Source organism: Podarcis erhardii (genome assembly GCF_964252035.2).
Source record: "Podarcis erhardii genome assembly, chromosome: 9".
Classification (NCBI taxonomy): Eukaryota; Metazoa; Chordata; class Lepidosauria; order Squamata; family Lacertidae; genus Podarcis; species Podarcis erhardii.
In genome coordinates, this window is record NC_138512.1 from 18,516,427 (window position 1) to 18,658,127 (window position 141,701).

The window sequence follows — 141,701 nt, forward strand, 5'->3', positions numbered from 1 at the left end:
CAGGAAGAGAGCTGTCGATTTTGTGACTTCCAGAGGGAGCCAAGTACCGAAAACACACAAAAGCACGGTCACAAGAACCTTGCTCGGATTGCTACAGAAATAGCCATTGTGTAGCAAAGCCATCACGTGGGCTGCTGGAGGTTTGTTTGCCCTCCCCCCCCCCCTCCATCCTGCAGGAGCAATGAAGTTTGGCAGGTTTCCTAGCTTGCAGGTAAAGGGTTACAGAGTCTAGGAAGTATTAAATGCAAACTTTAAAGGCTTTTATTTTCATCTTCCGTCACATGACTCCTGGGTGCCCAATGACACTCGCGACAGTGTCTCTCATTAGGAGGTCATGCAAACTCCCGCCTGCTAAAGGAGGCATTTGTTACATATTTAGCATTCAAATGCAGAAGCCGGGCTTAAGCTATGGGAGATCCTAACCAGCAGCCAGCTCCGTTTCCCCAACAGCGCAGAAGCTGCAGGTAAGCGAAGCTCTTCTCTCTTTCAAAACTTCTGCCACTTTCCCTGCGAGGCTTTTGAAACTGAGACACCTGGCATAATGTTCTGTGTTGTAGCAGAAGGACTGTGATGCTACCTTCGGATAGAAACCTGTTAAGAGTTTCACTTGTTGCTGCAAGAAGCACTGTTTGGTTCTACTTTAAAACCAGCAAGTACGTTCCTCTAGCCATCAGTGGCTCCAGACTTTTGAAAACTTCTCGTTTGTGCATTTCTTCAACAGATGGGTTGAGGTTGAATGGCGCTGTCGACAGGTGTTTATCGTGGGAGCAGGGCTACTCGTGCATGAAAGGCTTTTTACAGCACCCACACAATGTTGAAAGCATCAGGTGCCAGCCTATATTTCCTGTCCCCAATTCCCTGACACTTTAATCCAGATTTACCCTTGGGGTGGGATCTCGTAAAGTGGGGAGACCGTCTGTTGTCGGAGACCTCTTTGTGATACTACCGGTTTGCAAATTAAGCCCCAAATTTGGAGCTGAATATCAGGTTGACAGATTCCTGACTTTAAATTGTAACATACCTGGGGGTGGGCAACAACTGGTGGGAATTGCTTGCGGGGGGGCGGGGAATAATATATATTTGGCACATGTCTCTCGAAAGTTTGTGATATGTTTTGTGTGAAAAGTGGCTTTGCCCATTGATTTCAAATTCCATGAAATTCAAGAGAATTCTCCTTACAGTTGGGGGAAAAGTGAATGCATTAAATGCACATTTGCAAATTTGTGTGTGATAACAGATACACAGATGAGGCTCTCTGATGAGTGGGTGGCAGGGAACGTGGGCGAAAATATATCGCATAAGAAGCTGGTGGCTGGGGTGTAAATGGGATTGGAAGGAAGAAAAGTGAATAATTATAGAGTCTGGAAAAAATAGCACGCTTCTGATTCTAAATCAGGTGGATGTACGAATGTGAACTTAGGCAATGATTGTCTTGAGTTGCTGCTGTCAAGTTCTACATGTCCGATGAAAGAAGGACAATGGCGGGAGAAAGGGAGATTCTCCCACCTCCTCTGCCAGTGCTTTCCATTTGATGTAACTTGATGTCTTTTAGGAGATTGTTTTTGTTACGACCACTTTGGGAATGGAAAAAATGACACCTAACAGCACACAACCCATAGCCAAGATCTGCTGGGATGATCAAGCCTGGAACAGACAGAGATCGCGGGCTGTGCAGGCAGAGCACAGCTGGGGCCACACTGGCAGAACTCGTTCATCCCAGCTGAGCCAGGTCTATACTGCCTCAGCCAGCTTAAGCCAGTGTAACTTATGCTGGAGGAAGTCCCCCAAAAGTGTGGTTTGGGGTATAGCAGGGGCAGGATGAGCAAGGAGAGACTTACAACTACAGACCTACCTTGGTTTTCGAACAGCTTAGTTCTTGAACGTTTTGACTCCCGAATGCCGCAATCCTGGAAGTGACTGTTCCGGTTTGCGAACTATTTGGAAGCCGAACATCCAACGGGGCTTCCGCGGCTTCCGATTGGCTGCAGCAGCTTCCCGCAGCCAATCGGAAGCCGCGCGGTTTCCGAACATTTTGGAAGTCAAACGGATTTCCGGAACAGATTCCATTTGACTGCAAAGGTACGACTGTATTCCAAACCTCTTTTAGATCAGTCATGTGACATGGCAACCAAGAGTAGACTTTGAGAATCTTTCGTGATATGACGCCCTGTGTGAGGCCAAAATTTGGCGCCCCCAGATAGATCTTCTCAATTATGGATCTTCTCAATTCGGCACCCTCTTGGCTCAGTGCAATTTAGGGGCAAATCACCCATAGCGCCCGCCCTAAATCAGGCACAACTGGTAAATTAGCCGAACTTATACTGGCAAACAGAGTGCTGTAAGTCAAGTTCTATTGTAAAGGCTTGTTTTCTTTCTGCCAGACATGGGCCATGTCAGTTGTCTCAATCCTGAATAGAGTTTGGAATAGGATGAATTTATGTTAGCATAAATTCCACTGGCTTCCTATACAGTACTAAGGATTGCTCTGAAACACACTTATTATGGCATAAGCTTTCACGAACTAGCATTGCCCTTTAGACATAAACCAATGAAACCATGTGGTATATAGTAAAAGTATTAGTATTTAAGATGTTGCCAGACTCTTAGTTCTGTTGCAGGGGGAAAAAACAGTCACCTTTCTCCTTCGGGACAGTTCTGTTTTGGGAGTGAGCGGCCTATAAATCTATTGCTATGATTGTTCTAGAACACAATGCTGTTTTGCTGTACTCCACTCGCTGATCTTGTTAGTTGCTGTGTCTGACAATCCTGGTATCTATTTTTCTATCAGTTACAGTATTTCCATTGGGGATTTAAAGAGACTTTGTGCACATACTGTGCAGCCTTGTAGATGTTTGCATAAAACATTTGAGGTGTCCCCTCAAAAAATTAGCTACAGTGTGTTACATACTGTACCTCATGCATTTGTAGTGGCTCTGGTGTGCATCTTAGAGAAGTTTGCAAAACTCTAAAAAGAAAGTGTTGCTGTCTGAGTTTAATAAACAATATGGGCATGCTGGCTGCAGACCAACCAGTAAATGTCCTGGATCACTGATCTGAATCAGAAACCCTAGTATTACTGATTATTTTTATTTTTAAAGGGAGGGGTATCCAGTCATGAACCTCCTGCCATTTTTTCTAGTTATGCCCGAGATTGTGGTGATTGGTGGCTTCTGATTCAGGAGTAGAGGTCTTGGCCATTCTAGATGAAGTCATTCTTCTTCCAAAGGTGAGGTAACTGCAGCCTGAAATGAGTTTCAGCACCCATCTTGGTATTCATGGGTCCCCTTGTGGCGGCCAAGTGAAAGGAGTGTTTTATATCTTGTTAACTAAATTAGAAGGGACACGGGTGGCGCTGTGGGTTAAACCACAGAGCCTAGGGCTTGCCGATCAGAAAGTCGGCGGTTCGAAGCCCTGTGACGGGGTGAGCTCCCGTTGTTCAGTCCCTGCTCCTGCCAACCTAGCAGTTTGAAAGCAGGTCAAAGTGCAAGTAGATAAATAGGTACCGCTCCGGCGGGAAGGGAAACAGCGTTTCCATGCGCTCTGGTTCTCTAGATGCGGCTTAGTCATGCTGGCCACATGACCCAGAAGCTGTACTCCGGCTCCCTCGGCCAATAAAGTGAGATGAGCGCCGCAACCCCAGAGTCGGTCACGACTGGACCTAATGGTCAGGAGTCCCTTTACTTTTACCTAACTACATTAGAAATTTGCTTGGAACTTGCAGCTGTTTCTGAGTCATTAATTAATGCCAGTGTTAGTGAGCTTATTTCACTAATGCTGAAGGAACTGAGTTTCAAAGTGCTGGTCTTGTCCATCAAAGCCCTATATTGCTTGGGCTCTGCATATCTTGTGAGATGTCTATTCCAACCTTCCGAGGTCTACAGGGGAAGCCCCTGATGTAGGGCAGAGCCTTCTTGATGGTGGCACCACTTTTTGGTACTAAGGAAAGAAAACAGGAGAGGAAGCTGGCAATCTACTCAAATCTAGGGCATGCTATGGATGAAGCCTTGACTTTGGAGTGATCTTGACTCTGCAGTTGTTGCCAGAACTGATGGTGTATCATAGGATCAGTTTCAGCTTAGACTGGAACTATTAACCAGTATCAAATACAATCATACCTCAGGTTACAGACTCTTCAGGTTGCGTTTTTTTTGGGGGGTTATGGACGCGCTGAAACCCGGAAGTACCGGAATGGGTTACTTCCTGGTTTCGGCATTCGCACGTGCACAGAAACGCTAAGTCGCGCTTTGCGCATGTGCAGAAGCGCTGAATCACAACCTGCATGTGCGCAGATGCGGCACTGCGGGTTGCGAACGTGCCTCACGCACGGATCACGTTCGCAACCCAAGTGTCCACTGTACTCACTTTGAGGGAGGGTGGTGGTGCGGATTGTGACAGAAGAACATATCTATCAAAATCTGTTTTGCATGATACTGAAGTGGTATCTCTGTTTTCATAGTCTCTGAACACCAGATACAGGGAATAAATATCAAAAGTGGGCTGTTGTCTTTTCTATGGCCTATTTGTAAGGTATTTGGAACCATGTGGCTAGCCACTGAATGCCAGGCCAAATGAACTCTCAGTCAGTTCTTATGTTCTTGAAACTTATAAATGTTTCCCACTGAAACGTAAGGGACAAGAAGTGCTTAGCTGAATGGCCCCTATATGTATATATATCTATTTAAGGAAATACAGACGATTGCTGCTACTGTTTGCTTGCTACGTCGCCAGTATGGGGAGGGAGTGACCACCAAGCTTTTATTGTGCCTTCACTTTTATTTTAAATAACGACTGTACATAGTGGCTGGGTGGGTCCTGGACATCCAGTATTGTAAGATACTCAAAGGTAAATGTGAGAGAGATGTTTAGTGACGTCATATGTTCCTGGAACACTTTAAAAGAGAATAGCAAATATTTGATCAGGGAGGTAAATACAACTGTTCAATGTCTTTGGCACAACACCAATAAACCATTCCTAAATGAATCTTGTCTTAGTCTGGATTTCATACCCACATTATTCAGAGGCAGCAAACAGGGCTTAGTATAAACTGGTTTTTTATAAACCGTCTCCAACGTATACTGGAATACAGTGGTACCTTGGGTTATAGACGCTTCAGGTTACAGATGCTTCAGGTTACAGACTCTGCTAACCCAGAAATAGTACCTCGGGTTAAGAACTTTGCTTCAAGATGAGAACAGAAATCGTGCTCCGGCGGCTAAAGTGGTACCTCAGGTTAAGAACAGTTTCAGGTTAAGAACGGGCCTCCGGAACGAATTAAGTTCTTAACCCGAGGTACCACTGTAGTCCTTTTGGACACTATCTCTAAAGCGTTATGAAAATATTAAATGCATATTATCCAGAAGTGCTCTTCCTGTGCTTGTAACTTTCTTTTTCTCCCTGCCTGAGGGCTTCCTTACACATTGCAGAAATCGCTTTTCCACTTCCTATGCATTTACAGTCATTTTCTCCGCGCCAGCGAAACTTTTTTGAGTCCCTGCTGAAGGCGTTTAAACATGACTACCCAGATGTTTAGAAAGTTTGTAGGAGTTTTAATTTGTTTTAGTCTATTTTATTGCCGTTTTAACCTTAAGTATGTTATCAATTATGGTTGTCAATTTTTTAGCGGTTATTTTTATTTTGTAAACTGCTCTGAGGTTTTTCTAAAAGCAAGCAGTACATAAATTTTGTGAAATAAATGAATAGCATCTCCTGCTCTGGCTTCCGGGCAAAGTGTGTTGGTAAACTGACCGTAATGGTGTGTGGGTACTGCTTTTAACTTACCAACATTTAATAAAATGCCTAATGGATTGAGGTTGAATCCTGACAAGACAGAAGTACTGTTTTGGGGGGACAGGGGGCAGGCTGGTGTGGAGGACTCCCTGGTCCTGAATGGGGTAATTGTGCCCCTGAAGGACCAGGTGCGCAGCCTGGGAGTCATTTTGGACTCACAGCTGTCCATGGAGGCGCAGGTCAATTCTGTCTCCAGGGCAGCTGTCTACCAACTCCACCTGGTACGCAGGCTGAGACCCTACCTGCCCGCAGACTGTCTCGCCAGAGTGGTGCATGCTCTAATTATCTCCCACTTGGACTACTACAATGCGCTCTACGTGGGGCTACCTTTGAAGGTGACCCGGAAACTACAACTAATCCAGAATGCGGCAGCTAGACTGGTGACTGGAGGCGGCCGCCGAGACCACATAACACCGGTCTTGAAAGACCTACATTGGCTCCCAGTATGTTTCTGAGCATAATTCAAAGTTCTGGTGTTGACCTTTAAAGCCCTAAACAGCCTCGGCCCAGTATACCTGAAGGAGCGTCTCCACCCCCATCGTTCTGCCCAGACACTGAGGTCCAGCGCCGAGGACCTTCTGGCAGTTCCCTCATTGCAAGAAGCAAAGCTACAGGGAACCAGGCAGAGGGCCTTCTCGGTGGTGGCGCTCGCCCTGTGGAACGCCCTCCCATCAGATGTCAAAGCGATAAACAACTACCTGACATTCAGAAGACATCTTAAGGCAACCCTGTTCAGGGAAGTTTTTAATGTGTGATATTTAGTGTATTTTTGGTTTCTGTGGAAGCCGCCCATCTGGCTGGGGAAACCCAGCCAGATGGGCGGGGTACAAATAATAAATTATTATTATTATTATTATTATTATTATTATTATTATTAATCCCACAGGGCTGGCCAACTCCCAAGAGACTGTGATCTACTCACAGAGTTAAGAGCCAGTGATCTACCTGTGATCTATCACAGACATCCAGTGATCTACCAGTAGATCACAATCGACCTGTTGGATGTGCCTGTTATAGCACAATTGCAATTCAAACACATTTTACTGTCTGTTGTGGAAAGTAGCCAGTGTGCTGCCATTCTGTGGCCACTGAATGTTGTTCATTGCATTATTTATTGTGGTTCACCTGCCCTTAGGATTTTATCCTTAGAAATAAAGGGTGTGTACCCCTCCAAACCTCAGAGTGACCATGAGTCTGCTAATACCTTCCTCCTAGACAAAGGTGGTACTGGTGACTTGGTTACACTTCCATGAGCAAAGGAATGTTTAGAACTGGAAGTGAATTACAGTGATAAATTTGGCACTTTGGCGCCAACAAATGCTGGTCCAAAATCTCTTCCCTGAGGCAGCCGCTTCAAGCTGCCTATTTATTTACACAGGAATTCCCTTGATCTCTCAACCTGAGCCTCCTGGTCCACTCGCTGTGTTGTTTTACAGGTGAAACTCAGAAAATTAGAATAAAGTGGGAAAGTTCATTTATTTCAGTAATTCAACTTAAAAGGTGAAAGTAATATATGAGATAGACTCATGACATGCAAAGCGAGATATGTCAAGCTTTTATTTGTTATAATTGTGATGTTTATGGCATACAGCTGATGAAAACCCCAAATTAACAATCTCAGAAAATTAGAATATTAAATGAAATCAGCAAAACAAGGACTGCAAATAGAGCAATATTGGACCTCTGAGAAGTAGAAGCATGCACATGTACTCAGAACTTGGTTTGGGTCCCTTTTGCATCAATTACTGCCTCAATGCGGCGTGGCATGGATGCTATCAACTTGTGGCACTGCTGAGGAAGCTTCAATAGCAGCCTTCAGCTCTTCTGCATTGCTCGGTCTCATGTCTCTCATCTTTCTCTTGGCAATGCCCCATAGATTCTCTATGGGGTTCAGGTCAGGCGGGTTTGCTGGCCAGTCAAGCACAGTAATCCCATGGGTATTGAACCAGGTTTTGATACTTTTGGCAGTGTAAGCAGGTGACAAAGTCCTATTGGAAAATGAAATCAGCATCCCCATAAAGCTCATCTGCGGAAGGAAGCATGAAGTGCTCCAAAATCTCCTGGTAGACGGTTACGTTGACCCTGGACTTAATGAAGCACAGTGGACCAACACCAGCTGATGACATGGCTCCCCAAATCTCTTTTCTGATGAGAGCAGCTTTTGCATCTCACTTGGAAACGAAGGACCCAGAGTCTGGAGGAAGAATGGGGAGGCACACAATGCCAGATGCTTGAAGTCCAATGTGAAGTTTCCACAGATTGTCTAATTCAGGAGTCAGCAAACTTTTTCAACAGGGGGCCGGTCTACTGTCCCTCAGACCTTGTGGGAGGCCGGACTATATTTGGGGGGGGGGGGGAGAAAAGAACGAATTCCTATGCCCCACAAATATCCCAGAGATGCATTTTAAATAAAAGGACATATTCTCCTCATGTAAAAACACCACACAGGCCCTACAAATATATAGGCCAAGTAGGTGCTACGGAAAATTAGCGTTTGATCTTAAATACAGTCAAGGGGCAATTCTATGTTGTTGGACATGTAACACTGTTGGTCTAAGTATGTGGAAGTATGTGAAATGTAACTGATATGCTTTTGTGCCTAATTGAACCATTACGTGCTGTATATAAGGAAACCACTACGATTTTAACTAACGCCTTATCTCGGTGGGGAGGGGTGTTATGTACTGAAGTTCTCACCCTGGGCCAGCAGGGGGATACTGTAGATAGTTATGCAAATGAAGGATCGAAAGTGACGTTCAGCGATTGGATGGATACTGTAGATAGTTATGCAAATGAAGGATCGAAAGTGACGTTCAGTAATTGGATAGTTTTAGAAAGTTGTTACAGTAACGTGGTACTGGAGCTCTATATAAGCAGGCTGACTGAGCCCTACAGTTCAGTTCTGTCCTGGCCTGTGAATAAACAAGAGCTGTTTGAAGAATCGCTGCGTCGTCTGATATGTCTGATATGTTCACCCACAACTTAACACTTCTCTGTTGCCCCAGAGCGCAAAACTGGATCTAATGGGCTTAAGTTACAGGAGGGTCTGTTCAGGTTGAACATGCAGAGAAAAATGCTGTTACATTAAAAAATTGTGTGGTGGGAATCTGCTACCTACACAGGAGGTATGTGTACACAAGCAATCTTCCTTTTCAGGCTTTCTACTTTATATACAAAAGGTGGGGCACAATGATGTCACCTGTATGAGGAAAGGAGGAACTTGTCGCATGCTATCTTCAGTTAATTATTTCTATAAATATAAATCTACTGCCCAAATTCATCGGACTCTGGTTGACTTTTAAACAAGTTTTAATCGATTAGCCGAGCCCTTTAAACATTGCAATCTTAATGTTTCTAAGTTTGAATCATCCGAGGGTGCCTTTCTTTTTTTTTTTTTTTTATAATAATTTTTATTAATTTTACAACATAAACAAAAAACAAACAAACATAATGCGACTTCCCCAAACCTCCCCTTCACTGCATCCAAATTTCAAAATTTTTAGCAATTCTTCATCCCATTTTTATATTTAATTCTCTTTAAAAAGAGTTTCTGCTTTATAAATTTCGATTTTTAGCTGTAATTCTTTGTGTCCAATCCCCTGACATCTTAACATTCCGAAATTTTACAACAATTTTTAAGATAGATTTTAAATTTTTTCCAGTCCTCCTCCACTGTCTCTTTCCTCTGGTCACGGATTCTGCCGGTCATCTCTGCCAGTCCCATAAATTCAGTCACCTTGGTCTGCCATTCTTCCAGAGTAGGTAATTCTTCAGTCTTCCAATACTTCGCCAAAAGGATTCTTGCTGCTGTTGTTGCATACATAAAGAAGGTCCTATCTTTCTTTGGTACCAATTGGCCGACCATGCCCAGGAGAAAAGCCTCCGGTTTCTTTACAAATGTCCACTTAAGGATTTTCTTAATTTCATTATAGATCATTTCCCAGTAGGCCTTAATCTTTGGGCAGGTCCACCAAAGGTGATAAAAGGTTCCTTCACATTCATTACACTTCCAGCAATTGTTATTGGGCAAATGATATATCTTTGCAAGCTTGACTGGGGTCATGTACCACCTATAGATCATTTTCATTATGTTCTCTTTCAGGGCACTACATGCCGTAAATTTAATACCTGTGGTCCATAACTGCTCCCAGTCAGCAAACATAATATCATGACCAATATCTTGTGCCCACTTAATCATGGCTGATTTAACCGTTTCATCTTGTGTGTTCCATTTTAGCAGCAGATTATACATTCTAGACAAATTCTTAGTATTGGGTTCTAGCAATTCTGTTTCTAACTTTGACCTCTCCTTCTGAAATCCTAGTTTTCTGTCCTGCTTAAAAGTTTCATTAATCTGGTAGTAATGTAACCAATCTCGGACTTTAGGTTTCAATTTCTCAACATCCGAGGGTGCCTTTCGTCTGCGACTGGTTTTTTTCTGGGCGAAGTTTCCGTACATTTAGCACTCCTGGTAGATGTACAACAGGGGCAGCATTTTCCTATTGCTGTGTGCTGAGGGAACCCTATACCCACTGATGGCGGACGTTATTGTGCAGTAGTTAAAGGCACATGGCTTGGAGAAAGAATTGCATGGCTATACCCTCCAGCATTTCTCTGATTAAAATTTTGTTGTTGTTTAGTCATGTCCGACTCTTTGTGACCCCATGAACCAGAGCACACCAGGCACTTCTGTTTTCCACTGCCTCCCGCAATTTGGTCAAACTCATGCTGGTAGCTTCAAGAACACTGTCCAACCATCTCGTCCTCTGTCGTCCCCTTCTCCTTGTGCCCTCCATCTTTCCCAACATCAGGGTCTTTTCCAGGGAGTCTTCTCTTCTCATGAGGTGGCCAAAGTATTGCAGCCTCAGCTTCACGATCTGTCCTTCCAGTAAGCACTCAGGGCTGATTTCCTTCAGGTTTGATCTTCTTGCAGTCCATGGGACTCTCAAGAGTCTCCTCCAGCACCATAATTCAAAAGCATCAATTCTTCGGTGATCAGCCTTCTTTATGGTCCAGCTCTCACCTCCATACATCACTACTGGGAAAACCATAGCTTTTACTATACAGACCTTTGTTGGCAAGGTGATGTCTCTACTTTTTAATATGCTGTCTAGGTTTGTCATTGCTTTTCTCCCAAGCAGCAGGCGTCTTTTAATTTCGTGGCTGCTGTCACCATCTGCAGTGATCATGGAGCCCAAGAAAGTAAAATCTCTCACTGCCTCCATTTCTTCCCCTTCTATTTGCCAGGAGGTGATGGGCCCAGTGGCCATGATCTTCATTTTTTTGATGTTGAGCTTCAGACCATATTTTGCACTCTCCTACAACAACAACAACTTTATTATTTATACTCCATCCATCTGACTGGGTTATCTCAGCCACTCTGGGCAGCTTCCAACATAATAAAAACATAATAAAACATTAAACTTTTTTAAAATTAAAAACCTTCCCTATACAGAGCTGCCTTCAGATGTCTTCTAAAGGTGGTATAGTTACTTATCTCCTTGGCTCAGGGGGTCACATAACTCCATTCCCTCCAACATTTTTTTGATGAAAATAGGAACGCCCTAAGCAAAAGCGGAACATTCTGGAATAAAATCAGAAACTGGGATGGCTACTTTAAGTGCGGGGCTGTCCTGGGAAAATAGGGACGCTAAGAGAGTCTGCATGACAGGCTGGCTAATTGTTTAACTGGTGTTAAATGGTTGAAGCAAGTTAATAAAAGGAATAAATAAAATAAAAGGAATTAATTAAAATGAGGCAGACTCTACACACTGAGTGACTGCAGTTGTAAGCAATTAAATGGATTAGGAATGTCTGCCAAAGCCCAAAATCCCTTTGCTTAAAGAGATGTTTGTGGTACCTGTGGTTGGTAAGAAGGATTTTGTGTTCTTTTCTTGACCTGCTATATGCCCTTAGCGGTTCTTATTTCCTCCCTGCTCAGTGACATCAGCTTAATGCCCACCTAGCAATGGTTTTCTCCCGTAACACCACACACCTGTCAAATTTTAAAAGCCAAACAACAAATGTAACACCGTACAGCCCTGCAAGTGAACTGCATGGTTGCAGACAATGTGATAATTAACGAAGAATAGCTTCTTACTGCCGGAATACCAAAGCAGAAAACAAAAGCTGGGGAGATTACCCAGCCGTACTTTTTCCTGGTTGCAAGTTGATGATTAAGAGCAAAGCAAGCACTTTGTTTTCGTTCTGGCAGAGTTCCTTTAACAGTTGCCTGACAGGTAGAAATTCAGTAAGGCGATTCTTTACCTGTCGTTGTATTCCCACGCCAGGTAAGACTGCACCTGTAGTCTATGTCTTTTGTGTTTTGCTTGCCATTCAGCTATTAAAGGCACAGGAGTCCGGCAGGGGAAAAAGCTGGTGACCATTCAGAGCTAGCAGCGTTCGAAACTCCCATTGTTCTACACACATTTTGTGACAGGGAATTTGATGAATGCGAGCAGTTTCTGAGCTCTGGGAGCAGTAATGCACACCTAAGATTTCAGATTAAAACTGCCACTGCTGGAACGAAAGGAGGACCTTTTTTCTGCCTCCCCACTTCCAGCTACTCTCTGAGGACTGGAGAAGGGACCCTCATAAGAATATTAGGGGGGCGGGCAGGGGAAGTATGGCTTTGTCTTTTGCAGTCTTCAGATGAGGACTAGACTATGTGAAAAATGAATATAAGCCTTTAGCTGCAGTTCATTCATTTTCAGCTTTGTATTCTTGTTATAAAAAAGCCGCCTAGACTTTCTGTTGTTGCACCCATAACCTAGGTTTAAGGTGCCATATAGCTCCTAGCTTTCATATCTCAGTTTCTAACACTGAGGGCTAGTATATTTAGAGTGGTTTTGCTTCCTTTTTTCCTCACCTGCTTTCGGCATTACATCTCCTATTTTAATATTAAATTTATTTAGGAAGTATTTCAATACTACTATTTTAGAACTGTTATATGACTGTGAATCATGTTCCTGCGAATTACAGTTCAGTTTTAGTTCCATATTCAAACTGTTCAGCCACTGCACTGACAGGATGCTGAACTAGATGGGGCCTTCCAGCAGACTCCTCTTACATAATTCTACAAAAGAGTACAGTGGTACCTCTAGTTACGAACTTAATTCGAGAAGGCTACCATATTTAATCGCCAAGAAAGCCATTTCCAGTTGTTGTTGTTGTTTCGTCGTGTCCGACTCTTCGTGACCCCATGGACCAGAGCACGCCAGGCACTCCTGTCTTCCACTGCCTCCCGCAGTTTGGTCAAACTCATGCTTCGAGAACACCGTCCAACCATCTCGTCTTCTGCCGTTCCCTTCTCCTTGTGCCCTCCATCTTTCCCAACATCAGGGTCTTTTCCAGGGAGTCCTCTCTTCTCATGAGGTGGCCAAAGTATTGCAGCCTCAGCTTCACGATCTGTCCTTCCAGTGAGCACTCAGAGCTGATTTCCTTCAGAATGGATAGGTTTGATCTTCTTGCAGTCCATGGGACTCTCAAGAGTCTCTTCCAGCACCATAATTCAAAAGCATCAATTCTTCGGCGATCAGCCTTCTTTATGGTCCAGCTCTCACTTCCATACATCACTACATTTCCAGTTACCACCTCCCTAATGTCAGGTGGTGGAAGAACCTCAGTGAGAGCATCCTTCATCCTTGTCTGGGTTTGGGCAGGGGGTCACATTTTTCTACAAGGCCCCTGTGCCTTTTTAGCAAGTGTGTAACAAGCTGAAATTGAACAGGCAAAGCTGTTGCATCCTGGGGAAGCCCTTTCCTCCATGAGACGTAGGTCATCATGCCAACTTTTTGCCCCTTGGTCTGCTGTACTTTGTAGTTTCCTAAGAAAACAAAAGAAGCTATAAGTCAATGCTGTTTCCATTTCTAGAGCTCCACTCAGCAGAGTTCTTTTCTGGAAAACTGGATTTGGGCCTAATTGTCCTTCATGATTATAGCATTGATTATAGAATTCAGTGCTACAATACATCTATAAAGGAGAAGCCAAATAAGGTGCCCTGGATTTCAGAGTTTTGCTAGATAAATAAATTTCACTTCTACTGTCTGAAAGAGGTTATTGTCTCTTTAAAACTTTAAAAAAGGTCCTTGTTATCAGCATGTATTTTTGGTTTGCCTCCTCTGGGTGGGGCATGGAAAAGACAATATTTGCCTGCCTTGTGGTTCTATTCTTTTCACGCTTGTATGTTGTATTCTCTTGCCCCACACCCCCAAATTGACCAGGTGGATTTATGTCAGGCATTTGTTTCAATTGTCAGGATACATGGAATTGTTTGAGATAGATAGATAGATAGATAGATAGATAGATAGATAGATGATAGATATAGATGATAGATAGATAGATAGATAGATAGATAGATGATAGATAGATAGATAGATAGATAGATGATAGATAGATAGATAGATAGATGATAGATAGATAGATGATAGATAGATTAGCATTGTAATGTTTTGTAATTATTAATACATTTATGTCTAGCCAAATAAATTAGCATATGCAAATTTTATGCAAAACTGGGTCCCCCCCCCTTTTATGTTGCATTTCCTCTCTTTTTCGGTAACGCAGAATTGGGTACCACTTATTTTTTTCAGGCTTATCCACACCACAGTTTGGTGTGGGTTTGAAACTGCAGGTGCCTTGTTAAGGTGGAACATTCTCCACATGGGCGTTCATCCCCATCCACAGTGGCAAATTTAAATATATGTGCTCTTTTTCTTTTTCTCTCTCTGGGTTGCAACCCTGTTTCAACACAGGAATTATCTGAGTGAATGAGCATTCAACAAAATAATCGTTTTTAAAAACAGAATCTACCGCCTCTTTGCCCTTGTGTCACACATTTCGGAGCAAGAAATGGCAGGCTTGGAAACCTGTAATGTATCATGTTGTGACAAGGAAGAAACATCATAGTGAAGACTGGGTTTATTCCCTCCCAATTTCCTATAAAATAAGCTTCCAACAAAGAAACTTAAAACAATATAATCCTGAGACTAAAGTTACAGTCGCTTCACTTCAAAAATGAAACCTCTTCCCAACCTTTGGCCTAGCATGGCATACCATAGATCATTTGTTTGCATGTCCTGGAAAGTGTCATTAAGGCACATAATTATCATATGCACCCTAAGGTGAAATAATGTGGTATCTGTATAAGTAAAGGTAAAGGTAAAGGGACCCCTGACCATTAGGTCAGTCGTGACCGACTCTGGGGTTGTGGCGCTCATCTCGTTTTATTGGCCAAGGGAGCCGGCGTACAGCTTCCGGGTCATGTGGCCAGCATGACTAAGCCGCTTCTGGCGAACAAGAGCAGTGCACGGAAACGCCATTTACCTTCCCGCCAGAGTGGTACCTATTTATCTACTTGCACTTTGACGTGCTTTTGAACTGCTAGGTTGGCAGGAGCAGGGACCAAGCAACGGGAGCTCACCCCGTCGCGGGGATTTGAACCGCCGACCTTCTGATCGGCAAGTCCTAGGCTCTTGTGGTTTAACCCACAGTGCCACCCGTGTCCCTCTATATAAGTAATTGAAGCTATTACATGCAGTGATGGAAGTGGAGAGGAGCTTCCATACCTTGGAAGTCGAACGTAATCCATTCCGGAAGTCCGTTCGACTTCCAAAACGTTCGGAAACCAAAGTATGGCTTCTCCTCCTGCAGCCAATCGGAAGCTGCGGAAGCCCAATCCGACTTCCAAAAATAGTTGGCAAACCGGAACAGTCACTTCCCAGTTTGTGGCTTTCGGGAGCCAAAATGTTTGAGAACTAAGTTGTTCGAAAACCAAGGTATAGATGAATGTCTTGAAAGGGTAGCTAATTCTTAGTTGCTTACTAGCTGTGGTTGCCTTCTTAACAGCAGGTAGTGGGGAGAAGTATTTGAGTTATTTTTCTGCCTCAGAAGCCAAAATAACCCTGTTGACCTTGGGTAATATGCGCCTTGACTTGGCACCATTTTGTCCTTTGCCTCAGGCAGCAAAATGTCTTGAGCCAACCCTCCTCATTGTTTTGAGGCATCCTGCTGTTAAAGGCTCAGCTGGGAGAAAAACAAGAGGAGTGGAATAAAGAAGAAGGGAGAGTATTTCCCTGTGTATACAAGCCACTCCTGTTCATTGGCACCGTGAAGTTAAAAAACAAGACCTCATTGGAAAAGTTTACATACTACTTCTGAACATGTGGCATCACAAGCTGGCCTCACTAGGCTGGAACCTCACTTTTTGTTGGTAACTTTAGGTGAACAGAGAGCCTATTCTTCTTGAGAGGGAAAAATGGATTAAATGGCTAGTTGGCTGGACTCCAGACAATGCTAAATCTCTTAAAGGAACAAATGTTTTCTTCAGCTTTTAAGCATTGTTCCACTGCAGGACTGCAAAAGACTGTAAATAACATTAAGATAAAGAAATCAAACACCTTTCCATTCAATAGCAGGATGGAAATAGAAACTGTGCTTCACAGAGGCCTCACCGTTATAGTCTTTCCCCTGTATATATGGATTGCAACCTGCCCCTTGGGTCAATTAATTGGCTTTGCAATTCACTAAGACACAATTGCTTGGATTTGAACATTTTACTCCAAATGGTTGTGGCTTTATAAGAATGCAAGTCCTCCTGTCACATCTCTTATAAATGTGTCAAGGAAATTCTTTTTGAGAGAGACAAATCAATTGGGGGAAAGTATCTTAGGTCTGAGATACAGATTAAATTATATGTTCTACACAGTTGTTGAACCCTGTCTTTTTTATATAAAAAAGAAACAAAATTGAACGTGATGTTGGACTGGGAATAGACTGATTTGAAACAATTTTCGTGAGAAAAGTATTGAGAGACCACAATCTCATACCTTCCAACATTTATCCAATGAAAATTACCTCACAATGTACAAGGGAAGGGAATGAAATAAAGTTTTTAGCTGTAAGCTAACTTGAGGAGTCCCTGTCATGGAAAATGGCAGGGAAGAAGAAGAAGAAGAAGAAGAAGAAGAAGAAGAAGAAGAAGAAGAAGAAGAAGAAGAAGAAGAAGAAGAAGAAGAAGAAGAAGAAGAAGCAACTGTGAGAATGATCAGGAACATACCAGAAAGTAAATCCTATTGAACTCAGTTGGACTTAGTTCTAAGGGAAAAAATGTTTAGGGATTGCAATGTAAGACTGCACAGTCTTTACCCAGTTACCTGGGAGTAAGCTCCATTGAATACAGTGGGACTTACCGTATTTTTCGCCCTATAGGACGCACTTTTTCCCCTCCAAAAATGAAGGGGAAATGTGTGTGCGTCCTATGGGGCGAATACAGGCTTTCGCTGAAGCCTGGAGAGCGAGAGGGGTCGGTGCGCACCGACCCCTCTCGCTCTCCAGGCTTCAGGAAGCTCTGCGCAACCCTCGGGAGCCCAGCGCGAAGCCGCGCCGGGCTCCAAAAGGTTGCGCAGAGCTGCCTGTGCTCCCGGGCTCCGCGTAGTTCTGCGCAACCCTCCGGAGCCCGGCGGGAAGGCGCGCCGGGCCCCCAAAGGTTGCGCAGAGCTGCCTGCATTTCGAAGCCTCAGGCGCGCTGAAGAGCGCGCCCGGGCTTCGCACAGCTCTCCACAAGCCTGGGGAGACCGGCGCAGCTCCCTAGGCTTGCGGATAGCAGGCTGTTCTGGGGGCTGGGGTCGGGGGAAGCTCGGGCTTCCCCCGCACCAGCCCCATGCCTGGGGGGGAATTTTTTTTTTTCCTTTATTCCCCCCCCCCCAAAAAAAAACCTAGGTGCGTCCTATAGGGCAGTGCGTCCTATGGGGCGAAAAATACAGTACTTCTCAGTAGACAGTGTAAGCCTCCATTTACAATAAAGGAATAAACACTCCACATGTTTCCTTAAAAATGGCTGGCAGCTGAAGCATTGCAGTGACATTTTCCTTCAAAATTATAGGAAGGGCTTCGTACGCTTTCAGGAATTTTATTTTCAGTATAAACAGAACTCAGTTTCTTGCACCTACACACACACACAACCACTTTTAATTGCTCTCCAAGATATAGAGGGGAGGAAAAAGAGAAGCCGGGACGTTCTGGGATCAAATCAGAAACTGGGGTGGCTTCTGTATTTTCGGGACTGTTCCTGGAAAATAGGGACATCTGGAGTGTATGCAATCTTTCTTTTCATGCTGAACAGTTGCTGGTGTGTAGACGGACTGGATGCGTAGCGATTGTGCCAAATAGAGAAGGAACTGGAAAGTCTTGTGTGTATCCCAAATCACCAGTCTGTAATGTCCCCTAGGCCAGAGTGATCCCTTGTGAGCTCTTCTTGGCCTTTGTGTTAGATGGTAAGGTAAAAAGGTAAAGGACCCTGGACGGTTTAGTCCAGTCAAAAGCAACTATGGGGTTGCGGTGCTAATCTGGCTTTCAGGCTGAGGGACCTGGCGTTTGTCCACAGACAGCTTTCCGGGTCATGTAGCCAGCAGGACTAAACCGCTTCTGGCGCAATGGGGCACCGTGACGGAAACCAGAGCACACAGAAATGCCGTTTACCTTCCTGCCGCAGCAGTACCTATTTATCTACTTGCACTGGCGTGCTTTTAAACTGCTAGGTTGGCAGGAGCTGGGACAGAGCAATGGGAGCTCACTTCGTTGCAGGGATTCGAACCGCCAACCTTCCAATTGGCAAGCCCAAGAGGCTCAGTGGTTTAGATCGCAGCACCACTCGCATCCCTAGATGGTAGGCTCAATGGATCATGGACTCATCTTGGATATTCACATTGCAAAGCGCTTGTACACTGTGTAAAAAGAATTTAATTGCAGAGTGTGAGCAAGAACCAGGCTTTGTTAACAATGCAGCACTTGGACATGTCTTTAGTGCTTGTCTTTTTCTTACCTGATAGCAAATAACTCTGTCACTGTTTTCCTGCTCTGCAGAGGAATGGCCTAAAGCAGCAATTTGCCTGAGGCCATCCAACAGGAAAATAGCTAAGTCACGGATCTGAACCCAAGTTGAGGGTGAATGTTGTGTCCTCGGGGCCATTATTGGTTCCATGCCTTGTGCCCTTTAGTGGAAAGATACAGCTGAAGTTATCCTGCTGTTGTTGCCATTGTTTTAAACTATCCTGCCCACTTTTTCCTTAGCATAAGAAGCGATAAGTTTAGAGCAGGTGGAACAAAGTTTTTGCAGTGCATTCCAGTGAACCCCAGAAATATTTTCATTTCTGTTTACGTTCCAGCTTTGAGAGTTGATAGTAAATGACAGTACTCTCTCAAGTTTTGCAATCTGTCACACTGAAAATGCAATCTCAGCTGTTATCTCTGTCTCCTTAGAAAATAACAAAGAGTACTGTTTTCTTCTCTAACACTCACTGCCTCCATCTATATATCCTATTTAGTTTTTAGGGTGTTAGGATTATTTTTCCCCTTTCAAAATCCTGTTTAAGTCTCTTAAAGCATGTCTCATGATGTTTGGGTCTGCAAATCATTAGTTCTGCAAACTTCATGGCAAATCCCTTCCCCCCAATTTTGTTCCAGTCTGATGTGGAGAAGATGCTGAAAAATTGAAAATACTCATTTCATGTTCCTAACACAAGTTAAAACTGAATTATTCCAAACCTTCAATTTGCAATAGGTGCAGATAATCTCCTAGCACTTGAGAGCTAAACCAAGGACAGTGGTACCTCTGGTTACGAACTTAATTCGTTCCAGAGGTCTGTTCTTAACCTGAAACTGTTCTTAACTTGAGGTACCACTTTAGCTAATGGGGCCTCCTGCTGCCGCCGTGCCTCCACCAAGTGATTTCTGTTTTCATCCTGAGGTAAAGTTCTTAACCTGAGGTACTACTTCCGGGTTAGCGGAGTCTGTAACCCGAAGTGTTTACAACCTGAAGTACCACTGTAAAGAGCTAGTATGGTTGCATTCTGTTCTATAAAGACCCTAGACGCATAAATTTTTGCTCTGAAAATACAATGACGTTCATCACAGAGATTTCTTTGACTAAAGCAGTTTTATTTAGTCTCTCCTTCTGTTAAGTTAAGCTTTCATGGCATACCACTTTGCTATAAGAGCAAAAGAGGGAATAAATAAAATTAAATGTCAATTTAACAAGTTGCAACTTGAATTGAATTGAATTGTTATGTATTCAGTGGTCTGTGTTTGCCTGAGCTTGAGTCTGGAGCCCCTGGACTAAGGAATCTGAGCCTGTGTTCTGATTCATGATATCCAATCACAGAACATTTCAGGATTTGGGCCTCTGCCATTGGCCCTTAAATTCTGACTTATGATCCGCAGCTTGGAAGTTTGGACAGCCAATCACGTTGGGAGTGGGCGTGGCCCAGGCCTTCGGAAATGTATATAAGCAGTTGCTTTGCCTCTGTTTTCCAGTTCTGTTTGTTCAATAAAGTTTCTTGCTGTTATCACTGTGTCTTGCCTTGTGGGAACACTTCATAAATAATCAACAAAACCAGGCCTTATTTACTCTGCTGCTGAGGGTATAAAAAAGGCCCAGTTCACTATCCTGCTGACCAAGGAACTATGTTGAACACTGGCCCATTTTTATTCTAACAACCTAATGAGATAGGCTAGATTGAGATGGATTTGATGATATACAGCTGAATGTGTGGAACCAGCTCCACTGAAAAACATTACTTTGGAGATGATGCAAGATGCAGGCTCTGTTCTGTGATCTTTCACCATTCACACATGCAATTCATCGCATTAAGTTGCAGTTATCAAATATTGTATATGCACATGTGAACAAGACCTTGGTCTTATGAAGAGGTCTTTTGGTTGGCTGACCCATTGCGGATCATGTGCAGTTTTGTAATATCAGAAGAATCAGGAAACATACAATATCAGTTAACTAAATGCTCCCTCTGATAGGCCTGGCTCCCTTAGACACAGTGTGTTAATCAGTGTTTTACTCAAGAGCCACAGCCAAAGCAGTAATAATTATGCAGTGAAATGTGTGATTACTATCACAAATGCTTTCATTCCTAATTATTGCTATTATATTCATGAGTCGGAAACTGAGGCGACTTCTAGGGAAGCAGCACACACAAGGTTATATGGGAATCTATGCAGAGAATTAAGCTACACACCACCACCTCTCCCACAATGCACTATGTGTGCTATACTTTTCCTACTACAGTAGTACATCGGGTTAAGTACTTAATTCGTTCGAGGTCCGTTCTTGACCTGAAACTGTTCTTAACCTGAAGCACCACTTTAGCTAATGGGGCCTCCTGCTGCCGCTGCGCCGCCGGAGCCCAATTTCTGTCCTTATCCTGAAGCAAAGTTCTTAACCTGAAGCATTATTTCTGGGTTAGCGGAATGTGTAACCTGAAGCGTATGTAACCTGAAGCGTATGTAACCCGAGGTACCACTGTACAGTGGAACCTTGGTTCCCAAACAGCTTAGATGCTGAAAAAATCGGCTCCCGAACGCCGCAAACCTGGAAGTAATTGTTCCGGTTTGCGAACGTTTTTTGGAAGCCAAACGTCCAGCACGGCTTCCGCGGCTTCCGATTGGGTGCAGGGGCTTCCTGCAGCCAATCAGAAGCCATGCCTTGGTTCTTGAACTGTTTTGGGAGTCAAACAGACTCCCAGAGTGGATAAAGTTTGAGAACCAAGGTTCCTTTGTAGTGGTAAATGAAGCTTGTGTTCTGCAGGCATAGATATGTTTCTTGCTGTCTTTAGAAGGTTCTGTTCTCCCAAAGTCAAGTCTGAAGAGGCAGCTGGATTCCCAAAGCCCAACATTCTCTTCCACTTGTGATGGATTGACTTGCTCTGTATTCAAAAGACCACTTGCTTTGGCATCAGTCTGTCTCAGAATGTGTCTTCAGAGGTAAAGTCAAACCATTGTGGGGTTGCAGTGCCTGCTGTGGCTGTAGAGACTGATAACAGGAGAGAGATGTTTTGTTGCAGCTGGGGCAGATGAAGGTGTTTCTTCTCTCTGTGCTCCTTCCAGTTCTTCCTTCCTTCCATTCCTCCTCTGATCATTGTTGCGGATGCGCAACCAGACTGTCTGTCTCCAGGTGTTGTGATCACCTGCAAGGGCTACACGGTTGATGTTGCCAGCCTTTGTGTAACTTTTGCAGACATCTTTGTAACACAGAGTTGTTCTGCCAGGGGGACTAGTGCCCATAGAGCATGTCCTTAAGCATCCTGCCATCTCCTATTCTGCAGACAGGACCAAGATAGCATAGACATCTCTGACACAGGAGTGCGAAGCTGCTGCAAATGCAGTGGTTGTTTAGACATTTAGTCGTGTCTGACTCTTTGTGACCCCCTGGACCAGAGCACGCCAGGCACTTCTGTCTTCCACTGCCTCCTGCAGTTTGGTCAGACTCATGCTGGTAGCTTCAAGAATACTGTCCAACCATCTCGTCCTCTGTCGTCCCCTTCTCCTTGTGCCCTCCATCTTTCCCAACATCAGGGTCTTTTCCAGGGAGTCTTCTCTTCTCATGAGGTGGCCAAAGTATTGGAGCCTCAGCTTCAGGATCTGTCCTTCCAGTGAGCACTCAGGGCTGATTTCCTTCAGAATGGATAAGTTTGATCTTCTTGCAGTCCATGGGACTCTCAAGAGTCTCCTCCAGCACCATAATTCAAAAGCATCAATTCTTCGGCGATCAGCCTTCTTTATGGTCCAGCTCTCACTTCCATACATCACTACTGGGAAAACCATAGCTTTTACTATACGGACCTTTGTTGGCAAGGTGATGTCTCTACTTTTAAGATGCTGTCTAAGTTTGTCATTGCTTTTCTCCCAAGAAGCAGGCGTCTTTTAATTTCGGGGCTGCTGTCACCATCTGCAGTGATCATGGAGCCCAAGAAAGTAAAATCTCTCACTGCCTCCATTTCTTCCCCTTCTATTTGCCAGGAGGTGATGGGACCAGTGGCCATGATCTTCGTTTTTTTGATGTTGAATGTCAGGGAACTGCCATCGGAGCCAGAGGGAGAGGGAGGGCTCCAGAGGGATTCCGGAGAGCGTACCGGGAGGGAGAGAAGCAGCCCATCTTCTGGGAAAGGAAATCAGCGTAACACTAGTGGAGAAGGGGGGCAGATGGGGGAATCGGCAAGGTGGCTCCATGACTCCTCGCCGGAGACCAGCGGGGAGAGCACGGGTCCTCCGCTGCCCACACCCTCCCTGCGCAGAAGGCTTCTGCGCAGGGAGAGTAGGCGGAGACTAGGCGTCAAAGAGCTTCTTTGCTGGAAGAACTTCAAGAAACGTCCACTGACGGATTCTGCCAGCGATTGAGACAGCCACGGGTGAGTGGTTGTCCGGACAGAAAGGGTTCACCCGGGTAACTCAGCCAAGCGTGGCGCCGATTTACGCACGAGCAACCCCTAGCACCATTACATTGAGCTTCAGACCATATTAATGCAAATGCAGTACAGAGTCTCAAATCTTTGAGACTCTTCCCATCAATGTATGTTCACCACACTACCTGTCCTTGTTAAAAGGCGGGTTGTGGCATTAACAAATCCTTATAGTAATATCCTTTTGGTTACTGTAATGTCCTCTGTAGAAGTAAACAGTAGCTTGCTAAAACTGAAATTGATTGTCCCAACAATGTGTGATAATTACAGAGCACGAGAAAAGTTTCTAGTGTAGGTGGCTGCCACATGTCACAGCACTGACATTTCCTCCTGGTGTAGTTTCACAAACCTATTTATCACTTGCAACGTCAAATGAAGGCTTGCACTTCTGAATGGGATACATCAGGTGTCGCTCACAAGATGGTGTGTCTGTGTTGCTTCACATCACCTGAAATCCAAAACCTTTGAGCAGGAACATTCCACACATACGTTTTTTTGAAAAAAACTGAGTCTACAGCTTTCAATCTACACTCTGTGTAGAGAAACCAAGTGGTGTACCTAGATGTGTGAACCTATATGGCTTGATTCAACTTCTTTCTTCTTCGGCAATCACTTGTACCCGAGTAAGATTGTCTTCCATAAACACAGTTTTAACAGTGAGTCCGTAAGTGACTGTAGAGGCCAATTCTGGATCCACACATCCTTCCACAGTGGGGACATTGGTTTCCGGGTGGGAGTTGATCACGGTGAGGGTTTGCCAAGCGTGTCTTCCTCTTAGCATGTTTCTCCCTTTCCTCCTGAGTTTGAGCATCTTCAAAGCCCATGACACCTTTGGTAAAGGCTGTTCTCCAATTGGAGCACTCGCAGGCCAGTGTTTCCCAGTTGTCGATACTACATTTTTTAAGAATTGCCTTGAGAGATTCTTTCAACTACTGTACCTTGTTCCCAGCACTAGCACAATAGAGCTTCCATCACACGACCCCTTTGACTCCTCCAGATGTGCTCTGGGGGGTCAAGAGAGCCCCAAAGCAGCATGCAGGAGCAAGAGAGGGGAATTTGTTCCAATCGAGCAAGCAGAAATGCTTCTGCTGAAAGCACAATCTCCTTAGAGCTACTTTGAATTGCACCCTTAATCTCCAGAATATTCACGGAAGGTGGAGACAGGAAGTTCTTCCAACAGAGGAACTTCAAAGAGACGATACGAAACCAAATACCAAATACCTCGCCCCTGCTGAAGTATTAATTATGATTGATATGACTTTATTTAATTGTGAGCAATTAAATACAGGAACAGCGACAAAACGAGAATACGATCCAAGCTCAAGTTGCCCACGCCCCAAATAACTCTCCACTTTAGGATAATGACAAGGTACAAAGAGCGACTTGAGACAAACAGGTGAGAATCACATGGAAGGAGGTTAAAGGGACGATAATTTATTCTCTGCTGTTTACACAATGAGGACACCACCTTCGTCAGTTGGGCCTGCAGCTGTTTCCTTCAGATTGCATCTCCAAGAGATTGGAGAGAGAGAGAGAGAGAGAGAGAGAGAGAGAGAGAGAGAGAGAGAGACTTCACCCTTGGAATGCAGCCGGACTTGCTAAGCAATTGAGACAATTAGAGAGGGAAAACACTTGCCTGTCATGAACAGCAGCTTTGATTCCAGTAACCACGTAACTTCAGACTAAGGCACACAGCTTTTTCCAAGCCCCTGTTAGCTAGCACACAATGCCCTCCAACATTTCTCCAGTGAAAAGAGGGACAGCCTATTTCATAATCCTAATAATTTAATTATTTATACCCCATCCATCTGAATGGGTTGCCTCAGCCGCTCTGGGTGGCTTCCAACATATATAAAAACATAATAAAACATTAAACTTCAAAAAACCAAAACACCCTTCCCTATACAGTGGTACCTCGGGTTACATATGCTTCAGGTTACAGACTCCGCTAACCCAGAAATAGTACCTCGGGTTAAGAACTTTGCTTCAGGATGAGAACAGAAATCGTGCTCCAGCGGCACGGCAGCAGCGGGAGGCCCCATTAGCTAAAGTGGTGCTTCAGGTTAAGAACAGTTTCAGGTTAAGAACGGACCTCCGGAATGAATTAAGTTCTTAACCCGAGGTACCACTGTACAGTCCTGCCTTCAGATGTCTTCTAAAGGTTGCATACTTACTTATCTCCTTGGCTCAGGGGTTGCATAACTCCATGTCCTGCAATATTCCTCCAGTGAAAATAGGGATGTCATAAGGAAAGGCGGGACATTCTGGGATCAAATCAGAAACCAAGGCAGCTTCTGTAAATCCAGGACTGTCCCGGGAAATTAGGAACACTTGGAGGGTCTGGCATACTTTTCGGAGTTAAAATTTTGAAGCACACTTGTTTTGAAAGACTTGTTTTGGGGAGTATAAACACACTCAGAAAGTCTGCCCCCATGTTTCTGCAGAAATCCCTGTTCTGGGCGTGCCTGCTGACTAGGTGAAGCCTAAAGCTTTCGGGAAAAGATGGGCAGGCATTCTTTGATGTCGGGTCATCTCTACACTGGAAGCGATCGAATGATTCACTGTCACGTGCAGAGATACAGCAGGGTTTCAGAGCCAGATTGGAAGGAGAGGAAGGGATGTAGATCAGCAACATAGTTAAGTGCATGGCATCAACACCAGCACATGGTCCAATAATCAGTATAAGGCAGCTTCCTATTTTCCAAGGAAGCAAGGCCAGAGAATTCATCTGTGTAAAGGTGCAGCAGACAGGTGTCCCTTGGGCTCAGAGAAGCCCTGACATTATTTATTTCCCTGACAGAGCCAGCTCAGCCATTAGGGAGACTGAGAAGACTGTTCAGGCCTCATCACCAATGCAGAAGTGGCACCAATATTGGCCAAAATCGCTTGAGATCTTGCAAAGTGGGCAAGACCTTGTGAGATGTCATCCAAATTATTATTATTATTATTATTATTATTCATTTATTCATTTATTTATACCCTGCCCATCTGGCTGGGTCTCCCCAGCCACTCTGGGCAGCTTCCCACAGAATATTAAAAGTACAATAAAACATCAAACATTAAAAACTTCCCTAAACAGGGCTGCCTTCAGATGTCTTCTAAAAGACAGATCATTGTTTATTTCCTTGACATCTGATGGGAGGGCGTTCCACAGGGCAGGTGCCACTACCAAGAAGGCCCTCTGCTTGGTTCTCTGTAGCCTCACTTCTCACAGTGAGGGAACCGCCAGAAGGCCCTCGGCGCTGGATCTCAGTGAACGATGGGGGGTGGAGATGCTCCTTCAGATATACTGGGCCAAGGCCGTTTAGGGCTTGAAAGGTCAACACCAGCACTTTGAATTGTGCTTGGAAACGTACAGGGAGCCAATGTAGGTCTTTCACGACTGGTGTTATATGGTCTCGAGCAAGATCTCAGCCAAAATTAGCGTGCTTTTCCACCAATGGTGGAGGTGGCATGGCAGGCAGGGAAGTGGTGACAAGCAGCAGCAGGTGAGCCAGGACAGGACAAGAGACACCTTCCCATTTCACCTGGTGGCCAAACAGGATGCTCTGACCCACATTCCTGATTTGACCCTGCCCCGACTTAGCATACATAATTGAGAGTTACTATCAATGGAAAGAACCCTTTTGGTAGTTCCTCCATCAAAATCTGGGGGTGGGGTGCTCTGTAAGAGGGCATTTGCTGTGCAGACTCTTAAAGTTTCCCACAGAAGAGCACCTGGAAACTTCACGATATGATTTTCAGAGAACGTTGATGACACACCTTTCTTCCTTCCTTCCTCCCTCCCTCCTTTCCTTTCCTTTCCTTTCCTTTCCTTTCCTTTCCTTTCCTTTCCTTTCCTTTCCTTTCCTTTCCTTTCCTTTCCTTTCCTATCCTATATATTTATATATTTATTAAATTTTCTAAATTACATTTCAAAATATTCACTTAAACAACCTTAAATCAATGACTGCCCTTCTTCTCTTTCCAAGGTTCGTTTTGCATACCATACATCCCTGCATATTTTACATGAACTAAACCGTTCATTAATCCATTGTTGTTACATCCATCAAAACTTATTTACACTGCTGAATTTATCTTAATGCTACCAGCGTTTTCAAATGAACGCAATTTTCACCCATATGTTCAGTAAACATTTTCCAGTCTTCTTTAAACATACATTCTTCTTGTTCTCTTATTCTATAAATTAGGTCCACAAGCAGCACGTATTCCATCAGTTTAAGTTGACGCTCTTCTTTGGTTGGGACCTCGCTCATTTTCCATTTTTGGGCTAACGAAACACGGGTCGCAGTAGTAGCGTACATAAATGGTCATTTTTGACACATGGGAATTTCCCTCTGAATTATCCCCAACAAAAAGGACTCTGGTTTTTTTGGAAAGGTACTTTAAAGCATTTTTTTCCATTAATTATATATCATTTCCCAATACTTTTTACCCTTTTACAAGTCCACCACATATGATAAAACATACCCTCAACCTTGTTACATCTCCAGCACAACACACCTCTTTCCCCTGAATTTTGATGTGTGCAGTGTATAGTTTTAAGATCCACTCTGTTTTTGTGATTGTAAGTTAGAATCATAGAATTGTAGATCATCCTAGTCCAAACCTCTGGAATGCAGGAAATGTTGTGTTTTGATTGTTGTAACCTGCCCTATGACTTTAGGGTGAAGGCTGGGTAATAAATTAAAACAGCAGCCACAACAACAACTGTTGCAAAGCAACTGTGCAGAATTTTTTTTAATGAAAATGTGAAAATGTTTATTTTTAAATGCTACTTGATAAGCCAGCGTGGGAAAAACCACACTGCCTTGATGCTCTTTTAAGCCCTCTAAGCTAGACGTTTTCCGGATGCTTGACAACACTAATGAGGAGAACTTTGAACAAACACTCTTAAACTAAGCAATATAGAGAAGCTTATTTAATGGCAATATTTTGTGTGGTGGGCTTTTTTTAAAAAAAAAAAAAAAAACCTGAAGTTTACACACAGCCATACTTGATTCAGAGTGAAAGCAAACATTTAAACTCCGATGGCTTTGGTCTAGGATACCTTAGGGATTAAGGGATGCGGGTGGCGCTGTGGGTTAAACCACAGAGCCTAGGACTTGCTGATCAGAAGGTCGGCGGTTTGAATCACCGCAACGGGGTAAGCTCCGGTTGTTCAGTCCCTGCTCCTGCCAACCTAGCAGTTCGGAAGCATGTCAAAATGCAAGTAGATAAATAGGTACCACTCCAGCAGGAAGGTAAACACGTTTCCGTGCGCTGCTCTGGTTCGCCAGAATCGGCTTAGTCATGCTGGCCACATGACCAGCTCCCTTGGCCAGTAAAGCGAGATGAGCACCACAACCCCAGAGTCGGCCACGACTGGAACTAATGGTCAGAGGTCCCTTTACCTTTACCTTAGGGATTCCCCTCCCCCCAATACTATCCTGTTTCCTAAGATCAGAAGGAGAAATCTGCCTCTTAGAGTGAAAATGACTGGGTGCGCAAGAGTCTGAGACTTTTCTCGGTGACTTTACCCATGTTATAGGACATCTTGTCACATGAAATGTGGTTGCCCCCCCCCCACCTCACAGTGTTTTACACGTCACTGAAGACCTTTCCATTCCAGCAGGCTTTTACTTTATGAGGCAGATAGCATTTTATGAGCTTTACTTTAACTGTTGACCCTTATCTTTTCTGTGCAATTGTTTCATATATTTTTAAAAAGAAATGTTAATGTTTGATGTTGCAAGCTGCCCCGAGTGGTCCTTTTACACCAGCAGGGCAGGAATTAAATGGTTCAAATGCTATTACTTTAGCCACAGTGCAGAGAATACTACCTACATGCATATATTAATTTATTCATCCACAACAAGGGTGGGAGGTTATTTTTAATGTATTCTGACTAGTACTGAAATGGAAACATTTTTTTTCGAAAGCAGCTCAAATAGTAAAACAAAGAGCAACATTGGTCCCCACTATGGTGGTGGTTTATTTGTTTGTTTAACAAAATCAGTAATAATAATAATAATAATAATAATAATAATAATAATAATAATAATAATAATTAAAGGTTCTGAAAACAATGCAGAAAAAGCATGGAATTCCCATGCAGAAACAAGGAACTTGTTATTTATTATAATAAAAAGCCAGTGTGATATCTTTGCAAAGAAATGCTAAAGCTCCAAGTCTCCACGCAGTCACCCTGGCAATGATATTTTTTAAGAGAACAGAAATTAGACTTTTTTCCCTTCCCTGTATATTGCTCTATACAAACCCATGGTGCTTCCTCCTTTTATAACTGGGCCAATTCATTTTTTCACACACAGGAAAAAACTTCACTATAGGGGGGACGATTATATATTTAGAGGGCTGCTGCAAGAATTACTAAATCAATTGACGTAAAGCACTTCAGGATTCGAAGACTGCTACATAAAATCTGAGCATTTTATGATCAGTGTTAAAACATACCTAGCAAGTGTTCAAGACCATGGGACAACACAGTGTATTAACAGTCATTTGTCTTTTTCAGTTAGAGTCTGTTATGGGAGTGGGAGATAGCGGCTTCTTCAGCAGAGGAATTCAAAACTATTATATTTTTTCCGCATTCCAAAAAAAATAACTATCCCCACAGCTGCAAGATGTATTGTGGATTGTTTAATAAAATCTCCATGGAACACATGTGCAAGCTCCGATCTTGCAACATCTTGGTGCCCAAAATAAATTTCCTTACCATAGCAAGCAAACTTTCAACTTTTATGTATGCTGGTGTTTTGTTTTGTTTTTCCTTTTGAAATGCAGCTGCAATAGAAAGTAGCAAATGAGACCTTGTGCCTTTCTACTAGTCAGCATAGCGCACCCTCCCCCCAAAAATTCATTGCAAAATTCTGACCTTACATTCTGAAAGGTGAACTGTTCCCATGCTGAACCAAAATAGATTGCATTTTAGGGTCCTTCATAAATACAGTTTCCTCACTCACAGAAGCAAACCAATTTGATTATGCTTTCTTGTAATTTCTTGGGAATTATATAATGCCCCTTCCGATCTTCAGGAGGAGGGGGGGTTGTGGGATCACGACCCCGCCCACACTCGCTCTCGCGAGGCTGGCGTCAGCCTCGCGAGGGACAGGGATTCCCCCAATTAGCATACCCTGTGGCGCCAGCCAATCGGCTGGCGGCAGGGGCGGGCCTTCGTAGGGGCCACTTAAGGTCAGGGCAGCCCCTGGCTCGCCCCCTTTCTTCCCTGGAGACGACGCGGTTTCCCACCCACCCGCCCTTTAGGTTTTGCCACTGACCTTGCTATGGGCTTCGGCTGGTCGCCGCAAGGGGCCTGGTAGGAGTTTTTCCATTTGGCTAATTGGCTGGTTTTGTGAGCCACTTGGTTTTTTCGCCTACCTCGTAGCAAATCGTCACAACTCCCTTGGTTTTGGTGGTAGGCATTGGCCGGGGTATTATCATGCAGATGAGGTTGGGGGGGAGGAACGCCATCACCTCCCCCAATGCTTGAAGGGTAGTTCGTTAAAGGACTCCGAGGGGCGACGCCTCGTCCGAAACCTACGGAGGCTAGGGCCTAAAGCGCGCCCCCGAGCGGTAACCCCTCGGGGAGCGCCTAGGGATATGCATCTCGGGTGGCTCCCCCTGTTGGTGTTTAACCCTTCCCGGTCAGACCGGATAGTCGGTTAGGGCCAATGCCTAAAGCCAATACCCTTCTTTCCTGTAATCAATAAAGTTGTGGCCATTTTCGCCCATTAACCTAAAACTCTGTGTCCGTTGTCTTCATTTATTCCACCTGTGGGGGGGAGGGAATAGCCACACAAATATCAGCAGAACCTCATTTACAACTCGCCCTGCTGTTGCGCGTCGAGGTCCCCAAGAAAAACACAATTGACACTTAATTTTTGTTCAAGGTTTTTGGCATAATTTTGGCCACAACTTTATTCAAATTACAGCAATGTGAGTGGTTGCTTAGGCATTGGTAGCACTAACTGACCCCGCACAGGGACAGCTCTGACATTCACACACCCCACGAAGTCAGCAAGGGTAAGTCACCTGGGGAGAGAGACGGGACTGGGAACCATGCCTCACCTCTCCCCAGAATGCTCCCAGGGGCTTGCGTGGCCCTAGCCCCTTGCCAGGGGGTTTCAGACAAAAGCATGGGGAGCCCCTGGGTTCCTTTAACGGAAAACCCTTGAAGCAGCAGCAGCATTTTGGAGGGGCAGGCACAGCCAAATCCATACCCCTCCACCAACCAATTCCAAGACCAATGCCTAACCGCAAACCTTACAAGTTGTGACGATTTGCTACGCAGTAGGCAAAAACCAAGTGGCACACACTAATCAGCCAAATGGACAAAATTCCTACCAGGCCCCTGCCCCAAAGCAGACGACCCCATGACAGGCATAGCAAGGTCAAGCAAACAGCCTAAAATTAGGGAAGGGAGGGCGGGTGATCCAAAGTAAGCAGCGAAAAGAGGAAGTTTGTCACTGCGAGCATCATATTTAACAAATAGGGCTGTCAATCAACAAATGGCAACATCTAGATTTCCCCAGTAACAGCCCGCCCCTGCTTAAAGGATGGCCAAACCATTTGCCTAGCAACAGTGAGGTGTCTTGTCAGCCCCGCCCGCAACCTGTGCTCTCCATGAGGGAGAACATCCTTTGTCAGAAACTTATCTCAAAAAGGAGACACATAAAAGGTAGACAGATGGTACTATAATGGTAAAGACTTTGAGCCCCACTTTGGGTGAAAGATTCCTGCGTTTCAGGGGGTTGGACTAGATGACTCAAGTGGTCCCTTCCAACTCTAATATTCTGTGATCCTGTACATGGAGGAGCTAATCCAGAGGATGTGGAAATTATTGCATTCTATTGTCAAACCTTGGTTGTCGAACGTAATCCATTCCAGAAGCCCGTTCGGTTTCCGAAATGTTCAGCAACCGAGGCATGGCTTCTGATTGGCTGCAGGAACTTCCTGCACTCAAGCGGAAGCCACATTGGACGTTCGGCTTCCAAAAAATGTTAAAAAACTGGAACACTTCTGGGTTTTTGGCATTCAGGAGCCAAATCATTCCAAAATGGAGGCGTTTGGGAACCAAGGTTTGACTGTACCTGGTTCATGGCAAAGTAGACATTTGAACCAAGGGCACTAATATGTAGCTTAGCCACAACTTGTGGCACTTGTCACCTCAAGTGATTTCTCATTGTTTCAGTTCTTAGGAAATTCAGAAATGGTAATTGTAGATAGGAGATGGACCACTTTCTAGTTCCAAGCTGGAATTAATGGAACTAATTCAACAGAAATAATTCTACACTGCTATCAGCCACAAGTCACTCAGTTGGAGGTGCTCTACACATGTTATCATGAGTGGAGTGGTCCTCCCTCCTGTACTTTGCTCATGTAAACCTGCATGCATGCAACCTGTCCACATCTTTAGAGAATGCCTTTGCCGAAGTCATATGCCTTTTCACAACTTATGCAGAACACACATACGGAGCAGGAATAAGAACAGATATATCTGAACAATTCAAAGTGTTGGTGCTGACCTTTAAAGCCCTAAATGGCCTTGGCCCAGTATACCTGAAGGAGCGTCTCCACCTCCATCATTCAGCCCGGACACTGAGGTTCAGCTCCGAGGGCCTTCTGGTGGTTCCCTCCCTACGAGAAGCAAGGTTACAGGGAACCAGGTAGAGGGCCTTCTTGGTAATGGCACCCGCCCTGTGGAACGCTAACCCATCAGATGTCAAGGAAATAAACCACCAGCTGACTTTTTGAAGACATCTGAAGGCAGCCCTGTTTAGGGAAGTTTTAATGTTTGATGTTTTATTCTGTTTTTAGTCTTCTGTTGGGAGCTGCCCAGAGTGGCTGGAGAAACCCAGCCAGATGGGTGGGGTATAAATAACAAAGTAGCAGTAGTAGTAGTATAATTCCATTACTATGAATACGTGTGAAGTTGCCTCTGGCTGCTTTGCCGGAAAAGGGAATTTCATCTGCTGTAATGAGGCATTTCCTGCCAACCTAGCAGTTCGAAAGCACGTCAAAGTGCAAGTAGATAAATAGGTACCGCTCCGGCGGGAAGGTAAACGACATTTCCGTGCGCTGCTCTGGTTCGCCAGAAGCTGCTTAGTCATGCTGGCCACATGACCCGGAAGCTGTACGCCGGCTCCCTCAGCCAATAAAGCGAGATGAGCGCCGCAACCCCAGAGTTGGCCACGACTGGACCTAATGGTCAGGGGTCCCTTTACCTTTACCTAATGAGGCATTAGTCTCCTGCTCTTTCCAACATTGAAACATAAATTATCAACGCTGCAATGTGATTTAGATACCCAAGATTGTCCTCTGGTCACACTAAGCCCCTGGAAGACAAATATTCTTTCCTCGATTCTCCAAATGCTGCTCTTATTTCTGCGCCACTATTACACAGACTGTTTCCACAACTACCTGTGGGGTTCTTTCCCTCACCAACTGCAGTAGAAACTGATCGCTGAGGAGAAAAGTGGAGCAAAGACCAAGTGTAACATCCTGTTCCTTGCAATCCGCAGGCCCAAAGGCTAGGACTACAGCCTAGTCTCTGTGACCTGCTCACTGCCTGCATCTTCAGCAACTATCAGGAGGCTCCCTGTCTGTGTACACAGCTATTACAGCTGCTTTGCGATAGACAAGTATTCATCCAGTTCTGAAAGGGGATGGAACTGGGCCAGGCAGCAACTATCCCTGTCAGGCTAGAGGAGTCAAATGGTGAAAGCAGTCTGACCAGCTTGGCGTGTTTTTTTAATGCTTTTAGCTCCGGGGAATAAGTTCTAACTGCACGTGTTCCTGCCTCTATCTGGATGTCACATGTGGGGACAAGATGCTTCAATTCATAAAATAGTTCCCAAAAGGATCAGAATACAGTGGTACCTCGGGTTAAGAACTTAATTCATTCTGGAAGTCCGTTTTTAACCTGAGGTACCACTTTAGCTAATGGGGCCTCCCGCTGCCACCGCGCAATTTCTGTTCTCATCCTGAAGCAAAGTTCTTAACCCGAGGTACTATTTCTGGGTTAGCGGAGTCTGTAACCTGAAGCGTCTGTAACCTGAAGCGTCTGTAACCTGAGGTACCACTGTACAGCAGGCTTGGGTTAATAGCCATTGGCTGTAAATTGGTCCGGCATATTCTTCTCGCAGTCTTGTCGTTAATCTTCAGGAAATACTCTGTGTGTTTTATGACAAAGCAATTCCTGTCCTGCTCCCCCCTCATCTCCAGTTCTTCAGCTCCAGCTTTTCTGGTTTGATGAGAGCTATCTGGGAGAGCTTTTTAAAAATGTTAACAAACTAAAAAGAGGACTCTGTTTCTGAAATATACTCGGAGTCGAGAGTGGATTTCATGCTCTTTATTCAGCTCATAGTGGTGAGGAGGAATGGAAGTTCCCCCAGAATGTCTGCTTTATATACATTATTTACACAATGGGCCCCACGTGATTGGCTAATTCCAGGATTCTCCTGTAGGCCAATCAGGTTGCGGATTTACTTCCACCTGGAGCTGGATTGGGTGGCTCCTGTGGACCAATCAGACTGCTGCATTCTGAATCCTATTGTTCTAGGACCAATCAGACTGCTGCATTTTGGATCCTACTCAACTCAGTACATAACAGTTTCTCATTTATCTACCTCAGGAGACACCAGCAGCATGGTTCACAAGTGCCTCCAGAAGTCTTCTCCAGAAACCACAAACCCTCCTTTCCCTGATGAAATTAGGCAACAAAATATCATATGTTAAATGTAGCCATTTAACATATGATATTTTAAGATAATATGCAATAATGACAGCGTTACAAATACATATTATACGCAGATATGCTGATCAGAGGGCTAGTTTGGCTCCGGCTGGCTGTCAGGTGTTTACTTAGTGGCATACCTGGGATGCAGGTGGCGCTGTGGTCTAAACCACTGAGCTTATTGGCCTTGCCAATCAGAAGGTTGGCAGTTCGAATCTCCGATATGGGGTGAGCTCCCATTGCTCTGCCCCAGCTTCTGCCAACCTAGCAGTTCAAAAGCACACCAGTGCAAGTAGATAAATGGGTACCGCTGTGGCGGGAAGGTAAACAGCGTTCCGTGTGCTCTGGTTTCTGTCACGGTGTCCTGTTGTGTCAGAAGTGGTTTAGTCATGCTGGCCACATGACCCAGAAAGATGTCTACAGACAAACACTGGCTCCTTCTGCCTGAAATCGAGATGAGCGCCACAACCCCATAGTCGCCTTTGGACTTAACCGTCCAGGGGTCCTTTGCCTTTACCTTTTACCTGTGCCTGGGGTTCCTACCACGTTATGTGTGAAACGTGTTTGGAGGAATCAGAGAATTGTAGACCCATGAGGGCATCTATTGCAACCCCCAGCAACACAGTAATATTTTACCCTTTGAACCCATGTCCCTGACATTGAGTTCCTTGCTCTCAGGACTGAGCAATAAAAGCTGATGTATAACTAACCCTCCCACAATGTGAGCAATTAAAATGCAATACTGCAAGCAAAGTGTAAATAGAAAATGGATTGTTGCCACAATTGGTTAAAGTACAGCCTCTCTGCTTTTATGCAGAATTGTTTTATTCATGCTTTTGGTTTCAATGTATGATGCTGATATTAGATAGGGATGCTGGTGGCGCTGTGGCCTAAACCACTGAGCCTCTTGGGCTTGCTGATCAGAAGGTTGACAGTTTGAATCTCCGTAACAGAGTGAGCTCCCTTTGCTCTGTCCCAGCTTCTGCCAACCTAGCAGTTCGAAAGCACACCAGTAGAAGTAGATAAATAGGTACCACTATGGCGGGAAGGTAAATGGTGTTTCCGTGCACTCTGGTTTCCGTCACGGTGCCCCATTGCGCCAGAAACGGTTTAGTCATGCTGGTCACATGACCCGGAAAGCTGTCTGCGGACAAAAGCCGGCTCCCTTGGCCTGAAAGCGAGATGAGTGCCACAACCCCATAGTCGCCTTTGACTGGACTTAACCGTCCAGGGGTCCTTGACCTTTACCTTTCCTTTACCTTTTTACCTTATGATGCTGATTTTAGTAATTTGAATGGTACTTACTATATTTTATTTCTTTTTGTAAGCTGCTTTGAGTTTTATTTTAAAAGTGGGGTATAAATTTTTGAAGCGCGCGCGTACAAACACACATAACATCAGGGATGAAAAGGTTAAGCTCTGTATTATTCCTCCTTGATCCTTACCTCAAAGGGATTTTGGTATGCTACTTGGTTGCGGAAAAGCAGGAGCTGGTTTCATGTAACTGTGCATAACAAAGGAGCCCCAGTCTGGGGTCAGACTTCCTTAAGAAAAGCATTCCTTTAGGAAAGCAGGGAAATCGTTCTATAGCCTGCAAGAGAAGAGAGACCAATTTGAGCAATCCAAAACACTGGGATTTGATCCCAGATGAAAACTGAAGACATCAGTGTACACCCAAGTCTTCCCTGCCCCAGAGACTGCAAAAGGTCAAACGCCAAGTCAACTGCGGTTTTGATGACAACAATTTTAGTTCATTCCTATGCTTTGAGGGGAGGCTGGGACATGAGCTTTAGTGCAGTGCAGCTAAGGAAATTGCCAAAGCTGGCTTAGCATTTTTCATTGAGATTTTAACCATGTGACATAGAGAGAACATATTATTCAGGAACAAAATGGAAGATTATAGCAAGTGCTAGGAACTGCCATCAACTAGAATTCCGTTCTTTTAATATATAATCCTCATAGAAAGGTGCAGAAAAATCTCGGCAGTTTACAACACACACGCCATACATCTTCTCAAACCATTGACAGTTCCCACCAAAGATCTAGAGCAGGTTTCTTCAGCTGTTTTTGGACTACACTTCTCATCATCCCTGACCACTGGTCCTGCTAGCTGGGGATAATGGGAGTTGTAGTCCGAAAACAGCTGGAGACCCAAGTTTAGGAAACCCTGATCTAGAGCATGTGCTCTAGATCATAATACATAGTATACCGTATTTTTTGCTCCATAAGACACACTTTTTTCCTCCTATAAAGTAAGGGGAAATGTGAGTGCGTCTTATGGAGTGAATGGCGCTGTGCAGAGAGGTAGAGCTGCGCAGTGCCCCTTCAGCGAAGCGGGAGGAGGAACGGAGTCCCTTCTGTTCCTCCTCCCGCTTCGCTGAAGGGGCGCTGTGCAGCTCTCCCTATCTGCGCTGCACCTCTCCATGAAGGCAGGGTGAGCCTTCATCCCGCTGCCTGAGAGAGGCTGCGTATGGCTATCCTATAAGCCAGGACAGGAAGAGGGATCGCTACACAGCAATCCCACTTGCTGTCCTGGCTTCTGCCTTAGCCCTGCGCAGCCTCTTCCGGGCAGGGGGAGCCTTCATCCCGCTGCCCTGAAGAGGCTTGGCGCAGTTATCCCAGAAGCCAGAACAGCCACACGGTATCCCAGAAGCCAGATCCCTCTTGCTGTTCTGGCTTCTGGGATTCAAAATATTTTTTTCCCCTTGTTTTCCTCCCCCCAAAACTAGGTGTGTCTTATCGTCTGGTGCTTCTTATAGAGCGAAAAATACAATAATCTACCTGCCCACCACACACCACATGCTCCCTAGGCCCTTCTCCACACGGCTTTGCATGCACAATTTTTTTTCTCCCAGGAACTCTGTAAACCTTAGGTTTTCTGCCTGTCACTTCCAGAGCATGTGTCTGGCATGCTGTTTGCTGGGTCAACACATTGCACAGCCCTGCCTTGCAGCATTCTAGCAAGGTAGATCAGGATCATCATTGCTTCAATGCAGATATGAGGCTGAGATAATAGTGGCTGGTGCAAGGCTACCTGGTCCAATGTGGCTGAATTGAGATCTGGGTAATATTTGGGTAATATTTTGTCACATGGTGCCCTGTGTGAGGCCAAAATCTGGCGTCCCCAAATGGATCTTCTCAGTGCTATTTTTCTGGAAAAAGAGGTGCTGGAACTCGCCATGAATGCCTCCCTTGTTCTCTTATAATGGAAATGGTGCCCACCTGAGAGGTGAGTTCCACTGTGTTCCAGCTGGAGGTAAAACCTGGATCTTCTCAATTATTGATCTTCTCAATTTTGCGTCTCCTTGGCTTGGCACACTGTGCAGGGGAACGGCCCACACTGCCTGAAATCCAACACTGATCTGAACTTTAAATTTCCCTGGTTACATGTTCTCAACATCAAGTCAGCAGCAGCACTACTGATTTCGGCCAAGACAATGGACATCAAATATCTGTCAAAGGTCTTGGGCCTCTGCATGTCGGCCGCTCATGTCACACCTTGGTCAAGACGCCATGCCAGAGTTCTTCAGTGGTTTCTGCTGCCCCACCAGTAGGCAATTACTCACAACCAGTGAAGACTTGTCAAAATGCATTGTGAATGTCTCTGGGACTTTTGTCATTCGCAGTGGTTGTAGGAAAAATAATCCCACCCATGCAGTGATCAAATGATGGAAAAGGCTTTCGACATGGTAACATAGGCAGATATGCGGTCTTAACACATGCACTGCAGCAGCAGCCAACATGGTGCTCGTCTAGGGCTTGTTGAACGTCCATAATTCCTGGCCGCTGGCTATGCAGACTGGGGCTGATGGGAGATGTAGTCCACAAACAACTGGAGGAGCCCATGTCGGTTACTCCAGAGTCTTCAGACTCTTCAGAGTCATAAAAGGTGAAGATGGAAAGGGTCCATTCTGCATAAAGTCAGCCGGCCTCTATTCTGAAAGTCATTCCATTTTAAACCTAAGCATGTGGGGGTCTAGTGACTATTAAACGATGATGCTTGAAAGGCTCGCCTGCATTACTCAGATAAAAAATGTTCTGTTATTACTTTATATATTGCAGATATAGATCTTTACATTCATGCCAGGAGTAAGCTATGGTTCAAATTAAGCTGCAGTGAAACCTGTCAACATATAATCTAAAGAACATGCAGTGAGCGAGAAGGGGAAGAAATTTCCTCAAGTGTGATCTTGAGGCCAATGGGCCCCCCAAAAAAGGATGCATAATTTCTGAGCATGTTTATTCTACTCAAATTCTTGTTGTCACAACTCTGCCCTGTTGTCAAGCACCAGCGCTTTTGCCAGTCAGCAAATGATCTGGTGAGCTTCCTGTTTTTCAGACGTGTAACTTCCACATAGTGCAATATTTAGGACAAGAGATTGTGACTCAACAATTTTCAGTGGCTGGCGTATAGTATTTGCTGTGACTCTATGTCATTTGCCAACAAGTGATGAATGGAAGATCTTCTGTTGTGGGTTTTGTAGCACCAGCTACGAAAGAACATTTCTACCAATGAAAATGATTCACCTTAAGGCAAACCTGTTACCTTCCACATGTTGCAGAACTCCAAATCCCATCATCCAACTCCCAGTCTATAGGCCATACTGACTAAGAGTAATGGGAGTTGGAGTTGAACAACACCTACATTTTCCCATTCTTTCTATAAAGAAGAGTCTTCTAGGAGGCTGTTATGTACTGAGTTGAATAGGATCCAAAATACAGCAGTCTGATTGGTCCTAGAACAATAGGATCCAGAATGAAGCAGTCTGATTTGTCCTAGAACAATAGGATTCAGAATGCAGCAGCCTGATTGGTCCTAGAATAATATGCTCCAGAATGCAGCAGTCTGATTGGTCCACAGGAGCCACCCAATCCAGTTCCAGGTGGAAGTGAATCCACGACCTGGTTGGCCTACAGGAGAATCCCAGAATTAGCCAATCACGTGGGGCCCATTGTGTCAATAATGTATATAAAGCAGACATTCTAGGGGAACTTCCTTTCCTCCTCACCACTATGAGCCGAATAAAGAGCATGAATTCCACTCTCGACTCCGAGAATATTTCAGAGGCATTCAGACTTATAAATATTTTTCTCTTTCATTGACAATGTGGGGTGAGTTTTATGTATTATAATGTGTTGTGCCTCACCTTTCTGGCTCATACGGGGCCTCCAGGGCTCATAAGCATGTCAGAATAAAATAATGAGGATCAGAAGGTGGAAACAAATTTCCAACACAGTATCACAACAAGGCAACACACCTACACATTCTCAGGACACCTGTTTAACGGAGAGATTGATCAACACTGCTTCCCCTGTTACCTGAAGATTATTCTTTACACCCTGAGTAATCCTAAATGTTCTTATATCTGTAGGGGGCAGAGAACTCTTGTGTTAGGCCGTCAGCAGACTCTCCAAGTCTCCCTATTTTCCAGGGACAGTCCCAGATTTACAGAAGCCATCCCAGTTTCTGATTTGATCCTGGAATATCCCACTTTTCATTAGGACGTTCCTATTTTCATCTGAGAAATGTTGGAGAATATGAAGTGAATCTGACCCCCGAGTCACCTGAAGGCAGCCATGTATAGGAAAGGTTTTTTAATGTTTAGTGTTTTATTATGTTTTTATAGATGTTGGAAGCTGCCCAGAGTGGCTGGGGCAACCCAGTCAGATGGGTGGGGTGTAAATAATAATAATAATAATAATAGAAGTAATAATAATAGGTCCTTTTTCATCGGCGAAAAGTTGGAGGGGATGTTTCAGTTCTCTGACATGAACGATTGAGTTCCCGGTCAGTCACTTGTCTGTGGAATATTTGCTTGAAGGAAGGAAGAGCACTGGGCTGTAATGAAACTGAAAGAACATATTTCATATTTTATCTTTTATTTTATCAGCAGGGGAAGTTTGTGTGTATAACTTGCAGGAAGCAATATTCAACATAATGGGTATGCCTTAAGACAACAATAGCTTTTCTAGATAACTCTGAACTTGTCAAAATGGCCCAAAGCTATTCTTATCAGCTTCCTGGAAGAACATCAAGGAGTACTGGCAAGATTAGGACTTTGGGAGATATTGTAGATATTGTAGCCTTTTAATCAAAACTGGTTGTGCAGTTGCATATTACGGACCTAGCTTAGTTATAATCTTTTAAAGCTCTTAGAACCATCTCCTCCATATGATCCTACCAGGTCCCATCACACATAATTGATCACAAGATGTGGTGCACACAAACCATTTGAATGGCAATGCCCATCAACTTTGGGGGGACCTGGCACCCTCAAATATTTGGGGGCTGAAGGAACATCAGCCCCTAGGAGCTTGCTTCAATCCACACTGCCCAGGCTTGTGCGTGAGGCGGCAGTTATGAGTTAATCGGGTCCTCCCTTAAAGAGGGCATGTGTTGCGGTGAGACCTGGACAACCGACACCCTGTGTTGTGGGTGGGTGGGTACGTTTGGATAGCCACAACACCCGATTGGTAGGTCCCTTGATGCAGGGTTCAATCAGGCCAATGGGACGCCAGCTAAACAGATCAAGGAACCTATATATACCTATGCACATCACCCAGAGCTTCCTCTTTCGGTTTGTGCATCGGAACACCCGCCCACCTTTCCCTATATTTAGGGCTGTGCACTCGACCTTGCTGTGCTGTCGTGTGTCGTCTGTCGTTGGGACAGGGGCACGGCAGGAATTTTCCCCACTTGGTTGATTGGCTGGTGCCATTTGGGTTTTGCCTGCCATGTAGCAAATCATCACAACTTGTAAGGTTGCAGATAGGCTCTGGTTCAGGTGATAGGGATGGGAGAACGCTCTTGCCATCCCTATGTGAAGGGTATTCCGTTAAAGGAATCCAGGGACTCGATGGTTTGGTCAACCCCTGAGAGGGGGTTTTGCCCGTGCCTGAGTCCAGGGGCACATTTGGGTGGTGGAGATAGCCTGTTTCTGGCTTTCCGCTTATCCGGGTGTTCACCCTAGGCTGACCTATGCTGGTGCCCTGGGTCAGCGCTACCTGCAACGGTGCAGGGAGCTAGTCAAACCAGAGCCTATGCAACTATTCACTTTTGTATCAATCCAGTATATTTTCTTTTAATTGTCGAATGATTCTATGATTGCGAATGATTGTGGCAGCCTTTGGCTATGTGCAATAAAACTGACTGACTGACTAAAGTTGTGGCCTAAATTCTGCCAAAAACCAAACCAAAATTTGAGTCTTGTCTGAATGTATTTAGGGGGGAGGTTTCTGAGGTTTCTGAACACACAATTAAGCCCTCTGTGAAAATGTTTCAATGGAGGAAATGGCAGATACGAAGGACCCACTGATGGGCCCCTGCTGTCAGTGGGCCCTGACAGGATATTAGCTTGCAGTGACAGTGTACCAAGCAATGTTTGGTACTCAGGTCTAGCTGATCTCTTAATTTCCCATAATGCCCCAGAATGATGCTAGGTTTAAAGGTCTCAACACGCAAAAGGTCTCTGCAGCTACAGCAGGTGCTGTGATTTTCCAGAGGTTTGACTTTACCCCCAGAAGCACACTCTATTGTCTCTGGAGACAGACTCATGCCAACAATAACAACAACCAATCCTTTGTCACACAAGGATCTTCTTGTGTAGGCATCACTGAGATTCCTTACGTCTGAAATTATATTGTCAGAAGGCGACAAGCGTAATAATCATCTGATTATTTTGCTACCTTTATCCCGAATTGTTTTTTTTAAAAGGATGATATGAAGCCAGAAGTAGTGAGGCTGACCCAACAGGTTCAGAACAATGCTTCCTGTGTGTTTGTGTGTGGTGAGAGTTGTTGCTTGGAAATCCTGACAGTGATTAGCCTCTGGTACAAAGCTGTGGTGCTTTCAGATGGCAGCCAAATGGGAGCTCCAGTACTGGAAATGTGGGAGAAAATCCATCAAAGAACAAGTGTCCCAGCACAGGAGTTTGGTGTAAGTCATGGCGGAAATGAAGATGTTCTGAACTGCCTCCTGCCGTCACATGTTGGCTTGGTCTTATGGGAGTTGTAGTATAATCAACTGGAGGACACCAGGAGGGCTTTAAAGGCTCTGTCATCTGGTGGTGGTTTTGATTTGAAAACAAAAACAACCTGCGCTACACCTTGGAAGCTAATACCAGTTTGCTGACATTGTAAATATTTTGGTTTGCTGGTTTTTAAAAATAAATCTCTTTTTTTTCTTTTTGCGTGTTCAGACCCAGAAACCTCCCCTCTAAATAAATTCACACAAGACTCAAATTTTGGTTTTGGTTTTTGGCAGAATTTAGGCCACAGCTTTATTGATTACAGCAAGTGAATGGTTGCAGCGGCTCTGGTTCGACTAGCTCCCTGCCATGCAGGTAGCGCTGACCCAAGGTTCCAGCATAGGTCAGCCTAGGGTGAACACCTGGATAAGCAGAAAGCCAGTAACGGGCTAACTCCGCCACCCAAATGTCCCCATGGACTCAGGCATGGGCACAACCCCCTCTCAGGGGTTGACCAAACCATTGAGTCCCTGGATTGCTTTAATGGAACACCCTTCACATAGGGATGGCGAGACCATTCTTCCATTCCCATCACCTGAACCAGAGCCTATCCACAACCTTACAAGTTGTGACGATTTGCTACGCGGCAGGCGAAACCGAAATGGCAACAGCATAGGCGCCGACTCCATGGGGCCTGAGGGGGCCCGAGCCCCCTCAAAAATTCGTTTGGGGGGGCTCCGCCCCCCCCAATAATTTAAGAAAATTATTACCGTAAATTTCGCTCTATAACACGCAGATTTTTTCTCCTAAAAAGTAAGGGGAAATGTCTGTGCGTGTTATTGAGCGAATGTGTGGTCCCTGGAGCTGACTCGCCGGAGCGCAGGGGCAAAAATAGGCAAAAATCAGGCAAAAATAAGATCGGGCGGGCGGGCGGAGGGAAGGCGGAAGCTGCTGCTTTCCTGCATTCTGCCTCAGGGTCTTACTGCCCACCCGCTTCTGTTGCTGCGTTTGCTCAAACTCAACAAAGAGCAGGGAATCCCCTGCCCTCCTGGCAAGCAGAGGGTTAAGGAAAGGATCGAGTCCTTCCTTCTAATTCTTTCCTAGTCACACTGGGCGCAGGCTCCAGCCCACCACCTCCTCCTCTCCGTGCTCTAGGGACTCGCAGGCAGCCAATAAACATACAGGTGGGGGAGAGAGAGAGAAAGAGGGCTGGCTTGGGGGGGGACCTTTTGCCTTCCTTTCCTCCCCCCCCCACCCCGTTAAACTCCTTCCCTGCATTCTTAGCCAGCTGCTTCTCCGCACACCCCTCTTGTGCTTCTTGTCCCTTCTGTGTTTTTCCTTCCCTCCCCATTTAAAACGTGGTGACAAAGCACGGATCCACATGGATCCTCAGGATTTTTGCATTGGGTCACCCCAAATTCACTATCAGATCACATTACATGTCCATGGCTACAGTCTGTACCAAAAAAATCATGCACCCACTGTTGCCTGGGGCTGCGATGGTGCAAAAACGTGGTTACAAAGCATGGATCCACAGGATCTTTGCACTGGGTCACCCAAATTCACCATCAGATAACATAGCATGTCCATAGCAACAGCCTGCACCAAAAAAATCACGCACCCACTGTTGCCTGGGGCTGCAATGGTGCAAAAACGTGGTTACAAAGCACGGATCCACATGGATCCTCAGGATTTTTGCATTGGGTCACCCCAAATTCACCATCAGATCACATTACATGTCCATGGCTACAGTCTGTACCAAAAAAATCACGCACCCACTGTTGCCTGGGGCTGCAATGGTGCAAAAACGTGGTTACAAAGCATGGATCCACATGGATCCTCAGGATTTTTGCATTGGGCTACTCCAAACTCACTGTCAGATATTAAAAATCTTTATAAAATAGAGAATTAAATACATACAGAATGTTAAATTTTCAGTTTCGAAATATTAGTACTAGTGTAGTACTGTATTTCTATATTACTATAGTACTGTATTAGTTATTTTCAAATACTTAAATATTTTTAGGGTGTAAGACCCAATTAAAGCCCGTTATTTACATACAGTATTACAGTATTTACATACAGTATTAGGCATACTGTATTAACTTTATTAACTGTATTAAAGCATTAACTTTGAGATATTATTTTTATTTAATGAACCCTCAGCCTTATTCAAAGTAAGCTTAAATTAGCTATTTCACTTATTAATCAAAGTGCTATTACTGTGCGACAGCAATATTTTATGTTTTATTCTTTTAATGATAGTTTAGGATTTATTTAAATATCATTTCAGTCTTTTCAGAGCTATATATTCACTGCTCTGTAATAGTCTATAAGCATAATTGTTACTGTAAATTAAATTAGCTTTTTACGAAAATACCATGCGTGTTTATGTTTTGTTTCTTTTTTCAAAGCCAAAAAGTGTTTCAGACTTGTCGAGTTTCCCGGAGAGTCGAGTTTTCGGGGTTCTAATGTTGATCATATGACTCTAAAATACTTTTAAAAAACTTTAAAACTCACTAATTTTCATCTAAAATTTAGAAAACTTCCCGGGGCAGGACCCCGGTATGGGCCCCCCCAATATTTTTTATAAGTCGGCGCCCCTGGGCAACAGCCAATAATCCAAGTGGGGAAAATTCCTGCCGTGCCCCCGTCCCAGCGACAAACAGCACACGACGGCATAACAAGGTCAAGCACAAAGCCCTAAAAGTAGGGAGAGGTGGGCGGGTGTTCCAATGCACGCACCAAAAGAGGAAGCTCTGGGTCACGTGCATGGGCATTAATAGGTCCCTCGAACCGTTTAGACTGCATCCCATTGGCCAGATTGCACCCAGCTTCGAGGGACCTACCAATCGGGTATTGTGGCTGTCCAAACGTACCCACCCACAACACAGGGTGTCGGCTGTCCAGGTCTCACCGCAATACGTGCCCTCTTTAAGGGAGGACCCGATTTACCATGCATTTATGATATTTTTAATTTGTAAACCGTGTTGTGACCATTTGGTAAAGGTGGAAGTGTAATCTCTAAACACAGAAATAAAATGGGTGCTGGAGTCAAGAAGCAACAACTCTCCTCTTGAAAGTAAACTTCTAGATACCAGCATTGCAAGCTGAAACCTGCAGAACGCAACCTCATGCTATATGCACACTGATCAAATTTGTAATAGGTGTCCCAACATCTTCACAAAATGTGACATAGAGAGCATGTTACCAAGGACAACTTCCAGAAAACAGAGGCTGTCCAATGGTTAATAGGGACAGATGGGGCCCTGTGGTATAAACTTTGAGTAGGCAAACTAAGGCCCAGGGGCCGGATCCAGCCCAATCGCCTTCTAAATCCGGCCCGTGGACAGTCAGCGTGTTTTTACATGTGTTTTTACATGTGTAGAATGTGTCCTTTAATTTAAAATGCATTTCTGGGTTATTTGTGGGGCCTGCCTGTTGTTTTTACATGAGTAGTATGTATACTTTTATTTAAAATGCATCTCTGGATTATTTGTGGGGCATAGGAATTCATTCATATATATTTTTCAAAATACAGTCACCCCCCCCCCCCAAGGTCTGAGGGACAGTGGACCTGCCCCCTGCTGAAAAAGTTTGCTGACCCCTCCACTGAGCCTCTTTGGCTTGCCGATCAGAAGGTTGGTGATTCAAATCTGCCCGACGGGGTGAGCTCCCGTTGCTCTGTCCCAGCTTCTGCCAACCCAGCAGTTCGAAAGCACACCAGTGCAAGTAGATAAATAGGTACCACTGCGGTGGGAAGGGAAACAGCGTTTCCATGTGCTCTGGTTTCCGTCACAGTGTCCCATTGCTCCAGAAGTGGTTTAGTCATGCTGGCCACATGACCCGGAAAGCTGTCTGCGGACAAACGCCGGCTCCCTCAGCCTAAAAGCGAAATGAGAGCCACAACCCCATAGTCGCCTTTGACTGGACTTAACCATCCAGGGGTCTTTTTTTTTTTTTTACCTTTATATTGTCAGGGGAGTTGATTCAGCCTGCCAAAGGATAATATGATATTTAAGCCATCCAATAAGCTATCCAGGCCAGGGGACCAATATTGTGGGTAAGCATCAATTAATCTCACACGATCCAAGAGCTGTGCCTCAGGAACCCTTGGAGTTAAGCAGAGATTGCTGAACCCTAATTCCCTGGGCAACTGCTTGCAACTGTTAAGATGTCTCAGACTACATCTGAATATGCCTGTCATTTCCAGTAACTCTGTAGCTGCTGGAAGAAGCACCCTAAGTAGTCAGCGGTACAAAATCCCCTCATTAAGCTTGATGAAGATGGTTGTTGTGTGCTTGTGAGTCCAGGGAATAGAATACGTAATTATATATACAGTGGTACCTCGAGTTAAGTACTTAATTCGTTCTGGAGGTGCGTACTTAACCTGAAACTGTTCTTAACCTGAAGCACCACTTTAGCTAATGGGGCCTCCTGCTGCCGCCGCACCGCTAGAGCATGATTTCTGTTCTCATCTTGAAGCAAAGTTCTTAACCTGAAGCCCTATTTCTGGGTTAGTGGAGTCTGTAACCTGAAGCGTATGTAACTTGAAGTGTATGTAACCCGAGGTACCACTGTATTTCCCACTGTTATGTACTGAAGTTCTCACCCTGGGCCAGCAGGGGGATACTGTAGACAGTTTTTACTCAGGTCCACATATGCAAATAAGGGATTGAAAGTGACGTTCAGTGATTGGATAGTTAAAGAAAGTTGTTACAGTTGCATTGTAGTGGAGCTCTATATAAGCAGGCTGGCTGAACCCTTCAGTTCAGTTCTGTTCTGGCCTGTGAATAAGCAAGAGCTGTTTGAAGAATCGCTGTGTTGTCTGATATGTTCACCCACAACTTAACACCTACCACTGGAACCTCAGACAATTACACTGGGCAACAATTTTTTACTTTTTGAATGTTGTCTAGATTTCTACAACTGATTTAGGATATTTTTGCACTGCTGAATCAGGAAATGGCATCCGTTTCTCTCCATCAGGTCAGGTTTTCTGTAAACTGAATGGTGGGCATTGATAAAGGTAAGTACATGTAAATTGCATGTTGCTTCACCATTTTTCAAACTTCAGGGCTTGAACTTCCATTTCTTGGAACTCCTGGAATGCTCAGCGGCACGGAGGTCTCTCTTCAGAGTCCAACAGTAGTCAGCCATCATGACTGCATCCCAGCGACCCTGATACCTGGTCTCCATCTCTTTCATGTCCTGATGGAATCTCTCCCCCTGCTCATCACTCATTGAACCCAGGTTCTCAGGAAACCGGTCCATATGTGAAAATAGGTAGTGCATCTTGATGCTCATGTTGCAGCCCAGGTTTCTGAAAGCAGTCAGCATGTTGTTGACAAGTTCTGTGTAGTTTCTGGCCTTATTGTTGCCAAGAAAGTTCTTCACTACCAGAACAAATGCCTTCCACGCTTCCAGTTACACTTTGTTCATTGAGTTTCCAAACTCTGGATCTCTGATGAGCTGACGGGTCTGAGGTCCGTCAAAGATGCCAGCTTTCAACTTCTCCATGGTCAATCCTGGAAAAGCCTGGCACAAGTAAATGAAGCAGACACCATCCTTGTCCAGAGCCTTGGTGAACTGCTTGATTAAGCCGAGCTTGATGTGCAGCCGTGGGAAGAGTATTCTGTCTCTGTCCACCAGAAGGTTGTTGATGACGTTCCCTTCTTTGCAAGGCACCAATTCCTCCCGCACAGGCCAGTCCTTCTTCATGTAATGCTGAGCACGGTCCCTACTATCCCACATGCACAGAAAGCATGGGTACTTGGTGAAGCCAGACTGTTGTCCCAACAAAAAGTTCACCATCTTCAGGTCAACACAAATAAACCACTTATGCTGATCATAACCAATTTTCTCCAGCACGTACTTCACCGCTTCATAGTTCTCCTTCAGTGTACACGAGTGAGCCAGGGGTATAGAGGCAAACTGGTTGCCGTTGTGTAGCAGAACACATTTCAGTGATCGCTTGCTGCTGTCAATGAACAGTCTCCAATCTTTGGGTTCGTACTGTGGCACTCCAAGCTTGAGCAGAAGCTGCGCAATATCTGCACAGTACACCAAGTCCTTCACTTCCGAGAAAAAAACGGAGGTACTCTTGATGCCTGTTGCGGAAGAAGCTGATGCTGTCAGAGAGGAGGTTTTTTCCCTTCAATCTGGATGCCAACAGTTCGGCAGAGTCCTTTGACAAGCTGAGGTCATGAACTAGATCATTCAACTCCTTTTGGGAAAATGGATGTGAAGCATCATCTTCAAGAACCACTTCTTCTTCTTCATGTCCTTCAACACTGGAGGCATCTTCGTCACTAATGTCAGGAAGTTCTCCGAAGATAGGCACTGGAATTTCATCACAATGAGCTACAGGACAACGTGCTGATTGAAGATCAGGATACTTCGTGGGGCGGCTGCCCCATTAACTTAGTTTTGATCCCCCAACTTTATGCTTTGCTGGACCAATTTATGGAAGATTTTGAGGTTTTATGACTTCAAACTGATCCCTCTTCGACATAATCACCCAGAACTATCGGACCTGAATACTTCTTGTCATTAAAATAATCATTTCCAATCAAAACAATTATTTGACAAGGCATTTTACCCCCACCAACGTCTTCTAAAATGCTCCACACAAGCGTACATGTGAACAAAAACGTAAAAAAGACATGTGGCCATAGCTCAAAAACTTGACCTGATTGAGCAAAACCAATGTGATTTTTGGATTCAGTGCATCAGATTCATCCTAAATCAGCTGAAAAAACGCAGACAACAAATTTGTTGTTGACCAGTGTTATTTGTCCGAGTGGGAGAGAACAATAGCACCTGGAGGTCAATTCTCTCCTTCTGCTGGAAAAAAAAAATCCATTCCTGACACCCTTCTATTTCTAAACAAAATCAGATTAGAAATTGATCTTGTTTATGTTAATTCTTTATCCATGAGCTAAAAACTGACCCTGCTGCATGCTGAACTTCAAGCTGCATTTGTTTCTGTTCAGTAACCTCTAGGACAATCTGTATTTCTCTGTTACAGTTCCGTGGTGCTTCAAAAATGCAAATAAAGACAGTATTCTGTTGATAATACAAACAGCAGAGTCCAAATAGAATCCATCTTATTTGCCTATTTACAGCAGGATTAGAAAGCTAAAAGAGCAGGGGTACCTTTAGCAGGACGGCTGTGTAGTGTAGCCAAGGAAGTCTAAGCTATGAAACCTGGGTTCAAATCCTGCTCCATTATGATGTTCACTGACATCATCTCTCAGGATTGTTGTGGGATACATAGGGGTTTTATCCCCATTTACACTGGCCTGAGGAGGCTGGAGGAGAAATGGGATGTATATGTAATAAATAAAACAGCTAGAACTGGAGGGTGGAGAATCAAGGCATATTTTATTCCTCTAAGACGGTGGAATGGAAAATTGGATGGGCCACACCATCCACCTTTGCTGGAATAAGGAGAACCATGCTGTCAAGCCTAGTATGGCCGTAGCCACACACCATCTAATATCTGAGATACTATGGTCGCCTCTGTCGTACAAAGAGCTGGTGATGACATTCATATATATATATTATTTTTTGAACTCATGTTGCCATTGGAACCATTCTTTGCAAGAATTATTATTATTATTTCAGAACCTACAGTGAAATCCTAACCATGTCTACTCAGATGTAAATCCTACTGAATTCAGTGGGGCTTACTCCCAGGTTAAGTGGGGTTAGGAGTGTCGCTCTAGCCGTTTAAAGGAAAACACCAACAGTAAGCAACACTAGTTCCTCAACTACTACCAAAGTGGGGTGGGGAGACAGGCATAGGCAAACTTGGCCCTCCAGCTGTTTTGGGACTACAATTCCCATCATCCCTGACCACTGATCCAGTTAGCTAGGGATGATGGGAGTTGTAGTCCCAAAACATCTGGAGGGCCAAGTTTGCCTATGCCTGATATAGGGATATAAATATATAAGGAGTAGCAGAAGTAGCTTATTTTGGTTTCCTCTGTCACTTAAAGTTGTGGGGTGGTGTGTGTGTGTGTGTGTGTGTTGATGTTCCCATGTTCTTATTTTTTTAGCTACCCTGGGCAACCTTTCTCAAGTGCTCTGTGTATGTGGTGTTAAATTTTCTGTTTTACAATTTAAAATACCCATTTTACATCCTTAAGATATCAATGACTTCCCTTCTTCTCTTTCCATGGTTCATTTTACATATCATAAATCCCTGCATATTTTTAAAAAACAATACCATTCAGTATTCCATGCATCCATCAAAACCTGTTTACACTGTTGAATTTATCTTAATGCTGCCAGCGTTTTCCGCTGTACACAATTATTTCCCATATATTCAATAAACATTATCCAATCTTCTTTAAATGTATGTTCTTCTTGTTCTCTTATTCTATATGTTAAGTCTGCGAGTTGTGCATATTCAGTCAACTTCTTTGGTTGGGACCTTGCTCGTTTTCCACTTGGGGGCTAACAAAACACGGGCCATAGTAGTAGCATACATAAATAACCTTTTCTGACACCTGGGAATTTCAGTCTGAAGTGTTTAAACCTGGGGTTGCAGCTTTAAAATGATAAGACTTCCTCAAGCTGAATGTTGAACTGCCCTGTATGGGAATCCTGTGCAAATCAAGCAGATCACGAAATCTATGTTCTTTCCTGCGCCTTCGAGAGATTCCTTCTGCTGCATATTTCTTCAATAGATGGAGCGTTCGCTACCCGGAGGGGGGAAAGTCACCAATCAGCTGCTAACACTCAGGTTGCAACATGGCAGCCCAATGCTCTGTTGCCCTGCCACTGGGTTCAGATGGCGTCAAGCTGAGCTAGCAGAGGAAGAAGTTATTCGTATAGACAGGTTGTCCTGAACCCTTAACCAAGCTGTCATTCTCATGGACCCAAGTCATCTTACAGGACCTTCTGAATATTGCAAAGGCTTTTGAACGAGGAGAGGAAATGCAGAAAAGGCTTTAAGACTGTACTCCAGTTACCTGGGAGTAAGCCCCACTGAACTGCTTAGTAGAACTGCACAAGATTGCACCGCAAGCGTTCTAGGCAGTATTGACAGTGTTAACCGTATTAACAGCATGAGGTGCGTGCAGAAAATACCATTTTTTATTTTGGGATCTGTGATGATTTGAGGCCAAGTAGTTCTTGAAGCCGTTGTCAGGCTTCTTGTGTAGGATGGCTGTTTGTGAGAAGCATCACTACATGTGTTGCCCCTATGTGCTTTGCTGGGAGGGGGGGGGACCTGTAAGTAGGCTGTCCGCATTGTAATGGCAAATGCAGTGTTGATATAGTGCATGAGTGGAATTGCTGGTTCTCACAGTCGTCCTTTGGACATATATACTGCAATGTGGATATTTTTGCACTATTAGATTTATTAACTTGCCTTATCCAATGGCCTTTTAATAGAATGCAGCATTCACCTTTTTTTAAGATATATGTACAGTCGTACCATACCATGGAACACAGGTGGCGCTAGGAGCCTAGGACTTGCCGATCAGAAGGTTGGCAGTTCAAATCCCCGCGACGGGGTGAGTTCCCGTTGCTCGGTCCCTGCTCCTGCCAACCTAGCAGTTTGAAAGCACACCAGTGCAAGTAGATAAATAGGTACTGCTCGGGTGGGAAGGTAAACGGCATTTCTGTGCGCTGCTCTGGTTTGCCAGAAGTGGCTTAGTCATGCTGGCCACATGACCCAGAAGCTGTACGCCGGCTCCCTCGGCCAATAAAGCAAGATGAGTGCCGCAACCCCAGAGTTGGCCACGACTGGACCTAATGGACAGGGGTCCCTTTACCTTTTACAGTCATACCTCAGAAGTCAAACAGAATCCATTCCGGAAGTCTGTTCAACTTCCGAAACTTTCGAAAACCAAAGTGCGGTTTCCGGAAGCCACGGAAGCCCCGTCAGATGTTTGGCTTCCAAAAGAACATACAAAAACCAGAACACTCACTTCCGGTTTTTGATCGTTCGGGAGCCCGAACGTTTGACTCCCAAGGCGTTCAGGATCCCGAGGTATTTATTTAGAAAAACACCACCCTTACGCTGATAAATGCTCGTAAGGCCTGCAAGTGCTCCCATTTTTATTTTGCAGTTCCTGAGATAAGGCTCTCCGATGAACAAAACAGCGATGAAAAACAGGTTAGCTGAACAAAAAAGCAGCGCAGGAGTCCATTAGCACTTGCAGTTCTGAGGTGAAACGATACGACAGCAGTATATTGGTGCTGTCAGCCCCTAGGAATGCTAGTCAAACAGGCTGTGCTGCTGACACAACTATGGTTCACCTCCAAACTGGCTCTGTGTTGCACGGTCCGGTCATGTATTTTTGGAGCTTTGATGCAATGTTGATGACCACCCTTGGTCTACATAGACCACATGCCTGAGCTTCCAGCAATCACAGTGACTTTTGAGTAGACTACTGTTGTTATTTCAAGCTGCGTTTTAGGTGACCCTGGGGCCCGTAGGAGCTCATTGCAGCAAAGATTGGTAATGGCAGAAAAAGCTTCCTCTCCGAAGGCAGCTTGGGCCACCATCTTGCTGCAAGGCAATCTACTTGGCAATCTACTTCCCCACCAAGCTACGGCTGCCTTGTATGGCCTTGGGAAAACTGTTATCTCAATAGCTGAAGGTGTATAGGAGAAAGAGGATCTCCATTCAGATGGTTTTATTTTGCATTAACTATCCAAAGGCCTACGACCAGACCATGCGGAAGGGAAGGAGATGCTTAGAATTTTATATATTTATTTTTTAACCCTGCTGCTCCTTTGAGGTTTAAGGTGTGGGAAGGATTAGTGACAACCAAGTTCAAGGCACGACTTTCAGGTGAAATATACAGTGGTACCTTGGGTTAAGTACTTAATTCGTTCTGGAGGTTCATTCTTAACCTGAAACTGTTCTTAACCTGAAGCACCACTTTAGCTAATGAAGTCTCCCACTGCCGCCGCACCGCCGGAGCACGATTTCTGTTCTCATCCTAAAGCAAAGTTCTTAACCCTATTTCTGGGTTAGCGGAGTCTGTAACCTGAAGCGTATGTAACCTGAAGTGGATGTAACCTGAGGTACCACTGTATTGGTTCAGCCCAGAGCATTTCAAATCCAGAAGTTCCACTGTACAAGTATGTGGGATTGGAAATACATAATTCAGATTACACGTGCTTTGGGACACTGCTTTCAAAACCTGGTCACTAGGGGACCAGTAATGTTGTAGCTGGATTAAAATTGGGGTGCCTGCTTCGATTTTACATTGAAGACAATGTTTTGCAAAGTTTCGACATCCGCTCTCATAATAATGAGGGGCATTATTATTGCAACAGCAAATTAGCCCAGTTATTTCCTCTTAGCATCCTGCCACAATTTATTGTCCAGTGCAGCAGGGCTCAGGAACTGGGCAATGCTGAAAATTTGACCTGCACCTGCCAGGTGTAACACAGGGGAATATAAAAATCTCAGAATATGCAGGCAGACTTCAATAGACATAGAATAAGTTCGTTTTTGTGACTTGCTACTGTGCCCTGGCACATAGTTTGGGATCTTGCATGAGGGTGACCGTATGCCTACAGCAGATGGGTATCTACTAATCAAATCACATCACTGTCATTTCAGATGCCTCTGCTCAGCCAGAAGTTAAAATCATGGTCCTTCAACTCTCGCTGCTTTATTGGTAAGTAGGATATTAAATTACATCTGCCGGTGGCCCTGCACAAAGTGTGTGTTTTGTGTACAATTCCAGCTGTCCCTCTTGTTTGATGCCTTGCTGAAATAATGTTTGTCCCCTCCTCTGAGGCACTAGTCTTGGCTCTTCCCAAATTCCTGCTATTTTGGAGGTGGGGGAGAGAATTAAATCACATACCAGGAAATTGAAGTGGTGCAGCTACAGCTGTTTCTGGTGCTGTTGTGCAGCAAACCCACTTCCCTAAAAATCAGGGCAATGTGACAGGAAAATTCAGAGGAAAGTGATGAATAGCAATTGTCCGATGTAACGGTGTCTAACCTCTATGCAAACTAATCAGAATGAATGCTCAAAAAAGAGCTGGCGTCGTCTAACCTTCCCGCAACGTTTTGGGCAAACAAATTGGGATGAATGCTCAATAAAGGGGTTGTCTTAAAAGTGAACTACCATATTTTTCGCTCTATAGGACGGACTTTTTCCCCTCCAAAAATTAAGGGGAAATGTGTGTACGTCCTATGGAGCGAATGCAGGCTCCTTGGCTTCAGCAATAGCAACACGAAGCCTCCGAAGCACAGAGGGAGCGCTCCCTCCACGCTCTGGAGGCTTCCCGTTGCTTTCGCTGAAGCCTGGAGAGCAAGAGGGGTCAGTGCGCACCGACCCCTCTTGCTCTCTAGGCTTCAGGGATAGCTGCCTGAAGCCTTTGGAGCGCAGCAGGAACTCACGCTGTGCTCTCTAGGCTTCGGGTTCCTTTTGCTGAAGCCGGGAGAGCAAGACTCTCCTGGCTTCAGCAGAGAGGGAGAGCTGCGCAGCGCCTCTTCAGCCAGCGGAAGGAGAAATGTGCCAAGCGTCCTATAGAGCGAAAAATACGGTATGTCTGGTTGAAGGAGATCCCTTACAAGAAAACAGTAAAGGAACTGGCCTCTAAGACCTTCAGATTAGAGCAGTTGCTGTTGAGCGTTCTTTAGGGCAGCCGCTGATTTCAGGGAGAAAAATTTGAGAAGTAACAGGAAAAGTCAAAATGATGCACCTCTTAAAAGACCAAAGCTAGCTAACTAAAGAGAAAATGTATGAAGATTTCCCCAGAAAGCAGTTCTGTGGATCAAAAACCACTTCTCAACCTACCTAGGTGCAGAGAAAAGTAGACTCCAGGGCTGTGAAAACTCTCTACCTTTCACATTCTTTCACTCAGAAAAACCCCAGGTGCCATGGTTTACCTCTCACCGAGTTAAAATTCGCAGTAACAGTGCCCAGAATTCTTTGAGGGCAAGAATGTGCCTCCGAGGCATAGCCTAAGTGTAAAATAATAGTGATAGCTTCTTCCCTGAGCAGAGGAAATAGCTATTAAGTCTGTGGTGTAAATATGTCCATAGATTTTCAGGCTCCATGGTAGACACTGTAGCCCCACTGGCTAGAGACAGGTCACCACTCTAGATGAGTGGAATGAGGAATAAAGCAAATGTATGTTTGTGAACAACACAGAGCTTATCTGGGGGTTTTTTGGTCAGCCAAAGGGTCGAAGCAGTGGGCCAAAGGTGGTCCAGGGACGGCCATGTCACCTAGACACATCTTTGATGCAAAGACGATCCGGCCTTTGTTAGCTTTATGGTGGGAATAAAAGTGGGTCAACCAGCAGCTCTGTGAAAGATTAACTTATATGCAAACATGGTGTTGGTTACTCAGAAGTCCGAGTATTCAAGGAAAAGGCTTACAAAAATATAAAAAAGAAAAATCCAGCTCCTTTAAAAAATCCAAAAAAATTAACCCTTAGTTCTGAACACCTGAGAGAATTACATGTTTTCAAAATGTTCTCAGGGAAATTTGAAGAGCTTTCCAAGTTTGAAGGGTTATTTCATTTCCGACAAAAAGCCACGAAGTGCTACGAAGCGGTTCGTGCCGGTATTTCAGATTTGAATTCTGCTCTTTCGTACCAACCTGGGTTAAAATTTGAACCAGTCCCCATACCTGCGTTTGCCACGCTCCCTCTCTGATTTCTATCTTAAAACCACAGGTTGTGTTGTGCGGATAAACAGGCCTTCACCACATAAACAAAGAGCAGCTTTTTAATGAGAGTGGGCGAACGTTCCTAATGGTTGCTGCAGTGATGTAATTAGCATGCATGTAATTACAGAAGTCTGAATGTGCGTCTCCCTACTCCCACCTCGCTTTTCAGGAAGGACTTCTATTTAATTTGAACTTCTGCTTCAGGGCTTGTTTGCAAGGTGGCGCTGGTTAATATTTAACCAAGGAAATACTCTCCATTTTCAGTTTTCTCCCACTGCACAACAAGGAAACACCTTTGCTTTTCATCTCCTACTTGACCCTTGAAATATTCTGGGAATCAGCGTGGTTTTACATGAGTAGAATGTGTCCTTTTATTTAAAATGCATCTCTGGGTTATTTGTGGGGCCTGCCTGGTGTTTTTACATGAGTAGAATGTGTGCCTTCATTTAAAATGCATCTCTGGGTTATTTGTGGGGCATAGGAATTTGTTCTTTCTTTGCTTTTTCAAAATATAGTCCGGCCCCCTACAAGGTCTGGGGGACAGTGGACCGGCCCCCCGCTGAAAACGTTTGCTGACCCCTGGACCAGCCGGTCAAGGGATTTCCTGATTGTGCTCACATACTGTTGCTTCCCTAGATTTTTATCTCAGAAATCTTTGAAACCCACTGTGGGGCTATGTTATCCTATTTCCCACCTTCCTCAACACCCTTCTTTTATATATATATATTTATTTATTATTTTCTTGCATTTCTATTCTGCCTTTCTTCCATCATGGAACCCAAAGGGGCAACCATGTAGTTTTAGAAGACATCTGAAGGCAGCCCTGTTTAGGGAAGCTTTTAATGTTTAGTAAAGGTAAAGGGACCCCTGACCATTAGATCCAGTTGTGACCGACTCTGGGGTTGCGGCGCTCATCTCGCGTTATTGGCCGTGGGAGCTGGCGTAAAGCTTCCGGGTCATGTGGCCAGCATGACTAAGCCGCTTCTAGCGAAACCAGAGCAGCGCACATAAATGCCGTTTACCTTCCCGCCGGAGCAGTACCTATTTATCTACTTGGACTTTGAGGTGCTTTCAAACTGCTAGGTTGGCAGGAGCAGGGACCGAGCAACGAGAGCTCACCCCGTCGCGGGGAGTCGAACTGCCAACCTTCTAATCAGCAAGTCCTAGGCTCTGTGGTTTAACCACAGCGCCACCTGAGTCCCTTTAATGTTTAATAGGTTGTTGTATTTTAATATTCTGTTGGAAGCCGCCCAGAGTGACTGGGGAAACCCAGCCAGATGGGCGGGGTATAAATAATAAATTATTATTATTAATTATTATAGTTTCCAGAGGGTCTCCCATCCAAGCACTGAGCAGACCCTCGCACTGCTTAGCTTCAGCAATGTGGTGGCCTCGTGCCTTTTGACCATCTATAAGTGCAACATACACATGCAAACTCCATTTTTAACAGTTTCGAGCCTTTGTAAAAGCTGTGGCCCTAGCTGTCTTGCCAAAGGCAAGGTGGTTCTTTTAAAATGAGATTCAGAAGCAAAACAAAATTAACAAGTGAGTGAGAAGATTAAAGATGTTATTCTAAAACAGCAAGCGATGTACAGTGGTACCTCGGGTTAAGAACTTAATTCGTTCTGGAGGTCCGTTCTTAACCTGAAACTGTTCTTAACCTGAAGCACCACTTTAGCTAATGGGGCCTCCCGCTGCCGTCGCGCCACCGGAGCACAATTTCTGTTCTCATCCTGAAGCAAAGTTCTTAACCCGAGGTACTATTTCTGGGTTAGCGGAGTCTGTAACCTGAAGCGTATGTAACCTAACCACTGTATACATACAGTCCTCAAGAAGCGGCGTAGTGACTCCCCCAGGTAGCCTCAGTTTGCGGCCAATGAGTCTGTGCGCGAGCTTCCAAGAAATTCTGCCCAAACCGTCTGGTTTTATAGATATGCCTCACTTTCTCAAAACAACGTCCAACATCAAAGAAGGTACCCAGCATTATCCTCCCAACTGATTAAGGCAGCTGTGTGTGGGACTTCCCTTCCTCCCAACTGTTCTCGGGACATTAAAGACTGTTTTCACACCATCAAAAAACTTAACAAGAGGGAGGAAAGGGGAAGGAATAGAGGCAGGAAGGGCTCCGTGTCAGATCACTAGCTCCTCAATACATTTTCTCTTCCAGATTCATTTCCCATACACTAACCTAGCCAATTTAACCACCATGCCATGTCAATGGGAAAAGTTGAAATCAACGGGACTTAGCTTGAGTGCTGTTGATTGACCTGGGACTGTCCTATTGATTTCAGATGGACTTAAATTCAGCTCATTAGTCCAGTGCGACTGCTAGCATGGAAATCATTCCCCAAATATGTCCATATTCAACTGCCATTGCAAGGAGTGGGGCAGATACGTTATGTAAAAAGAGCAGTAGCTCCCTGTTTGTACAATGCTCTCCCCAGGGAGGTTTGCCTGGCACATTTATTATGCACTTTTAGGCCCCAGGCAAAAATGTTCCTCTTCAACCAAGCCTTTGGTTGATTGACATCTGGTACCGGGTTGGCGCTGTGGTCTAAACCACAGAGCCTAGGGCTTGCTGATCAGAAGGTTGGCGGTTCGAATCCCTGTGACAGGGTGAGCTCCCGTTGCTCAGTCCCAGCTACTGCTAACCTAGCAGTTCGAAAGCACATCAAAGTGCAAGTAGATAAATAGGTACCACTCCGGCGGGAAGGTAAACGGCATTTCCGTGCGCTGCTCTGGTTCACCAGAAGTGGCTTAGTCATGCTGGCCACATGACCCAGAAGCTCTACGCCGGCTCCCTCGGCCTATAGAGCGAGAGGAGCGCCGCAACCCCAGAGTCGTCCATGACTGGACCTAGCAGTCAGGGGTCCCTTTACCTTTGTTGTTGTTTAGTCATTTAGTTGTGTCCGACTCTTTGTGACCCCGTGGACCAGAGCACGCCAGGCACTCCTGTCTTCCACTGCCTCCCGCAGTTTGGTCAGACTCATGCTGGTAGCTTCAAGAACCAACCATCTTGTCCTCTATCTTCCCCTTCTCCTTGTGCCCTCCATCTTTCCCAACATCAGGGTCTTTTCCAGGGAGTCTTCTCTTCTCATGAGGTGGCCAAAGTATTGGAGTCTCAGCTTCAGGATCTGTCCTTCCAGTGAGCACTCAGGGCTGATTTCCTTAAGAATGGAGAGGTTTGATCTTCTTGCAGTCCATGGGACTCTCAAGAGTCTCCTCCAGCGCCAGAATTCAAAAGCATCAATTCTTTGGCGATCAGCCTTCTTTATGGTCCAGCTACCTTTACCCTTTTAAATGTGCTGTGGGTGTAGGTGGGGAGAGGGGGATATTGGCTTGTTTTCGTTCTTGTTTTTAGTATGCATTTTGTTTTGTTTTTAACTTCTATTTTTATGTTGTGAGCTGCCCTGAGATCTATGGATAGAGGGCAGTATAGAGACTTAATAAATAATAATAATAATTTAATATTACTATTTTATAATCTATAATCCAACAATCTCATTCAAAAATAAGGAGTCCGCTATTGCTGCTTCTTTTTGCAACATTTCACATTGTGCATGAAATACCTGCTGAAACTCTGCCTGTTTTCTGTCTTTTCAGATAATTAACAAAGAAGAATCCAGATGGGGTGCAGGTGCTGTAAAATGATACAAAGGTACAAGCAGACTGAGGCTGGATCTCTACAGATAAAAAAAAATGCTAGGAGGAGAAAACTTTATGGGGGGGAGCTCCCAAGGCAATACTGTATGCCAGGCATCCCCAAACTCGGCCCTCCAGCTGTTTTGGGACTACAACTCCCATCATCCCTAGCTAACAGGACCAGTGGTCAGGGATGATGGGAATTGTAGTTCCAAAACATCTGGAGGGCCGAGTATGGGGATGCCTGCTGTATGCCATTGACTTTGGATTCCTCTCTACAGTGCCATCTAGTGCCACATTTTTATAATGCATTTTTAATGTTATATATTGACCTGTGTAGCTGAGTCCTGAGTGTCATTTGGGGTAGGGTGAAAATGATAATAGTTATATATCTGTAAGGATATCTCTGCACTCCAGATCCCATAAGCCCCAGCCAGCATGGCCAATGGTGAGAGGTGAATAGAGATGTAGAACAGCAGCATCTAAAGGGTCTGGGATGCCCTAGCATTATTTTAAGCTATCGTATTTTTCGCTCTATAAGATGCACCAGACCACAAGACGCACCTAGTTTTTGGAGGAGGAAAACAAGAAAAAAAATATTCTGAATCTCAGAAGCCAGAACAGCAGGGGGGATTGCTGCGCAGTGAAAGCAGCAATCCCTCTTGCTGTTCTGGCTTCTGGGATAGCTGCGCAGCCTGCATTCGCTCCATAAGACGCACACACATTTCCCCTTACTTTTTAGGAGGGTAAAAGTGAGTCTTATAGAGCAAAAAATACAGTAAAAATTGGTGGCATTTCTGAAACTTGCAACAAAGACTGCATGTTTGAAGCACAAAACTGACCCTTTTTTTATCTGTCACAAAAAGAAAATGCTAACTGTTGCTCTTAACCTTTTTTCTAGTTACATCTTTGAACCCCAAGACGTGCCAACATCCGGGTACATCAATGAAATAAACAACTTCAAGTCCGACGAGCAAGACGGAGGCAAATTCAAATGCAAGCAGAACAACGACATCCAAGTACACAAAAACGAGCTGCAGACTGGGGAATTACAAACAGCAGCAAACAGGCACAAATTGAACAACAATAAAGAGGCCGTTCTGAACCACAGAGGCAGCGCTCTTCGTGATGAAGGACTTGGGAATCTTGCCGAAAAGTGCCATTTCAATGTAAATGGGATCCATTCCCATTCTGGTGCGAACCTTCATCCCAATCCCAGCGCAAACCGAAACAGAGAGATCAGCACACAAACCTGCTCTGCTCAGCGAGCCAGTTTTTCAGTCCAAGGGTTGCCTCAGCAAAGCACATGCAATAACCATGAGATTCTGGAAAGTGAAGTTCTCGCAAAGGCATCTTCAGAAAAAAGAAGTGCCCTATATGAGGAATCTCAGAGTGCCCCAGGCAATGACACGCACCTGCCAGGACCCACTGATCCCCCCAATGGCGGCTATGCTGGAAAACAGAGAGCTGCTGGAAATGAGAGTCTGTCAAATAACCACACACATACAGGCCAAAGCACAGAACACAGCACATTAAGCAGTCAGCAGGACCTGCCATTAGGTGAGTCTAAAAGCCGGGATTCAACAGACAAAGCCTGTAGAACAGGCCAGCCAAAGGTGTGTTTCAAGGACAATGTAACCGACGGCATCCCGTCTCCAAGGACCAAGGCGGATGCGGTGCGAGAAGCTAGATTTGATTGGCATAATGACATTAATGGAGAACTGGAGGAGGAGGTTGATGCTGAAGTAGCAGAGGCTCTCGCAGCCCTGGAGGCTGCTACGGCAGGAGAAGATTTTGAGGAGGAAGAGGACTATTAGGTGACAACCAAGACGCCAGTAATAAGCCTTGCTTCTGGGGCTGCATGAAATGCTGTGTTTCCAAGGCCTGCCACTGCAGGTGTAAGCCTTTGCCCAGGACTCCCACAAATAGCAGAGTGGGATATATCACTAGGCCAGGTGAGCTAACAAGAGCAGCCAGTGTTGTGCCCGGTGCATTGCACCTAAGCTGATATATCACAATTAACATCAGCCGGTCTAATGCTTACGTACCAGCCCACCTGCACCATGAGGTACCTGCTACTGCCAGCCAAAGCAGTCTCTCTTGTTTGCCAACATGACCACTCTGGCTGCTATGAATGCTGCCAAGAATACAGTGGTGCCTCACAAGACGAAAAGAATCCGTTCCGCGAGTCTCTTCGTCTTGCGGTTTTTTCGTCTTGCGAAGCAAGCCCATTAGCGCCTTAGTGGATTAGCGCTATTAGCGGCTTAGGGGCTTAGCGGATCAGCTGATAAGCGGCTTAGCGGATCAGCTGTTTAGCGGCTTAGTGGATCAGCTGATAAGCGGCTTAGCGGCTTAGAAAAAGGGGGGGACCCGCAGGAACTCGCAAGACATTTTCGTCTTGCGAAGCAAGCCCATAGGAAATTCGTTTTGTGAAGCACCTCCAAAATGGAAAAACCTTTCGTCTAGCGGGTTTTCCGTCTTGCGAGGCATTCGTCTTGCGGGGCACCACTGTAGTTACCAAATATGTCCCACTCTAGGGAGAATACTGCCCTCTGGGTCAAGTTTGCTTCCAACTGGAGAAAAAGGAGGAACTATTTGGTTAAGGAAAACCCCAAGCTTCCCTTTAGTCCAGTCACCGGGGAGTAATATTGATCTCTCAGAGAAGCCAGTATGTTGAAGTTTTGTCCTTTTCTTGATCTCCCAGGGCTTACACGCTAGGCTGTGCAAAATGTCTCAAAGCAAACCTGGAAAGTGGCACTTTTAAACAGCGCTCACCCAAAACTGCTGCTCTTTGTGAGATTTTTCAGCAGTGCCAAACGTGCCTCGCCTTTTTGACATTCTTCTTGTGCTCCAGGTGAAAATGTTTGTTTGCTTGTTTACGAGGACCTGAGTGACATCACCAGACAGACAAACCTAATTGAATGCGCCGGTTTATGGTGTCATCACACTCGCTGCTCAGTCACTAATGATTAACTCACGAAAGCTGGAAGCAGCCGCAACCAGGGTGCTTAAAAGCATCAGGTATATAAATGGATATTTGCACGGTCTAAGGCTGCCAACACATGATAGTTTATTCCACTGCCCTGACCTTTCCCTAACTGTTAATTTACACATTATATTTGAGCTTTCGTGTGATGTAAAAGCCACTTCTGGGGAACCAACAGAATATGGTACATGTTTAGTGCCCATTTCTGTGTTACTTGATTCCAGAAAAAAATATGTTTGAGGCCCCTTAACCTGGAAAATTCCAAGAGTAAAGTGACAAAACTTGGGCTGGTATGATGGCATACAGTTGTTTCCAGCTGTTGTCAAAGAGGCATCATGGAGGAACAGAAGCACACATGTGGAAAGGCTGAGGGGAGTAGTGACAGTGTCCAAAAATATTTGTTGTTGTGCCACAGTGTGTTCACTGGTGTGAATGAAATTTAGCGTGACAGTGAAAGAGCCACAGTTCCATAACATAACAGGTACTGCAGTGTGAAAGGAACATTCGAAAATAGGACACAAGTGCTAGCATTATAATCAAGAAAACTAATACAATATTCCCCACATCCAAATGCACGCAGAGCTTGCTTTGGGGAAACTTCTGCCACAGTGAAATAGTAGATGCGTCGCTGATTGCTGCACAAAAATCAGGGCTGGAGACATTTAGCTCTGTTCTAGTGCCATGTATTTCCCCCTTATAAAAGTACTTAAAAAAAAATAAAATCTTGATTAAACATTTATCTTGAACCACTGCCTACACATTCCCAGTTGGTATCAAAGTATCAATCCAAGCTAATTATGCGCTACAGAAGTTCCACCCAATTGCAGCCTCCTTTCTGCTGATTTCTAATGGCTCTTCCCATGCTGTTGGGAATGTGTCTTCGTGCGGCAGCAAGTACCATTGAGCCACTGAGGTTCCTTAGGGCTAAGGATGACAAGTGTTAATTCTTGGCAGTGCCAGAAACAAGCATTCCAGCAAGCTCACGAGATCCGCCCTGTGGAATGAAACAGCACGAGACCGAGGTATTTTCATGTGGCGGTCAGAAGTGCGATTAAGTGCAAATTAACACGAAACTCAAAATGTCAGATGGTTGCGAGCACAGGGCAGGTTTGCACATGCATTTTGATTTCCGGTGTCCTTATCGCTCAGTGCGCTCACAGTGGAATGCCTCAAAGGACTCCGTCCAAGAGCATCATTTGGGACAGTTTGAAAGCTCTGCCTCCAGTGTGTGTTTGAACATTCACACATGCAACTGTACTGATAGCAGCAAGCTGCAGAATCACGGTGCCTGTTGACCACAGGTGCTGCTAAGCACCGTATTTTTAGCTCTATAAGATGCACCAGACCACAAGACGCACCTAGTTTTTGGAGGAGGAAAACAAGAAAAAAACTATTCTGAATCTCAGAAGCCAGAACAGCAAGAGGGATCGCTCCGCAGTGAAAGCAGCAATCCCTCTTGCTGTTCTGGCTTCTGGGATAGCTGCGCAGCCTGCATTCGCTCCATAAGATGCACACACATTTCCCCTTACTTTTTAGGAGGGAAAAAGTGAGTCTTATAGAGCAAAAAATACAGTACTTAAAAGTCTTGGGATGGAGCTGTATGACACAGCTCCTCAAGGAAGTTGTATATGCTAATTTATATGTATGGATGACTGGGGAATTAAATGGCAGGTGACTGGAGTCTCACCTAGCCACCCTTATAAGCAAATGTTTTAAACTGAGTTTTAAAAGGGGTGAGTGGAAGGGATAGATGTTCTGGGGCCCACCACAAAAGACCCATTCCTCAGACCCCCCGGGCCACCCCCTATCAGAGCCCATTGTCAATTGCAGAAACGTGCCCAGAAAAGCATTTTTAGACACTTGCTTTTATTGAAATTTAAATATAACACGACAAACAGAAACAAACATTTCAGTAAAGCAAGAATCAATGGAGGACGAGAATTTGGCACTTGTGTCAATTACAATAAATTGTGTACATCTCAGGATATTTTCCTCTGGGCAATCCTTAGAATGCTTTCCTGTGCCTCCCCCCTCTGAAATAGTCCTGTTTAGGGCCAACTAAAATACATTATTTTTAACAACAACAATAAGAATTTATTATTTATACCCCACCCATCTGGCCAGGCTTCCCCAGCCACTCTGGGCGGCTCCCAACAGAATATTAAAAGCACGATAAAAGATCAAACATTAAAAGCTTCCCTAAACAGGCCTGCCTTCAGATGTCTTCTAAAGGTCAGGTGGTTGTTTATTTCCTTGACATCTGATGGGAGGGTGTTCCACAGGGAGGGCACCACTACTGAGAAGGTCCTCTGCCTGGTTCCCTGCAACCTCACTTCTCGCAGTGAGGGAACCACCAGAAGGCCCTCAGTGTCTGGGCTCAACGATGGGGGTGGTTGAGGCCATTTCGGGCTCTAAAAGTCAGCACCAACCAATTGTTCTCGGAAACATACTGGGAGCCAATGTAGATCTTTTAGGACTGGTGTTATATGGTGCTGGCAGCTGCTCCCAGTCACCAATTTGGCAGCTGGATTCTGGATTAGTTGTAGTTTCCAAGTCACCTTCAAAGGTAGCCCCACATAGAGCACATTGCAGTAGTCCAAGCAGAAGATAACTAGAGCATGCAGCCACATACCTGGTCCTTTAGATCCACATTTTTCCTGTTCAGAATCTGGAAATATCCCTATCCCCCGGAAGCATCACTTCTGTCTGGAAGCATCACTTCTGTCTTGTCGCGGTTCAATCTCAACCTGTTGACCACCACCCAGTTTTTAAAACTGCCAGAAGTTTAGGCATGTTAGTCTCTGTGTAGCAACAATACTAACGAAAGGGTCTGGGGGCCATTTTAAAGATGAAGCAATTTATTGTGGCACCAGCTTGAGTCTGGGCTAAGGGAAGAATGGTAAGCAATAAGGTTAGAAGCCGAGAGACAAAGATAAAGCCGATTTGTCTGAACTCTCCTGCTGCCTGATTTTCCTGGTTTCTCTCCCTCCTCCCTCCACGGTTTCTGCATCAAAATGGGGGTTGCTGACCAGCAAATTAAGCGAGTAGGCAAGGACAAGCAAAGTGTCCCAATGAAAGCAGCCTCCAAAACAGTACAATGAGGATTCATGAGGACATGAACCAGTTTTCCTATGACAGTTAGAGTAGAGCCATAGAAACCTGGTCCCAAATTTAATTTACTGATGTTATTTGAGAAACACTTGGCATTCCGGAAAATATTTCTTCTCTATTGGCCAGATATTCCCTGGAATTTCAAACTACTGTATTTAACCTCCTTTCGTTAGCTCTGATTTTGTATTTGTCAAGAAAATCTACTGTAAACTGTTAATAAATTGTTTTAAATATAAATAAGAGATATCAGTTGACTTTTATCTTAAAGCCTCTCTTTTCCCCCTAAAATGTCCTTGTATGTGTGTGTGTTTCACCCCCATCCTCCCCCAATCTATTTTATTGATTAAGAATGTGCAGCAGCCCAGTCACTTTCATGACTGAACAAGGATTTGAAAACAAAAAATTCCTTCCAGTAGCACCTTAAAGACCAACTAAGTTAGTTCTAGGTATGAGCTTTCGTGTGCATGCACACTTCTTCAGATACACTGAAACAGAAGTCACCAGACCCTTCTATATAGTGAGAAGGTGGGGAGGGGTATTACTCAGAAGGGTGGTGGGAATGGGTGATTGGCAGATAGCTGTGATGAGCCTGTTGACGACTCTTAACGACTGCAATAGGTCTTACAGGAAAAAGCAAGGGGTGAAAAGGTGAAAAATGGCTTTGTCATGTATAATGAGATAAGAATCCAATGTCTTTGTTCAGACCAGGTCTCTCCATGGTTTTAAGTTTGGTAATAAGTTGCAATTCAGCAGCTTCTCTTTCCAGTCTATTTTTGAAATTCCTTTGTAATAGAACAGCTACTTTGAGATCTTGTATAGAATGTCCTGGGAGATTGAAGTGTTCTCCTACTGGTTTCTCTGTCTTGTGATTCCTGATGTCAGATTTATGTCCGTTTATCCTTTGGCGTAAGGTTTGGCCTGTTTGTCCAATATAGAGAGCTGAAGGACACTGTTGGCATTTGATGGCATACACAATGTTAGACGATGAGCAGTGTATCTGAAGAAGTGTGCATGCACACGAAAGCTCATACCTAGAACTAACTTAGTTGGTCTTTAAGGTGCTACTGGAAGGAATTTTTTGTTTTGACTATGGCAGACCAACACGGCTACCTACCTGTAACAAGGATTTGAATACAGATCTCTCACGTAATTTGATGGTGCTGTGTCATACAATGTAGTTTTAACAGCAGCAACGATTTCACAAACGACTGCCTTTTCTCTGCTTTCATTTCTCCTTGCACCCCATCTTCCCCATATGTGAAAAGGGGAACAGACAATAAATGCAGGGCGGGCGGTATAAGAAAAGACATGAGGAAGGCCAAGATTATTATTGTTTCCTAAAATAGCCCAGTCATCCAGCATTCCTTCAAAGTGCTCTCCTACACGCTAGGAAAAAGCAATGTAGGAAAATGGATAAAAACACCTGGTATTTTTGCCTGCTCCACACAAGTTAACACAGTTGCCCAAACTCCAGATCATTTTTCTCCCGGCAGGTGTACAGCAGAGCCACCTGCAGGACTGAATAATTACTGCAGCTATGATCACATCTGGAAAAATTCTAATGTGGTAGCAGTGAATCATTTATTAAAGCAAGAGCCCGGGCTACCAGCTGGGATTAATTACTTTTAAAAGGTTTGTTAAAAAGCAAACGGTAGCTGTGCTGGTTCACAGGGAGGCAAAAAAACCCCCTCCAAAATCCAACCCAAATGTCACAAAAGTGCATCCACAGCTGTCGTGCATGAACAACGCTTCCTTTGGCTATATAAAGATCCACATTGAAGACTGGAGATAGAAATAATGAGGCATTGTTGTGAAAATGGGACTTTTAACCTTCGGAAGGCAGAAGCAGCAACTGGAACATTTTTTTTAATGATTATCAAAGTTCCTGCAGCCAATCAGAAGCCATGGAAGCCCTGTCAGACATTCGGCTTCCAAAAAGAGTTCAAAAACCAAAACACTCACTTCCGGGTTTCGATCGTTCGTGAGCCGAAACGTATGAGTACCAAGGTGTTTGACAACCAAGGTACGACTGTACATTTAAAGCACATTTGAAACACTTTCTTCCCTTCAAAAAAATCCTGGGCACTGAAATTTCCACTCACAGAGTTACCATTCCCAGCCACCCTTTAAAAACTACAGTGCCCAGAATTCTTGGGGTGGGAGAAGAATGTGCTTTGGAAGTTCTTTGTAGTGTGTACACAGACTCAGGCTTCCAATTTAATATGAGATCCAGGAACCAAATGTAAAAAACTTTGCAAATAATAAGGAATAGTGTTTATTCAGGACTAGGTATGTGTCAGTTGTGGTATTATTTCTTTGAATGTCGATTTCAGGTTTTTTTTTAATTTTTACTGATCTTTTTGTGGAGCAGACTGTATCTGTGGCATGGGCCAATTTCGAAGAGGAAAGGTTAAACAGGTCAGCGTAGGGTCTCTCTATGTAATAGATGGAGACAGAAGAAACGTTAAAAATGGATCACAAAGAAAGTAGCAGAAAAACATTTCAATCCTGCGAGATTCACTCCAACATTAAGATCACTGTATTTAAAATAGAAAGTGACCTTAAGGTCAGAGAGAGAGAGAGAGAGAGAGAGAGAGAGAGAGAGAGAGAGAGAGAGATTCAGTCCCACAGGACTGAAGTGTTCCTTTGCTATTTCTCTTATTTTTTATATCTGGTCTAAATCTATCTATCACACAGCACAGGGACTCCAGCTTGGCCCATGCAACATTTTGTCTTCCAATTTGCGTCATGACAAAATATGCAGCCTGCTTCAGCCAAAAGACTGCATTCGGGAAGAGAAGCTGGTGGTAATCATCATTTCCCAGAATTAGCCTTCTTCATGCGCACCTTAGGATACGAAGTGGTATGGTTGGAGTTCATCAGCAGTTTTAATTGAACTTGCATGGTTTCCTGTGAATGCAACCCGTTTGAAAGGTGACTCTAATCTGGTGTGAACGTAACATTGGTTCTCCTTCGTTCTCAAGCATGCCATGGCAGCAAGAGTTGTCACTTCTTCTTTTATATGTATAATTTTTATTAAATTTTCTGTTTTAGAATTTAAAATACTCATTTTACATCCTTAAGATATCAATGACTTCCCTTCTTCTCTTTCCGTGGTTCATTTTACATATGATAAACCCCTGCATATTTTACAAAAACTATACCATCCCGTATGCCATTATTGCATCCATCAAAACTTATTTACACTGTTGAATTTATCTTAATGCTGCCAGCATTTTCAGCAATACACAGTTATTTCCCACATATTCAATAAACGTTTTCCAGTATATGTTCTTCTTGTTCTCTTATTCTATCTGTTAAGGCTGCGAGTTGTGCATATTAACTTAAGCTGCCATTCTTCTTTGGTTTGGACCTCACTCATTTTCCATTTTGAGGCTAACGAAACACGGGCCATAGTAGTAGCATACATAAATAACCTTTTTGGACACCTGGGAATTTCAGTCTGAATTATCCCCAACAGAAAGGACCCTGTTTTTTTCGGGGAAAGTACTCGATGGTTGTCACTTCTTACTGGTCGCCAACAGATGTTGGTATGGGGATATATAATTTCTGACAATGGAGGTGCCATTTAGCTGTCCTTGCTACCCTACAGAGTCTAATTCCGATTAAATTATCTGAGTGTCAAACATGTAGTCAGTGTAGCATCATGCACAAAAAAGAAAGGTGTATTAGCAGGCCTGCGAGAACTTCGAGGTTTGCAAAGTACAAAAAAAGTATTAGGGGAGTGAGGACACTCAGGAGAAAAAATTCAGCAATGAATCAGTGAATATTTATTATGGGAATTGGGTACATAATGCTGAATGACAGTAAGGGCGTGGAAACAGAAAACTGGAGGACAGAGGGGTAATGAAATACAGATGTACCTCGACTCCCGAACGATCGAAAACCCGGGAGTGTTCCAGTTTTCAAACTTTTTTGGAAGCTGAACGTTCGGCGCGGCTCCCACTATTGTTTCCGTCATGCCTGTGCAATCAGAAACCAATCAGAAGCCACGCCTTGGTTTCCAAACATTTTGGAAGTCAAATGGACTTCCGGAACGGATTCTGTTTGACTTCCAAAGTACAACGGTATAATAATAATTATATTATTTGTACCCTGCAAAACCATCAGATATGTAAAGGATAACTGTGATAAGGAAATGGAGTTTAAGAAAGATTTTGAACTCCTTGATAAAAATTCCAAATAGGAAACAGAAGTCACAGAAGAGTAAAAATAAGGAAAAGTGATGAGCACCTCTGAGAAAAGAGTTTCCATGTGCTTTCATAACTACAAAGTGTGGAAGGCCGTCTGAAAGACAACAAAGTTTGTACCACCAAAGAAGAGAGACCAGCCTCAACGAAACATTTTCGTTCAAATTCCAAACGTGAAGGTCCAACTACATTGGATCTGGATGGAGAAACCGATTGTGCGACAACAGGTTGTGTTGAAGAGGTAGAGGCCGCAGATTAGTCGCTGCCAGACAGGTCAGGACGGGAAAAAACCAAAGCCTCCGAGACCAAAAGATGCTACTAGTAGGTCTGCTTCTCTTTTCTCCCTCACCTTCTTCAGGATGTGGGGAGAAGAGGGAAAGAAGGAAGAGTGTAAAGATTTCCTAGAGGCCACAGTGCTGTGAGAGAGTCGACTGCTTCTGCTACTGGAACAGTGTGATTAGATACTAAGCGATTCATGAAACACATGAAGACACCCGCTTAATTTTCAAGGCACACTCCATTTTTGCTAGCATTTACCCAATGCTGCTAAGCTTTGGGAGCCAATGAGAGCACAAAAATGAAGCTTGCTTCTCAGCTTTGCAGGACTTGGGGCGGGAGGCAGTGGGAAGACAAAGAAATGAAGCCAAATTTCTTCCAGCCTGGGTTGGAAAGGAGAGAGGAAAATCTGAGGAATCTTTGTGCTTTTTATTTATTTATTTATTTATTTTACATAAAGCAAACAAGTGGGAAGGCAAAAGCTGATAAGAAAACAAAATGGTGGGAAGGAGCCGGGAACTAAAGGAGAAAAAGGAACAAAAAGGCAGAAAAAAGTATCCTCTCTCTGCCTTTGGGTGTCTTGGAGACATTTTCAAACCGCCACAAAAAACAAAACCGCAGTAAAAAGGAATGGAAGCCATCACCGACTAAGCTAAAAGCCAAAACAGACCGGATTGCAAGGCCTCAGAAGTCTCATCAAACAGCAATTTCTGCCTCAGACCTTAGGAGGAGCTCAACTCCCATCTGATCTCATATTTCAGGCTCACTTGTTCAGTGTGCAGTTTCTATTAATTTGCCACATTAACAAGATCCATCATGCTTAATCCCGCCACACGTTCATTCATTTAGAAAGGCAATGCACAATATTATCTGAAATGTGCGTTTTTATGTCCTGCTGCTTTGATCAATTCCCAACCCCTGTCTTTTCTGTTTAAATGAAAAGCTGTATTAGGGGTTTTCTTTGACTCAGTTAAAAAACACTTAGGCCAGGCCTTGCTTTTCCAGGAATTTAAAAAGTCAACATCTTATTGGAAAGCAAATGACATCTGACTTGAAATAAAGTAACAGGAGAACGTTTTTTTTAAAGAGTTTTGTATTTTTATTGTTCAAGTAGTACAAAATCTATATACTAACCGTATTGTTAAAATACATTTAACACAATGTGAAAAGCGAGCTTCAGCCTTACTATGTCAGTCTGTATATCATACAATCATAATGATAGAGTTTCATGTGTTATAAGACAGTTCTGCAACACTCTTGTTCAAGCGTAGCAGACACCACAGCCGCAAACCAAATATTTTTGTCAACTTCAGCAAATATACATACACACACAAGAGTATGCACAAACATTTCCCCACTAAACAGATCCTCAATGCAGTCTGCTCTAGCCCAACCAATCACAAATCTGAATCAGGCATGGCAAAACTATTTGATTCAGTTCGCATTTAAAGGCAAATAAAGATAATTCACATTTCCCAAAACGCTATGTGAACTGCCATCTTTCAAAATCCACACATTTCCAGAATTGGCAAAGCAGTTCTCCAGCCAAGTAATATGTACAAAAATGCATGTTGCGGGAATACAATTGTGAAAATGAGCAAAAATGCGTTATGTCAGGGAATATGTAAATATAAGGAAAACGTGGCTCACAAAAATATGTATATTAGGCAAAATCGCATACATACATGTAGGAAAAATTCACACTAAAATGCTGGTGAATTTTCAGAATTCTTAAAAAAAAATATTGCAAACTGATGTAGAGAACTGAATTTAAGACTGGTAAAATGAGAAAGTGAAGCAGATTCACCAACCCCTTATCTGGAATCAGACCCTTCTGAAGAGGCACTGGATGAATCAGATGTTAGATGCAAAGGATCCCCTTCACAGGTAGGATTGCATCCTGTTTCCACATGTAGATTAGGCTCCAGAATTGGGGGTTCACATTTTTTTTTGCATACCTAACACAATTGTTAAGCACAATAGCATTTTAAAACACCTTCCACTAAAATTGCAGGACTGTTATGGATGTAGTGCTTTCAGAAGGTGAAATGTTTTCTCAGCAACCCTTATTCACCTCTACTGGCCATTAAAAAAAAATAAAATAGCAATTTCTGATACAGTGGTACCTTGGCTGTCGAACGTAATCCATTCTGGAAGACCGTTCAACAACCGAGACGCAATGGGCTGGCAGCAAATTCAATGGGGAAAATTGTGAAACACGCCTCGGAAGCCATTTGAAAACGGAAGGAATTACTTCCGGGTTCTCGGTGTTTGGGTTCTGATTTGTTCAGCTTCCGAGACGCTCAAAAACCGAGGTTCCACTGTACTGAGACAAAATGATCCTACCCAACCAGGAATCGCATAAGCCAAAATCCTAGGCCACCCTTACAATGGTGTAGCATCAGCTGCTAACACCCAGGGTGGCGCCAGCCCCTGCCACCAACACTGCTGGAGGAATCCCACCCCCAGCGGAACAAAGTAGGGCTGCGCTGAGCCGCCTGCCCGCCTGTGCAAGGAGGAGCCTGACCAGGCCACAGGTGGGGTCACCTGGCCATGCTTGCTCAAAAACTGTGCGCCTGGGGCACCCCTGGCACCCCCACACTACACCCTGATCCTTAACTCCTGTGGGTAAAACGTAAAGGGACCCCTGACCATTAGGTCCAGTCGTGGCCGACTCTGGGGTTGCGGCGCTCATCTCGCTTTACTGGCCAAGGGAGCTGGCGTACAGCTTCCGGGTCATGTGGCCAGCATGACTAAACCACTTCTGGCGAACCAGAGCAGCACACGGAAATGCCGTTTACCTTCCCACCAGAGCGGTACCTATTTATCTACTTGCACTTGACGTGATTTTGAACTACTAGGTTGGCAGGAGCTGGGACCAAGCAACAGGAGCTCACCCCGTCGTGTGGATTTGAACTGCCAACCTTACGATTGGCAAGCCCTAGGCTTAGTGGTTTAGACCACAGCGCCACCCACATCAACTCCTATGGGTAGGTGTGACTAATTCATCATATCCTCCATTTTTAAAGAGATGGGTTTGGTTCCTTGTGTAGCCCAAAGGACACCGTCTACGCATGAGAAGGAACTATGGAGCAAGCTTCACAAAATTATGATAAACAATCGCTTTCTTTGGATTTGCACTATAATTATTATGACACTGCAAGGTCACTATGCCACACTGTCAATCTTAGGTATGCGACAACATCCAATAGCCAATTTGGGGTAAGGGGTATTCTTCATTCCCTCATTCAGGGGCAAACGTTTTCTGCAAAAAGTGCTTTCCTCCTCCTGTTCGGCTCAGTCCTAGACAAATGTACTGGATAACTGGCAAGGGGTCTGTTTATTTAACCAAGTCATACCTAATTTTAAGGGAGCTATCACAATACAGTGCAACCTACATTTTCGTCTACTTCGAAGCCATTACTGTTAAGTGTTGTTGTTATGATAAAATTTCAGGTTTATGAAGCCCACAGAACTTATATTATGCTTATGTTAATAAGGCTTTTGGGTTTGTTTGTTTTTTGTTTTTGCTATTTTATTTTAAACCTTAAATGGAGGGACTAAAACGACATGCAGCATTTTCAAAACAGGCTTTGGTTTGTTTTATTTTACCTTATTTATTAAATTTATATACCACCCTTCACCCATAGAGCTGGTGGTGGCTCACAACACAAAAATACAGGATAAAAAACACAAAACGCGTAATAAAAACAAGAACGAAAATGAAACAATAACCCCCTCCCTGAAACACATTTATAGGGTTTAGCCCTGGTTAAAGTTGAAGTATTACTTCTCCCGCCTTTTATATGAGCCCATTTCCATTGTGCTACAAATAAATTTTTTGATGTGCATGAATAATCAATTTCAGCTAGTAGATCCTAATTTAAACTACATAGAGGTAGGGAAAGTGCTCCCAAAAAAACAGAAATCTCTGAATTGCAACCTCCTACTTTTCCTTGGTTCAAGCTGACAAGATTTTATTTACTGTTAGAGTGGACAGCTTCCTAATCTGGGCATCTTTATAAAATTAGTTATGTATATACAGCGAATCTGTTGCAAAGAAAAGAAAGAGGGTTTTATTTAACTCTGATAGTCTAATCAGTTATCTTCCCAGATAATGACCTACCACTATCACGAAAAATATTCCTCACAGTTTAGAGGCCATTTGGCAATGAACAGTAGCAGCTTCTCTGAAACATGCCACTAGTGGAGAATTTCAGAAGGTTCATTGCCTTCAAAGTTTGCCTTGAAAAGCACCACCAACCAAAAGTAAAAATATTTCTCTCTATATATATTTGTTTATTTGTTTCATAAAATTCATACGCCGCTTGATTATACAAAAACCTCATAGCGGTTTACAAACAAAAAGATAAAATTATCAATAAAAAAATTGACAATAATTTAAGGCCAATGCATGCAGAAAGTCATCAACTGCCTCCGCAGTAATTCAATCCCAAATCTGCAGGAGCAGAATATGGTGTTTTGGGGTTCTTTCGAGATTTAATACAACATCTATCAAGGTTCATGACCAAAACAGGTTTGTTAGAGATCGGAGAGCAGGCTTCCTTCACCTCGGCCCTCCAGCTGTTTTGGGACTACAACGCCCATCATCCTTGACCACTGGTCCTGCTAGCTAGGGATCATGGGACTTGTAGGCCAAAAACATCTGGAGGGCCGAGGTTGAGGAAGCCTGTCGTAAAGGTTGCTTTGAGCACAAAAACGGTAATTGTGTAAGTATACTGAGAAAATACAATTAAGCAATGCTTAATTTAGCAATCATTGGCATTTAGCAATAAATGCAAAATATAGCTCGACTTTGGTCACCTCCCTTACAGAAACAGCCAATGTATCAGACTTTGCTCCTTGGTACATCAAACACATGACAACACAATTTAACATTGCACTATGGCAGCAGAGGCATCTTGGCAAACTGATTATTGTTTGTCATTTCTAAGAAGGATTTCATTCAGTTCAACTTTATTCGGAGTGGAAAAACATAATGTTTTATAAATATAAAAATTGCTGATTGTGCTCCAGTAACTTGTCAAATAACTAAACTGTCCTTAAAATTTTAGTTACTAGAGCACTTAAAATACCTGGGACCAAAACCTGCATGGATTCAGTCACAAAAATTATGCGCAGCGCTAGTGCATTTATATACTTCTCTTCGGAGACGTCAGTGTCCCAGTTTTGAATTTTCCCCAAAACTATTGTGTGTGCTTTTTCTCAAAAGCCTCCATCTGCAAGACAAGAGAAACAGAAATGTGCCTCAATTTAAGGGACAAACGGCCATTTTCCAACGTGCATCTCTTTGGCAGAGGGCCTTCTTGGTGGTGGTGCCTGCCCTGTGGAACGCCCTCCCATCAAAAGTCAAGGAAATAAACAACCACCTGACTTTTAGAAGACATCTGAAGGCAGCAATGTTTAGGGAAGTTTTTAATGTTTGATGTTTTATTCTGTTAAATATTCTGTTGTGAGCCGCCCAGAGTGGGCAGAAACCCAGCCAGATGGGAGCAGAATAAATAATGTTAATGTTAATGTTGTTGTTGTGGTTGTGGTTGCGGTTGTTGTTCCTTTAATATTAAACTTGGCCCAATAACTTTGATCATCGTACAAAGCATCAATATTCTGCAGTTCAGTGCTCACATTTTCAAGGGACACTTACTCAGAGTAGACCCACTGAAATTAATGAACATGACTATGCTAGGTCCATTCATTCCAACAGGTCTGCTCTGAATCAAAGTGATAATGCCACCCATTATCTCCATGCATATCCACAGACAGAACGTTAATAAAGGTAAAGGGACCCCTGACCATTAGGTCCAGTTGCGGACGACTCTGGGGTTGCGGTGCTCATCTTGCTTTATTGGCCAAGGGAGCCGGCGTGTGGCCAGCATGACGAAGCCGCTTCTGGCGAACCAGAGCAGTGCACGGAAACGCCGTTTACCTTCCCGCCGGAGCGGTACCTATTGATCTACTTGCACTTTGACATGCTTTCGAACTGCTAGGTTGGCAGGAGCAGGGACCGAGCAATGGGAGCTCACCCTGTCACGGGGATTCGAACCACCGACCTTCTGATTGGCAAGTCCTAGGCTTAACCCTAGGTTTAACCCACAACGCCACCCGCATCCCAGAACGTTAATACCTAGAGACAAAAGATGCTTTTGGAGTTTATGTAATGATATTATCCTTTACAGACCTGAATTTTGTCAGAAACATGGCAATCTTGCGTTTTATAAACCTACCTATAAATTATTTAAAGTCCTATGTTCAGAATTGACAACATACTGACCTCTGCTTGGATTCCCATCACTTTCTGGGTCCAGCTGTCATGCTGAGCCAGATCTCGACCTATCCTCCTGCTTGGCAGGTGTGCGCTGCCGATCATCTGGTACCTGTTTGGCAGCAGGTGTGACTGGCGCCTCTTTCGAGGCTTCTTTGACAGGGGTAGCCGGCATTTCACCATTGACACTTTCGATGCCACTGACAGACATCAAGTTCTTACGTTCCTTGGAAGCAGACTTGTGTTCCACCTTTGTGACTCTAAACCTGTTGGGACAAAGCTGAGCTATTAAAGCCATCCAGCATTTCACTACCGCCTCTGCAAAATTAGGAAAGGTTTCTCTAAATTTACAATTGTATTAGTTTTGAAATGACTGAGGGGCTTATCACTTTGAAAGACGTAAGACAGATGGTCTTGCTGGGAGACTGTTTTAGGGGGACAGGGGGCGGACGGGTGGTGGGGACTCCCTAGTCCTGAATGGGGTAACTGTGCCCCTGAAGGACCAGGTGCGCAGCCTGGGAGTCATTCTGGACTCACAGCTGTCCATGGAGGCACAGGTCAATTCTGTGTCCAGGGCAGCTGTCTACCAGCTCCATCTGGTACGCAGGCTGAGACCCTACCTGCCCGCAGACTGTCTTGCCAGAGTGGTTCATGCTCTGGTTATCTCCCGCTTGGACTAATGCAATGTGCTCTACGTGGGGCTACCTTTGAAGGTGACCCAGAAACTACAACTAATACAGAATGCGGCAGCTAGACTGGTGACTGGGAGCGGCCGCCGAGACCAAATAACACCGGTCTTGAAAGACGTACATTGGCTCCCAGTACGTTTCCGAGCACAATTCAAAGTGTTGGTGCTGACCTTCAAAGCACTAATCGGCCTCGGCCCAGTACAGTGGTGCCCCACAAGACGAATGCCTCGCAAGACGAAAAACCCGCAAGACGAAAAACCCGCTAGACGAAAGGGTTTTCCGTTTTTCGATGCACTTCACAAGACAAATTTCCCTATGGGCTTGCTTCGCAAGATGAAAATGTCTTGCGAGTCTTGCGATTTTTTTCGCTCCCCCCCCCTTTTTCTAAGCCGCTAAGCCGCTAATAGCCTCTTAGCCGCTAAGCCGCTAAGCCTTTAATAGCCGCTAATCCGCTAAGCCACTAATAGGGTTGCTTCGCAAGACGAAAAAACCGCTAGACGAAGAGACTCGCGGAACGGATTATTTTCGTCTTGCGAGGCACCACTGTATACCTGAAGGAGCGTCTCCACCTCCATCGTTCAGCCTTCTGGCGGTTCCCTCACTGCGAGAAGTGAAGTTATAGGGAACCAGGCAGAGGGCCTTCTCGGTAGTGGTGCCCACCCTGTGGAACGCCCTCCCATCAGATGTCAAGGAAATAAACAACTATCGGACGTTTAGAAGATATCTGAAGGCAGCCCTGTTTAGGGAAGTTTTTGATGTTTGATATTTTATTGTGTTTTTAATTTTTTGTTGGAAGTTGCCTAGAGTGGCTGGGAAAACCCAGCCAGATAGGCGGGGTATAAATAATAAATTATTATTATTATTAACTATCTAAGCAATATGTGAAGTAGGCGGTTAGAAATTATGGCTGCGCTTCAATTACAAATTCTAGAAGAGTAACTATGTTAACAAACTAATGGATGCTCTTTTAAGAATTTGTCCCTCCAGAGCAGAGAGTCTCAAACATTCTACTGCTACGGTAATTCTGAACATAATTCAACTGTTATCATTCCCTAAATATTATTCCTCCACCTCTCTTTTGCACTTTAGTCACCGTTCTTACCAGCACTACAAACATGGGACTTCATCAGAATGTAGATTGTAAGCTGGAGCTTACAAACCATGCAGAAACAAATGTGTTATAACACACCTAGAAATTTGTCTTTGGCTTTTTCCTGTAAAGCAGTTGCACCAAGGGGTCTTGACTCCCAACAGAGTCAGGATGCCCTAGAGTTCCCTGCACCAACGCAAAAACCTACGGGGAAACTTCTCCGTTCACATGGAGCTTCCAAACTCATTTTTTGCACCAGTTCGTCCTCGACAGTACCACAAACAAAGGGAGCCTTATTCCAGCTGCTGTGCAGCTGGGATTACGAGGGACTAAGCCTGCACAGGAAAGAAGCTAGCCAATTTCTGCTGAAGAGACAGACTGGCCTGTTTCACATTGGAGTTGAACTAAACTAGACGTAGGGTTGCCTTATCCTGAAGAGCAAAAAAGAGGACAGCTTGAGGCCTCTTTCCCCAGCTCGGGTTGGCAGAAGCCATGCCTGAGCCCACACCCAACAAACAAACAAACAACACCCCAAATGTTCAAGTTAGAAGGAGAAAGTGTGATGGACCTTTAATACCAAAACCCCAGGCATTTCCTTTAAAATGTAACCCCCCCCCCCGGATGGGAATGCCCCCCCAAAAAGAAGGCATGTCTGAGATTTCCCAGATGTATGGCAACCCTAAACTAGAGTTTAAATGTGAAGGTGCACTACGATCACGGACGCCACCAAAACTGCGAATCCACCACAGTACTGAGAATCAAGAAGAGTTTGGATGAAGAGTTTGGATTTGATATCCCACTTTATCACTACCCGAAGGAGTCTCAAAGCGGCTAACATTCTCCTTTCCCTTCCTCCCCCACAACAAATACTCTGTGAGGTGAGTGGGGCTGAGAGACTTCAGAGAAGTGTGAGTAGCCCAAGGTCACCCAACAGCTGCATGTGGAGGAGCGGAGACGCAAATCCGGTTCCCCAGATTACGAGTCTACCGCTCTTAACCACTACGCCACACTGGCTCTAGTCAAGTCATGGTTTCACCTAAAATGAAATTATAAATGGGCATACCTTCCAACAGACAACACTGTAACCTCCCCATGCCGGGCTCTTCTTGGTTCTTTGGCTTTTTTAGCTGGACTGAACAGGTGCCACCTCTTCTGATTGCAGCGGCTACAGTCACCCGTTCCGGCAACTCCACCAACCGTATGCAAATGGCGGCCTCGGCAAGTGTGTTTCAGCTGAGGACCTCCGGACGATGAGGGAGACACTGGACTTGTTGGACTGCCTGGCGTAGTCGGACTGGTAGGGCTATATTTAAAGAGCAAAAAACACAAACGTTACAGGACAGAAATGTAGTGTGGTATGGTGGTGGACATGTGGTGGACAGAGGACGAGATGGTTGGACAGTGTTCTCGAAGCTACCAGCATGAGTTTGACCAAACTGCAGGAGGCAGTGGAATTCAGGAGTGCCTGGCGTGCTCCGGTCCATGGGGTCACGAAGAGTCGGACACGACTAAACAACTAAACAACAACAATCTACAGTGCCGCTTGTACACATTCATCACCTTTTAGAAAAATATAACAACAATAAAAAAATATCTATTTAAAGAGGAGGAAAAAAAATGCCAGCCATGGAGGGCAGGTGCTGTCACAAGCACAAGTCAATCCACAGTTGGCTTCTCAACAAACTTGCAATGCCAGTTTCTCCCGAGTGAGACCCTGGAGGGAAAATGGTTTGAACAGTGAGTCTGCTTCCAGAACAGCTCTCCCCCATCAAATGTTTGTGCCTGTACACAGCCTAAGTTCAAGTATGTGTAAACAGAGATATTCTTTCACCTGACCTATGTTTCCTTGCCTCCTCATGCTCTATCCTGATCTGTTGGATGTTTAAATTGTTAAAAGTTCCCCAGAAAACTTAGCTTAACTCTGTGAGGCACCATATGCATTGATGATGCAATTATAGGTATATGCGAGCATATTTATTATCTCACGCAGACAGGATTTTTGTAAAAACATGCAGCTGTCTCTAGCTTAATGTAACATGCACCCAACTTTTAAAGACACATATATGAAACTTTTAAGAACTTCACTATTACAGTACAATCTGTCTGAAAAAGCCTGCACTTGCAAACTTCAAACAAACCGCCTTCTGCAACAACCTCAAAAACCATTAACATCTTGTCTCCACCGAATGTGGAGCATAAAATGAAAAAAAGCTTTTACCTTTCAGGATCATATACAGAGTTATCTGCCACCATGGCCTTCAGAACATCAGCATTAGCTGCAAGAATGACATAAATAAGAAATACTTAACATTTTGGAGTTGATCTCTTTGAACACGGTTGGCCTAACTTGGACATTACGCACACTTATATCAATAAGATAACATGCCGCAAATAACTTTCGTTCTACTCCTGACCCCAAAGCAGTTTGAATCCTTGGGAAAATATCTCGTTGGCATGTATGAATGAGAAAGTGTATACGGTGTGTGCTGTGAATTAAGAGTCCTAAATTAAATGTCTTCATTACTTCCAAAGGCTGCATATTGGTGGAGATAAGAGGCAGTTCAAAAAGTGGGAGGGGTCTCCCCCCCCGGCCCCCACCATTCCACCTCTCTCTCATTTACACATATACAGTGGTGCCTCGCAAGATGAAATTAATTCGTTCCGCGAGTCTCTTCGTCTTGCGGTTTTTTCGTCTTGCGAAGCACGGCTATTAGCGGCTTAGCGCTATTAGCGGCTTAGAAAAAGAAAAAAAACTCGCAAGAACTCGCAAGACGTTTCGTCTTGCGAAGCAAGCCCATAGGGAAATTCGTCTTGCGAAGCACCTGAAAAAAACGGAAAACTCTTTCGTCTAGCGAGTTTTTCGTCTTGCGAGGCATTCGTCTTGCGGGGCACCACTGTATCTTGAAGCCATTTTGATTGAGAAAAGCATTGGAGAGAAAAAAATGATTGCCGGGGGTGATCTTTGTGGATCTAGCAGCATATGGTGTGAGGTGGTTCATAAATATTCCTCCCCCTCTCCTCTGGCTGCTGATACATGTCTAACTGATGCCTCCAACTGGAGCCAAAGGAAACTTAATAAAAATGAGCCTAAATTCTGCAGATGGGAGGCATAGTGAGGAGGGGAGGCTGTAGGACAGAGGCTCCTCATTATCTGCACATTCATATTTTTTAAATAGCCGTATCGCATACCTTCATTTTTCATAATGTAGTCAACTATTTTCCCCACGGTGTCACCATTATCATTCGTACTTTCGTTCAGCTCTGGAAAGAGAAAGAAAGATTCGGCTTGTGGGCTGGATAAATAACCAGCCAGGACTGGAGATGTAAAGAATCTGGTAAAGTTAAAGCTATGGTGGCTGGGGTGGGGAGCAATGTCTCCCTGAGCAGGGAGGAATAGGAAAATTGCAACAATGCCATGTTTTCCTCCTTATCTAACCTTACTTTGCTGTTTATCATAAGATGCACTGTTTAATTTTACCATTTGACATATTGATGAAATTTACTCAGAGTGAAAGGTAAGACTACTTTTATTGCCATAAAAATAAAATGTATGCACATAACTTATTTTAATAACCGAAGTCTTGCTTTTCCAGTGTGATGGATATGGCCTGTTTTTGTGGACAATTTTGTGAAGTTCAGGTGTAATGCTTATCAGTTCTGGCCTTGGATTATGTTCAGCAATACAGTAGTACCTCGGAAGTCGAACAGAATCCATTCCGGAAGTCCGTTCAACTTCTGAAACGTTTGGAAACCAAGGCACGGCTTCCGATTGGTTTCCGATTGCACAGGCGTGCCAGAAACAATAGCAGAAGCAGAAGCAGACCTTCGGTTTCTGAAACAAGTTCGAAAACCAGAACACTCACTTCCGGTTTTCGATCTTTCAGGAGCCGGAATGTTCGACTCCCAAGGCGTTCAAGAGCAGAGTTACGACTGTAATACCTTTAGCCAGGAAATAGTTATGGGAAATTAGTAAACTACACAGGTATCATATTATGAAAATCACAGGCCCTGGGCCAAAACCTTGCTAACCTGCTGAATGATCTGGCTCTGGTCATCAGGGAAATAAATAAATCAACTGCAAGGTTAAGCACAGTTTTGCAAGTTTCCAAGGTCCACCTGAACAGAGCTTGCAGATCACCAGTGGTATATAGACCAGTTTGAGAGCCTCTGATCCAAGCACTATAAAAATGGAGTTAATGCTTGCTGTTCCTTATTTCCATATTAGCACAGGCACCAGTCTTTTAAATCATTCTCGCCTACCTATCTTTTCCCCAAGCTGCTCCTCCTCTTGCTCAGATTCTGTCGTACAGCGATATCCTTTCTTCTTTAGCATATGGCAGATGAAAACCCCCAGGAGTCCCATGAGGAAAAAGACAGGAATCAGGAAATACGCAATATATTCGGGGTGCTGCCCATTTCCTGACGATCCACTTTCAGGTTTATTTGCGACATCATCTGCGCTATGGCTTGCCAAGGTACGAGGGCCCCCTATGAAAACAAGGGGGGGAGAAAGACTACAAAATTAGTGGGATTTGTACAGCAATGCTGATATTTTATGCTTTCTACAGCGCTTCTCAGTCCAGAAACTAAATGTTCCCCAAATGAGCAAATCCTGAATCCTGTAGCCAAGTATGTATTTTATTTTGATGGCAAGTAAAATTGAATTCTATAATGCAACTGTTTAAATTACTTTAATTTAGCTGTTCTGCTTAAGCATAATTATAGAGTTAACAACATAATTATAAATTTGATTTATCCACTGCATTGCATTATAATGTTACCATATTTCATTATTTTTATGCATTAAAAGAATGAATTCATCAACACGGGCCTTGCTTGTGGAAATATATAATCAAACGTACTGACTCAATTCATACAATCACACCATACTACTTTGTTCAAAAGTGGCCAGCAATGGTTTGCAACTCTGTATGACAACCAGCACCAGAAAACCTTGGAAAAACCATTGTCACAGCCATGCCTCTGTCTCCAAAGGCACCATGGAAACAGGAGTGAAATTAAGAAAGCCAAGTGCTGAGAAGAGTTGAAATGAAAGCAGACAAGCAGCTTTAAATCAGTTTGTTTATTCCAAATGCTAAAAAAGAAAGAAAATTGAGCCTGTATAAAGCCTCTGAGTGCTTCAGAAATTCCCACAATGTAGTATGCAATATTTCAAGTTATACCAGACTATCTTTGTACACAAAGAGAAAATGTGACATTTTAAGTAAAACTGGAATAGTTCACACCTTCTTTGAATTCTTCTCTTATTCTAGACGGAAGCTAAGCTGTAGCCCTTTCTACTTTATACCTCCACTTAATTTCTAACACTCTAATATTTAATCATGCCTTCCTCACAAAACCACAGTACCAGCAGAGACACTTATTTACACAGAGCTTCTAATGGTAAAGCCCAAGCAATATTTATATATTCCCAATTTCTGAAAAATTTGCAAATGTGACTTCCCGCTGAACATCCAGCTTTGCTTCTGATGTTTGGGATAGATCAAACGGTCTGTCCGCAGGTGGACAGAAATTCATAGCGATGGTTTCCCTTCATCTGCAATGTGCTAATTAGGAGAGCTGCCAGAATTCACAGCCATTCCTAGACAAAACTGTAGTTTTGATGTGTAGCTTCCATTCCCCCCCCCCTTGGGTTCCTCTCTCTTTTTGACAAACAGAATCACATAAGGAATCCAACAGTGCAATCACATCAGAGACTGTTCAGCAGTTGTTGTTGTTGTTTAGTCGTTGAGTCGTGTCCGACTCTTTGTGACCCCATGGACCAGAGAACGCCAGGCACTCCTGTCTTCCACTGCCTCCCGCAGTTAGGTCAAACTCATGCTGGTAGCTTCGAGAACACTGTCCAACCATCTCGTCCTCTGTCACCCCCTTCTCCTTGTGCCCTCAATTTTTCTCAACATCAGTGGTTTAGATCTATGCCTAGGGTGGAGCAGAGGTGTAACAAAACAGATGTTTATATTGAAGTACAGTGGTACTTCGGGTTACATACACTTCAGGTTACAGACGCTTCAGGTTACAGACTCCGCTAACCCAGAAATAGTACCTATGGGTTAAGAACTTTGCTTCAGGATGAGAACAGAAATCGTGGTCCGGCAGCACAGGGGCAGCAGGAGGCCCCATTAGCGAAAGTGGTGCTTCAAGTTAAGAACAGTTTCAGGTTAAGAACGGATCTCCGGAACGAATTAAGTACTTAACCCGAGGTACCACTGTATAGCCAAGAGGAGACAGTTCCCTTGACTGACTGACTATAATTGCAAAAATGAGACTTTCTGCAGCACCAAGTATCTTTATTTTTCCACTAAAATATGAAGAAACTGCTCTCAGAGACCTAAGTTGATGAGGAGCAAACTAAATTAGACAGGTGATGAAAGTCAGCCAGAATTTCATGCTGCTAACCCACAAGTCTGTCTGTGCAAGCTTGCTAAAGTTAGCCCCTTCTATCAGGAGGAAGTTCTACTCAAAGTAAAGGCACAAGGCTTTCCGCTCTTTAATAGCAGTAATGATGTCATTTCATCTTCCTAATCTAGCCCTTGAGGAAGCTTGCAAGCAGAAAACAAAAAGGAAGCTGGCAGACAAACGGCAAGAAATGTTTTCCGCAGGGTGAGAAAAATGATCCTCATAAGTTCATAAGTTCTATCACAAAAGCAACAAGAGTGAATAGCTGCTAGATATATGTTTGTGTTTTACTTTAAGGCGGTCAGTGGATTAAACAGTTTTTAGCTAATAATAATAATAATAATTTATTATTTGTACCCTGCCCATCTGGTTGGGTTTCCCCAGCCACTCTGGGCGGCTTCCAACAAAAATTAAAAATACATCAAAATGTCACACATTAAAAACTTCCCTGCCTTCAGATGTCTTCTAAATGTCAGGTAGTTCTTTATCTCTTTGACATCTGATGGGAGGGCGTTCCACAGGCTGGGCGCCACTACCTTCGTAGATTGATCCTGGTGGGTACTGTTTCTCCAGCATGTCACCCAGGCAGTGGCAAAGCAGAACCCTCCAGCTAGCAGGATTGAACCCTCTGCTCATCAGCTGTTGAGCAGAGGGCTCAATCCTGCTAGCCCTGCTCCTTCTGTACTTCCCTCCGGGGAACAAGCCATGCCTCCTCTTACCACCACCATCAGACGACGGACAGGAGAGTGGTCTTAACTACCTGAAGAAGTTGGCCCACAGGGCTGGGTGGAGATAATAATCTGACCCACTGGACGATAGGAGTTCATCACTCCTGCCTAATGGACTAGATCTGAATACCAGATCATCTCCCAGTTTCCTGGAACAATTGTCCTTCTGTAATTCACAGCTGACTTCATTTTAATTTCTGACTGATCAAATGCCCAACCTTGCATGTGCTCTACAGCAGCTGGTGCTTACAAAAACCGAAGCAGTTTGCTGAGTTTGCCTCTATGCTCCTATCAATTTGCAAATTTTAACTTTGATGTTTACTGGCATTTTTATTTGTATATTTTCTTTTGTGCTCCAAATTTAACCAAATCGGCTGAAATCATGCATAAGCAGTATTGAGAAACCTGAGAGGGATAAAAAAAAAAAAATCAAAGTAGCCATGTTGGTCTAATAGTGTGTGGTTAATATCTTCAGGAGTACCAATTTTTTTTTATTAAAAGAGAGTAGGGTTAGCGAGTTTTGAATTCACCAAAGTTCATCAGGATAGGTGAAAAATATTGGGACATGAAAGAACTCTCACTTCTTTGTGCATTTTTAAGTCGACCCTGATAAATACAGCTTTTGGACTTTACAAAGATAGTTGATGAAACTGATCTTGTCTTTACTAACAGAACAGCAAAATGTAAGGCGTATCACACTGCTTCTGTTCCTGCTGAATTCGCTATTCAACGCTCAGCAAAGCTGATCTTTCTCTTCCAAAAAAAAAACAAACACACACACACACACACACACACACCAAGATTCACTAAACACCAAACAGAAACTGCAACATGGCTCCTTTTTTAAAAATATAGCTGAGCACCTTGGAGGGGGAGTTATGTGAGTATAAAAAGTGTAAGTAGTGGCCTATTTTACGGGGTGCTAATAAGTATTACCGAGTTAACATAAGGTATTAAGTACAACAGTACCTCGGGTTAAGAACTTAATTTGTTCTGGAGGTCCGTTCTTAACCTGAAACTGTTCTTAAGCTGAAGCAGCACTTTAGCTAATGGGGCCTCCTGCTGCCGCCGCACTGCCACCGCGCGATTTCTGTTCTCATCCTGAAGCAAAGTTCTTAACCCGAGGTACTATTTCTGGCTTAGCGGAGCCTGTAACCTATGACTACATCTGATGTAACACTAGTAATACATGATGGGAGAAGAGGCCTGGGGGGGGGATGAAAGGGGGGGCTGTTTTTTCCACACCTTCACATCTCTAGACAGGAGAGGGAAGTGAATGAACATGGAGCTAAACTGATCAACTAGTAAGAAACAGTAAACATTAGCCTCCCACCTGCCAGCCAAGAACATGCATATAGACAGAGACAGCCCTCTTACACCAGCCCCTGCCTATGTGGTACCCCTCCAGAGCCAGCGTGGTGTAGTGGTTAAGGGCGGTGGACTCGTAATCTGGTGAACCGGGTTCGATTCCCCGCTCCTCCACATGCAGCTGCTAGGTGACCTTGGGCCAGTCACACTTCTCTGAAGTCTCTCAGCCCCACTCACCTCACAGAGTGTTTCTGGGGCAGGAAGGGAAAGGAGAATGTTAGCCGCTTTGAGACTCCTTCGGGTAGTGATAAAGCGGGATATCAAATCCAAACGTTCCTCTCTCTCTGTCCAGACTAACTTCGGTTTGGGAACAGACTTCCAGAATGGATTAAGTTTGAGAACCAAGGTCCCACTGTAATTCACAACCACCAGAGGGCACCAGGTTGACACAGGCAAGAGAATTTTTGAGAGCAATTTTCCTAAAATGAAGCCAAAGTGTTCGATCTAGTAGAATCAACACAGTCACGCTTGGATTGTAGCACTTTAAATTGCAGGTGATGGATTTTTTTTATATTAAAAAAACTTTGCAATTTTAAAAAACCATCTCAGCACCAGGTAAAGCTAAAATCCAGTAAATGATACATTCTAGTGCCAAGATTTGCAGAAATCAGTCTGATGTTTAGAGAAAGCAAATCTTGGAACTTATTTAGATTTCCCTTCTCACACAAACATAAACCAACCATAAAATCACAACTCTCTTTGAAGTTCATCTTGCATCCTTTAGCTAGCCCAATAGGGATTAAGTAATACATCTGTATGGTTAAGTTAAGGATCAGGAAATTATGGTCAAGTAAAGCTGTAAGGTGAGTCTCAAAAGGTAATTGTAATCAAGTTATCCATACTTGACTTCACGGTTAAGATGGACCCAACCTCCCTTATGTAGCTATCCATTCAAATTCTCTTCTGTCCTTTGCCTCCACAGAAATGTGCTGCTTGCCCCTGCTGTCTCAACTTTTTCTCTCCCTGTTAGCTGTTCTCTCCCTGCAATGTAGCTTCTACCATTCACAGGAACCACTAACCATTTCCTCACTGGTAAATCCAAGGGTCTCTGCAGCCTATAGCCTCCTTCTCCTGCTTCCTGACCTCTCTGCTGCCTTTGATAATTGATCAAAGTTATCACTTGCCTAACTCTCTTTGTTCCCTAGGTCTTCATGATACTATCCTTCATTAATTTTATTTCTGTGCAATCAATTCTTTTAACGCTGCCACAAGTGAAAAGGCCAAGCTTGGTTTTTCTCCTCCCCTCGTTCCAGCCGCCAAGTCTATTCAAAATTCAGCTACCATAATCACTCGCCTCAGCCACCACTCCAACCACAATTGTTCTACATAAGCACCTGCACTAATACCCTGTTCACTCCCAGATCCAGCACAAGCACCTCATTTATAGTTTCATGGTTCTTCATAGTTCCCCACTGACCTGATTATCTCTTTGCTTTTATATCCAGATACATCCCTGTCCATGAAGTCTCCTGGCAAATGAAGTAAATGTGCACTCACCCTGTTTATCCCACCTACCATTTCCATCACCTTCCTTGGTTCTTTTCCCACGGTAAAATTTTAAACTGTAAGCTCCTCAGGGCAGGGACCTGTCATCAAATAGTTTGTATATACTGTACTGTTTTTAACACTTGATTGGGAGCCGCCCAGAGTGGCTGGGGAAACTCAGCCAGATGGGCGGGGTATAAACAATAAATAATAATAACAATAACAATAACAATAATTGTAAAGCACCATGCCCAACGGGTGATAAAAAGGATCCCTTCTTCTGACATAAGAAGACTTCCACTGGAAGGAGGGAACTTTTGGATCCAACCCATTGCTCTCCCCCCCCAAAAAAAAACCCTGTAATTATTTAAAGGTTTTTAAACAATAACACAATTCAAACCCAACACATTTACAATATGATTTGAAAGGTGATGTACATACAAATGTGTAAGGTATTTTCTTGTTCCAAGGATCACCACACAACACAATCCACAGGTAAATTCGCATTCACACCCACCCACGTTCTCCCATGATGTGGTACAGAGAGGTGAGGATCCACATGATTATCCATATAGTTTATAAAAGTGGAACAGAGCTTATCAAGCCTGTCCTAATAAACCCATTGATGGCAATATATTAGAACCATCAACTTATAAGCATGCATGAAATTTCAGGTGAACAAAGCAAGCCAGTGGGCATAATATATGACTAGACTTGTCCACTAAAAAAACCTCAAATCAGCTTTTTGTAGAATTACAATGTAGAGCGCTTAATCATAAACTGACACATATTTTCTGGCATGTGCCCCATTAATAACCTTGCAAATCAAGCTGTTCCTAATTTTCCATGTCCTCTTATTATTGAAAGAAAGCCTCCAATTTTTTAAAAAAATATTGTTTGCCAATAGATTTTTTTTTTTAATCACATAATGGATAGTTTCCCATCTTAAAACATCCTGTTCCAGCACAGTACATAAATCTGTCGTGCACATGCAATAATTTTATGGGACCAAAAAATAAATTCTCCATGACGAGGATTCTTTACAAAAGTTTCAAAGCAATGACGGAGCTTTTAACAAATGCAAAAAGAATGCACCACACATTCCCCTCTCCCGCTGCTGCTGAGATGCACTCCTTTGCGACAAAGTACCTAATGAAAAAATAAATTAATGAGCATACTGTAGATTGATGCAAAATGTGTACATAGAAGGACAACAAGTTCCTATTTAAACATGTGTCAGTTTCAGCAGCCATATGCATAACATACTAATTGTGGGCCAATCATTTATTGCTTTATTTAAATCCTGCTCTTCTTTCAAACGTAACAAAATTCTGGTTACGACAACGAAAAGAGCATGTTATGAAATATATCAGCCCTGCAGAATATCATTAGATCAAACTATGCCAAGAAAACTTAAGAGCAAAGCTGAAGGCTAAAAAAGACAGCAACATTTTTCAGCGCCTCATTCTTGAATATAAAGGAGTAGAAAATTGAAATGAACCTGAGAATCACACACTGGCTTGTTAGAAATTACTGGTGTTTGCTTTCAAAGGGCAAAACTCTATTTTGACACCAAGCAAGCAGTCAGTATGTAGTTCCATGTTTATCTAAGGAAAACAAGGCCTGGTTTTTCCCCACCACCAGTTACTGCTTCTCATTCAACCTCACTTGTCCCAGAAATATTTTTAATTCATGGTTAGGAGAACCAGAGAGGGTAGGCCCAGTTAGAAATGCTATCCTTCTTGCTATAACTATTAAGTGCCACACTTTTTATTCCAATCAACTTTCATTAGGATGGAGAATGGAAACAGAATCATTTTCCTGATCGTCGTTCCAAGAACCCTAAACACCTTCCTGGAATAAAAAAAGGTAAAGGAACATGTATATTCCTGGAATATACAGATTCAGTCCAAAGGCTTGTCCAGTCACTTTCCACTTTCCCAGGAAAACCTGCTGTTTGCCACCAAATCAGAACAAATGGCAACAGCAGTGTTCAAAATTAGCCAGGTGTAGGCATGTTTTGTGACTGGCATGGGTCCAATTGCAACCACATGGAGATTTCTGGATGCCAGGATGGCGACTGACATTGCTGGCTGGCTGGCTGGCCGGCTCCTCTAGCTTTCTTAAGCAGGTAAGCAGAAGCTTATTTATTGAACATTCTTTCACCTATGGTGGACGTGGCCAAGGATCAAGGCTTTCTGGGAAATGATCTATAATGAAATGAAAAAGGTATTTAAATATACCTTTCTGAAGAAACCAGAGGCCTTTCTCCTGGGCATGGTCGGCCAATTGGTGCCAAAGAAGGACAGAACTTTTTTTATGTATGCCACAACAGCAGCAAGAATACTTATTGCAAAATACTGGAAGACACAAGATCTACCCACTCTGGAAGAATGGCAGATGAAGGTGATGGACTATATGGGACTGGCAGAAATGACTGGCAGAATCCGAGACCAGGGAAAAGAGTCGGCGGAAGAAGACTAGAAGAAATTTAAAGACTATTTACAGAAATATTGTAAGATTAAGGAATGTTAGAATGATGTTGGACAGAAATTAAGTGGTTTCCAGCTGTAATGCTCAAGAGAATATAAAAAAAGGTTTAGAAATAAGCAAAAACTAATGGTGAAGATTTGCTGAACTAACAATTTGAATTGGAATACAAAAAAGGGAGGTATGAGGAGGTCTGGAAAATAAGTTAAAAGAAAATAAGTAATGGAAATTCTATGTGTTTTTAATTGTTTTTATTTTTGTATTTTTGTTATTTTTTCTTTTTATTTTACATTGTATTATTTTTTGAAAATTTTAATAAATATTCTATAAAAAAAAAAAACAGAAGCTTATTTATTGATTTATATCCCATATATACAGTCCTTTTTCCCCCCAGAGAGTACTCTAAGGGTATGAAGTACTGGCACATCTCCTTTTTTGTTGTCAAAAAGTGTGGCACTGCAACAACTTCATGGTGAGAACTGGCACCTATTTTACTAGGGGGAAAAGCACTGCATGGTTCACACCCTCCTGAGTTACTCCTTGCTACAACAACCCTGTGAGGTAGGATAAGAGACTGGGACAGACCCACGGTCCCCTAGTGAGCTTCTTGACCAGGGGTCAGCAAACTTTTTCAGCAGGGGGCCAGTCCACTGTCCCTCAGACCTTGTGGGGGGCCAGACTATATTTTGAAGGGAAAAAATGAACTAATTCCTATGCCCCACAAATAACCCAGAGGTGCATTTTGAATAAAAGGACACATTCTACTCATGTAAAAACAAGCCAATTCCTGGACCATCCGCGGGCCAGATTGAGAAGGCGATTGGGCCGGATCTGGCCCCCGGGCCTTAGTTTGCCTACCCATGTTCTTGACTGAATGGGGATTTGAACCCCGATCTCCCAAGTCTGAGTCCAGCCCTCTCACCACTACACCACACTGGCTTCCTAGAGTGCTCTGATAAGGTAAATAAATATGAGGAAAGCCAAATGTCACTTAGAGAAAGATCTAAAATATTTTCATTGAAATAATTTTCATTCTAAATTTGTTTTATTCTGGATTGTTTTGTTTGATGTTTTGATGTGTTGCAAACTGCTTTGAGATTTTTCTTCTTTAAAATATAAAGTGGTACAGAAAATAATAATAATATGATTATATAGCCGAAATAAGGCAAGGAGCTTTCAGCATGACTGAGAGAGCCCAAGTCATTACAGAAATAGAAATCGTTTCAGGAAAAAAACCCTAATTTGGGAGAAAACCAAACAACAACTGAGCATGCTCAGAATGTCAAGTGTCTGTTGTGAGGACTAAAAATAGAAAAACTGGGTTTGGGGGAGAAATATAATGCAATGCCCTGAAAAAAGGCCAGGCTGGCAGGCAAACTTCAAACTGCAACATTTTGTGGCAGATCAGATCCCTCATACAGAATCATCTAATCAATGAATTGTAGAATTGAAAGGGACCACGAAGGTCATCTACTCAAAACTCCCTGCAATGCAGGAATCTTCTGCCCAATTTGGGGCTTGAACCCATGACCCGACTGAGCTATTTGATGAAGCTGCCTTTTCAGTTATATACATTTGAAACAACTGTAGCAGACTTTTAAAAAGAAACCTTAGTCTAAAAATGTATGTGCCAGGTACATGCATACATATAACATAAGCTCCTTCTTTTAAAGTACAGGAAATGTCTTCATGTCAATACAGTCATACGAGATACCCACAATAAAAGCATGAGCTCCAGTTTAATCACTTTTTAACAATCTGTGCGATCCCTGACCACATCAGTCCACAGAAAAAGTTTTGCAGATTTCCAATAACAACTTCCAATGTAACTCAGCCAATGAACAGTTTCATTTTCACCTTCCAAAACCCAACACAGTTTCAGCCCATAAGTAGGCTCTCATTGCACAGTCTGCGTACTACAAGTAAATAGCTCAGGGAAGCTCAAAATACTGAGGATGGGGGAAAGTAAGGGAGATCGTAGAGAAGGAACAGCTGTACATGAGACAATTTAATAGTGTTTGGGTTTTAATGTAAGTACTCCAAGGCCAGATTTCCTTATTCCAAAAACCAGTGTTGTGTCTAAGATCCAGGACAGAGAATTAGCAGATTGCAAGAGAGTGACAGATAGACAGAAACTACCCTTGATTTTCAGCAACATAGTACACTATCAGCAAATCACAAAAAGTATTCGTTAAATTAACCCATCCCCAAAAAACTAATTAACCAAAGAATGTAACCGTTTTAATCCTCCATAACACAACACCAATGAGTCACAGTTCTATGATCTATTGCTGTTATAGGAAAGAATGACAGTTATGAAAGCAGACAGATTCCAACCATTGTGACTTAGTATCCTGTAAAATAGAGAACTTGAAAAGGTGATAGAGGGCAGAAATGAATTAAAAATACTAAAGGAGGGACACACTAATGGCTACTTTTTACTTTATAGTAACATAGATTATCTGCCACCATTTACCAACCCAGTTCTGCAGCTGCTTCACTGAACTATCTTTCCATCACAGCTCCACGTACAAATATATTAATAAACATAATAAAATTTACAACTATTAACTACCCTTCAAAGTACGTTCACAAAGGTGGTTAACACATAAAATAAAGCAGCTATGTAATTTCTTTTTAGTTATCTTGAACATGCACTAGCTAAGTGGGGCACAATTAAGTGGACTGAACTTTTGACTGAGGGAAAGTCAACGGAGGCATTACAAAAAAAAAATCTGTACGTTAAGGAATCAGCATGCAATCTGAGTGACAGTATTCCCAAATGCAGCAATCTGTTTCATTGCACTCAGTTGGAACTTCCTTGCATACAGAAAAATGCATACATGTGGTATTGTTGCAGAGAATTGATTTACACATAAATTTACACTCTAGTATTCCTACAAATAAGTGCCTCCCGTGGAGGAATCTTGTAACGTGGGCTCACAGTGGCATCTGGCACTATTTCACTGTAAATCTGGTAATAAGATGAGGATAACTGAAATTATTCAGAAGTAATTACACAGCAAGAAACAGCAGGAGGATTGCAATAGGGGGCTGGGGAACGAAGACACCAAAGTGCTATTTCTGGATGAATAATTTCTTTGGAACAAAGATTTAGGTGAAGCCAGTGATCGGTTGCAAAAAGAATGAAAAATACAACGACCTGTGAGGCATAGTCTACTATCAATTTTGCCGATTGTTCTGTATATATCACCTCGACTCCTTTTATGAAGTGAGGCAGAGTCCACCAGTCTCAAATTCTTAATCCTAGAGAGTGCAAGAACAGCTGTGGTTATCTGGAGAAAGCCTAGCGGCTCTTTGCACATGCCCTGAAGCACAGTGTCACAGCTGAGCTGGCTGGGAGTCAAAATAGCCTCTGGAAATGAACTTGAACTCAGGATAGGATTGCTCAGCGGCCGAAACCAGATGTTGTCATTTTGCACAACGGAGGTTGTAACAAGCCCAACCCTTGGAGATCATGTATTTATTTTCCGGTTGAGGAAGAACCATTATGGGGAAAGAAAGAAAAAAAACCTATAAAGAAAAAGACTGAACTAGAATCGGACGTGCAATTTAAAACACACACACACACACACCACTGCCCCATTGATGTGGGTTTACAGCAGCCTGACATACAGCAGCTGAGATCCACCTAAGGGATAAGCTTCTGCTTGCTAATCTGCCAGGAAAAGCTTAGTTTCTGCATAACAGGATGGCCCAGTTGGGAAAATTAGTAACAAAAAAGGTGGCGCCAACCTTAAGCAAGGAGTAAGAGAGGGAGCGGGGCTGGAGGGAGGGCTTCAAAAGTCAGGCGGGAGTGGAAATAAAAAATTAATCAACAGCAAGTTGGGAAGTGCTGGAAGAAAAGCAGGTGAATAACGGAGATTCACGGGGGAAAGAGAAAGAGAGGCCCCCACGATGGAGGGCAAAATGCAACTGCACCCCACACCTCCCCATCCCAAAATGCAAAATATAAAGTCTGCGCCCAGAAGGAGGAAGCCTTTTCCGCACCCACCGGGAGCCGAGCGGTTGCCCGCCTGGGCGGACGCGGCTTGGAAGAAAGCAGCCGGGTAGGCGGGCGTCGCGGCCGGTCCTTGAGGAGCCATCCCTGGGCGAGGAGACCACCCGCGTCCCGGGACACTAGGGCGCCTGGGCTGCTGGGGCGTCTGCGGCGCGCGCAGCAAATCTCCCCCAGTCCGCCCGGGCGCGGCTCTGGCGTCGAGGCTCCGCCCACCTCTTCTCCATTCCTCCCCCCCCCCAGGGGGGAAAGAGGACTGAGCATGCGCGGTGACGGCGCCGCTCTTCGGCAAGGCTGAGGGGAAGGCGGAGTTTCACTGTGGAAAAGGCAGCTGGAGGCGAGCAGGCGGCTTTTGCCTCAGTCGGGCGCTGTCCAGTCAGGCGCTCTCGCGCCGCGAGGCTGCAGCGCCGAGCGAGCAAAGTCCCAGGCAGTGACTTTGCTCGACTGAGGAGTGCAGCAACTGTAACCCTAAAGCACTTTCATAGAATCATAGAATCACAGAGTTGGAAGAGACCCCAAGGGCCATCGAGTCCAACCCCCTGCCAAGGAGGAAACACCATCAGAGCACTCCTGACATATGGTTGTCAAGCCTCTGCTTAAAGACCTCCAAAGAAGGAGACTCCACCACACTCCTTGGCAGCAAATTCCACTGTCAAACAGCTCTTACTGTCAGGAAGTTCTTCCTAATGTTTAGGTGGAATCTTCTTTCTTGTAGTTTGGAACCATTGCTCCGTGTCCGCTTCTCTGGAGCAGCAGAAAACAACCTATCTCCCTCCTCTATGTGACATCCTTTTATATATTTGAACATGGCTATCATATCACCCCTTAACCTCCTCTTCTCCAGGCTAAACATGCCCAGCTCCCTTAGCCGTTCCTCGTAAGGCATCGTTTCCAGGCCTTTGACCGTTTTGGTTGCCCTCCTGTGGACACGTTCCAGTTTGTCAGTGTCCTTCTTGAACTGTGGTGCCCAGAACTGGACACAGTACTCCAGGTGAGGTCTGACCAGAGCAGAATACAGTGGCACTATTACTTCCCTTGATCTAGATGCTATACTCCTATTGATGCAGCCCAGAATTGCATTGGCTTTTTTAGCTGCCGCGTCACACTGTTGGCTCATGTCAAGTTTGTGGTCAACCAAGACTCCTAGATCCTTTTCACATGTACTGCTCTCAAGCCAGGTGTCACTGTTCTGGGGAGCAGGGTTGTCAACTTGAATAAAATATTTGGGATTTGGGGTGGGGTGGCTGGTAACAGTCTGTGACGACGTTTTACAAACTTCAGTACCTGCATTGTATGTATTTAATCTGCAACTGCAAGTACACTGAGAAAATATTATATGCTCATACTTCAAAAGAGTGTGTCTTGTGTAGTTTTTTATAGGAAGGAAAAGAGAACTAATTTAAAGAGTCGAGCAACCCATTGCTGCCTTCCACATGCTCTGCAAATGGAAACTAGAGTCTAATTCGCACGTTTTTAAAAACTTATTTTTTATTAAAGATTTATTGGTTTACAAAAGTATGGGCAATGGCTCTTTTTTCAAGTTACATTTTTCTACAGATCGGTTTCATTTGTTATGCTCCAAAATCCAACTATTCTGGACAACGGCCATATGAGGAATATGCAAAATAACTAAGCAAGTATTAGAAGTTACCCCAGGACTGGCCCTACTAAACATCTTCCAGGATCATAATGTCTACTCACATCACAAAGAGCTAATTCACATTTTTGGGTGGCAGGGCAGCAAATCCCGTTTCACCTCAAGGAGTAACCAGGCCATGCTGCACTTGCGCCTCAAACTCCACACTGAAATGTTAAGAAACTCTCAAGTCATTGATGAAAGTTCTTCAGTTTGTTGAGCTTTGGGGGGGGGGTGAGAGATTTCAAAGATCCATCCAATTTTCGAAATTCCACCAGGGCACTAATTCCATGGCATCCCTATGTAGCGTCCCTACATCTATTGACCTCAAAGGGCTTTGCTTTAGGAAAGCTGATAAGCTTTGATGTGGCTGGCGAGGAAGAAGAGGAGGAGGAGGAGGAGGAGGAGGAGGAGGAAGAAGAAGAAGAAGAAGAAGAAGAAGAAGAAGAAGAAGAAGAAGAAGAAGAATGGGTTAAAGTGGAGAAGAAAATATGTTGCTGGCAAAAGAGTGTGTCTACAATCAAGGTTTTGTCCTTTGGGGGATCTAAGTAGTGATGGTGAGCAGAAAACATATCTCACTCGAGACAAATGCATGCCACTGAAGGCATGTTCATCCCTCACATTTGACAGCTCAGTGTTATGCCTAGCTAGACAGGGATGAAGCCATTGAAATCACAGGTGGAGATTTCATATCATACAGCCTCTTTTGAAGCTCAAGACTTTTCAGGACTTCCAGGTTGGCGCCTCCGGCAATGGCTGAATTCCTCTGATCGGGAGGAATTTGCCTCGTGGAAATCTGGGTCTGGCCGCCACGGCGAAGGCCGAGACCCACCAAAAAGCACAGGCAGGTGAAGCCTGTGAACGTGGGATTCAGCTGGCACCTTTTGCGCCTCCCCTACTCGTGGGGAAACCCGGTTTCGGGGATCCGGAGTGACATGGGGTGAGCGGCGCAGTGCTTCGAATTGACTGCTTCTTCCGCGGAGCGAAGCCGCATAGCTGTTGCCAGAGAGCGCTGACTTTTTCCTGTGGACAATTTGATCTTAAAGCAACTACCCGTGAGTAGAGCGGAGAATTGGATTTTTAAACGTCTTACTTTGGTGTCGAAACGGGGAGGTCTAAAACAAGAAGCGGCTTAGTCATGCTGGCCACATGACCTGGAAGCTGTACGCCAGCTCCCTCGGCCAGTAAAGCGAGATGAGCGCCGCAACCCCAGAGTTGGCCACGACTGGACCTAATGGTCAGAGGTCCCTTTACCTTTACCTATGATGTACGGACGTGAGAGCTGGACCATAAAGAAGGCTGATCGCCGAAGAATTGATGCTTTTGAATTATGATGCTGGAGGAGACTCTTGAGAGTCCCATGGACTGCAAGAAGATCAAACCTATCCATTCTGAAGGAAATCAGCCCTGAGTGCTCACTGGAAGGACAGATCCTGAAGCTGAGGCTCCAATACTTTGGCCACCTCATGAGAAGAGCAGACTCCCTGGAAAAGACCCTGATGCTGGGAAAGATGGAGGGCACAAGGAGAAGGGGACAACAGAGGACGAGATGGTGGGACAGTGTTCTCGAAGCTACCAGCATGAGTTTGACCAAACTGCGGGAGGCAGTGGAAGACAGGAGTGCCTGGCGTGCTCTGGTCCATGGGGTCACGAAGAGTCGGACACGACTAAACGACTAAACAACTAAACAACAACATATACATGGGTGGCCCATCCCGTTTTGCCACCAGAGTAGAAATGGGAATCGCTGCCTTATATCCCCCCTACCACTGCCCACCATCATGCCCCCACGCTCACCAAACTCAGCAGGAGTTGGGGTGCTCCTCAAAGTGTTGGCACTCAGCTTCTCTTCAGGATGGGGAGTGGGTGGGAGCTGATGAGCAACATGGCATACAGGAGCACCCAGCTCTCACTGAACTTGGCGGGAGCTGGGGCGCTTCTCAAAGCCGCTTGGCTTTTGCTCCAGAGGCAAAGAAGACGAGTGACAATACCACACACCAGAATGCCTCCCTCTCGCCGGTGGTGGAAATGGTGGGATGGATGGGGCACTGCCTCTTGCAAATCTTCACCCTGCCTCATGGGCAGGCTGGCTCTGCATATATATTGTATTCATTTACAAAACCCTGAGCAACTTAGGAAAGGGTAGTAAATTGCCTGTTCTTTCTCCTAAGCATTATTTAAAAAAAAAAAACTGCTCCTTTCCCCTTATGGGGTATCCAAGAGCCTGTATAGAGTCCTTAAGTGGGTTCCCTATTGGTAGGAGAAAATAGCAGAGTCCAACCAGAGAATATTGAGAAGCAAAGCAACTAGTAAGCTTGATCTTTATTAAACTGTTGCAACAGGGTCCTCATTCACCCCACGCAGGGAGGGAGGAAAGCCCCGAACAATGGTGTGCAAGCCCTTATATGGACTTTTGAAATTGCCCACCCTGTAGTCCAAGACCACCCCCTGAAACATCATACATGCATCACAGAAGGAGGCAGTCTATAGCAGAGCAGGCGGTCTACAGCAGAAATCCTGTTTTGCCAGGATACCTAACAATGGTCGCTGATTGCTTTGCCTGGGCAGCCTGGCCATTCTTTCATGGTGGTTAATAGGTTAGTTCCTGAAACCAGGTCACAGGCTCACCCTATTCATACACAAATCCGCCCTTAAGACAGGATTTGTAAGCAAAAGACAGTGGGGAGGCTTTCCCATTAACCTTTCTCCCTGCAGAGAAATATTTGAGGTCAATTAATTTGGGAGAGTCAACATGGTTTGGGAGAGTCAAATTGGCTTCAGGATTGCTCTCCTGTACTATTTCAGACATGTGGTTTATGTACCTGTCAAATCATTAATCCAAAGGGATTCTTTGGCAAGAAAGGCTCTCTTCTGCTGCTCCCGCTCATGTGTTCTGCTCACTTTTGCAGCCCTGTTTCAGGTCTACATGTGCACTTATAACTCCCTCCTTCTCTCTCTCTCTCTCTCTTATTAAAGATTTTCTTGTTTTACAGAAGTATGTGTAATGTCTCTCGTATTTTTTCTGTGTAACATTTTTACAAATCAGTTTCATTTGTTGAGACATTGGGGGGGAGGGGTAGACATACCTCCACATGTGGTGGGAGTGCCCCAAAATCCAACTATTCTGGACAACAGCCATACGAGAAATATGTAAAATAACTAAGCAAGTATTAGACATTGGCCCTACTAAACATCTTCCAAGACAACAATGCCCATTTACACCACAAAGCACTCATAATCCACCTACTTTCAGCAGCCAGAAACACCACAACCAGACACTGGAGAGACCTGTCAGGAGTAAGCATGGACCAATGGTACCAAATAGTATGGGAAACAGCCCTACTAGAAAAATTAACCAATAAACTGAAACTGACACGGGGACAGTTTCCCTCCTTCTCTTGAGGCCATCCCAGTTCTTTTTCTTCCTCTGCACTCCCTCCCACCGTAGCACCTTGGAGGGGAGGGTTAATTGGGAGAGGAGAGGACAGCAGACTCCTCACAGAGTCTATGCAATAATTTGCAGTTGGCTCCTGCCAGGCTGACGTTTGCCAGTTGCATGCTCATATTTGTTCATATTTTAAACAAGATGGTCTTGCCCACTTCCCCTGGACCTCCTCCTGCCTCTTGGGGACAGCCAGAGAAACCTGGAGACTTGAAGTCAACCCCAAAGGTCTAGCAACTCTTGGTAGCACACAGTACTGACCAGTGGGGAAGATGAAACAGACTTGTAAGGGACAATTTTTCTGATAGCCTCATGCTGCATACCAAACAGTCTGGAACAGTACCAATAGCTAACATTGTTTATATCATTAGAAACCACAAAGTATAGATCAACGGAAATGGAAGAGGAAAGAGAAGGATTATTTGTACTCAAAAACTATCATTATCTGTTCTGAAAATCATGTAATTAAGTTCTTTATTGCTGGTAAGAAAACGGATGAGCAACCTTACATTGCAACCTTTAAAAGCAACTGCTAGGTGGATATAAATCTTGGTGTTACCAACAGAATCATCCATATGTCAGATTGGCTTAAAAGGGAGCCATTGCAGCGGTTATATACATTTTTATTATTTTATTAATTATTAAATTTTTATACCGCCCTCCGTCCGAGGATCATAGAGCAGTTTAAAATATAAAAAGCATATTTCAAGTATATTTGAAATAAATTAGTTTATTAAGTTCCATCATGCCCAGGGATATAATTGTGTTTCAGGGTGGATTTTAAAATATTGAGGGGAAATATTGTCACTGTGATGCGGTGGGAAAAGCTGGCTTTGGAGCTTTGGAACTTTGCTTCCCTGCTCACCAATGAAAATCACTAGTTGACTGTAAGCAAATTGCCTTCCTTAGCTTAACTTAGCCTCTCACAGCTTTGTTGCAATGAGCGAAAAGTAGTGGGAGCAATCCAAACAAAGAGCTGTGGGGAGGTACAAACAGCAGATATACTGTCCTGCATTATGAACGCATCAAATGCCTTTAAGAATGGACCCTTATTTGAAAGGATAAACAATTCAAATCTCTTGTTAACAGTTTACCATCCCCTGAGATGATAATAGGGTCTAATAGGTCCAATTAACCAGATAATCCAGAGCGTGACTCTAATCTTTTTCTGCCTCTTTGCATCCAGGGTCATGCTGCCTGCCACCATAGAAATTGGCTGGAACGGTAATAGAGGAAGAATCAGCTATTGTCCCCAGGCAGGAAATTTTCCAGGAAATGGTACTAGACACCAAACAAATGCATTTGTGTTTCAAACAGCATGTCTAAACCACAGCACCTTTTATTCCACCGCCACTGAATAGACACCATATGAAATGTGCTTTGTTGTTCTGAGGCAGCTTTAAATATTTTATTTATGTGATAAATAGAACATGGCCTCATTGCGAGCAAGTGTCTTTTGGACACATAAGCAGTTGATTAGGAGAACTATGAGCTTATTCCCAATCCTTCCTTAAATTCCTAATCCAGTTTTTGTCCCTTTTTTGATTAGGAATGCAGACCTTCCAAGTGTCCCTGTTTCCCAGATTTACAGAAGCCATCCCAGTTTCTGATTTGATCTTGGAATGTACCACTTTTCCTTAAAGGTAAAAGTAAAGGGACCCCTGACCATTAGGTCCAGTCGTGGCCGACTCTGGGGCTGCGGCGCTCATCTTGCTTTACTGGCGAACCAGAGCAGCACACAGAAACGCTGTTTACCTTCCCACTGGAGCGGTACCTATTTATCTACTTGTACTTTGACATGCTTTTGAACTGCTAGGTTGGCAGGAGCAGGGACCGAGCAACAGGAGCTCACTCCGTCGCGGGGATTCGAACCGCCGACCTTCCGATCGGCAAGTCCTAGGCTCTGTGGTTTAACCCACAGCGCTACCCGTGTCCCTCTCACTTTTCCTTAGGACGTCCCTATTTTCATTGGAGAAATGTTGGAGGAGACATCTCTATTTTCTTCTGAGAAATATTGGAGGGTATCTTCATATCTACATTTACAATTTAGTAAAATGCAAGCTGGGAGTTTACTCTTTAGAAATACCTGTACAACAAACTAATGTTGGCTTTGTACCATTTTAAATGACTTGGCTGCAGTATTCTGGGTATTGTAATTTGAAGAGCTTGCTGACAATGCTCAATTCAAGGTCCCGAGCCTCCTCACAGAACTGCGCTTCTCAAAGCTCCCTAGAGAGAGGTGGTGACTACTAAAATTAGTAGTCAAGGGGAAATTATATTCTCTAGAATGCCTAAAGGTCATAGATGGAGCCTTGATGTTAAAATAAATACATCCCTTTCAATACGCACGTTTTTGAATAGCTATCTTCATGAACATACATGCTCTGCGTGTTGGCAAATTGCAAATTGCGCCAATCTGAAGCAGTCTTTCTGCACAGTTAAATGTCAAGAAAATGCTCATTCAGCTCTCAGGAGGGGAGAAGACATAAATATCTATATTACCATCTTTGTTTTGAGTGTTTTTTCCTACATCTATTTGCTAGTAATCTGGAGTTTTTCCCTCCATATTCATAGAAACGTTGTTTAGAGTATAGAATGTTGATCATTATTTGTTGATTTCCAGGGAGTCTAGTTCTCTCCCTTTTTGTTCTATAAGTTTGAAGAGTTTTTTAGATCCTGTTTGTTTGTAGCGTGATGAGAGGGCTGTGATGTCTGGCCCTACTAAACATCTTCCAAGACAACAATGCCCATTTACACCACAAAGAACTCATAACCCACCTACTTTCAGCAGCCAGAAACACCATAACCAGACGCTGGAGAGACCTGTCAGGAGTAAGCATGGACCAATGGTACCAAATAGTATGGGAAACAGCCCTACTAGAAAAATTAACCAATAAACTGAAACTGACACGGGGACAAACAGAAGAAGACGCCTTTACCCTGGTATGGTTCCCCTTTATCACATACACAGCCCAACAAGACAATGACAATAATCCACCAACAGCATACAAATCAATATGGCTAACCTGATCCAAAACACTCACCCACCCCACTCACACACGAAAACAAAGATCACCACAGCCAATCACAAACAAACAACCACACCCTAGGCCAACCCCAACCTCTCTCATCACCAAAGGAACACAAGTGAACAGCACAAGCAACGCTGACACCAAACCCTACATACATTGAGCATAATAGAAACATCGCCACCCCAGCCCAGCCCCACCCATCTTCCCCCCTCCACCCCTTTTTTTTCCCCTCCCCCTAATGTCTCAACAAATGAAACGGATTTGTAAAAATGTTACATGGAAAAAATACGAGAGACATTACACATACTTCTGTAAAACAAGAAAATCTTTAATAAAAAAAGAATTTAAAAAAATCTATAAAAAGTAGGAAGGTCAGCTGGAATAGTTGCACAGAGGAGGGGAAAATATCAGGTGTTCCATGTCATGCAAATGTCTGTTAAAATTCTCTCCTCTCTACAACTATCAGAGGCGAAGGAACCCCGTTCCCTCTTTGCATCTGACCATTCTAAAAAGCCAAAGAAAATCAGAGTGCCAAACTAAAAATGATTCCACAGGTCCAATCACTGTAGGAAACACTTTGCAAATAGTAGGAACTCTGAGTGAAAGACCCTGAGGCATATGTAGCCCTTTGGTTTTGTTCCCTGAGAGAAGACTGTGAACCTCGTTAATAGTGTTCGCTAGCTTGTGATCCAACAAGTAGGCCATAGTGTTTTATCCATAATATATGTTTAAGTGAATCATTAACTTTTTTCTGCAGTCATAAAAAACAGCAGCACATAGGAGAAGATGCAAGCCCTTCGTTTATTATGTTTGCTGGTTTGCTTCAGCCCATGCACAGAAGGAATGCAGTTCTGCTATGAACAGGCATCCGTTTGCTTACTTTATCCAATCGTAAAAACTCCAGCATTCTGGTTATGTTTGATCTCACTATTTCTTAGATGTGTGTGAGATTTGGCATGGTGCAATGAGCGAGACTGAAACTCTTCTTCAAACTCTCTGTAAATGAAGGGTATTTCAAACAGCACTCGAAAGGTAGCTTCCTATGCAGAAATGCAAAATTCGCTAGGTCAAAGACTTGCATGTTGCTCCAACACTGAAAAGTTATTTTCCCTGGGATGCGTAAAGGTCATGAATTTGCATAGAGCCTTGTTGCCAAGATAAAAACATCCCCTTCAATATACACATTTTTGAATAGCTATCTTCATTAACATAAACAGTAACAGTTATGTTTAAATCTTTGTGTGTTGACGCATCCCTTCAGTAGTTTTTGACAATTGGTTAGAAAGGTGATGACTATAACATGTACAGTTGTACCTTGGGTTAAGAACTTAATTAGTTCCGGAGGTCTGTACTTAACCTGAAACTGTTCTTAACCTGAAGCACCACTTTAGCTAATGGGGACTCCTGCTGCCACTGCGCCACTGGAGCACGATTTCTGTTCTCATCCTGAAGCAAAGTTCTTAACCCGAGGTACTATTTCTGGGTTAGCGGAGTCTGTAACCTGAAGCATCTGTAACCCGAGGTACCACTGTATACTATTCGCAATCAGAGTTCTCCATATGCTGATCTTTATGTAGCTATAGCATCATCATCCAAGAACAAGAGGGGGTACAGGTGGTGACCATTTCGTGTGAGGGTTGCATGTGGGCAGAGCATGCATAAGCCCATCCCACCCCTGATCTGTCCTCTTCCAGGTCCAAAAGGACCCATGGGTCAGCAATCACGTGTCATTTGGACATGCGCAAAATGTTCACCACCTGTTTTAGCAGACTTGGGGGAAAACCCAAGATGAATAAAAGCATCTTTAGAAACAAATGAGCATGCTCACGGGCAGCAAAACATCCTGGTCTGACTCTGCCAGGAGTCAATACAGGCAACTCCCCATTTACACAGGAGTTACATTATTTTCTTTCAAAAATAAATAAATAAATTATTTTATTAAATTAACAATTAATCATGCATAAATAAGCATAAAAATGTGCACCCCCACCACATGCCATTATAACTATCCAACCTCCCAAACTTTTAACACCTCTTGCTCTGGTTTAACCCCTTTTCATTTTGACAATACAAATTCTACAAACGCCCTCCGTATCTCTTCAAAAATCATTTCTCCTACATATTCCCCATCTTACCTTAATGTCACATGTTAATTTATCATTAATAGTTATGTCCCAAATCTCTTTGTACCATTCTCCCATTTTATATTCTGCTTTGCCCCTTCCACTTTCTAGCTATAATAACTCGTGTGGCTGTCGATAAATTTGGGAGCAAGTCCTTCGTAGCCTGCGAATCTTCCACCCCATCAGAAGTTGATAATAGTGCTCTGGGCTTTTGGTCAGCTTTAACCCGGTGATTTCTGTTATCTCCTTAAACACCCTTTGCAATAAAAAATTGTACATATCCACACCCCTAGTTACATTCTAAGGCACCATGCATTTAAGGGAAATCGTGTCTATTGGGAAAACCATTGAAAAAGCCTGCAAAAACCCTTGAGGACCTTCCTGAGGCAACATGGATGTTTGTCCTCATCTGCAGAATCACTTTTCTGCAATATTGCACCCACAGCTGCATCTCATTTCAAGGTGCTGATCCTTGGTTTGCCTTTTGCCTTGCCTAGGAAACAGGAAATATTGTCCTCTCCTTGCTTAAGCCATCACCTCTCCTCAGTCATGGGCATCCCTGTGGATCACAATAAAGGTAAAGGTAAAGGGACCCCTGACCATTAGGTCCAGTCGTGACCAACTCTGGGGTTGCGGCACTCATCTCGCTTTATTGGCCGAGGGATCCGGCGTACAGCTTCCGGGTCATGTGGCCAGCATGACTAAGCCGCTTCTGGCTAACCAGAGCAGCGCACGGAAACACCGTTTACCTTCCCGCCGGAGCGGTACCTATTTAACTACCTGCACTTTGAAGTGCTTTTGAACTGCTAGGTTGGCAGGAGCAGGGACCAAGGAACGGGAGCTCACCCTGTCGTGGGGATTCGAACTGCCGACCTTCTGATTGGCAAGCCCTAGGCTCTGTGGTTTAACCCACAGCACCACCCACGCAATAGATAATATTTTAATCTGTTGGATGTAGTCCCTTGTCACAATAGATCCAATAGTCTTTTGTTGAGAGTGTCCCAAGAGTTTTTGTTGCAAGCTACTAATTTAGCTACCCCTCTTTAATTCTGACTTCCCTTCCCTGCTTCAGGATGAAGGGATTTACCAGTTCATAATGAGAACTGGATTTCTGCCATGATCGTGGATCTATACTACAGAATGGGAACATGGAAAGGAAAACTACTGGCCTGTGCAATTTACATTCCAATTCGTTTTATTAAAAGTACACCATGGACACTCTGAAAAAGTTTCCCTACAGCTCCGAATGTGCCCTTTACATGAAAATTTTAATGCAAAATTCTTGGAATGTTCCGTCCTGTTCCATTTGTCCTTCATAGTGAACTTGCAGCAGCAAGAAACGACACATCCCAAATGAGAGATCAAGATTTGTGACTGGTTTTAGTTTCATTGGAAGTCACAGGGAATGCATCTGCTATCACTAGCTATAGAGCTCATCAGACATTTGGTCCATGATCTGAACTTAGGGCCAGTTCATAGCAGGAAAAGGAGACCCTTGTGATTTATAGGATCTATTTATTTTGATCCATCCCTTAATGTACCTCAAGTTATACCACAGGGTACTATAAGCAGTGGATTTTGTATGTGGAGATACTTGAAGGAATTATAAAATAGTCAAGGGTTTGTCGTCAAGCAGTTCTGATTAAGTTGATGCACATATTTTTACGGAGAAACCTATATACCGTATTTTTCACTCTATAAGACACACCAGACCACAAGACGCACCTAGTTTTTGGAGGAGGAAAACAAGAAAAAAACTATTCTGAATCTCAGAAGCCAGAACAGCAAGAGGGATTGCTGCGTAGTGAAAGCAGCAATCCCTCTTGCTGTTCTGGCTTCTGGGATAGCTGCGCAGCCTGCATTCGCTCCATAAGACGCACACACATTTCCCCTTACTTTTTAGGAGGGAAAAAGTGAGTCTTATAGAGCAAAAAATACGGTAATTATTCCATGCTGACTTAGGGCCATAACCTCCTGGCAGGTTTTCCTGCCTAAGCCCCACTGAAGTCAATCCCACTGAGCTGTGTCCTTCTACAGCTCCCGTTAATGTCAATGGTGTTTTCGTTTTTCTATAGGAACGCTTCCAAGCAGGTTGTGCCCTTGTTCTTTAAAATTCATGCTGCATGAAGCTCTACTCCTGCATAAATCTACACTGGCAGAACACTTTGTTGTGAACCTGGAGTCCTTGTGCACAGGCAAAGTTAACATGATTACTGAGGAGACCTGAGTTATATATGATGTGAGCCATGGGGAAAGCACTCACCCAAACATGACTTATCAGGATGGAATGAGATTACGACATCTAGTTAACATATCAGCAATCAGCAACCCTAAAAAGTAGGCGAGAGTGGCATGGCGATGGGCCAACACACATGGTGAGTGTGTTTCAATGAGACAGGCACATGTGGGATACTTAGAAGGCATGTGCTGTACTTCTGACATATGTTGCAGGACTCAGCTGCCTTTCCAAAAATAAAAATAAAAATATGCTTTTTGAATCATTGCAGTTGTCCTGTCCTGTTATGCAATGCCATGATGCATTAATGGTGCTGTGATTCAAACTATACTAATACCCCTCAACTGTCCTGATTTAACTAGGACATCCCAAAAGATGCTTTGTCCCACTTTTCTTCTGGGAGATGTTGGAGGGCATGTCATGTTGGAAGTACAGTGGTACCTTGAGTTACAAACACCTCAGGTTACAAACGCTTCAGGTTATAAACTCTGCTAACCTGGAAGAGTTACCTCGAGTTGAGAACTTTGCGCCAGGATGAGAACAAAAATCATGTGCCGGCGGTGCAGTGGCAGGAAGAGGCCCCATTAGAAAAGCACGCCTCTAGTTAAGAACAGTTTCAGGTTAAGAGCAGACCTCCAGAACAAATTAAGTTCGTAACTAGAGGTACCACTGTACTTTGCAAACGTAGTCCCTTGTCAAGGCTCTGCCAAGGCTTCGGGAAAGCTGTTCTTTCCCGGTTGCAGCGAAAGCAGAGAAAACAAAGAGAGGCCTTTTTAATAAGTTTCATTCAATCCTAATAGCAAGAGACAAAAGAACGCAACAAGCCTTAATAATGGCATTGATCCAAACTGGGCTCCTCCCCGTTCCTCCCTAGCAAGAACATCTTCCTCTATGGTGGCTGCTTGTGGCCAAATGTCTCTGATTCCATTGTTACTGCACCCTCAATGAACACCGAGTTCTGGGAGAAGGGGGTTCAGAAATACCGTATTTTTTGCTCTATAGGACACACCTGACCATAGGATGCACCTTGTTTTAGAGGGGGAGAACAAGAAAAAAAAATATCCCCCTCTCTGCTCAGCGCCCCTTCAGTGAAGCGGCAGGAAAAACGGAGCCCCTTCCATTTCTCCTCCCGCTTGGCTGAAGGGGCGCTGCGCAGCTCTCCCTCTCTGTTGAAGCCGGGAGAGTCTTGCTCTCCCAGCTTCAGCAAAAGGAACCCGAAGCCTTTGGAGCGCAGTGCGAGTTCCCGCTGCACTCCAAAGCCTTCAGCGGCTATCCCTGAAGCCTGGAGAGCGAGAGGGGTCGGTGCGCACCGACCCTTCTCGCTCTCCAGGCTTCAGCGAAAGCAACGCGTAGCCTCTGGACACCGCCGGAGCACGATTTCTGTTCTCATCCTGAAACAAAGTTCTTAACCCGAGGTACTATTTCTGGGTTAGCGGAATCTGTAACCTGAAGCGTATGTAACCTGAAGTGTATGTAACCAGAGGTACCACTGTACTTATGCAAATCTCGGGATTCTGGCTGCTTAAGGATCTAGAAACTCAAATAATTAATTGGCTCTTAGTATAAAGGATCTATTATAAGCAATTTTCCTGAGATGCAGCAGTTATGTTCGTCATCCTTCTATTTCAGGTAATCAGCTTTTTCTCCATGTAACGGAAGAGACTTAAATTGCCTCCTTCAAGATGGCATTTCCATGAGAGCTATGTTAGAACGCCCAGTAAACAGGAAGTGTGCAGCACGGTGTGAGGAGTAAATGTTCAGAGCACTGCTATGTAATTATGACATTCCCGCGCAGCCTTCCTGGAAGACAAGTGTTTACATACTTACGATAGACTGCACATGGAAGTTGTGACAAGGTTCAGGAGAACTCTGGATGTGAGAACACTCAGTTTAAACAACTTTCTTTTTTAAAAAAATGATATTTATTCAAATTTTAAAGGTTACAAAGAGAAACAAAAAAGAAAACAAAACAATACATAAAAACAAGTCACATCAAAGAAAAAAGAAAAAAGGAAAACAGATAAAAAAGAAAAAAAATGCATACAATCAAAAAAAGAACAAATCAAACCTTTAAATAACTTTCTTTCTTTAGCTTTTTTCCTTGACCTCCTCACACCTCCCCTCTATGTATTCTAGTTCAGTTAGATATTTCAGCAAATCCTTCATCTTTGCTTTTATCCTAATAATTTATCTTAATATACTGTAATTTTACATTCTCTTCTTTCACCAATTAACCATCCATTTTTACTTTATTTAATCTTATTTCTCATTAAAACTAATATATTTGAACTTGATCTCTTAAGACATTTCCCCTAGGGTCATAAAAATTTCATTCCACGATTTTTCCATCTCTCATTAATTTTTTTTAAAAATCTCCATATATACACTTTAAATTCCCAATTTTCTTCCACCGTCTCCCCTCCCTGGTCTCGACCCCTGCCGTCAGTTCCATCAACCTCCAACAGTCCATCAACCTGGAGATCTTATATCCAAGGCTCTTAACTCTTCTTGACGTCCCTTCTGCCGATCTTCTTGATAATCTTTGGTGCTAAAAAGCAGATCTCGGGGGAGCTCCAACCCAACGATGCTTATATTCCTTCTTAACAAGTCTGCCAGATTTCCATAGTTGAGGCTAGGGCCCATAAAGTGTTCCCAATCTTGTTTCACAATTCTTCCAAGTCCAACGGCCCCAAAAGGTCCAATCTCCTCCTGGCTCAAATTCATATCCCAAAGGTCATTTGATCCCTGCATAAGGGGATCTCTCCACCTTTCCTTTTCCAAATCAGGCCAGGCTCCCATATTCAAAAACTGGCTTCTCCTAATTACAGTCATATAAGGCCTCAACTTGTAATCCTCCATTTGCCTCTGTGGGGTTAAGGCCCCCCCTTGTATTGCTTTATACTCAACAACAGCAACTTTCTCCTTCTCTGATTCATCAATTTGTTCAGTTAAGAAAGATTCCTGTGCTGGGTTCTTGTCAACTTCTATGCTGATACCCACTTTTGTTCCCAAAATGTCAATATTAGTAGCCATGACATATATCTGTTTATGCAGCTTTCCCAACAGATAAATTGTCCTATTCAGTACAGACGCTACTTCTTCCTTAGCCGACATTCTTAAGATGTTCAAGGTCAAAACTGGTTTCTCACAGTCTTTATCTTAAGGCCAATTTCCCAGCTGCACTCTTGTAACAATGTCCCAAGACTCCCTCTAGAGGAAGACAGTCTCCATTTGTCAATCCTTTCCAGCACAATTCCAGAAGTAAATTAGTAACAGTTTCCAGTTACCTTTTCTTCTTTTTAAGCACAGAAGCGGACAATAGAAACAATGTCTTTCTTTTAAAGCTAGCTGTCAAATTTGTCCTGTTTTCCGTCGATGGACTTTTTGCAAACCGTTCCCAGGTTCAGAGACGTGGTACTTCAATTTTTAATTTTTCACCTCCTCCTACAGGTTCACTTGATCAAAATTCCCCCCCTCTTCCCCTACTTCCGGGGGGGGGGGGTAATAGTTTCAATCAGTGGAGTTTTAATCCTTTACGTAAGACTTTCCAAGACCTTAGTTAACAACTACTTTGCTTCAGTCTATTTACAGAAAGGGAAGGTGGACTACCTGTTTGAACCTTCCCCATTCGGTGCCAAATTAAATTATTTAAAAACTCAATTTCCCGTTCTACTCACGAGTTGTTGTTTAAAATCCAATTGTCCACAGGAAAAAAGTCAGCGCTCTCCGACAGCAGCAATGCGGCTTCGCTCCGTGAAAGAAGCGGTCGATTCAAAGCACCGCGCCTCTCACCCCACGTCGCTCCGGATTCCCGATACCGGGTCTCCCCACGAGTAGGGGGGCACAAAAGGTGCCAGCCGAATCTCAGGTTCACAGGCTTCTTCCGTCTGTGATTTCTAAGGGTCTCCACCTTCGCCGTGGTGGTCAGACCCTGTTTTTCACGGAGCTGGTTCCTCCCAATCGGAGGAGCTCCGCCATTGCCGGAGGCGCTAACCCGGAAGTCCAGCCCTCCAGATGTTTGGAAACTGGTCCTAGAACAATAGGATCCAAAATGCAGCAGTCTGATTGGTCCTAGAATAATAGGATTCAGAATGCAGCAGTCTGATTGGTCCTAGAACAATGCAGCAGTATGATTGGTCCGCAGGAGCCCCCAATCCAGCTCCAGGTGGAAGTGAATCCACAACCTGATTGGCCTTCAGGAGAATCCCGGAATTAGCCAATCACGTGCAGCCCATTGTGTAAATATTGTGGGGGAACTTCCATTCCTCCTCACCGCTATGAACTGAATAAAGAGCATGAAATCCACTCTCGACTCCAAGTATATTTCAATTCCCATCATCCCTGACCACTGGTAATGTTAGCTAGGGATGATGGGAATTGTAGTCCCAAAACATCTGGAGGGCCTGAGTCTGCCTATGCCTGGTCTAGTTCACTGGCTCTGGCTGTACCCTATCTAGATTGCAAACCCTCTTGCCCTTGAAAGGAAACCGAAAACTGTTCTTAATTTAGAACCATACAATTGCTTAGCATCCTTAAATGTAATTAGAGTGCTGCTATGTTGTGCCAAATGAAGCGACAGCTATCTCTGAGCTTCCATATCTGCTAAGCAGATAGTTAGAGACATTTGCTTAATGGTGGCTCCCAGCTACTGAACATACACATCACACGTCTAGTGATAACCAGTTTGCCAGCTGGGCTGAAGCCAGTGAAGGAAACGAGTATGTACACGTTACTAGCCAGAAGGAACCTTAGGGAAATGGCTCTAAGGACTTAATATTTTTTTTTAGGGGACACTGATGCAACTTTAAAAGCTAGCATTGATTGACACCCAGAGGGGGCGGAACCACAGCAGGATCTCAGTGGACAATGGCTGTTCCTTGTCTCTAGAACACAGGTAGAAAATTGTGTGTGTGATGCACAGTCTCATTTTAGTGCACAGCCTGCCATTTGCCACACTGCAGGTATGTTTGAACTGCAGCGGTGTATCATCAGATATGCTATTTCGTATATTTAATCACTTTAAGATCTAGGAATAGCTTCCCGGCAGCGGCGTCACTGCCATTCAGTATGTGGGGGGAGTGGGAGGCCACAGCGAGGTTGGTGGAGCCAGTTTGGTATTTCCACCAAAGGGTTTTTGCAGCCCCAGCCTTATCAATGCTTTGCCCTTCCTCCTTTCACTAAGCAAGAGTGATACCCCTGCCAGGAGGATAGTAGCGCAGCTCTGGCCCACTGCGTAAGCTGTTCCTGGTGACCACTATAGCATCACATGACCCCCCAAAAGTACAAAAGAGGAGCCAAATCTGCATAGATTGTGCATACAGTGGTACCTCTGGTTAAGTACTTAATTCGTTAGTAATTTCTGGGTTAGTGGAGTCTGTAACCTGAAGCGTATGTAACCTGAGGTACCACTGTATTCTGATGTAAATGTATAGATGCAAACGTAGAAATAATGGCTATAATTTAAATTTAAATACAGTGGTACCTTGGGTTACATACGCTTCAGGTTACACACGCTTCAGGTTACAAACTCCGCTAACCCAGAAATAGTGCTTCAGGTTAAGAACTTTGCTTCAGGATAAGAAGAGAAATCGGGCTCCAGCGTCGCAGCGGCAGAGGGACGCCACATTAGCTAAAGTGGTCTTCAGGTTAAGATCAGTTTCAGGTTAAGAACAGACCTCCGGAACGAATTAAGTACTTAACCGGACGTACAACTGTACAATGCATTTATATAGTGGGAAAGACTGACCACATGTGCTAACCACTGATAGCCTACCTCAAGGTCCTTGCTCTCCCTTTTCACGGCACCTTCAGACAAAGGACTATCCTCTTTAAAAGGATTGGCCAGTCACCCTGCCCAGTAAAAGTGAAACTTTGCAATTATGGCAGAAATTAGATGATTTTGTCTGTCCTCCCACCTTAGAATTTCTGGTCGTCATGCTGTTGGAAAACGAAGAAGACTATCTGTGTGTACAGATATTTTTTTTTTTTAAAGTAATATTTATTAAGATTTTCCAAAATAAAGAGGAAAGATAGAAAAAAAAAAAGACAGATATAGTTTGCACTTAATTTCAATGACATCTTTCCCGGACTTCCCCCCCCCTCCCCCTGTTGTAACCCATTTCCCTTAAATTGATTCCACAAATTCTTACCCCAAATTTTAAAGACTTGTTTATAATTTTAAATAACACATTTGTTCCAAATTAATTTATCTTATTTTTCTTAATTAACCATTTCTCCTTATATTTTATATAATTCCCTAAGATCGACCCCATTTCCCTTCCACAAATTCCCTTATTTTCAAACAACAGACAATAAAAAAAAGAAAAGAAAGAAAGAATATATAATTTTACAGCCTTTGGGTTCCAAATCTCCTCCCCCCTTTACCCCGGTTCCGATCCCCTGAGTTCATCCAGTTGTCTACTGCCAGCCTGGTGCGTCCATGTCTATGTCTCAGCTCCACTTTGCCGTCTTTTGATAGCTTTTAATTTCAGAAAGTCCAGTCTCAGAGAAACTCTCAGAAAAGATCATTCTTCTTCCATCCAGACCTCTATGTTTAAAAGTCTAACTCAAATTCTATTTCTTATTCCTTTTAAAGTCTGGATGTTCCTAGTACTCCAACTTCAAATTTTGTCCAGCTCTTATTCCTCAGATTGCTTTTTCCTGTTCTGCTGCAGAAACCTTCTAATTCAGAAACTTCTTGTTCTCCACAGAGGCTATTGTTATTCAGGAACATAACTTGCGTCAAGTCCCTTCCTTTCTTCAATAGATAAATCCATTGTCTCCTTTATTATAGAAACCTCTGTAGACAAAATAATGCTTCATTTTTGCAGCTTTCCCAAGAGATAACGAATCCTGCTCAAATTCATAGTATTTTTCCACTTGCAACAACTGTTGCAGTGTCCCATCCTCCCTCTAGAGGGAATATAGTAACTTAATTTCTTTCAAAGTCAGACCCAAAAGTCAAATAACTTGTTGCCTTTATTTCCAATAATTTATGTCCAAATTGTAGCAAATCTAACCAGCAAAGCCATCGTAACAAAGTTCTCTTTTATTTCCCTGCTTTGACAGCTACTTTGACAGCTGTAAAAGTTTCTGTATCTCTTCGCCAGCCTCTCATAGCGGATCGTTCCCAGTTCCCGGGGGGGTTGCACTTTAGTTCCACAAATCAATCTTCTCCTCCAGCACAAATTGTAATTTCCCTTCGTGAAGTTAAAATTTTTTCAAATAAGCAAGTTCATCTCTCGATCTTAGTTGTCACATCCTTGCGTTAAGCCATCTACAACGGGGGGGGCGGACTTCCTTCCTTTTTGCACCCCCCCCCCGCTCGCTCCAAATTCGTAGATCAAATTTGCCTTTTAAGTCCAATAAATTTACTCACGGGTTGTTCTTTTCAGTCCAAATCCGAAATTTCCAAAGAAGAAGTCGTTGCTCTCCACCGAATGGCATGCGGCTTCGCTAGGCAGGGGAAGCAGTGGACTCATAGCACCACACCCCCCCGTCACCCGCTCCGCAGCCTTTAAAAAGGCTCCTTCGCGGGTCGGGGGGGCGCAAACGGTGCCCGCCGAGTCACCAAGTCCATGGGCATCTCCGCCCATGGTTTTTGAGGGTCCCCACGTCGCCGGCGCGGCAGGACCCAACCCCTACCTAGCAGACTCCCTCCGGAACTCGGAGGGAGTCCGCCATTCGGCGATGGCACCGACCCGGAAGTCCTATCTGTGTGTACAGATAGTCTCCATTCTGTATGAATCCTAAGAGGAAAAATGTGATGCTCCTAAGAGCACATTTTAAAAAGCAAAATGAAACAAACCTCTTTCGGTTTATTGAGGTCTGCTGCTGTCCATTGAATGGGTTTATCTGGAATAAAATATTTAGCTTGGGTTAGCAGGTGGCTGGGTTCTAATACAGCTTCCGGGTCATGTGGCCAGCATGACTAAGCCGCTTCTGGTGAACCAGAGCAGCGCACGGAAACACCATTTACCTTCCCGCTGGAGTGGTACCTATTTATCTACTTGCACGTTGATGTGCTTTCGAACTGCTATGTTGGCAGGAGCAGGGACCAAGCAACGGGAGCTCACCCTGTCGCGGGGATTCAAACCGCTGACCTTCTGATCAGTAAGTCCTAGGCTCTATGGTTTAACCCACAGCGCCACCTGTGTCCCTAATACAGCCATACCTCGGGTTAAATATGCTTCAGGCTGAGCATTTTCAAGTTACACTCCTCAGGGACCTGGAAGTAATGGAACACGTTACTTCCAGGTTTCGCCGCTCGCGCAAGGGCAGATGCTCAAAATGACGTCACCAGCATGCATGGAAGCGGGGAAAAGCCACCCGCGCAGACGTGCAGTCGAATGTTACGTTCTGCTCAGGATGTGAACAGGGCTCCGGAACAGATCCCATTTGCATCCAGAGGTACCACTGTATTTCAGATCACTCAGAATCTGTTTTACTCATTTACCAAACGCATAGGCTGCTTTTCAGTCAGGGGCCTACTCAAGGGAGTTTACTAAGCTCTAACATTTCTGTTGCACTCAGGTCCTGTTTTCCACAGTAGGCTACTGTGAAAACACAAAGTTGGCTTTTCTTATGGTCTTAAAACTAAGCTATATACACTCGTACCTTGGTTCTCGAACAGAATCCATTCCGGAAGTCTGTTCAACTTCCGAAAACATTAGAAAACCAAGGCACAGTTTCCGATTGGCTTCAGGATCTTCCTGCACTCAATCAGAAGCCACATCAGATGTTTGGCTTCCAAAAAATATTCACAAACTGGAACACTCACTTCCAGGTTTGAAGCATTCAGGAGCCAAAACGTTCAGCTCACAAGGCGTTTGAGAACCAAGGTACAACTGTACAGTGGTACCTCAGGTTACATATGCTTCAGGTTACAGACTCCACTAACCCAGAAATAGTACCTCGGGTTAAGAACTTTGCTTCAGGATGAGAACAGAAATCATGCTCCTGCGGAATGGCGGCAGCAGGAGGCCCCATTAGCTAAAGTGGTGCTTCAGGTTAAGAACAGTTTCAGGTTAAGAACAGACCTCCGGAACGAATTAAGTATGTAACCAGAGGTACCACTGTATTTTTAAATGTTAGGTATCTTCTGAAGGCACTCTGCTAGGCGAACAGTAGCTTCCAGAAGAGCTTTCCTTTATGGCTCACATTCCTAAGCAATGCTTTGCTTCTGCAATGTTTTTTATTTTTCAATGAATCAAAAATGAGGCACGTCCTCTCATTTTATCATTATTTTAAATGTATCCAACCAGGGTAGCCAAGAGCAGTCTGTTTGGAGGGCTTGCATCCATCAATACCAACTATATTATTACAGCAGACATAAAAAAAACAAGCATTTGACGAAGTGCAATGGTTCAGTGGTTTCATGGCATCCATGCAGCTGACTTGGCACATTCCTTCAAAGCAGCATCATGTCTGGCTTAGGCACGCTTTCAATTACAAAACGGGATTTGCCCAGAATTCTGCCCCAGAAGCATCACTGCTCGAATACTTTGGAACATTTTTGCACAAGTAAGAAATTAAAATAAAATAAAAACCCTGGGGGGGAAGGAGCTCTTCAAAAACAATCCAGTGAGTACTGAGCATGTGCAGTGGGCACGCAATGCTGAGAGTCTGTAGGAAGTTGGGGAATAGATTATCCGGAGAGAAGGTGTGGCTGATCCATTTGCCGCAGCTAGAATCCTGAAGGAGAACATTCCACACTGCAACATTCTGCCGCAGCTCCCACTGTATAGTGGTACCTCGGGTTACATACGCTTCAGGTTACATACGCTTCAGTTTACAGACTCCACTAACCCAGAAATAGTGCTTCAGGTTAAGAACTTTGCTTCAGGATAAGAACAGAAATTGGGCTCCGGCGGCACGGCAGCAGCAGCAGGCCTCATTAGCTAAAGTGGTGCTTCAGGTTAAGAACAGTTTCAGGTTAAGAACGGACCTCCGGAATGAATTAAGTACTTAACCCGAGGTACCACTGTATGTCTAAGGTCCCAGGTGCTCTCTCTCTCTCTCTCTCTCTTTAATTATTTAAATTTTATTAATATTTTCCACACAACAACAACACAAAAATAACAATAAACACAGAAACCAACATAACAAAAAAACCCCACAAATCCATATCTTACAAGTTAATAATATAAACACTAAAAAGAAAAAAACACATTGATTCCACCAATCCCACAACACCTCCTTTACCTCTCATTGTGTCTTCCTGTTTTCCTTATCATCTCTATCCTAGCATCTAGATATAAATCCCTCTTTCTTATCCTTTCACTTCACAAGGTTATTCCAGACCATAGCTGTCAACTTACAGATTTGAAAATAAGGGACCAGCAGCCAAAATAAGAGACCTGCAGCCTCACCTTTTCCAGGCACTCCAGTCTTCCTGTCCTCCTGCAGTCTAGTCAAACTCATGCTGGATAGCTTCGAGAACACTGTCCAACCAACTTTGTAATCAGTGGTTCAACTGAATAGAATCTGAATCACATGTACCACAAGGCCTATGCAGCCTCAACTTAAGATGGCTCCCCGGCCTGGCTTTGCACTGCAAAGTTTGCAGCAGCACGTGCAACAAAATGGCATCCAGCATTCAAAAACCCCCTCAGCTTGCATTAACTAGCCACACACAAGGCATGCAAGCTCCACCCCCCAGTCGGTCTTAGACTTCTTATTGGGTGAGCAACACAGCCAAGCAACACAGTTGGAGCCTCCCTCCTCCCTGGCCGGCAGGGAGGGAGGGAGAGGAGCTGCTTCCTTTGAAATTTAAGGGACATTTAAGGGACATCCATCAATAAGGGACAGCAGCGGGACATGGCGCTGGAATAAGGGACTGTCCCTTCAAATAAGGGACACTTGACAGCTATGTTCCAGACTCAGCCAGATTTCTGTCCTCAAACCTTGACTTTTAAGGTATTCATTTAAACACTCCCATTCCTTTTTCACTTCACTTTTTGGTTTTTGTCCTATTATATCGGTCAATTTGGCTAATTCTAAATACTCTGAAAGTTTACATAACCATTCTCCCCTAGTGGGTAACTGATTCCCTTTCCAATACTTAGCCATCAGGATTCTTGCTGCAGACATTTCCAGGTGACTCTCACATCTACAGTTGAAAGGACTGGGGGGGGGGGACATTCCGTTGATGAAATAAAGTCTACTTATTGGCAATGTGGGACAGCCCAAGTTACTGTTATTTCCTGGTACAGGGGCACAAAAGATATTTAGCCATGGCAAAATGCATAAGTCACTGGCAGATTTTCAAGTTTCTTGGGATAGGTATTTCAAATCTAGGACAGATCTTAGTTTTTTTGGGTAATGAACACGTACCCATGTGTAATCAGTAGCCAATCCTAAATACCAATTTTATTTCGCAAGACCACACAATTCCTCTAGAACGAAAAGTTAGAATATTTTGGGGGGGGGGTTCAGTTTAAGAAAAAAGCAAAGAGGGGGACATGATAACTCTTCGCGAAATATTTTGTGCATAACTGGTTCAGTGGGTTTTGCTTCTCATGTTATTGGTTCCAAAGAACCAGCACTTCAAAAAGTTTTACATGTCTTCTTTTTTAAAAAAAGGAAGCTATTTAAATCTTCCTTGGAGGACATATGACGTTGAAAAAAGAGTTTTCTGTGAATGGCATGGGGGGAGGGTTTAATATGGTAACAAAGTATATAGAATAGAATCATAGAATCATAAAGTTGGAAGAGACCACAAGGGCCATCGAGTCCAACCCCCTGCCAAGCAGGAAACACTCCTGACATATGGTTGTCAAGCCTCTGCTTAAAGACCTCCAAAGAAGGAGATACCACCACACTCCTTGGCAACAAATTCCACTGTCGAACAGCTCTTACTGTCAGGAAGTTCTTCCTAATGCTTAGGTGGAATCTTCTTTCTTGTAGTTTGGAACCAGTGCTCCGTGTCCGCTTCTCTGGAGCAGCAGAAAACAACCTTTCTCCCTCCTCTATGTGACATCCTTTTATATATTTGAACATGGCTATCATATCACCCCTTAACCTCCTCTTCTCCAGGCTAAACATGCCCAGTTCCCTTAGCCGTTCCTCATAAGGCATCGTTTCCAGGCCTTTGACCATTTTGGTTGCCCTCCTCTGGACACGTTCCAGTTTGTCAGTGTCCTTCTTGAACTGTGGTGCCCAGAACTGGACACAGTACTCCAGGCGAGGTCTGACCAGAGCAGAATACAGTGGCACTATTACTTCCCTTGATCTAGATGCTATATTCCTATTGATGCAGCCCAGAGTTGCATTGGCTTTTTTAGCTGCCGCGTCACACTGTTGGCTCATGTCAAGTTTGTGGTCAACCAAGACTCCTAGATCCTTTTCACATGTACTGCTCTCAAGCCAGGTGTCACCCATCTTGTATTTGTGCCTCTCATTTTTTTTGCCCAAGTGCAATACTTTACATTTCTCCCTGTTAAAATTCATCTCGTTTGTTTTGGCCCAGTTCTCTAATCTGTCAAGCTCGTTTTGAAGTGTGATCCTGTCCTCTGGGGTGTTAGCCACCCCTCCCAGTTTGGTGTCATCTGCAAATTTGATCAGGATGCCCTTGAGTCCATCATCCAAGTTGTTGATAAAGATGTTGAATAAGACCGGGCCCAAGACAGAACCCTGTGGCACCCCACTAGTCACTCTTCTCCAGGATGAAGAGGAACCATTGATGAGCACCCTTTGGGTTCGGTCAGTCAGCCAGTTACAAATCCACTGAGTGGTAGCATAGTCAAGTCCGCATTTTACCAGCTTCTTTACAAGAATATCATGGGGCACCTTGTCAAATGCCTTGCTGAAATCAAGGTAGGCTACATCCACTGTGTTCCCTTCATCTACCAGGCTTGTAATTCTGTCAAAAAACGAGATCAGGTTAGTCTGACATGACTTATTTTTCAGAAATCCATGCTGACTATTGGTGATATTTATCATAGGAAGTTTTCATAATTACTGTTTCAATTTTGTATTTACAAAATCCTTCTCAATGAGAGGCAACAAGGCACAAAAGAGGAAACTTTGCATTAAATATTTTCTTGTTTTTCTTTGAACTCAGAAAAATGCCAAAAGAAGAGAATGACAGTTTTGACCATCTCCCTTTTAGAAACAAAAACTAGTTGGTGGAACAAACCACTATTACTTTGTATGGCTTTATGATGAATCAGTGGGGCAGTGGAGATACTAATCATTCTGTTCTTACAGTGGCCAACCGGATGCCTATGGAAAGTAGGGCTGATCAATGTATCATCCAATACCGGTTTGAATTTTGCATCGTGGTAATTGTTTCAAAATATTTGAGCTGGCAATATATTGTGAATCGCAATGTGTGTAAGGGCTAGGCGATATCTGGTTTTCAACATCACGATAACTCACCAGCTAAACACTGCAATGTTATCAGCAGCTGAACCTCACAATATCACCAGCTAAACATTGCAATCTCCCACAATGTCTGAAATAAGGATGGAACTATTCAGAGGCAAACAGGACAATGTCCAGGCTACTGCTACTACTTGTTGTTGTTGTTTAGCCGTTTAGTCGTGTCTGACTCTTCGTGACCTCATGGACCAGAGCACGCCAGGCACTCCTGTCTTTCACTGCCTCCCGCAGTTTGGTCAAACTCATGCTGGTAGCTTCGAGAACACTGTCCAACCATCTCGTCCTCTGTCGTCCCCTTCTCCTTGTGCCCTCCATCCTTCCCAACATCAGGGTCTTTTCCAGGGAGTCTTCTCTTCTCATTAAACATTAAAAGCGTCCGTAAACAGGGCTGCCTTCAGATGTCTTCTATAAGTCTGGTAGTTGTTTTTCTCTTTGACATCTGGTGGGAGGGCGTTCCATAGGGCAGGCACCACCACCGAGAAGGCCCTCTGCCTGGTTCCCTGTAACTTGGCTTCTCGCAGCGAGGGAACTGCCAGAAGGCCCTTGGCACTGGACCTCAGTGTCCGGGCAGAACGATGGGGTGGAGATATATGCTGTGTGAAGGAAAAGAATATGGTGTCCTCTCCTAGCACTAAGAGCAAGATCAGCATGTGCTGTTAGCTTTCTGCTTGTGCTTCGTACCTTACAAACAAGCTGCCAGGATCTTTGGTATTTCAGCTGTTATGATCTCCCAGAGCAGCAGTGATGGGAAATATGTTGCTATGGCTTCTGGCTAGCCATTCCAAATCTCTTCGCAATGGAATGTAATTGTTAGGCTTTCTGAAAGCTGGGGGATTTCGCACACAGAGGGTGATGCCAACTCGAGAGATGGTAGCATCTCTCTCACTGGCGGGAGAAAACAGGTGAAGGATGATTGCAGATTGTTTGAAAACTGCGGCTTGTGCAGAATTCAGCAGACAGATTTTTGACTGAGACCAGACGGTCTCTAAGCATAACACTGATTCTGGCCCAACTGCATTGGCTACTGATTAGTTTTGAGACTCAATTCATAATGCTGCTTTTGATTTATAAAGCCTTATGTGACTCATAGCCTCAATGCCTCTTGTCAGGGGCTCAGGAGCAGAGGCACAGGGAAGATGGGAGATGGAGAGCGAGGGCGAGGAATCAGAGGGCAGTGTAGGAGGAGACAGTGGTCCGAGGGATTCCATAAGCCTCTCCAGCGAATCGGAAGATTCACAGAAGGGAGCGCCAGTGGCCAGGGGTAGGGGGGTCCCAAGGGGAACGCCCCAGGAGCAAGGGGGGAGCAGGGACTCCCAGAGTAGTAGTTGGAGATCAGGACCAGCTTCCCCACCAGAGCAGAGTGGGGGGGAAGGGTCCCAGGCATCGGGACCAGTACTTCCCCCACCAGGGAGAGAAGACGAGGCAGAGCTGACCACGCCTTCCTCGGAGAGTCGTACAACGGAGGGGAGGTCAGATCCGGCCAGTGTCACGGAAGAGGGAAGCAGTGATAGAAGCAGTGTAACGGTTAGGAGAAAGGTCACTGGGTTGGCGCGAGAAGCAAGTTCAAATGTACAGGAGCGCAGGACAGCAGAGAGTGAGGATTGGGAACCGGGTCCTAAAGCACGCCGGAGGCAAGGGGAGGAGCTAAGCGACTCAGCGTCGGAAGAGTCCAGAAAGGGCAATGCCCCAGAGGGCAGGAGGACCCAGAGGAGGAGAGAGCAGCGCAGAAGGTGGAGCAGGGCTAGGATCTTAAACTGGTGCGGAAGGGGAAGTGATTCAGATAGGACTTCGCCGATCTAGAGTCTAGACGTAGGGTTGCACGCTCTGGCTTTAAAATGGAAACTATACTTCAATAAAGACTTTTGTACATAATATCAGCCTGGCGTTGGTCCTCTGTGAGCTGGGACCTAGAGGCAGCCCTGACACCTCTGTTTCTAGTCTACGTCACTTTTGCTTGTATTCATTCATTCATCGGTCCATTTCATCCACTACCACATTAATCTGCCATTTCTTCAACCAAATCTGCATGAAAATCCACATTTAAAAACCTATTTAAATGCATGTTTCTGAACATCTTTTCTCCAAACAATTTTCTCCCAAAATGTGTATTTTTAAATATGTTTTCTTCTCAAAATTTTCACGTTTAAATGCATATTAATTAATACTCTCTTTGTTAGCCATGAACAGCATCGTAACATTCAGAGAAGTGCAATCTTTTGATTGAAAAGTTTGTTGCAATTCAGACTTACCAAAGGACCAAGAAGGAAAATGGAAGCTAAAAGAGTACAAGGAAATAAAAGACCATTTTTAGAGTTGGCTACATTACAGGCAATTACATGAGACATACAAAGAAGACAGTAAGAAAGGATTTAGTTATTCCTAGATTTCAAAAGGAAGTTATAGAAGGGAAAGTGAAGCCGCTGAAAGGCGCATATAGTATTTTGTTAGAATAGGAAACAAAAGATGAGGAGGTGAAATCAGTCATGATCAAATGGGCACAAGATATAGGGCATAATATACAATTTGAAGATTGGGAAAATCTGCAGAGAATGGATTTAAAATGTACAGACTGTTCCCTTTTGAAAGAAAACTATATGACAATGATGTATAGATGTATATAACTCCAGTACAGATTGCAAGAATGTATAAAACTGGGTCAAATGCATGTTGGAAGTGTAAAGGGAAAAAAAGGGACATTTTATCATATGTGGTGGGAATGTGGAGAAATTAAAAAATTATGGGAAATGACATATAATGAGTTGAAGAAAGTGTTTAAATTAACATTTGTAAAAAAACCAGAGGCATTTTTGTTAGGGATTGTAGGAAAAGACCTGCCAAGGAAAATAAAGAATTTATTTATGTATGCGACAACGGCGGCAAGAGGAAACCCCGACAAAAGAACAATGGTAAGAGAAATTGATGGATTATGAAGAACTGGCGAAATTGACATACAAACTGTGAGACAAGGACAACTGTGACTTTAAAGAAAAATGAGAACTTTTTACAAACTACTTAAAAAAACAACAAAATGAACTGGACTCCTTGGCAGGTTTTGAATAAACATACACAAATTTATTGACTGTTAATATGATAGACAATTTAAGGATCTTTACAATTTTACAATATGCAGAGAACAACATGTGCTGAAAAATCAGAGAGAGGAACTGAGGGAGGTCTTGGAGGGGAGGGAGGGGAGGGAGGGGGGTTCTTTTTTGGGGAGGGGGAGGGGAAAATTGGGGTGGGGATGATGAAGATGATATGTTATGATAATTTGTTATATTGAAATTATTAATAAAAATTATTTTAAAAAAGAAGAGTTTGTTGCCATTCACATACTATTCTGGGGTTGCAGAGCAGGATAGTTTACAAAGACTGAATTTCTCATGCTTTCCTAGTGAGAGCATCACACTTTCTATCTACAAAGCACAGAAAGCTAGGATCCATGTGTGGGAAGACAAATCATGCTAATTATTGAGTGACACAATAAAGATCTGTGTGATACTTAGGCTGGGTTGTCTCCTCTCTTGTATTATTTGCCAGGCAGAGTTTGTGCACTTTGGATATAGTCTTTATATAATTAACACACTCGGGTGGTGCTGAAGGGACGCGGGTGGCGCCGTGGGTTAAACCACAGAGCCTAGGACTTACCAATCAGAAGGTCGGTGGTTTGAATCCCCGCGACAAGGTGAGCTCCCATTGCCCGGTCCCTGCTCCTGCCAACCTAGCAGTTCGAAAGCACGTCAAAGTGCAAGTAGATAAATAGGTACCACTCCAGCGGGAAGGTAAACGGTGTTTCCGTGCGCTGCTCTGGTTCGCCAGAAGCAGCTTAGTCATGCTGGCCACAAGACCTGGAAGCTGTATGCCGGCTCCCTTGGCCAATAAAGCGAGATGAGCGCCGCAACTCCAGAGTCGGTCACGCCTGGACCTAGTGGTCAGGGGTCCCTTTACCTTTACAGTCATGGTATAGACTTTGGTCACTTGATTACCCCTAGCAGTGATTTTTTTATTATTATTATAGCAGGTGTGTACTGTAATTTGTACAGGTCAACTCCACTTTTGGTCACTTTCAAACATTTCTATACTGCACTTCAATTCAAAATTTGCATGGAAGTGTGGTGGAAGATTAATCAGAGAGTAAATAAAAATGTATTGGACCAGATGCCTAAAAGAAAGTTCTGTTGTACAAGTAGAAATTATTGTGCTGACAGGACAGGTTAGTTGGATACCTCCCCAAATATTTATTTTCCATCAGCTGGAGACATTGTAGAGAGATATCAATCTATAAACTATGATTGTTATTATGGATTGAGTTCAAGATACAAACACAGTAGTATGCAGTCTTAAAACTAGTTCCCAGAGTGAAAATATTTTATTCCATCATGTCTTCTCCCATCCTGCTCTGGCTCCACACAAAAAAGGAAAAATATAGGAATGTCCACGTTGCCTCTACAGTTAAAATTCCCCTTAATTAATTGAAAATAAGTATGTGGGGGAAGTCCTTGATTATAATGCTTGCTGTCTGGACAGTGTTGTATGGTCTATAATTTGCTAACTTAATCCAGGTTCCGAGGCAATTTAGCATATTATTGACTTCCACAACAGCATGTTAAGGCGTGTGTGTATAGTGAGGAGCAGAAAAGAGCAGTTCCGTTTGGTGGTTGTTAAGGCATTCGGGCAGACAGTTTTAATTCCAGAATGCAGATGCCAAAATTCTGCTCATTTGCTATTCACCTCAAGCAGAAAACTGGCAATGTATCTATCTGCGTGTGTTTAAAAGCCTATCATCTGCACAATGGTGCAGTTGGTAAATCATTGGAGCCACCTCACATACTGGGGCAAGATATTTGCCAAAGACATCTAATAACAGAGTATCCCCAATTGCCAACAGGAGTGTTCCTGTTCAAAGGTCTGGACGAGGAGCACAGTTTTGGACTTGTTGTTTTCGTTGCTGTGGAGGATTGCTTTGTTCCATTTAAATCCAGCCTTTCTTGGTTAGGCTATGGGTGTGTGACTGACCCAAGACTACTAAATGAAGTTCATGGCTGAATGGGATGTTGGAACTTGGGTCTCCCGGGTCCTACTCTTATAGTATACTCTAACAATTGCATCATGCTGATACAGTGGTAGCTCAGGTTAAGTACTTAATTCGTTCCGGAGGTCCGTACTTAACCTGAAACTGTTCTTAACCTGAAGCACCACTTTAGCTAATGGGGCCTCCTGCTGCTGCCGTGCCGCCGGAGCAAGATTTCTGTTCTCATCCTGAAGCAAAGTTCTTAACCCGAGGTACTATTTCTGCGCTAGCGGAGTCTGTAACCTGAAGCGTGTGTAACCTGAAGCGTAGGTAACCCGAGATACCACTGTACTTTTTGCGTTATGCTGACAATTTTTCTCTTTTCCACCCTGCCAAAAACTTTCCCCGCTAGGCTATAAAATGCTAAAGGGTGGCGCTGTGGTTTAAACCACTGAGCCCTTTGGGCTTGCTGATCAGAAGGTCGGTGGTTTGAATTCCCATGACGGGGTGAGCTCCTGTTGCTCTGTCCCAGCTCCTGCCAACCTAGCAGTTCGAAAGCACGTCAGTGCAAGTAGATAGATAGGTACCACTGTGGCAGGAAGGTAAACAGCGTTTCCATGTGCTCTGGTTTTCATCACGGTGTTCCGTTGCGCCAGAAGCGGTTTAGTCATGCTGGCCACATGACCTGGAAAGCTGTCTGTGGACAAACGCCGGCTCCCTCAGCCTGAAAGTGAGATGAGCATCGCAACCCCATAGTCGCCTTTGACTGGACATGTTGCAAGTTGCCACCCAGCCAAAGGCAGGGGGTAATGTAAATTAAATGTCTGCATACTCAAAAATATCTGTTTTGATGAGTGTTTAGATCTGTGAACTGAAATGGTGCACACACTGATAGGAGATAGTTTAGCAAGCTGCAAAAAACTGCTCTGAGAGTGTTCTCGCTGAGACTGCTGTTCATTCACACTGAGATATCACAACAAAGGAAAGCAAAGTGATGTTCTGGGGTGGTGACTCAGTTGCAAAACTCCCTGGGGATGCCTCAAAGCCTGAGAGACCTTTCAGAGAAATCAATGACTAGCTTACTGCTGCAAACAATTATTTGCACGGCTTATCGAGTTCCACGTGCAACATAGCAACAGAAGAAGGGACTTGGGTGGAATTGCAGCTCCTCCTTCAGGATTAAAAGAATAATAATCACCTAATCTGATTTTCCTGCACATAAGATGCAATTTCTTTAAAGTTCTGTGCTCTGGCTAATCTCATGAGCAGCTATTTCTGTGAGTAACCAAAGTGCTCTGAACCAGTACCGATTGTTAATTTTCCCACATGGCCTTTTGAACCTGTGTATTGCTGTTTCAAGGGACGCAGGTGGCGCTGTGGGTTAAACCACAGAGCCTAGGACTTGATGATCAGAAGGTCGGTGGTTCGAATCCCTGTGTCGGGGTGAGCTCCTGTTGTTCGGTCTTAGCTCCTGCCAACCTAGCAGTTCGAAAGCACATCAAAGTGCAAGTAGATAAATAGGTACCGCTCCACCGGGAAGGTAAACGGCGTTTCCGTGCGCTGCTCTGGTTCGCCAGAAGCGGCTTAGTCATGCTGGCCACATGACCCGGAAGCTGTACGCCGGCTCCCTCGACCAATAAAGCGAGATGAGCGCCGCAACCCCAGAGTCGGCCACGACTGGACCTAATAGGCAGGGGATCAAACCGACAGGTTTTTTAAAAAAACAACAACCCAAAACAAATATACATAATGAAATTACAGGTCTGGGTAGACTTGACTAAAGAAAAAATGTTTTAGATGCACCCCTAATGACAGCTTATTCACTGATACAGGTTTACTATGATTAAGCTTGGTATTTTTTTTTAAAAAAAAGACTAATAAAAATAGTTGGTTCGGTTTTTTTTTTAAGCAGCTAGGCCAGGTGCCTTTTAAGTCTTACATTAAGAGGTCTGAGCAGTTTTAATAATAATAATATTTATTTATATCCCGCCCTCCCCAGCTAAAGCCAGGTTTTAATGCTGTGCTACTAATCTTATACCTTTTTATTGCTTCATGTCCTGGCCCATCAGCGGAAGCAAACAGGTTATGAAAGAACTTCTGCCACCAGTTTTCTTTTGTATGCTACGGTAGGTCTATGAACTCTGAGAGTTGCAGATTTTTAAAAGAAGAAACTCGAACCAGCATCATAGGATGGCTAGTCATTGATGTGTGTTGCAAACTTTATGTTGCCAGCCTGGGGGGAAAGCCAAAACCATTTTCAAAAGCTCACAGATTAAAGATACCAGATTTGGTGGAGTGTTTCTCAAGCTCTGGTGCGCAGGGCATCTAAATAGGACATGAAAGTCCACGAACCAGAAAGGATCTTAAGACAAATGGACCCCGCCGCAGCCATGACCTGATTTGGTTGAATAGCTCCTCCCTGAGGAACCTCAATGATTTACTTTGGGTTGGGCTATCCCTTTCCCATTGTCCCAAAGCTATTGCTTTGTTTGATAGGATGGGGTGATAAATAGCCTTCTCTGCTGCTTTCTTCTTTTCTTTTCTTTTCTTTTCTTTTCTCATTTTATTTATTTATTAACATTCTTCTATTACATCGGTAAACATTGTCATATTACATTACAGGACTTACTATAATATAATTTCCAACATGTATACAAAAATTATATACTAATTTTATATACCTAAAAAGAAAATGAAACAACAAAAAAGAAGAAGGAAAGAACAAAGAAAGAAAAAACAAAAACTCCCCCCCCCAAAAAAAATCATATACCGTACATACCAACACACTAGATTTCCTGTCTTTCCCGTTGTATATTCCTTTTTTACAAATGAATGTACTCTTATTATTGCATATTTCTTTACATACTATAGAATACATTCCTATATCAAGAAGAGCTTTGGAGAACAAATATGAAATTCACGGCGTGTTAGAACATTAAAGAAAATATGTTAAAGATGCAGCACAGATGGTATCTCACCCCCTCAAGACTATCGAAGATGTACAAAAATTTAGCGAATACTTGTTGGAGGTGTGGTGGAAGTACAGTGGTGCCTCGCAAGACGAAATTAATCCGTTCCGTGAGGCTCTTCGTATAGCGGTTTTTTCGTCTTGCGAAGCAAGCCCATTGACAGCTTAGCGGATTAGCGCTATTAGCGGTTTAGCGGCTTTTAGCGGATCAGCTGATAAGCGGCTTAGCGGCTTAGGAAAAGGGGGGGAGGGGAAAAAACCCGCAGGAACTCGCAAGACATTTCGTCTTGCGAAGCAAGCCCATAGGGAAATTCGTTTTGCGAAGCGCCTCCAAAACGGAAAACCCTTTCGTCTAGCGGGTTTTCCGTCTTGCGAGGCGTTCGTCTTGCGGGGCACCACTGTAATGGCGACATGTATCATATGTGGTGGACATGTAGGAAGATCAGGGACTTCCGGGTTGGCGCGAGCGATTAATGGCGGATTCCCTCCGAGCTCCGGAGGGAATCGGCTCTGTAGAGACTGGGTTTTGCCGCTGCGGCGACGCGGGGACCCTTAAAATCACAGGCGCGAAAGCCTGTGAGCATAGAGACTCAGCGGGCACCATCTGCGCCCCCCCAATCCATAAAGGAGCCCTTTTAGAGGCTCCGGAACGGGGACGGGGTGCGGCGCGATGCTGAGAGTACTCCTTGATCTACGGAGTGAAGCCACAAGCCATGATCGGAGAGCGCTGACTTTTTCCTTGGAACAATCGGACTTTAAATCATTAACCCGTGAGTAATACGGAAATTGGAACCTTTTAAAGTAAAATTTTGCTGGATTAGGAACGAGTGTGGAAGGGTTAAAAAGGAAGTCCACCCCCCCTCTTAGTAAACAATCTAAAGCAAAGGACCTGTCAGCTAAGGTCGAGAGAATTTTTTCTTGCTTTTTAGTAAAAGACTTTAACTTCACGATTTCGACATTGTAACGCTGGAGGATAAAGGATTAATTCGGGGAGCTGAAGTTCACCCCCCCCCCCAGACCCGGGAGCGTCCCGTGAGAAAGCCTATTGATGAAATATTGAAGAGTTTTGACAGCTGTCAAATTAGCTGTCAAGACGGAAATGAAACTTTGTTTTTGTGCTTCTGCTGGTTACATTTGTTATAATTTGTTGAAAATAAGGAAGGACTGATACAAAATAACTTGGCTTTTGGATTTGAGCTGAAAGGAATCTTTAAGGAACTAAAATCCCCCTAGAGGGGTTTAGTGACATTACAGGAATGGCTGGAGGAGGGAAAATCCAAGCTGAACTGGATAGAGCATTTGTTCTCTTGGGAAACTTACAAGGTCAATTCAATGTTTTGGCTAAAAATGCTACAGTCCTAGCCTTGACAGTAAACAACATTGTTGAACTTGATAAGGATTTGAAACAGGAAGCTTATTCAACTGAAAAAATAGAGGAAACTGAAAGTTTGGACAATATGGAAAAAGGGACATATGTAGCCCCTGAAGAAGAGGAAGGAGGAGCTGAAACTTTGCAGATGCCAAAGGAGAGCTGCATTTTGAAGCCTGACATGATGACAAAAAAGGGAAACAAAAATTTGATGGGGAAGGCCTGGCCTGAACTGGAGATTGATAAATGGAGAGATCTACTTATGTGGAGATCTGAAGACCTGAGGATTACAAATTTGCTTAAGGGGAAAGTTGGAACCTTGGGGTTAATTGGATTGGAAAGGTATATGAAACAAAACTTGGAGTACCCCATAGGGTTTGTTTTTAAATATGGAGGCCTTGCTGGAAGAAACATGGATCCTGTCGGGTCGGAGCCTCTCTGAGATTTGGGGTTTAATATTAAGGACTATCAAAAACACCGGCAGAGAGGAACTGAGAGAGATTTAAAAGCCTCGGACGTCTCCTGGGATTTTGGTTTTGACCTCAGTTTCTTCTCTCCTTCTTTCATCTGATTCCAGATTTTTTCTTTCTTCTCATTTTGTTGTTTCCTTTTTATCGAATTTTGTTGAATTAGAAAACCACGCATGACAGCCTTACTTGCGTCCCATATTATTATTCTTTCCAGATCTGTTCCAAGGTTTATTTCAAAGTAATCTTTCAGGGTTTTGGGGGCCTTTTTAAAAATTTCCTCATCTCTAAAAAGGGTGTCATTCATTCTCCATCTGAAAGTTCCAGCTGTTGTCAATTTCATTTCCATCTTTACTGCATTATGATCAGAGCAGGTTTTTGGGCAGATTTCTGTATTTTTAACCCTTGGTGCCAGATTGCTAGAAATCCATATTTGGTCAATCCTGGTCCATGTCATTTTTGCTTCAGAGAAGAAGGTCCCCTCTCTTTCCAGAGGGTTCCTTGTTCTCCAAATGTCGATCAAGTCCATTGTGTCAGTCAGTTCAAAAAAGGTCTTTGGTAGTCTCCCATCCTTAGAGATTACTTGTCTTTGAGCTTTGTCCATATTTGTGGAGACGACTCCATTCATATCGCCCATCATTATTATTTTATGGTCCATAAAATCCGTTAATGTCTCATGCAACTTCTTGAAGAATTCAGCCTTCCCCTCATTAGGTGCATAAATTCCTACAATCAAGATTTTTTCTCCTTGTATTTGAATTTCCACTGCCAGAAACCTTCCTTGTTCATCTTTAAAGATCATTTTTGGTTCCCATTTTTCCTTAACATAGATCACGACTCCTCTTTTCTTAACTTTATCTGAGGAAATGAATTCCAGTCCTAATCTTTTATTTGTCAGGAGTTTTCTATGTATTCTGGCAATATGAGTTTCTTGCAAACATATTATGTCTAGTTGCTCTTTCTTTAGTATATGAAAGACTTGGGTCCTTTTTCGGGGATGGTTAAGGCCGTTACAGTTCCAACTCAGGAGTTGCAGAGACATTTTTGTTACTGGGTGTCTTTTCCACCAACCGCTCCAAGTTCTTGTTCCTGATCGGTCGGTGCTGGGTTCAGTCCAAATGATAGATTTGCAATATCTGGTATTTCTCCCTCAGTCACAGTTCCTTTTTGAAAATCCTCAAAATTTCTCTCCAAAAAGTGTTCCTTATCTTGAATTGTTTTTATTTTAATTTTCTTCCCTTTGAAGTTAAAGGACAACCCTTGTGGGAACTCCCATCTGAATGGAGTATTGTTTTTTTTCAGCAAATCCACTAAATCTTTAAATTGAGTCCTCACCTCCCAAAAAATATTTAGGGATATCTTTATAAATCTGTATTTGAGAATTCTTAATAATCAGTGCCTTCTGGAAATGTAGGTTCAATATTTTATCTCTTTCTTCCTTGGATCTTAAGGTGATTAGGCAATCCCTTGGTTTCTTGCCTTGCTTTCTGCCAATCCGGAAGGCTGTAGTTATTACAAATTCATCTTCTTCTCCTTCTAGTTCATCAGTCCAAAATTCCTGAAATTTATCTGTGAGAAATTCCCCAAGGTTGCCCTCTTCCTCCTCTGGTACCAATCTCAATTTCAGATTTTTACCTTTCCTCTCCAGTTCCATAAGAGCTAAGGTTGCATCATGTTCATGTACCTTCTTTGCAATAGGTACATATTTTCCCTTGACTTCCTCGGCAGTAATTTTAGCAGATTCAGCTATTTTCCTTGTTTCGGTGCTTTCTTGTATCAAACGATTTATAGACTCTGTGTTAGACGATATAGTCGTTGTGTTCAAGTCGAGTCTTGTTGTTAATTCTGTCAATTTCTTGGAGTTCTCTGTAGATTGCTTAGTGAGTACTTCCAAAGATTGATTTATTTTGCGCAGTGCCTGTGTCATAGAATCCATTGATGCTGTTGTTACTCTCTCTTGTCCAGCTGCTGCTCCTGATATAGAGGTTCTTTTCTGAGCCTGCTTTTGAGCTTGCTTTGTTTTACTTCTTGTTGATATTTCATCGAGTGGCGTGCTCATAACTCAAGGTCGTTCTCACAGGAAAGTTACAAGTGGAAAATCCCAGTTCTTTACTTCAATACTGCAGTCTCTCTTTTAATCCTCTAGAGGGGGAAATTGTATCCAAGCAGGAATAACAAAGAAACAGTGAAGCAAGTAGCCATACAATGTCCCAAAGAAAATAAAATCCAACCCAAAGTCTTACTTTGTTGCAATTTAAAAATCTGGATCTACTAAGTAAGGTCCCGTTATTATGTTCCAGATATATTCTTACTTTGTATCCACAGTCCTCTCTTTTTGACAGTTCGTTTCAAGCGCTCTCCGTTCAGGCAGCCTGATCAAAGGTATCGGCAGCGGAGAGTTTCCATTCACAATTTACTTCTTCTAGCGGTTTAAATTGAGCCAATTTTTCCTTCCCCCCTACTCCCGCTTCGTGGGGGGAAGGTCCTTTCAATGTCGGGGTTTAGCAAAGTTCAAACAAGACGTTTCTTTTAAATACAGCAAGTTCTTTTCATTGCTGCGTTAATCGTGCAGTTCCGGGAGGCTGACTTCCTTAATTTTTGCCTTTCCCGTTTTCGGCCAAATCTTCTTAAAAATAGTCCGTTTTCAATATTTTGTAATTCCTACTCACAGGTTTGTTGCCAATCGGTAATTTCAGGAAGGAATCGGCGCTCTCCGTCAATGGCGACGCGGCTTCGCTCCACGAGCTGGGTTGCGATCCTCAGCACCGCACTCACTCCCGATGCCGCTCCGGAGCCTTTAAAAAGACTCCTTTGCGATACCGGGGGGTGCAAAGGTGCCCACCGAATCTCCTTGTTCACAGGCTTCTGCGCCTGTGATTTTAGGGGTCCCCCGCTCGCCGTAGCGGGTCAGACCCGAACTCGTGAAGCAGTCCTGCCTCGGAGCTCGGGGCAAAGACCGCCATTAAGACGCTGGCGCCTTGTTTTGTTTTTATTTTCTGTTTGGCTATTTGTATGGAAATTGGGAAAATCGTGGAAGGGAAATTTTGGTCGACTTTAGGAAAAAGGTTTAAGATTAACTAATGAGGTATAAGTATTCATGTGTAAATTTGGATAAGTTAAAATTTGGGTTTAAATTAAATAAAAATAAGGCTTGCAAATGGAGGAAATGGAAGAAAGAAGAAAAGTAAAATAATATTATGTTAGATTAAATTATTAAACTAAAGTGGAGAAATATGGTAAGGACTTGCTGTGCGGATAATTTTAAATTGGAATACTAGAAGGGGAGGTGCGAGGAGGTCTGAGAAATAAGGTAAAAGAAAATAAGTAATTGAAACTTTATGTGTTTTTAACTGTTTTGGATTTTTGGATTTTTTTGTTATTTTTTATTTAATTTTGTTTTTTGTTTTGTATGTTTTTTGAAAATGCCAATAAATATTCATTTTTTTAAAAAAGACATGTAGGAAGATCAAAGTGTTCTGGGGCTTAATTTACAAAGAGCTGAAAAAATGTTTGGAATAACTTTTTTTAAAAGACCAGAGGCATTTCTGTTAATCATTGTTGGCAGGGACAGCCCAAAGGCCTTCAGGGAGGTATTCTTATACGCAATGGCCGCAGCTCAGACTTTGGTGGCAAAGGGGTGGAAGGAACAAGAAGCCCCGACAATAATGGACTGGCATTACAAGCTACAAGAATTTGCTGAAATGGTGCAGTCAACAAATACCCTGAGAGGCAATTCAAAACAAAAAATTATGGAAAAATGGGATAGATATAAAACATATGTTCAAAAATACAGTAAAGGTTCGCTATCTATGCTGGCATTTGATTGACGTTGGAGTGGAGACTGAGCTGAGAAATAAGACTAAGCGCACATATTGATATAGGAATGTGTTAGATAAAGTGCAACGAAATATACAATAATAAGAATACATTCATTTGTAAAAAAGGAATATACAACGGGATAGGAAGGAAGTCTAGTGTGTTGGTATGTATATGATTTGGGGGGGGGATTTGTTTTTGTTTCTTCTTTGTTCTTTCTTTTTTTATTTCATTTTCTTTCTAGGTATATAAAATCTGTATATAATTTTTGTATACATGTTGGAAATTATATTATAGTAAGTCCTGTAATGTAATATCAGAATGATTACTGATGTAATATAACAAATAAAATGCAAAATAAAAAAGGGGGGAAAGGAAAAGTGATGCTGCATAAATCTAACAGGACCCAGTACAGAGTAAAACCTCGTATAACAGAATCGTGGAACTGGGGGCCACACCTAAGGACATCTAGCCCAACCCTCTGCAATGCAGGAATCCCAGTTTGATGCCCCCCCAACTTGCTCTCCTTCAGGACCCTTTGCCTATTGCTTCATTACAGAGGCCAGAATTTTGCTTCCTCCCATATTCAAGATTTTTTGTACTTGCATTGTTGTATATAAAACAGGGACTTTTCCATATTGTCTTCTAAATGGAGAAATGGATTGTTGGTCTTGTGGAGAAGTTAGCTTGCTTGTCTTCAGGGTAAATGACTTAAGAGGAATATTCCTAGGAAACTGCCTTGGACAGAGTCAGACATTGACCCATCCACCTCAGCATCGTCTAAACTGACCGGGTTTCAGACAGGGGACATTCTCTGCCCCAGCTGGAGATGTAATCCAGGATTATCTATGAGGATGATGAGAATGCAAAGGAGATTGTCTAATCCTGTGCTGCTATGGACACCCCTAGACTTGGGAGTCTTCTACTGCATTTCAAGGGATGTTGGGATTGTCTCCCTTTGGAAATGGGGCTGAATGAAGAAAGATCCGGTATAGAAACATGAGCTCCAAAAGAGAAGATTCACCTGCAGACGGAACAGCAGGTGCTTCAAGGTTCTGAAGAAACGTTGAGGGGGGGGAGTTGGGCCCAGGGTCAAGGTGGGTGGGTTGCCATGGTAACAATGGCCTGCCCTCCTTTGTGACATCACCTGCTTCTCCCTTAAAAGCCACCAACTACAGGTGTCCTTTGTGGGTTCGTGAGGAGAGGCGGAGAGAGGTGTGTAGGTGCGGTAAGAGAGAAAGCAGAGGATTTGGATTTTCTTCAGCAAGCATGCAGTCAGTTCCAGACCTTCAGGAAGAAGGAAAGTTCAGCAGACTAGTCCTTCGCGGAACAGAGTGGCTCAGGAGACTGAGAGGCGTAATGCAGCTTAAAAAGAACAACAAAGTGGCCCCACTCCAGCCCAAGGAGCAGCCTCCTCTGCCACCAGTTGTGACAAAACTCTTCCAGAGCTGTCGAGAACTTGCGAAGGCAAAAGCCCAAAACCGGGCCCATATTAGGCCAGCACCTGAAGAAGGGGACATAATTGTAGAAGATCTGGAATGAGCGTACAGCGTGACAGGTGAAGAGAAGGGGCTGTGCTTTGGAAGAGTTAAAAGGGAGTAAGGGAATAATGAGGGTGATGAGATCAAGGTAACCCTCCAGCCTCTCCTGAGCTGCAGAGGGAACTAAGTTCCTGCAGGAGGAGTGCTCGCCTCCAGACCAGGAGAGGCGAGTCACCAGAGGATCTGGCCACCCTATGCCTATGGGGAGATAAAAGCGGGCCCGCCCCAGTCCCAAGTTGCGGGAGCAACATTGTTGGTTGCTAGTTCCTGCCTGAACCCTGTCCTGCATTCCTGCCTGAGCTCCTGACCCGCCCTGGTTCCCTGCTTGCAAGCCTGATGCTGACTTCACCCGACTCCCTGCCCTGCACCCAGATTCAGCTACTACGGACTGCCTCCACGTTGCACCTTTGGCCACGGACCGGACTTGGACCTCGCCTCTTGGGTAACCCACGGGACCAGCAAAATGAGGAAGGAGGGAGAAAGGATTGAAGAGAGGTGAAAATGGCGGGGACAAAAGGCTGACCGGACTTGGACCTGCTGGGAAGCGCTGAGCAAAGGCGAGTCCCCAGGCAACGCGGCCAATTTGATCGGCACAAGGCATGCAAGCTCCACCCCCCAGTCGTTCTTAGACTCCTTATTGGGCGAGCAACGCAGCCAAGCAACACAGTTGGAGCCTCCCTCCTCCCTGGCCGGCAGGGAGGGAGGAGAGGAGCTGCTTCCTTTGAAACTCGGGAAATTAAAGGGACATCATCAATAAGGGACAGCAGCGGGACACGGCGCTGGGTTAAGGGACTTTCCTGCCAAATAAGGGACGGTTGACAGCTTTGCGTATTGCGCTGTACCATTTGCTTTGCATATGCGAACCAAATAAACTCTGCTTGAAATCTGAATTGGTTTTTCCTCTCTGTGTCGAGTCCGTGCTCCAGAATTACCAATTCCCTTCGGTCCAACATGAGAGGAACACATCGGCGGTGACCTAGCGTTTACAGCTGTTGAGGTAGATGGTTCTCTTTCCTGTTCCCAGGCAGTATTCCAAACTAGAGAACAAAAGAAGAAACATGGGAAAGAACATTTCTACATGCAGACAACATGATAGGAGACGTTGGTTAGATTCCAAGCCAGGGCTTTGGCACAGAACAGAAGCAGCTTTTGAATTCTGGGAGGATGAAGGGGCAGAAGGCCTTAGATCAGGGATAGGCAAACCTGGCCCTCCAGATATTTTGGGACTACAACTCCCATCATCCCTGACCACTGGTCCTGTTAGCTAGGGATGATGGGAGTTGTAGTCCCAAAACATTTGGAGGGCCGAGTTTGCCTATTCTTGCCTTAGCTGCTTGGGGTGCCAGGACAACATGGGAGGGGGCATGGATATTTAAGCCGTTTCCACCCATTGTTCCAGTTCTTTGGAATCTCAGCACCTGCCCCCCCCCTTAGATCCAGTGCAGGTTTTGCCGGCTGCCTTGGGGTCCAGTATAAATTTTGGGTTGCCAGTACACTGGCCTGGCAGCCAGGTGTTTTGTTATTGAGTTGAGGTCAGCTGTTAATTCAGTTGCCTAGTCACTTTTAGCAGGAAGTAACAACAACAACAACAACAACAACAACAACAACAACAACAACAACAACAACAAATTTATTATTTATACCCCGCCCATCTGGCTGGGTTTCCCCAGCCACTCTGGGTGGCTTCCAACAAAACACTAAAATACAATAACCTATTAAACATTAAAAGCTTCCCTAAAGAGGGCTGCCTTCAGATGTCTTCTAAAAGTTTGGTAGTTATTTTTCTCTTTGACATCTGGTGGGAGGGCATTCCACAGGGCGGGTGCCACTACCGAGAAGGCCCTCTGTCTGGTTCCCTGTAACCTCACTTCTCGCAATGCCGGAACCTCCAGAAGGCCCTCGGCGCTGGACCTCAGGGTCCAAGCAGAACGTGCAAGAAAGTGCAAGAAGCTTGGCAGGTAAATAATGAGTTGTGGTGAGCACCCTTAGGCACCTTATAGGGCTGAGAGGCATTGCCAGAGACCTGCCACTCAAGGTCTGTGGGACTCTGTGGGCAAGATACAGGGCACCTCTGAGGCTACCCTGAGTCATCAGACCGGTGCTTAAATCGCCACATGTGATTTAAAAGATGGGAGGACTCCTTACTTGCCCTCCCTAAATAGCATGTCTATGCTCATCCATGAACCTACGGTAATTCCCGGAAGGATCTGAGCACTGCCTACCTGCAAGTCATTTTATCTGGGAATTTCCTTTGCGGATTTCCTCATACTGATTGGCCAATGGCATTCTTTCTGTTTCATCCACCTCCTCCTAGCCTTTGGCAGAATGGCCTGGCCTAGTTTAATATTGTGTCATATTGCAAAGTATGGAGGTACGTTCTTTTGTTAAGTCCATGGCTGAAAAAAGATATTCACTCATCCATCTCTACAAGATCATATGTATGGCAGAAGACTCCATCTTGTGGCGTTTTAGCACCACACAGATCTTTAACCAGAACATGAAGGAACAGAAGTTTTTATTTTGCTTTTTTTTGTTTGGTTGGTTAGAAATTGCTTTGGATCGCCCTGGGCAAGATAAAGCAATGGACAACTTAATTAATTAAATAATGGATAAACCGATGATGGACTACGCCAAAATGGCGAAAATGACCGGGAAAATCAGAAACCAGGAATATAGAAACTTTAATAAGGAATGGGGGGGGGGGTTACAATTTACTTAAGAGAACACTGTAAACAACTAAAAACTTTGGCAGGATTAGAGTAATACTTGTAATGTATTAAAATCTAAGGTAATAATGAATTATTTTAAGAAAAATAGAGAAAATTGATAATGGAAACCATGGAGGACTGGAGGGAAGTCTAAGGGTTCAGGGAATCCTAAATGTTGACAATTATGATTAATGTTTGGATTTTATGTATAATGCAAACTTGAATAAAAAAGAATTTAAAATAAATAAACAATAGATAAACCACTTCGGTGGTTGCAGCCAAATCAGGCCCAGGAAACATAGACTTGAACGATCTGTGCTCATTTGTTTAGTTATTTCATTAAAATTAAATACTGCTCGCTTGTAAAACAAAAAAAATCTTCCATTTCATGTGGCTCAATGTGGTGCTTTCCATAGTTCTAGTTACAGGTTGGTAGCAGTGTTGGTCTGCCATAGTCGGGGGGGGGGGGGAGGATTCCTTCCAGTAGCACCTTAGAGACCAACTAAGTTTGTTATTGGTATGAGTTTTTGTGAGCTTTTTGTGTGGTATCTGAAGAAGTGTGCATGCACATGAAAGCTCATACCAATAACAAACTCAGTTGGTCTCTAAGGTGCTACTGGAAGGATTTTTTTTCTTATTTTGTTTCGACTACGGCAGACCAACATGGCTACCTACCTGTAACTAAAAAAATCTTGTTTGCAAAATAGATAATACAAGCATCCCTTTAAAAATTTACAGCCATGATTTAAAATATACAGAAAGCTAAAACCATAATAGACCAGACTAAAGAATTCAATCTGTGAACTGCCCTGGGATTTTATGAGGAAGGGTGGTATATAAATCTAATAAACAAAATAAATAAAATAATAATAATAATAATAATAATTTTTATTTATATCCCGCCCTCCCCAGCCGAAGCCGGGCTCAGGGCGGCTAACAACAATCAAACAATCAGATAATCACAACATTCTAAAAGTATTTCATTATAAAAATCAATTAAAATCAAATTAATGGCAACTGATTAAGCAAGATTCTGTGCAGGTTGCCAGAGGAGGGAGTCAGGCTGCGCCCTGACCAGTGGCATAGCGTGGGTTGTCAGCACCCGGGGCAAGGCAAGTAATTTGCGCCCCCTAACCCGTGGATTTGCGCCCCCTAACCCGTGGATTTGCGCCCCCTAACCCGTGGATTTGCCCTAACCCCAGATGTTGCGCCCGGTGCGGCCGGCCCCCCCTGCACCCCCCACGCTACGCCACTGGCCCTGACCAAAGGCCTGGTGGAACAACTCTGTCTTGCAGGTCCTGCGGAAGGATGTCAGGTCCCGCAGGGCCCTAGTCTCTTGTGACAGAGCGTTCCACCAGATTGGAGCCGCAGCCGAGAAGGCCCTGGCTCTAGTTGAGGCCAGCCTAACCTCTCTGAGGCCTGGGACCTTGAGGATGTTACTATTTGCAGACCGTAGGTTTCTCTGTGGGGCATACCAGGAGAGGCGGTCCCGTAGGTACAAGGGTCCTAGGCCGTATAGGGCTTTAAAGGTTAAAACCAGCACCTTAAACCTGATCCTGTACTCCACCGGGAGCCAGTGCAGCTGGTATAGTACCGGATGAATGTGATCTCGCAGCGAAGACCCCATAAGGAGTCTCGCCGCGGCATTCTGCACCCGCTGGAGTTTCTGGGTCAGTCTCAAGGGCAGCCCCACGTAGAGCGAGTTACAATAATCCAGTCTGGAGGTGACCGTCGCATGGATCACAGTGGCTAGGTCAGGGCGAGAGAGATAAGGGGCCAACTGCTTAGCTTGGCGGAAATGAAAAAATGCCGCCTTTGTTGTAGCTGTAATCTGCGCCTCCATAGAGAGGGAGGTATCGAAGATTACACCCAAACTCTTGACGGACGGTGCTGGCACTAACTGCACCCCCGCAAGAGATGGGAGTTGCCCCCTCAATCCCATATCGTCCCGCCCCAGCCACAGGACCTCTGTCTTCGAAGGATTTAACTTCAACCGGCTCCCACGTAACCATCCAGCCACAGCTTCCAGACATCTTGCCAGTGTGTCTGGGGCCGAGTCAGGATGGCCATCCATCAAGAGATAGAGTTGGGTGTCATCAGCATACTGATGGCAACCCAGCCCAAAACTCCGGACAAGCTGGGCAAGGGGGCGCATAAAGATGTTAAAGAGCATCGGGGAGAGAATCGCACCCTGAGGCACTCCACACACCAAGGAGTGGCGCGATGACAATTCCCCCCCCCCCCCCGAGCGCCACCCTCTGTCCCCAACCAGAGAGAAACGAGCGCAGCCACTGAAGGACTGTGCCCTGGATCCCCACGTCGGCAAGGCGGTGGTCCAGGAGTTCGTGATCGACCATGTCGAAGGCTGCTGACAGATCTAGAAGAATCAGCAGCCCCGACCCGCCTCGATCCAGCTGCCTGCGGAGATCATCTGTTAGGGTGACCAGAGCCGTCTCGGTCCCATGGCCAGCGCGGAAGCCGGACTGGAATGGATCCAGAGCAGATGTTTCATCCAGAAACCTACCAAGCTGTTCAGCAACCGCTCTCTCAATCACCTTACCCAGGAATGGAAGATTCGAGACCGGGCGGTAATTGGATAGATCTAAGGGATCTAATGATCTAATAAAAATGTATTTATTTCATATATATAACACACATGAAATTTATTTTACACACACACACACACATATATATTTATATATGTAAAATAAATTTCATGTGTGTTATAAAATAATTAAACAGAACAAAACTCAAAAGCGGGTTACAAAGTTTTACCAAT

At 44.0% G+C, this 141,701-nt stretch overlaps 2 protein-coding genes across 2 annotated transcripts; one reads left to right on the forward strand and one right to left on the reverse strand.

Moving 5' to 3' along the window:
• Nucleotides 1-271: 271 nt before the first annotated feature.
• Nucleotides 272-62,181, forward strand: PGCKA1 (PDCD10 and GCKIII kinases associated 1). The gene is made up of 4 exons (XM_081875926.1): nucleotides 272-464; nucleotides 54,329-54,386; nucleotides 60,000-60,054; nucleotides 60,940-62,181. Exons 3-4 carry the CDS (start codon nucleotides 60,023-60,025, stop codon nucleotides 61,853-61,855), a joined length of 948 nt encoding a protein of 315 aa, XP_081732052.1. The 5' UTR covers nucleotides 272-464; nucleotides 54,329-54,386; nucleotides 60,000-60,022; the 3' UTR covers nucleotides 61,856-62,181.
• Nucleotides 62,182-72,715: 10,534 nt separating this feature from the next.
• Nucleotides 72,716-95,392, reverse strand: RELL1 (RELT like 1). The gene is made up of 7 exons (XM_081875988.1): nucleotides 95,188-95,392; nucleotides 82,945-83,172; nucleotides 81,874-81,945; nucleotides 80,903-80,960; nucleotides 79,748-79,987; nucleotides 76,915-77,171; nucleotides 72,716-75,862 (listed from the first exon to the last, which is right to left on the reverse strand). The coding sequence occupies exons 1-6, from the start codon at nucleotides 95,276-95,278 to the stop codon at nucleotides 76,952-76,954; spliced, it is 909 nt and encodes a 302-aa protein (XP_081732114.1). The 5' UTR covers nucleotides 95,279-95,392; the 3' UTR covers nucleotides 72,716-75,862; nucleotides 76,915-76,951.
• Nucleotides 95,393-141,701: the final 46,309 nt, after the last annotated feature.

Excerpts from the sequence above, each read along its gene's own strand:
- PGCKA1 (XM_081875926.1), top strand. The coding sequence starts at position 60,023 with ATGGGGTGCAGGTGCTGTAAAATGATACAAAG. Across the intron at positions 60,055-60,939 it reads TGCTGTAAAATGATACAAAG|TTACATCTTTGAACCCCAAG; the intron begins GTACAAGCAGAC and ends CCTTTTTTCTAG.
- RELL1 (XM_081875988.1), bottom strand. The coding sequence starts at position 95,278 with ATGGCTCCTCAAGGACCGGCCGCGACGCCCGCCTACCCGGCTGCTTTC. Across the intron at positions 81,946-82,944 it reads GCAGCTTGGGGAAAAGATAG|AGCTGAACGAAAGTACGAAT; the intron begins GTAGGCGAGAAT and ends TTCTCTTTCCAG. Across the intron at positions 77,172-79,747 it reads ACAGTGTTGTCTGTTGGAAG|GTTTAGAGTCACAAAGGTGG; the intron begins GTATGCCCATTT and ends TTGTCCCAACAG.